Source organism: Neoarius graeffei, chromosome 8 (genome assembly GCF_027579695.1).
Source record: "Neoarius graeffei isolate fNeoGra1 chromosome 8, fNeoGra1.pri, whole genome shotgun sequence".
In the NCBI taxonomy this organism is placed as follows: Eukaryota; Metazoa; Chordata; class Actinopteri; order Siluriformes; family Ariidae; genus Neoarius; species Neoarius graeffei.
This window is the reverse complement of record NC_083576.1, coordinates 23,844,612-23,988,790: the sequence shown is the minus strand read 5'-3', so window position 1 is coordinate 23,988,790 and position 144,179 is coordinate 23,844,612. Positions and strand designations below refer to the sequence as shown.

Here is a 144,179-nt window from a genome sequence, read left to right as displayed (position 1 = left end):
AGTTCTTCCCGAACCACCTTATTTTTTGTGTTTGGGCAGCCTGTAAGGGTGGCTGCGCACTACCACCCCCGGGGGCGTCTCAATGTGGTGTTCTATGAGGCAGGTGTGGCCAGGCAGGGGCGAGAACACGTCAGAAAATTCTGCCTGCAACTGGGCAACCTCCGTGAGTTGGGTCAGGAGAGGTGGTCTCCACAGGGGACCGGAGTGGTAGTCAATGTTCCTTTTTGAACCTCCGGCCCCAGCTCCGCCTTCTCTGGAACCAATGACACCAACGCCATGGGGACCTCCTCGTTCCAAAGTTTTAGCAGATTGAGGTGGTAAATCTGTAATGCCCCACCCCTGTCCGTTCGCCTCACCTCATAGTTGACGTCCCCGACTCGCCGTGTGACCTCAAAGGGTCCTTGCCACTTGGCGATCAATTTGGAGCTCGATGTGGGCAACAGCATGAGTACTTTATCTCCTGGTGCTAACTCCTTAAGGCGCGTGCCCCTGTCGTACAGGCGGATTTGCCGTTCTTGGGCCTGTCGCAAATTCTCCTGGGTTAGGTGTGTGAGTGTGTGGAGTTTTGCGCTCAGGGCAAACGTATTGAATTTCGTTTTTGCTCGTTGAAGGTCCCTCCTCCCAATTTTCCCACAGTACATCTAGAATGCCACGCGGCTTACGCCCATATAATAATTCGAACGGGGAGAACCCCATGGAGGCTTGTGGGACCTCTCGCACTGCGAATAACAGGGGCTCGAACCATTTATCCCAGTTGTGTGCGTCCTTGCTGACAAATTTTTTAATTATGTTTTTGAGGGTGCGTTAAACCGTTCGACTAAGCCGTCCGTTTGCGGGTGATAAACGCTGGTGCGGATCGGCTTAATTCCCAGTAACCCATACAGTTCACGCAGTGTGCATGACGTAAACATCATGCCTTGATCAGTTAGAATCTCTTTGGGGATTCCAACTTGGGAGATGATGTGGAAGAGTGCTTCCGCAATACTACGTGCTGAGATATTGCGAAGAGGTACTGCTTTCGGATATCGTGTTGCATAGTCCACCAGAACTAAAATAAAGCGATATCCTCGTGTTGACTGATCTAATGGCCCGATGAGATCCATCCCAATTCTTTCAAACGGGGTCTTGATTAATGGCAGAGGGCGCTTTGGAATGGCCGCTGGATTTACTAACTGGCATTCGCGGCACGCCGTACACCACCTATGGACATCGCCGCGAATCCCTGGCCAATAGAACCGGGCCATTATTCGGGCTAGTGTCTTATCCTGCCCCAAGTGTCCAGCCATGGGATTAAAGTGAGCCGCCTGGAATATAAATTCCCAGCGGCTCTTTGGGATCAAAAGCTGTGTGATCGGCTCCTTAGTCTGAGCGTCCTGCGTCACTCGGTATAATCTATCCTTAATAATGGAAAAATAGGGGTGGCGTGGGGTTTGGCTGGAGTGTTTGACCATCGATTACTCTCACTTGGTCAAACGCATGCTGCAGAGTCTCGTCTCTCGACTGTTCTAACAGGAAATCCGCGAGGGATTCCCCGAGAGAGGGAGGAGGAGCCTGCTGCTCCTCACTCTGACACGGTGATGACGTAGACGGCTCTGTGACAGCTGCTCCCGCCAATGCCACACCGGGACCTCCCCCTGCTGAACTATGGCAGGCCCCACTCTTCACTAAATGAATCATTAATTCCCGAAATTCCGGCCAATCAGTCCCCAAAATTATCGAGTGGGTAAGGCGAGGATTAACCGCTGCCTTTACTCTAAATTTCTCCCCTCGAAATAGAATGTGGACCGACACTAAAGGGTAGTTGTGAACATCCCCGTGCACACACAACACCTTCACCAATTGTGCTCTCCCCAATGACTCATCTTGCACCAGGCTTTGGTGGATTGAGGTCTGATTACAGCCGGAGTCCACCAAAGCCTGATACGTATCCCCTTGGATATTCACTGGTATGCTATACGCTCCAGCCCAATCGAGGGCGGTCCCTGGCGCGTCGGGGATCCGGACCACCGCGCCCACCTCCATCGCCGAGCACTGATGCTGGAGGTGCCCTGGCTCCCTGCAGCACCAGCAAACCGGCCCAGGCTCTCTCTCTGCACCGGTGTTCCGGAGCTCACTCACCTGAGGGGGGGAGAGACAGACACGGAAGTGGGAAACGGTAGGGCACCGCAGGTCCGGCGGGCTGGCTGGGGTGGAGCTGGCCCCCGCTTCTGCGGTGGGGGAACGGGGCGAGGATGAGGAACAGAAGGGGAGGGGGAGAGAGGAGAGGGGAGAAGAGGAGATATGCTGTCCTGCCACTGAAACAGCCGCCAAATGGTCCTCCGCCAGCTCGATGGCCTGATCCAGCGACACCGGGCGATGGCACTGGACCCACTCCGCTGTTCCCTCGGGAAGTTGGGCGATGAACTGTTCCAGTGCAACCAGATCAACGATTCCCTCGGCGTCACGGTTGTCGGCCCTCAGCCACCGCCGGCAGGCATCCCGGAGTTGCTGGCCAAACGCGAACGGCCGGCTGATCTCCTCCAGGCGCAGAGCGCTGAAGCGCTGCCGTTGTTGCTCCGGGGTGCACCCCACATGCTAGAGGATGGCCCGGCAGAGGTCAGCGTAGACCAGCCGGCTGTCGGCGGGGAGCTGTAGCGTGGCCAGCTGCGCCTCGCCCGTTAGCAGGGGGAGGAGGCACCCCGCGTGCTGTTCCACTGGCCAGCCCCAGGCCTCTGCTACCTGCGCAAAGAGCATGAGGAAGGCCTCGGGGTCGTCGTGCAGGCCCATCTTCATTAGGGTGACGTGGGGAGGGCCCGCGGCAGTGGAGGTGGTGGACCCTGCCGACGCGAGTAGGTGCCGGAACGCCTGGCGATCTTCCTGCTGCGCCAGCACCAGGGCCTCGAACCTTTGCTCCTGCTCCTTCCGGAGGGTGACTAGCGCCTGCTGCTGGCTCTGTTGGGCCCTGGCGAGGGCATGGATCAGGTCCTTGAAGGGGAAGGACTCAATGGGGCTGTTCTCCTCTGTGCTCCGTCCCAGGTTTTCGCACCACTGTAGGAATCAGAGCGGGTGGGTGGAGCCCAGAAGCACGGCAGGCCAGAACTGAGTTCCAAAACTCTTTTTATTTATAGCTTTTCAGCTTTTACCACTCTCCCAGCCACACACGCACGCACACACAAGTTTTCTGGTTGGGGAGAGAGCTCCCTTCCTCTGCTCTCTCTCCTTTTATAGGGCGCGGTCACTGGGGAAGACACACAAACACAGGTTAACTAACATCAGGTGCAGTGATTCTGCCACTTACCTTTCCTGACTCTGCCCTCCATTCACAGACAGACGCTTGACCACGCCCCCGCTGCCACACCCCAAGAATCCAGAGATATATATTTTTTAATTCTTGCAAGAATCTGGATAATGTCTGGAGCATATCTGACAGTTATTATTCATTCTCATCTCATTATCTCTCGCCGCTTTATCCTGTTCTACAGGGTGGTAGGCAAGCTGGAGCCTATCTCAGCTGACTATGGGCGAAAGGTGGGGTACACCCTGGACAAGTCGCCAGGTCATCACAGGGCTGACACATAGACACAGACAACCATTCACACTCACATTCACACCTACGGTCAATTTAGAGTCACCAGTTAACCTAACCTGCATGTCTTTGGACTGTGGGGGAAACTGGAGCACCCGGAGGAAACCCACGTGGACACGGGGAGAACATGCAAACTCCGCAAAGAAAGGCCCTCGTCGGCCACGGGGCTCGAACCCGGACCTTCTTGCTGTGAGGCGACAGCGCTATCCACTACACCACCGTGCCGCCCACAATTATTATTTTATTTATTTATTCATTCATTCATTTTTGTTTAAATGCCATGATCAGAGAGTACCCAAAATTGATTTCATCATATATGGATCATAGTTTGAAATATCTGGGCAAAACCATCTCTTGATTCTGGGGTATTTTGCACAGTTTAATGACTGTAAAGACTATCACACATATTTCTTTTCGAAATATCTCATCTCATCTCATTATCTGTAGCCGTTTTATCCTGTTCTACAGGGTCGCAGGCAAGCTGGAGCCTATCCCAGCTGACTACGGGCGAAAGGCGGGGTACACCCTGGACAAGTCGCCAGGTCATCACAGGGCTGACACATACAGTGCGTTTACATGCACATCCAAATCGAGCTACTGTCGGTAATCGAGCTAAGGGTCCCAGCAGGGGTGCCAGAGAAATCCAATCCTACATGCACACAAGGAAATCGAGCTATTGTGTGAGGTACATTGTGCACCCGAGCCACAGGTGGCGCTACACGCCCCATCATGTTGGTACACTTCCGGTTGTCGTCATGAAGAAGAACTATTCAAGAGTATAAACAAAGTTATCAGCAGTGTTGCCAGATACTGCTGACGTTTTCCAGCCCAAAACATGTTCAAATCTGCCAAAATGCACTTAAAACTGCCCAGTCTGGCAACACTGGCAGTTCCGTGTTCACAAGTTCCATGCTTAAGCTGTTAGGCTTGCTCTAACAGACTGTATGGCTACAAACTGTCCTGCGCAGACCACTGTTTTGTAAGACAACTTATTTTGCACAATTGTATATTTTTCTAAAGTCCATTTTTTGCTTACAATTTTACTTGTGTCTTAATAAACACACAAAAAGTTCAATTGTTTTGTTTTTATTGACATTCTTCAGATGTTGGACATCTATATATATACACACACACACACAAATACACACACAAATACAGTGACTTGTTTATGTACACAATTCACAGCTATGCAACAGCTGTACAGATGTATTTGGTGATACAGTAAGTGAGATAAATTTTAACAGTGCAAACAATGCCACAAAAAGAAAAGATTCATGCCATTGTCATGATTCGTTGTCATGCCGACCGAGGCTGTTGTGTTTCCCGCTTGTGGTCTCGTCACTCGTCTCTTCCGGAAGGGGCAGTGCTGAAGTAAGTAGCTCGACAGGATATACATGCACTAAGTAGCTCGGCTACAATCGCATAATCTAGGTTGTGTAGCTCGATTATGAGAAATCAAGTTCGGTTCGATTTCAGCCTAGCTAAGGTGTTTCCATGGCATTTAGAACTTCGATTTCAGCCGAGCAACGGCAGAAATTCGATTTTCTCTATGTGCATGTAAACGCACTGAGTGACACAGACAGCCATTCACACTCACACCTACGGTCAATTTAGAGTCACCAGTTAACCTAACCTGCATGTCTTTGGACTGTGGGGGAAACCAGAGCACCCGGAGGAAACCCATGCGGACACGGGGAGAACATACAAACTCCACACAGAAAGGCCCTCGCCGCCCACGGGGCTTGAACCCGGACCTTCTTGCTGTGAGGCGACAGCGCTAACCACTGCACCACCGTGCCGCCGCTTTTCGAAATATTTGTTACTTAATTTTGAGACTAATTTTAAGTTGTTTTTAATTTTCACCCAATGTATCTGTCTGAAGTTTGTAGTCTTGTGTGTTCCATGTGGCCATTTTGAAGAACAATATCATCAGCCTGGGTGAAACCTGCAGACAATTCCTCCTGTTTGCCACCACATCAGAGGGCATACCTTTGTTTTATAGGTTAGGTTTACTGGTGTGCCGAGTTCTTTGAATATTCTGTTAATGGATGTTTTAGCAATATAACTAAAGCAATGTCTAGACATTATTTTACCACAGGTAAAATAAAAGACATGTGACCCAAAAAAGACACTGGTTCCATATGGAAAGTGTAAATACAGTAACTCATATAATTACTGAAAAATGCTAATTTTGCTAATACTTTGCAAAGCCTTTTTATGATTAAATGGTTTCCATTAACTTTGTTACTGGTCTGCACTTGTTAGCACTGGATTTTCTAAATAAAGAAAATCCCATCAGCACTATTAATATGCCACGTTGTAAGCTTGTCATATACTAACCCGTCTGACTCTTTTTACCATCAACAGACAGGTGTGGACCATCAACAACAGGATGATCATGATCAACACCTCCCATGTCTCCTGCTGACTTCCTTTCTGTGACCCATCCAGAGAATGTGAGAGGGAGAATGTGAAAGGGAGGCAGGCCCTGATGGGTCTATTTCTGGTTGAAGCTCATCAAGAACAACATTTACATAGCACCACGAGTTGGGCTTGATAAATAACCTCTCTGAAAATGTAGGCCATCTGTAATCATCTGAAACTGCTGAGAGTTAAACTTTGACCCTGCTTTTGCCTTGGAATCCTGGGTTTTTAGCTAAGTTTGACGAGACCTGGATCTTTGCTAACCTCTTGTATACGATTATGCTGGACCAACGCTTGCTTTTCACATCAGATAGATGAAAGAGTGTTGTGTGTGCACATGTAAACAAGGACATATGGCTTTGTTTAAAGTGATACCAGCTGGGGCAGCTTTGCTTCAGTCTGATAAACTGCTACAAATCACACATTGGCCCTCTTTACACTTTATCTAATGATGATGATACACAGAGCAATTGTATTTCAGATTCTAACTAATGAAAGCTTTAGGCTGGGATTTTTGTCTGAGAAAAGAAAATGTGTGAGATGTTTCTTATTCTAGAACGTCCATCTTTTGTGTTTGTATATTATTTTGACATGCCGAGTGAGGGACTTTCTGTCCATTCCTCAGCCTGACAAAAAGAAACTTTAGAGAGTAAGAGCAGTGTTGATGTATTTGAATGTGCACAGAGGGCAAGATGAACGTGAGGCCACAGAACTGCAGGAGGGTCTCTGCTCTGGTTTCACTTTTTTTTTCTCATATTTTCCACCATCAGGGGCCACACAAACAGTAGACTGAAAACAGATAGGAATATCATGTGGTGTTGGAAGGAAAGCAAACTGACTGGCAAGTTAGAGATTCAGTTCTGTTTTTTACTCCACCAGAAAGAGACTCAGTATATGTCTCAGGGAAATGTGGTTTAGCTCCATATTGAATACCAGACAGTACTTTTCCCTGATGTTTTGAGTCTTTATAAACATGAATTCACAGGTTTTAGGAAAGCAAAAGGGGGAAAAAAATCAGTGTGTTTGTGGGGGTAGGGGGTTAATAGTTAATAAGTGTAATTTGGACAGGGTAGTGGCTTTATTGAGAGTGTCTTTTTGTTAAACAAAGCATGGTCTCTTATTTACTCTGGCCCAGACAAAGCAACCTGGCAACAACATGTCCAGTTTTCACTTCACGCTGACCAGCGCTACCCTGCCAACACTGGTCACCCCTCCCTTTGTGCATTTTCCCTTTCTGGCTGTGCCAAGCACACTGGAGCTCTTTTTTGGTGGAGAGAGTGTGTCTACACACTTTCACAAAAGCAAAAGAACTTGACCCAAACCCCACACCCAGCACTGTCACTGATTTTATTGACTCAAACCACACAACACTGTTGTGAACCCATTTCCTCTTCTAATATCTCACTTTGGGCATGTGAAAGCTAAATTGTGTCAATGTGGATTGAAAATGTGATTGAGATTTATGCATGCACAAGGGCAGTTTTTAAAAATGTGGCGATCAGTTGTCACTTTTTCACCAGTTTAGTATAGAGTCCTGATCTACATTATGTACAGGTGTTAGTTTCCCATCATACACTGGCAGTTGGACTTCCAATCGGAAGGTCATGAGTTCAAATCAAAGCACCACCAAGCTGCCACTGCTGGGCCCTTGAGCAAGGTCCTCAACTTCTCAGATGTATAAATGAGATAAATGTAAGTCTTTCTGGATAAGAACGTCTGCCAAATGCCATAACTGTAAAGACTGGTACCCATGAAAGTGCAAGGATTTTTTTCCTTTTACTTCTTATAGCTTAAACAAGCTGGAAAATTTACTCACTTGCTGACTGTAGTCAAATGTGTGTTACCAGCAAATCAGCACCTCAAAACATTAGAATGTGTCAGTTAGTCAAGTGATGAAAGTTGCAAGCAGGAAACAAGAACGGAATCTTAAAAATAAATGATGTTGGACTGATATCTTCCAAATTAACAAAAAAAAAGTGCATGCTACATTGTTGTGATTATGCACATCATACTGCTGTATGTATATGTGCTATCAGGGTTGCCTGACACAAGTGAAGTGACTATTGCCTTTGACCGGTCAATGGACTGTATACGATTATAAAGTTGGAATTTTTGCACGAATTCCCACTTGGTGATCTTGGTACCAGGGTAGGAAGGTTCACCAAATTTAGTGTGGATACTTACCTTTGTATGGGTCACTTAATGAAAATAATAATTGGTAGAAAGTTGGATCAACTGTTTTTTGAAACTACAGTAATGTATAGGGAAGACCAGTGTCATGTCCGATGTGCCAGCACAAGCTGATGTAATATGATGTAGCACAGACACACAGTGGCTTATTTAACCAACATCTTGGTGGCTTGAGTCAAAGGCAAACTGTATTGTTATGCAATACTTTAGTCCTGGTGAATGGAGATTGGATAAGGTTAGTTGAATGAAAGGCCCTGGAAGCAAGAAAAAGCAAGAAAGATAGAGCTTAGACCACTAATGGTCATCCAAGACCTGCCTTACATTTCCTCATGTCTTCCTTTCAATCTTAAAGTTTGTGGAACTACCAAAAATGGGGGTTGGGGAATGGGGAGTGAATTGGTTTCTAATTTCTGTTTTCCCAAACTAGACCATCAACACTGATGACAATCACTGGTCCTCCACAGTCCCCTGCTGTGGTCCTCCTCCCGGATGCTTTCCCCCAAATATGCCCCCAATACAAAACATCTTGCCAATGGCACAGTGAAGGATGACATCACCACTTGGCATGCAGTGGCTGTTGGAAAAAAAGAGGAGTAATGAGGTCAAAATGGCCAAGGCAACAGAGTGTATGTGTGAATGAGTCTGTTAAATGAAGCGACAGATCAAACATGAATGAGAGGCTAGGCTTTATGTGTAAAAGAGCACATAGATCCCCCACCTCTAAAATTAGGGACCTGTTTGTGTTTTTGTTCATTTTTAAGTATTCATGTAGGATAAATAGAGAGAGTATTGGACCATGGTATTCTATATCATCAAAGGGTTGAAGAAACTTGCAATTCAGTTAAATGGAAGTACATGCACACAACTTATATGTGCACACATATGAAAATATTTGTAAAAGACATTTGATATTATTTAAATCATTCAAAGCCCTGAAAGTAGTTATATTACATTGTTATATATAAACTGCCAGATCCCATGCTGTAGTCCATCCATCCATCATCTATAGCATATGGAAAGTGCAGTCTGTTCTACAGGGTCGCAGGCAAGCTGACTATGGGCAAGAGGCAGAGTACACCCTGCACAAGTCATCACAGGGCTGACACAGAGACAAACAACCATTCGCACCTACGGTCAATTTAGAGCCACCAATTAACCTAACCTGCATGTCTTTGGACTGTGGAGGAAACCCACGCAGACATGGGGAGAACATGCAAACTCCACACAGAAAGGACCTCGCTGGTCGCTGGGCTCGAGCCCAGGACCTTCTTGCTGTGAGGTGCCAGTGCTAACCACTACACCACCATGCCACCCCCATGCTGTAGTCATGTTAGTGTAATCAGCTTAACCCCTTTATCAGGTGTGTTAAAGCACTAAACTGTGCCATGGGATATTTTTCAAAATAATGTTCTACACGCACAAATTTCAAACTTGGCATTAATTAATTAATCTTAAGCCAGTGCTTCAATAGTAAGCATGTACCAGTCCTGGGTCCACAGTATGTTAATGGTATGCTGATAGCCCACTTCCACCCTTTCTTCATCCTGTCATATACTTCATTTTTCAAACTTTTTTCTCCAGTTTTCATTTAACACCAACAATCTTGGTATAATCCCCCTATTATATCACAGGAGATTCTTTCTTTTCATACTTACTTGCTTCTGAATAGGGCAGCTAATGGAGGGGCCCAGCAATACACAATGTTGTGGATTTCCAATTAACACATAGGGTTCACCTCATCATGTAATTATTAAGTTGTGTGCAATGATCTAACTGGCAGCTTATGCATTTTCCATGGTGCTGTCAACCACATCTTTTTTACTTTTGCGTATTTTCCCTTTGTATTTGCAGTCATTTTCACCCATTTTCTTACAACTGGCCTATTTCCCATGTTCTCCACATTGGTGGAACCATCAAAACTATTAAGGAATCTCAGTGATTAGATTTTATTACTCATAGACACTAGTGTACCTCCTGAAACTTTCATTACTGTGACTGAAACCTAAAGTTTGCTCTGTTCTATTGTTCTTCCTGGTTTGAAAAGGGGGAAAGCTGGGAAAGGGGTGTGGCCAATGTAAACCGAACCCCCATAGACTGTATACATGACGACAGTGCTAAAGCCCTCTTTTTCTTTGCTATATATACAGCCTATTTAGTGATGCCCCATTGTGTGCTGGACACGCTTTGTCAGGTTCTTTTAGAGGACTTCCTTTACAAGGCACTAGCCTTTGAATATTAACTGTGTGATCACTCTTGCCACACAAGGAGCCTCCTTCGAGCCTTCAGTCAAAAAAGGCAAACTCTGGCTAAGCGCTCAGCTGTGCGCATTGTGTTGTCACTGAAGCTTGGATTGGTAGTTATAAAGAAGCTCTTGAGTAAACTCAGTGGTCTGCACTTTCAGTTTTGTTGCCTCTACCCCTGCAAAAAAAACCAAAACATCTTTATCTCAGTAGATCATAGAAACTATACTACTGCAATAAATAGGTATACACTTCCATACACTAAGTTTTGTATGTATGTATAGTGTAATCACTATTTCTCTGGACCAAACTAAATATTATATTTAGCAGCCGTTCGTATCCAGAGCGACATACAACATACCAAGAGCAGCCTGGGGAGCAGTTGGGGGTTACAGTAAGTGCCTTGCTCAAGGCCGCTTCAGACAGTCCTGCTGGTCCAGGGAATTGAACCAGTGACCTTTTGGTCCCAAAGCTGCTCTTCTAACCATTAGATCATGGCTTCCCCAAAGAACACTAAATGATATGGAAGAGCGATGTAATAAGGAAACATAAGTCTTCATAGAATGTACTAACTGGTCACTTTCAGATCCTAACACGACTTTAATTAAATGTTTTATTAAACGCAACCACGCTTGGAGAGAAAACCCGTTAAGCCTAAAGATAAAAAGACTCATAGACAGAGCTAGTATTATCTATAAAATATAAATATTGTAAGTGGTGTGCTAAAAGTGCCTAATTACACTGATAAAGCTCTTTACCAGTTAGATTAGGTCTAATTTGTTCAGTCGTTTCTGACTTTCGGGGGAAAAGCATTTCTCAATTCCTTGATTAGATCTTAAAAAGTTTGGTTGTTTCTGAAGTCGTTTCAACATAAAATGCTAAAATATAGGTTGTTTGAAAGCTTTTGACAGGCACTGTCTGTTATCTTCCGTATCTCCTTTCCCTGATTATGAACAAAAAAGCATAGTTGAAATTTACTGTTATCATGATGCTTTCATGTGAGCTTTCAAAATCAGTGAAAATGCCAAGACGGCAGAAGCAGGAAGGAGACTTTGGGTGGAGAAGTTTTCACTTGTGTGTATATGTGGGTTGTTATTTTTTTCAGTCCAATAAACCCTTTTACCGGATTTCAGGAAATTGCAATTGGAATTGCAAGTGCCTTTGCACAAAAAAAAAAAATTCAAAAGCAAATCTGAGCCAAACTGACATTCACTGTATATCGAGAATATGAAAACTGTTATGTCACTTGCTTTCCATATTGTGACAAACCCGTTTGTGTCACTATCTGGAACAAACATGTAAATACTTGCCTTAGACATCTAATGAGCAGCAGGCTCTCTCTGAGGGCTCCTGGTTACACAATACTCCTTCATTAAATAAATAAGTATAGGATACAAAGCCTCATGTCTTGGCTGTGGGCCAAGAAAAGCTTAAAGGCCATAGGCAATGGTTGGAGGTGAAACGTAGAATATCAACTTTATTGCCTAGAAGAACGACCCAAAAAGCGAATTCAATCTTCCTAGTGTCTAATTTGCACCCTAAAATTGAATAAAATGGTTAAAATATACTGTTTTGCTCAATTTCCGAAGGTTTGTTTACATCTCACTTATGCGCACTTTCACCACCAGGGGACTGTCCTCTTGACATCATTCAAGCCAAACAGACTGGGAGCAGTTCTGTGTTTATTGCGAACCAAGCACACGTGTACGGACTTTGGTCGTGAGAGGTTGTGTAAAATGTCTGAAAGCGATAGCGATTTTGAAGTAGGAACTCTCCAAATTGAATATTGAGAGGTGAAATCATGTATGTATGAACCTATGGCCATTGCGAAGCAATCGGTGAATGTGGCTCACTGGTTTAACCGTGCAGCCTCGGAATCGGACAGCGACTCGGCCGACTCTGATCGCAGTGACCCTGGACCTCAACAAGATTCGCGCCCAAACGATTTATCCTGGTAGTTATGATAAATTCCTACTTTTGTCGTAATACTAAATAAGAGCCCTTTTGAAGAATAATTAAACTGCCCTCCCTAGTGGATATAGGTAATGATTACTTGACAGTGCGTGCGCCGGTAGGCCACATTAGCCTGCCATCCGTGGCATTATACTATTTATAGCCGACTCTAAGTGAGGAAATATCCCTTTGTCTCATTTCCACAATGATTGTACAGGATCCCTCAGGATTCTTGACTTGTCAATTGAAAGCAAAGGTAAAAATGTTAACCTCCCATCTTCTCCTTTTTGCGTTGCTGGTCCATTTCTTCTTTGACTGCTTGATTTTGTTTCACGCGCACAATCCACTCTCTCCGCCTCTTCGCCTCTTTCGGAAAAAAACAATCCTCTGGCTTCACACGCACAATCCACTCTCTCCGCCTCATCTCCTCTTTCGGAAAAAGCCAACCCACTCGCTCCGCCTCTTCTCCTTTTTTGGAAAAAGCCAACCCTCTTGTTCCACCTCTTCTCCTTTTTCGGAAAAAGCCAACCCACTCGCTCCATCTTTTCTGCTTTTTCGGAAAAAGCCAACCCACTCACTCCATCTCTTCTCCTTTTTCAGAAAAAGCCAACCCGCTCGCTCCGCCTCTTCTCCTTTTTTGGAAAAAGCCAACCCTCTTGCTCTGCCTCTTCTCCTTTTTCGGAAAAAGCCAACCCACTCGCTCCATCTTTTCTCCTTTTTCGGAAAAAGCCAACCCACTCACTCCATCTCTTCTCCTTTTTCAGAAAAAGCCAACCCGCTCGCTCTGCCTCTTCTCCTTTTTTGGAAAAAGCCAACCCTCTTGCTCCGCTTCTTCTCCTTTTTCGGAAAAAGCCAACCCACTCACTCTGCCTCTTCTCCTTTTTCGGAAAAAGCCAACCTGCTTGCTCCGCCTCTCCTCCTTTTTCAGAAAAAGCCAACCCGCTCGCTCCACCTCTTCTCCTTTTTCGGAAAAAGCCAACCCACTCGCTCCATCTCTTCTCCTTTTTCGGAAAAACCAACCCACTCGTTCCGTCTCTTCTCCTTTTTCGGAAAAAGCCAACCCTCTCACTCCATCTCTTCTCCTTTTTTGGAAAAAGCCAACCCGCTTGCTCTGCCTCTTCTCCTTTTTTGGAAAAAGCCAACCTGCTCGCTCCGCCTCTTTTCCTTTTTCGGAAAAAGCCAACCCGCTCGGTCTGCCTCTTCTCCTTTTTCGGAAAAAGCCAACCCACTCGCTCCATCTCTTCTCCTTTTTCGGAAAAACCAACCCACTCGCTCCGTCTCTTCTCCTTTTTTGGAAAAAGCCAACCCTCTCGCTCCGTCTCTTCTCCTTTTTCAGAAAAAGCCAACCCACTCGCTCCGCCTCTTCTCCTTTTTCGGAAAAAGCCAACCCTCTCGCTCCACCTCTTCTCCTCTTCTGGAAAAAGCCAGTGCACTCTCTCTGCCTCTTCTCCTCTCTCAGAAAAAGGTAAAAACTTTTTCCTGAACCAGTCCCATTGTTACAGTTCACTGCACAACAAAAAGGCATGGTTTTTCTTTGGAAATTCCCGAACGCACGTCTGCACTCAAGCCAAACGGCAATGCAAGTGAACGGAAGTAGACTCAACTCAAGCAGTTTGTTTGTCTTGAATGACGTCACGCGCCGAGTGGTCACGAAAATCACCGAACAGAAATTTGCAACGATCCGCATTAACTTATTTTAATTATTACTTATTAACAATACTTCTTGGGACCAGAAGAAAATTACAGAGGGATTTTTAACATATGAAGTTTCAAATGTGCATAAATTGAAAACCGTTGCCTATGATCTTTAAAGGTCTACTAAGGTGACAATGTCGATTTTTTCACTATACATCTGAAATAGTGTATTAATGAGATGCAACCCTGACTCACAGACAAACCCAAACTCCTTCCCTGTAAAACGAGGCTGAAACTATGCGTTATATCACACTTGTACGGAAAAAGGCGGAAATATTGCCAGAAACACCTGAGCTGCTTTCCAAATGGTTTCTGTAAGGTATGACATCACTTACAGTACATGGCCATATTCAACAATAGCACCAGCGACATTTCTTCACTGATTTCCTCGAATATTTTGGACAATGACACGAATAGCGATGATGATCATGATACACAAGCATTACTATATCAATTCAAGCTGCATGCAATTCCTACAGAAGAAGGCCTTGGTGCACTGTGAGTGATGCCTGTGCTCCTCAATATGGACTGCAGTGAGCTCATTGTTCTTTTAAGATCGGGGTTGTCCAGTGCTCTGTGCGGCAGTGCCTTTGCGCTTAGCGCGGTGTTCTGAGTGATGCTGCTCGGTGACATCGCGGTGGCTGTGCAGGTGGTTTGGGACATACCAGCACTCTGTGTGGCTTTGCTTCTGTGCTCGGTTTGTGGATCCATGGCGTGGTGTTCCGAGCGATGTTGCCCAGTGGCGGTGTGGTGGCTGTGCAGGTGGTGTGGGACTTATTTTTATGCATGTTTTGGTGGGACTGTGGTTGCTACACCACTGGAATTACATCCTGACTTTCTTTCTCTCTTTTTTCTCCTTCTCTAATTGTAAAGCAACCTTGAGTATGAGAAAGGCGCTCTGGAAATGATGGGTCGGAATCGCAATACCAGCGACTGGGTTGAAATGACTGGTAAGAGTTTTTCTTAATATATTCTCAATAAAATTGCTCATTAATGGTACAAGCTGCCGTTTGTATATTCCCAATAATTATTAGAAAACATTTATGATGTATTTAAAGCGACAAATGAATGGAAACATTAGATATAGTATATCATACTGAAATAAGCATAATCATTTACTTGTAACTGGAAGACCATATACCAGTATTCTTTCACCTAGGTCTAGACTTTATATAAATCACAGTCTTCAACAGAGAGAATGTGCGGCAAATGGCATTTATCCATTGCCTTCTTACGTTTTTGTCCATTGGGAATTGATGCAAGCTATTTTTTTCACTTCTGCCATTGTTGCATCCTCCCACACAAGACCTGGATCCAACCATTACCTCAAATAGTCTTAAAAAATATGAACTCGAACAATCCTCACTGTTCTCATTTCTCTCAATTATGGCGGTGTGTACTGTGAGTGACATCACCTGTCGGGAGCTTACAAACATTTCTGATCATCAACCGAGTAGCAACAGCATGTAAAATATGCGAAAGTAATTGGCTAACTAAAGTTGTTTACTATCATAAACAGTCAGAAAATGGGCTCTTATGTGGTTGCAAACCATTATTTGTTTAAAATAAGAAAAACGGATAGGGTAATTTTCATCTTAGTTGGCCTTTAATGGAGTAACAGCAGAGTGTGCAAAAAACAAACAAAAAGAGGTCATTTCTGAAGACCTCTGATGACCCAAGCAGCAAGATTTTTTAAAATTATTTTCTGCCCTGGTTTTATGTATATTTAAAATGTATCTAATAGCCTTTCTATTCACTATACGCTCCTCCTCTTCTTCTTCTGTGTGTATGTTTCAAAGGTCACTCTTACAATCCCTTTGTCTCAAACTTTTGCCTTAAAAGCAAATCCTTTCTTCAAAACAGTACACATGGGTTCTCTTAAAAGCACTGTTGAGCTTGCCTGTGATGTGGTACAGGTGTTCTGAAGCCCCCTTCTACTTGATTCTCAACAGCCTCCAAAAGCCCCCTAGCAGTGAGGAAATGTAGCCAACATTGGACTCCAAACAACAGCGAAAAGATCAGCTGTTGTGCATTTCTCCCAGCTGTGAAGCTGTTCATGATTATCAACATTCAGTCTTTTAGATCTTTTCACAGATTGTGCCATGCATTCTCTAGAATCGGTTTCGATAAGTTTGTCAAAGACATGCATGAGCATCAGATCAGTATTTGTAACACACCGCCAATGTTTTCACTGATCTAATTACAGGAGTGGCTGACAACTCTTCTCACAGTGAGTGCTTTTGTTGTTTCGCCTTGTTGGTTCTTGACAAAACCTCCTAACAATGTGTGCAAAAATGAAAAAGACTCTTAACAGGAATAACCTGTTGTACAGTGGATGCTCTCCGTCTCAGTCTCCATCTCCCTTTCCAAATTTTCACTCTGGTTTTTTTTTTCTGTATGAATGTTGGACTGCTTCTGGGTCTAAAGGATGTTGTTGGGTTCACCTGAATATCCCTCTCCCATGATTTCAAAGTGAGATTAAGATTTCACAAGGATTGCTCTGACTAATCCATTGCACCAGCCTCTGCCAAGCAGTAGGCCATTAGTGATCTACTGAGCCCCTATATGCAAACTTAGTGTTGGGAAAGAGGAATTCCTCTGTAAAAACACAGAAGTAGTTTCACTGGTAGTGACTCACTCACATGGCTCCATGAACATGAATTATTAACTCAGAAATTTATACAAAACAATAATCAAGTATTCATTTGTCTTTTAACTGAGATCAACTGAAAGAAAAAAATTCACTTTGGTCGATCTGTTATGAGTGCATACATGTGCCTACACCCTAACTACATGCTAAGGTGGGGTTTACATTAGACCGTATCAACGGATCATCAGATTAACGTTTTTAAAACGATTAGTGTGCACACAGCAACGCCAATACACAATTCGCGTGCACATAGCAACGCCAATACACGGGTACGCTCGGCTCCGCAGGCATCCTGCGCTCCAAATCACTCCGCCCTGAACAGCGAGTGCCCTCTGGAGGGTGCGCACTCCGGCCCTGCGCAGCTCACAGAGCGCGCAAGTATAGCGCACGAGCAGTGATTTGGGACTGAGCCGCTGTGTGTGTGATCTCAGTGCATGTCGGGCATGCGTGTCACTTACCACTTGCAAGTGGAAGGATGGCAAGCCTAAAGACAATCATAACTACACAATGGGCAGTATTTGCATCAGTATTTGCAGTATTTTCATACTTTTATACTCTTTAATGAAAGGTGATACAAGACGGAAGTCCGCGCCGTTTTTCAGCAGTCGCGTCACATGACCAACGCCAGCGAATCAGGAAGGTGGATGTCACAGTGACGTTGTCCAATGACGACACCAGCTAGAGCTCAGCACAGCGTATCCGCGTATTCTCAATGTTTACACAGCACCGGACCAGACACGATCTGGATTGAATACGTGGACCCTGGCGGATTCCCGTTTCCTGGCGTTTCCAGGCGTTTTAATGTAAACGGATAGTGCATCCGCGAAGAAAATGAGACAGATACGGTCTAATGTAAACTTGGCCTAAGTGCAAGACAATGCAAGACAACCAGCAGTGCAACAGGATCAACCTCATTTGCTTTCATCACATTCCCTGTGGCTGTACAGTGGTGCTTGAAAGTTTGAACCCTTTATAATTTTCTATATTTCTGCATAAATATGACCTAAAACATCATCAGATTTTCACACAAGTCCTAAAAGTAGATAAAGAGAACCCAGTTAAACAAATGAGACAAAAATATTATACTTGGTCATTTATTTATTGAGGAAAATGAGCCAATATTACATATCTGTAAATGCCAAAAGTATGTGAACCTTTGCTTTCAGTATCTGGTGTGACCCCCTTGTGCAGCAGAAACTGCAACTAAACATTTCCAGTAACTGTTGATCGGTCCTGCACACTGGCTTAGATGAATTTTAGCCCATTCCTCCGTACAGAACAGCTTCAACTCTGGGATGTTGGTGGGTTTCCTCACATGAACTGCTCGTTTCAGGTCCTTCCACAACATTTCGATTGGATTAATCCAAAACATTAACTTTATTCTTCTTTGACCATTTTTTGATAGAACGATTTGTGTGCTTAGGGTTGTTGTCTTGCTGCATGACCCACCTTCTCTTGAGATTCAGTTCATGAACAGATGTCCTGACATTTTCCTTTAGAATTGACTGGTATAATTCAGAATTCATTGTTCTATCAATGATGGCAAACTGTCCTGGCCCAGATGCAGCAAAACAGGCTCAAACCATAATACTACCACCACCATGTTTCACAGATGGGATAAGGTTCTTATGCTGCAATGCAGTGTTTTCCTTTCTCCAAACATAACGCTTTTCATTTAAACCAAAAAGTTCTATTTTGGATTCATCCGTCCACAAAACATTTTTCCAATAGCCTTCTGGCTTATCCACATGATCTGTAGCAAACTGCAGATGAGCAGCAATGTTCTTTTTGGAGAGCAGTGGCTTTCTCCTTGCAACCCTGCCATGCACACCATTGTTGTTCAGTGTTCTCCTGATGGTGGACTCATGAACATTAACATTAGTCAATGTGAGATAGGCCTTCAGTTGCTTAGAAGTTACCCTGGGGTCCTTTGTGGCCTCGCTGACTATTATACGTCTTGCTCTTGGAGTGATCTTTGTTGGTTGACCACTCCTGGGGAGAGTAACAATGGTCTTGAATTTCCTCCATTTGTACACAATCTGTCTGACTGTGGATTGGTGGTGTCCGAACTCTTTAGAGATGGTTTTGTAACCTTTTCCAGCCTGATGAGCATCAACAACGCTTTTTCTGAGCTCGTCAGAAATCTCCTTTGTTCATGCCATAATACACTTCCACAAACATGTGTTGTGAAGATCAGACATTGATAGATCCCTGTTCTTTAAATAAAACAGGGTGCCCACTCACACCTGATTGTCATCCCATTGATTGAAAACACCTGACTCTAATTTCACCTTCAAATTAACTGCTAATCCTAGAGGTTCACATACTTTTGCCACTTACAGATGTGTAATATTGGCTCATTTTCCTCAATAAATAAATGAATGACCAAGTCTAATATTTTTGTCTCATTTGTTTCACTGGGTTCTCTTTATTTACTTTTAGGACTTGTCTGAAAATCCGATGATGTTTTAGGTCATATTTATGGAGAAATATAGAAAATTCTAAAGAGTTCACAGACTTTCAAGCACCACTGTAGGTCAAGAAGTACTGCAAACTTTCTCCTGATTATGACATTTAATTGCATTCAGAGACTACAAGTGTAGTAAGCAGAGAACCACACCACACAGAAAGCAAAATTTCCTGGTACAAGTTTGTTCTGGCTCACCATGTCCTCAATATCAAGGTCCTCGAGGTAACATAATCACAGCAATACAAGCTATAGGGGTATAATCTTCATCACTTGACACACTTTTCAGCAATGTGTGTGAGTAGAGCTACCTGAAAGCAAGGCTAGCATGGCATAGCGGCACCTCCAGCATATCCTGTGAATGGACTGTGTCGTGACTCAACGCTCACACTGTAATCTGATAGCCTCACTTGTCCACACGTTTCTTGACTTCAGGTATCTTGGCTTTCCTGGCTTTCTTCTTTCACATGGAAACACCAGTGTTTGAATGGTCCTCTCCCTGTTTCTCATGATCATGTGTGTTTGATACTTACCCGACTCTCAGCACTGTGTAGATCAAGGCTTTCTCCTCAGGTCAGGTTTATACTGATAAAGATTAAAAGAAGAACAAACTCCTCGAATACTGAGTGACTCTAAATGATCTCTTCATTGGTTTCTCAAGTGGACAAAGTCTGGATTATGTCATACATTAGCTATTCAAAGACTTTAAACAGACTCTGGCTGATAATGACAGTGATTATCAGACAGATTATATAGAGATTCATTTGTTAAATATCTGCAGCATCAACATTACAAAGTGACATATTTTAAGGCTGGATCGGAGTCAAGAAGGCTGATTTCAATGGTTTACACACTATACTGAAGAATTTTGCCATGGCAGCTGAGCTTCCTAGGGCTTCTGAAAACTCATTTCAGAATGATGTAGATGATTATCCATATATTTGTTATCTGTAGGCCTCAACAGGGTTATCTGAATAGATTTTGTTCCATTAAAAAAACTATTGAAATTACTCATTCTGCATCATGCAAAGATGAAAGGACCAACATGAAATTATACATACAGACCTTCTGAAATTTATAAAGAAATGGCCACTGTAGGATTTTTATTAAATTTGTTATGGGCGCACCTGAGGTGTAAAGATTTGCTGTTTTAGCAGCATTGTGCATTATGTAGAAAAAGAAATGCACATGAAATCACCAGTAATCTTAAATATCACTTGACACAAGCCACAACTGCAAAATTTAAAATGTTGCAGTAAATAGTTTATATTTTTGCTTTTTACATTACTTACTTACTTACACCAATGGATTCAATAAACTGAAAAAGAAGGCTGGCTCCATAATTGTCTGCAAACAGGACACTTCTGAGGCTGTGGTGGAGAGAAGGACTCTGAACAAATTGTTATCCATTATGGATAATCTTGACTGCCCTCTCCACCATACATTGGACAGACAGTGGAGCACCTTCTCCAACAGACTATTACAGCTTTGCTGTCGTAGGGAACGATACAGGAAATTTTTCCTGCCCCAAACCATCATACTCACCTCTGTCTGACAGAGAGAACTCTGACTTCTCTGTTGTATATTCCTGTTTACGATCCTGGTCCTCTTGGAACTTTTGCACCATCAGAGCTTACAGTGGTGCTTGAAAGTTTGTGAACCCTTTAGAATTTTCTATGTTTCTGCATAAATATGACCGAAAACAACATCATATTTTCACACAAGTCCTAAAAGTAGATAAAGAGAACCCAGTTAGGCGGCACGGTGGTGTAGTGGTTAACGCTGTCGCCTCACAGCAAGAAGGTCCTGGGTTCGAGCCCCGGGGCCGGCGAGGGCCTTTCTGTGTGGAGTTTGCATGTTCTCCCCGTGTCCGCGTGGGTTTCCTCCGGGTGCTCCGGTTTCCCCCACAGTCCAAAGACATGCAGGTTAGGTTAACTGGTGACTCTAAATTGACCGTAGGTGTGAATGTGAGTGTGAATGGTTGTCTGTGTCTATGTGTCAGCCCTGTGATGACCTGGCGACTTGTCCAGGGTGTACCCCGCCTTTCGCCCGTAGTCAGCTGGGATAGGCTCCAGCTTGCCTGCGACCCTGTAGAAGGATAAAGCGGCTAGAGATAATGAGATGAGATGAGATGAGAACCCAGTTAAACAAATGAGACAAAAATATTATACTTGTTCATTTATTTATTGAGGAAAATGATCCAATATTACATATCTGTGAGTGGCAAAAGTATGTGAACCTTTGTTTCAGTACCTGGTGAGACCCCCTTATGCAGCAATAACTGCAACTAAATGTTTCCGGTAACTGTTGATCAGTCCTGCACACCTGCTTGGAGGAATTTTAGCCCATTACTCTGTACAGAACAGCTTCAACTCTGGGATGTTGGTGGGTTTCCTCACATGAACTGCTCGCTTCAGGTCCTTCCACAACATTTCGATTGGACTAAGGCCAGGACTTTGACTTGGACATTCCAAAACATTAACTTTATTCTTTTTTAACCATTCTTTGGTAGAACAAGTTGTGTGCTTAAGGTCATTGTCTTGCTGCATGACCCACCTTCTCTTGAGATTCAGTTCATGAACAGATGTCCTGACATTTTCCTTTAGAATTGACTGGTATAATTCAGAATTCATTGTTCTATCAATGATGGCAAACTGTCCTGGCCCAGATGCAGCAAAACAGGCTCAAACCATAATACTACCACCACCATGTTTCACAGATGGGATAAGGTTCTTATGCTGCAATGCAGTGTTTTCCTTTCTCCAAACATAACGCTTTTCATTTAAACCAAAAAGTTCTATTTTGGATTCATCCGTCCACAAAACATTTTTCCAATAGCCTTCTGGCTTATCCACATGATCTGTAGCAAACTGCAGATGAGCAGCAATGTTCTTTTTGGAGAGCAGTGGCTTTCTCCTTGCAACCCTGCCATGCACACCATTGTTGTTCAGTGTTCTCCTGATGGTGGACTCATGAACATTAACATTAGTCAATGTGAGATAGGCCTTCAGTTGCTTAGAAGTTACCCTGGGGTCCTTTGTGGCCTCGCTGACTATTATACGTCTTGCTCTTGGAGTGATCTTTGTTGGTTGACCACTCCTGGGGAGAGTAACAATGGTCTTGAATTTCCTCCATTTGTACACAATCTGTCTGACTGTGGATTGGTGGTGTCCGAACTCTTTAGAGATGGTTTTGTAACCTTTTCCAGCCTGATGAGCATCAACAACACTTTTTCTGAGGTCCTCAGAAATCTCCTTTGTTTGTGCCATGATACACTTCCACAAACATGTGTTGTGAAGATCAGACTTTGATAGATCCCTTTTCTTTAAATAAAACAGGGTGCCCACTTACAACTGATTGTCATCCCATTGATTGAAAACACCTGACTCTAATTTCTCCTTTAAATTAACTGCTAATCCAAGAGGTTCACATACTTTTGCCACTCACAGATATGTAATATTGGCTCATTTTCCTCAATAAATAAATGACCAAGTATAATATTTTTGTCTCATTTGTTTAGCTGGGTTCTCTTTATTTACTTTTAGGACTTGTGTGAAAACCTGATGATGTTTTAGGTCATATTTATGCAGAAATATAGAAAATTCTAAAGGGTTCACAGACTTTCAAGCACCACTGTATTTGTTTACTGTCATTAGTCACATTACACCATTAGAGTTTATTTGTTTTTGTTTATTTATTTATCTTCTGTTCAATACAGCCACTTTTGCACAGTTTTTATCTTCATTTCATCATCTCATTATCTCTAGCTGCTTTATCCTTCTACAGGGTCGCAGGCAAGCTGGAGCCTATCCCAGCTGACTATGGGCGAAAGGCAGGGTACACCCTGGACAAGTCGCCAGGTCATCACAGGGCTGACACATAGACACAGACAACCATTCACACTCACATTCACACCTACGGTCAATTAAGGCTACGTTTACACTAGACCGTATCTGTCTCGTTTTCTTCGCGGATGCACTGTCCGTTTACATTAACCCCCCTGAAAAAGCGGGGAAACGGGAATCCGCCAGCGTCCACGTATTCAATCTAGATCGTATCAGCTCCGGTGCTGTGTAAACATTGAGAATACGCGAATACGCTGTACTGAGCTCTAGCTGGCGTCTCATTGGACAACGTCACTGTGACATCCACCTTCCTGATTCGCTGGCGTTGGTCATGTGACGCGACTGCTGAAAAACGGCGCAGACTTCCGCCTTGTATCACCTTTCATTAAAGAGTATAAAAGTATGAAAATACTGCAAATACTGATGCAAATACTGCCCATTGTGTAGTTATGATTGTCTTTAGGCTTGCCATCCTTCCACTTGCAAGTAATAAGTGATATGCGCTGGGATCTCTCACACAGCGGCTCAGTCCCGAATCGTGGCTTGTTCACTTCACTCGCGCGCTCTGTGAGCTGCGCAGGGCCGGAGTGCACACCCTCCAGAGGGCACTCGCTGTTCAGGGCGGAGTGATTTGGAGCGCAGGATGCCTGCGGAGCCGAGCGTATCCGCGTATTGGTGTTGCTGTGTGCACGGCTAACGGTTTTAGTGTAAACGCGAATCGTTTTAAGAACGTTAATCTGATGATCCGCTGATTCGACGTAATGTAAACGTAGCCTTAGAGTCACCAGTTAACCTAACCTGCATGTCTTTGGACTGTGGGGGAAACCAGAGCACCCGGAGGAAACCCATGCGAACACGGGGAGAACATGCAAACTCCACACAGAAAGGCCCTCGCCGGCCACGGGGCTCGAACCCGGACCTTCTTGCTGTGAGGCGACAGCGCTAACCACTACACCACTGTGCCGCCCTTTATCTTCATTTATCACAATTATTGTTTTGAGCACTATTAATGCACATTCACATGTACAAAGCATATGCATAGATATATTTTTTTTTAGCGTTACATTTTTATCTGTATATTGTATAGTCAGCTAGTTATTGGGATCTCCCCCCCCCATTCAATTTTATGTTGTACAGTATGGCTTTTTCTTTTCGCATACATGATAACTTGCTGCTGTAACGTAACAGCATGGGATAAATAAAGTAAATCTAACTAACTAACTAACTAACTAACTAACTAACTAACTAACTAACTAACTAACTAACCCATGACAAGCATGGTCTGGGTTCGAACTTGTTGGTCGACTGGGGCCTTTCTGTGTGGAGTTTGCATATTGTCCTCGTGTCTGCATGGGCTTCCTCTGGGTGCTCAGATTTCTTCCCACAGTCCAAAGACATGTGGATTCTGTCAATTTACTACTCTAAATTGCTCATCGGTGTGAATAGCTGTCTGACTGTCTGTGTTAGCCCCGTGATAGATTGGTTGGGTCTCAGGCTACGTTTACACTAGACCGTATCTGTCTCATTTTCTTCGCGGATGCACTGTCCGTTTACATTAACCCCCCTGAAAAAGCGGGGAAACGGGAATCCGCCAGCGTCCACGTATTCAATCTAGATCGTATCAGCTCCGGTGCTGTGTAAACATTGAGAATACGCAGATACGCTGTGCTGAGCTCTAGCTGGCGTCTCATTGGACAACGTCTGTGACATCCACCTTCCTGATTCGCTGGCGTTGGTCATGTGACGCGACTGCTGAAAAACGGCGCAGACTTCCGCCTTGTATCACCTTTCATTAAAGAGTATAAAAGTATGAAAATACTGCAAATACTGATGCAAATACTGCCCATTGTGTAGTTATGATGGTCTTTAGGCTTGCCATCCTTCCACTTGCAAGTAATAAGTGATCTGCGCTGGGATCTCACACACAGCGGCTCAGTCCCGAATCGTGGCTTGTTCACTTCACTCGCGCGCTCTGTGAGCTGCGCAGGGCCGGAGTGCACACCCTCCAGAGGGCACTCGCTGTTCAGGGCGGAGTGATTTGGAGCGCAGGATGCCTGCGGAGCCGAGCGTATCCGCGTATTGGTGTTGCTGTGTGCACGGCTAACGGTTTTAGTGTAAACGCGAATCGTTTTAAGAACGTTAATCTGATGATCCGCTGATTCGACGTAATGTAAACGTAGCCTTAGAGTCACCAGTTAACCTAACCTGCATGTCTTTGGACTGTGGGGGAAACCAGAGCACCCGGAGGAAACCCATGCGAACACGGGGAGAACATGCAAACTCCACACAGAAAGGCCCTCGCCGGCCACGGGGCTCGAACCCGGACCTTCTTGCTGTGAGGCGACAGCGCTAACCACTACACCACTGTGCCGCCCTTTATCTTCATTTATCACAATTATTGTTTTGAGCACTATTAATGCACATTCACATGTACAAAGCATATGCATAGATATATTTTTTTTTAGCGTTACATTTTTATCTGTATATTGTATAGTCAGCTAGTTATTGGGATCTCCCCCCCCCATTCAATTTTATGTTGTACAGTATGGCTTTTTCTTTTCGCATACATGATAACTTGCTGCTGTAACGTAACAGCATGGGATAAATAAAGTAAATCTAACTAACTAACTAACTAACTAACTAACTAACTAACTAACTAACCCATGACAAGCATGGTCTGGGTTCGAACTTGTTGGTCGACTGGGGCCTTTCTGTGTGGAGTTTGCATATTGTCCTCGTGTCTGCATGGGCTTCCTCTGGGTGCTCAGATTTCTTCCCACAGTCCAAAGACATGTGGATTCTGTCAATTTACTACTCTAAATTGCTCATCGGTGTGAATAGCTGTCTGACTGTCTGTGTTAGCCCCGTGATAGATTGGTTGGGTCTCATCCGAAGGCTCTCCTGGAGCATGAACCAGAGACACACCCTGAATTGGACTCCAGTCCATGGCAAAACACCATACATGTGCACATTCATACTCATTCTCATGAAGGGACAATTTATTGTAATGATGGGTAATGGTTTTTTTTAATTACTTTATTTATTTTTTAACCCTTTGATGCAAAACATGGGTCAAAAGTGACCCGGCTGAGTTTTTACCTTCTATATCTTTGCAATAAATTAATTCCATCTTTCAGTATTCAAGGTATTCCTCAATTAACTTGTTTTTGATCATCATACATCCTTATTTTATTTTTTCCTTTCTTACTTTTTGAATAAAACCCCTTTTTGTATCACTACCCTTCTAATGCATAACATGGGTCAAAAACGACCTGCATTCATTTTCCAGGTTATTTCATGTATGGCTGAGTGTTTCTATGATATACTTTTGAAATAAATTAATTTTGTCATTTACTTTTCCAAATATGCAGTAAATATCTTGTTTTTGTTTAGCACAAATCGTCATTTTTATTTTTCCTTTCTTAAGTTATGAACAAGCACAGCTTTTGTAATTCTACATCAAGTTTACACACATGGGTCAGAACCAACCCGCATGCATTTACTACAGTGTTTGGTGGGAACTGTAAATTGTGCTTGTGTCAGACATTTCACAGCTCAGCACAGCGCCCTTTGCCCATCTAATACATGTAAGTAATGTTTTTCCTTAGAAAAAAATTGATTATGTTACCTTGAGAGTGAGTAGATTACTTGTCAGAAAGTTACAAGTAATTACTATTAGCTACCTAGCTGTTGACATATTCTACTTTAGTTAGCTAATTTTATTGTAGTTGGCTTAGCTAACTACATAGTTAATAAATAAATAACTGGCCCCATTCACTGCTAAAGTAATTACTTGAAACAAATTATTATTATAGTATTAAGACATTTAATTTTAAATCACACTTGGATGACCCATGTGTAGTAATATAAAAAGTATTTTTGTTCATAAAGTAGGAAAGAAAAAAGTAAATTAATGATTTGTGGTAATTAAAAACAAGATATTTAAAGAATACTTGGAATATTCAATCATAAAATAAATTGATTTCAAAAGATAGAGCAAAGAAAAACTCAGTCAGCATGAAATAACCTGGAAAATGAATGCGGGTCATTTTTGACCCATGTTATGTGCATTAGAAGGGGTGTGCATATGTTTTGCATCAAAGGGTTAATGTAGGAGGAAACTGAAGAACCCAGAGGAAACACATGGATATAGTGAGAACATGCACAAAAACTGACAGAAATAAAAAAAAGTTAACGAGAAGTTAGTACAGCAAGAAAAACACACAAGTTTATGCATATTTTTTAATTATTTAAAAATTAATTCAACATTTTTAAAATCGCATCAGACACCATGATTAATAATAATAATAATAATAATAATAATAATGCATCGTTATACTTGTCAGAATTAGCATTTTACAAATAATAAACAAGCAATCTGACTAACTCAGTAAGTCAGTCACTCCGCCTGCAACACTGTCCCAATGAACATTACAGTACCTGCGCGAGAGCCGGCGTGCATGAAGCTATAATGCGCATGCGCGCAAAGAGGTTTCTTTACCGTTGGTTTATTTAGTGGAAGATGTCGTCGCGCGCTTCGCAGAGTCGGTTTGTGTGTTGTGCTGCGGTGATTACACTGGGTGTTTAAATAGTGTGTTTGTTTGGGAGGTTGAAAAAAAATGTTTGGTTTTTTTTAATTCAACTAAAACGTGAGTATTCTACATTTGGAAGTTTTTGGCTACAGTTTAGAGCTGGTGTGTTTGTGTGCCTTTCTGGTTGCAGCTTGCTAAAACGCTTGGACTCTCTTTAGAAATGCTGAAATTTCTGTCCCTTTTTTAAAATAATATGATTCGTTTCTCTCATGAAATGACTCCTAATTTTCTTTAGAAATTAAGTGAAACACAGGAACTTCTTTCTCAGCATCAGAAACTTGTGATAAGTGATGTTATTTTGCACGTATGTAATGACTTTATAACATTTCATACTGACGTTATGCTTTTTCTCCAAACTGTTTTCAAACGCAAGTGAAACAATATTCGTGAGTGACGTTTAACTTAAGTTTTAGGAGTTTTTGGAAGTCATCAGCAGTGATTAGTCAGAATGAGTTTCCAGTCAGACATGAGTCTATGGTATAAACTACTGACCAGCTCATTAAATTTTATATAGCTCATTATATTCCGTTTGTGTGTGTTAGTAAAATACATTGCTTCCTATTATTTTGAATTTTAATTAAACAAAAGTAATACCTTCTCGGAAAAGCGCCCTCTCGTGTTTTCTTGTGGAATAGATTATCCGGACTTCCTGAGTGACTTAAAGCTAGGGTAGGCAATTTTATTTTAGAAGCATTTTTGTGAAATTTCTTGACATTCTCTTTACAGCCTTAAAGCAATGAATAAATCAAATGCTTTGACAATAAAAATAAATAAACTGTCATCTGTGGCAGTCGCAAGCCTGTTTTGATCATTTCGCTTAGTATCCGAATGAATTGATCAGGCGATCGACTTGCCTGTCTACCTGTGAGCACTCTGCTCCTGACCAGAGTCTTCCACAAGGATAGGCAGACATATTTTTAAAGCTGACGAGCTAGTTGACAGCTGTGAGTACTGACCATAGCGGTGTACTTTGTTCATTATGATAATGTTACCGCCTCTTGCCCAAAATCAGCTGGGATCGGCTCCCCTGATGGAAAATGGTTAGATGATAATGGAAGGTATTTTCTTACATATGAGTGAGACATGAGGTAGTTGGATATGACAACGTTGTGCTGTCTCCAACGTAGTGCATGTTTGTGTTTTGGAGGCAGGGCAGAAAGGAGTGTGGCCTAATGGTTAGCGTGTCCGCCTCTCGATCGGGAGATCGCAAGTTCTACTCATGGTCTGGTCATACCAAAGACCATCTCAAAAATGGTGCCTACTGCCATCTGGCAAGGCATGCTGCAATCCAGATGCGAGTGGGGAATCAAACTCTTGCAGTTACCAGAGGACTAGCCCCCCACTGTAACCCTAGCTATGTAATATATTGAGGTATTTCACTCACGTGACCAAGTCATGTGATGCTGCCATTTTGGACGGCACGGCTCGAATCAGTTTGAATGCGAGGAAGGCGACAAACGAAAAACATAAAAGAAAAAGGAGCGAGATGCAGAAAACACCTTCACTATCCAGCGACGTAGGGCATTTACAGGGCGAGCAGAGGGAGAGGTATTTGCAAAAATTGAGGTTAGCAGGCTTAGAGAATGACATTTACCTGCTTCCACCAGGATTGTTCACTGACAGCTAAGATTTGTTCACATTTTCATTTACTTTCGGTCCTCAGGATAAACAAAATGTTATTAAATGTCATTGAAATAACTTCTTAGTCTGTTGAGACATGGCCTGTTATAAGTTTTTTCTTTACTGTATTTACTAGTTTACTGAGCGCGCTCCGGGGCTGGCTGGCCGGCTAGCTAGCGCTCCGGGGCTGGCTGGCCGGCTAGCTAGCGCTCCGGGGCTGGCCGGCCGGCTAGCTAGCGCTCCGGGGCGGGCTGGCCGGCCGGCTAGCTAGCGCTCCGGGGCGGGCTGGCCGGCCGGCTAGCTAGCGCTCCGGGGCGGGCTGGCCGGCCGGCTAGCTAGCGCTCCGGGGCGGGCTGGCCGGCCGGCTAGCTAGCGCTCCGGGGCGGGCTGGCCGGCCGGCTAGCTAGCGCTCCGGGGCGGGCTGGCCGGCCGGCTAGCTAGCGCTCCGGGGCGGGCTGGCCGGCCGGCTAGCTAGCGCTCCGGGGCGGGCTGGCCGGCCGGCTAGCTAGCGCTCCGGGGCGGGCTGGCCGGCCGGCTAGCTAGCGCTCCGGGGCGGGCTGGCCGGCCGGCTAGCTAGCGCTCCGGGGCGGGCTGGCCGGCCGGCTAGCTAGCGCTCCGGGGCTGGCTGGCCGGCCGGCTAGCTAGCGCTCCGGGGCTGGCTGGCCGGCCGGCTAGCTAGCGCTCCGGGGCTGGCTGGCCGGCCGGCTAGCTAGCGCTCCGGGGCTGGCTGGCCGGCCGGCTAGCTAGCGCTCCGGGGCTGGCTGGCCGGCCGGCTAGCTAGCGCTCCGGGGCTGGCTGGCTCAGTAAACTAGTAAATCCAGTAAAGGAAAAACTTGAGACTGAAAGGTTTTAACAGTCATCCAAATGACTGAACGTAAACATTGCTACAGTAACATACCAGCTACTGTTGTTGACATTAGCTAGCTTGCCATCCAAAATGGCGGACACCGGGGCGTCACGTGACCCTGTGACGTCAGGTGAAATACTTCAATAGGCGAGAGGCCGAGGGCTACGAAACGGAGATCGGCGTCGCTATGCATGGTGCAGAAAGGAGGGTGTGGGATTTTTCAGATGGATACTTTCAAAATCTTGCATACTCTTGCCAGTTTCTCCAATGTTGCCTACCCTAGCTTTAAGTTATTGTAGCCAATAGGATGTTCTCTCCGATAGCTTTCTTGTTCTCTTCTCTTGTTATTTTTCTGAATGATTTTGATCTCTGTGTGAATCTGCCACAACCTCTTTCTTTCTTCGTTAATGCCACTGCTTGCATTCATATTGGTTAAGGAGTCAAAACTTGTCATACTTTCCAGCCACTGTCAATACATTATACAGTGAATACTGTAGACATACTTTTTAGTCTGTTAGTTTTGTTTTTCAGTTATGTTGGGGCCATGTAAACCTGCCATCCTAATTCAGAAAATTTCAGATTAGGATTAATATTCTACCTCCTTTTAATATTCATACTGCCTTCATTTCATAAGTTAATTAATTACTTTAGCCTTCTCACACATGTTAGAGTTGTGCCCCATCCAGGACCAGATTTTGACACACTGGTCTTAATTAGAGTCGAAGAGTTGCCAGGTGTTTGAACACTCCAGCGGTAAACAAGCTGAATGGTATGCTGACCTTTTCCCAGTGAGCATGATGTCATCCCTCAGATTTTTTTTTTTTGGCTTTGTTACACTGGTAGTGGTAATTCATTATAAACTGGCTGGAAACAAATTAATTGGTTTTAGGGTCTGTGAGTACAGCTGCTAGGATAAGAGGAACAGGTTAGTTATGGCCAATGCACATGTGCCAATAGTAAATGAAATGTTTTATGATGAACCTTTTGATCATGATCCAAAATATGATCGTGATTCATTTTAAATGTTTTCTGGATGTTTACCTCTACCTTCTCATTAGTCAGCATTTTAACCCATAAGGAACCTCAACATGAAGGTTGCATGATGTATTGTTTGTTGTTCCCTACCATACACGAGCGTTTAAAGTCTTGGGCATGTGAATTTTGCTTGCATACAGTCAACCCTAGTTTCTGAGATCAGATCAACTGAAAAGTTAGATTTTGCTGAGAATATGACAGTGATGCATCATCTACCAGTTATTGGTTCTTGCGTAATTGCTCTGTCAATGCTGTTTTACTCCACCAGGTAAGCACAAACTAGGATAGACGTTACTGCGAAGCCACGATTTGTTGCACAAGAACAACCTCTATGCGCCTTCACCTTCTGTGTGGATCCCAAGGAGTCTCAGGCCTTTCATGGAACGCTGCCTGGAAGTGCCAACAGTTAGGAAGTAACGGCCATGGACATTGCTCCCATTCCTCCTCCACCCCCTCCTCCTCCTCCTCCACCTCCACCACCTCCTGCTCAGGTCACCTCCATCAGTCGGCGTGGTTCTGTGCAAAAGCAGCGGCTTCGCAACCTGAACTGGGAGCGTATTCCTAAGGAGCGGGTGGAAGGTCGTAAGAGCATATGGAGCGGCGCGCTGACTGCCGGTGAAGATGATGACTTCTCCATTGACCTGCGCTCTCTGGATGAGCTGTTTAGTCAGAAGGAGGCACGTAAAACAGGGAGAAACGACAGTTTCAGCCACAACCTGAGCCGCTGCAGGTCTCCACAGAAACCAGGCAGTGAGAAGGTGAGCCATTTTTCAAATTCACGTCTGTCATCCAGTATTGGACCGTCTGGTTTCGTCATCGCACTTTTTGGATGGTGCAGGTGACAACTCAAGTCTGTGAAATCTGAGAAAAGCTTGTGCTTTATCATCAGCCTACTGTCTCAATACACAGTTTATTTAAATTACCTTTCTGGTACAGAGACAAGCTGCCTAATAATGTTGCTTTTCAAATGTAGATGATCAATAACCATACTTGATTCTCTAAATGCAGCACAGCGAACAAATTAATATAACTAAAGCTACAAAAGTGCCTGAAATGGGTTGATTTTTTTTAACTTGTAAACATCCTTTCATACTGTCTTTCTTGTACATTTGCAGGTTTCTCTGCTCGATCCTAAGCGCAGCATGAATGTTGGGATCTTCCTACGCCAGTTCAAAACGTAAAGAGACAGTTAATTTTTTCATCTTTCCTGCACATGGGAGTATAAACTCACAATGTGATGCTTTTTTTCTGGAGATAGAGGAACTGGAGGTGTCCTGTATTGCACTGTGAAAGGAAGCACTTAACACTTGTGATGGGCAACAGGTTGATGTGTTTGTTTTGAGTGGCAGATTGCCCTCTTGAGGAGTGGTGGGAGTGTGAAAAGGAAGGGCGAAGTGGTGGAGTGTATTTTATTTTATTTTTTTCTCACCCAGGAAGTGAAGAACAGCTGGGTTTGATGCTCACTGAGGAGGTTGAAGGTTATATCTGCTTTAAACCACAAACTCATTTAACCTAGAAGGGGAGTAACAGGAAGTTTGTTAACCTATTCACTTGGAGTTTGTTTCACTATTATGGTCACTTGGCTTGTAGTACTTCCAGAAATTTCCTTCCACTGCAATGAATCAAGCTTATACTTTGTAAGAATTAATTTATCCCATATGCTACAAGTGTCTGGTTTATACTTCTTTCATTGTAAGTCAGGGTAAGAGTAGTGGGCCTTTCTGAAACGGTGTGATAGGAAACTCAAAATACAGGTGCCAGGGTTGAACAGTAGAACATTTCAAATGGCAACATGCATGCAGTATATAGAAATGGGTATTCATTAAGAATTTGAGGCATTGCTTTTCGTTTATTTTGGCAATCTCGATGGTAAAATGGTAAAGCCTTAGAAGAACAAGCCCTCCTTCATGCATTCTTACATTTGTGCTGGACAAGAAAACTCCTTGTTCTGAAAAGGCAGGTAATACACCATGTAATTTAGTCTTTATCCAGCTACTGAGCACAATAATGGGTTATAGTGCTGAGGTTACATTGCAATCAAGGAACTTGTTTAACACACAGTTGTTAAACTGCTGACTGACTGGTGAGTAAGAAAGTAAACAGCAGTGATTACTGAAAGTCCAGATGAAACTTTACTCTTCCATTTTCAGTTGCGGTAAGCAGTGACAATATCATAAGTCAATAAGACCACTTCAAGGTCTCAGAACTGCCAATCCCCCCCCGGCTTTCATGCCCACGCTTGTACACTCTGAATGCGTCTATGGTCCCAGGTGATCAAGTCACAATAGTAGAGTGGCTCTACTAACACTAATATTTGCCAGAACTTGCTCTGAGAAGCATTATGAAGTTGTGCAGGCCAAAGCATTGTTTCTACTCTCTGCCTATTTATCTGCTCTGACCGCACAAGCTTTTGGGTAGAGAATCACTTTTTGAGGATTTGGTGCATTACAGTATGAATTATGTCCGTCCCCCCCGGCCAGTGAGGGGGCCTTTGTGTTCTACTCTTGTACCTTTTCATTATGTCATATTACCGGCACCTGGGGCTCACTAGTATTCTCTTACATAAACAATTATAGGCTGGATGGTACAAAAAGATGAGCTAATGCTATTTGCAAAGCTCTTGGGAGCAAAGAGAAAGAGCCACCTGTGTATACTGTCTCACGCAAGAGGGCAAATTGTCTTAACTTGGAAAATCAAAAATTGGTCAGCATGTAGTGGTAATGCCATTAGTGTATAAAATGCTATGATTAAACAGTACTCATTTTCGATTGATCAGGTAAAAAGGTTTGAACTGAAAATAACCGTTTTTACCATCCAAATTCAAATCCAACGGTTACATGTGACAGACATGTCTTTTTTACTTTTACATGTGTATATTGACTGTGTAGATACATGAAACAAATTTTGTTCACAAAGCTTTTGTTTTTATTGTGATTGTGATGCCACCCAGTGGTCCTCACATCTCTAGTTCATGGTTTCTGCAACATTTTGGGATTAAGCATGAACTGGTTCTGGATTAGGTGTGGATTCTCATGAGAGCCTGCAAATGCGTGGCTTCAAACTCTTCTCGGCCAAAAAGTCACATGCTCTCATATATTTCGTTGGACCGCCTTTAGCTTTGATTATGGCGTGTGTTTGCCATGGCATTGTTTCAACAACTTTTAATTTTGGCACATCCCAAAGACTTTCAGTGAGGTTATGGTTAAGAGCCTGTGGTGGCCAATTCATGCGTGAAAATGATTTCTCATGCTCCCTGAACCGCTCTTTGAGCCCTAATTTTATGCCCATGTCCTCAGGGAGGAAAAAAAAAATCCACTGGTGGGATAACCTGATCATTCAGTACATTTCAGGTAGTCAGCTGACTTCATTTTATTGCCATATAACATTTCTGAACCTAGACCTGACTGACTGAAGCAGCCCCAGATCATAACACTGCCTCCAGAGTCCACTATACATGATCGGTATGTCAGTTCATGCACTTTTCTTCTTAAGCCTAGGTCACAACCGGACATACGATTTTTTGGCCGTGTGATTTTTGGCATTTCCCAAATCGCTGCCCTTTTTTTTTTTTTTTTTGGTTCGTGGAGAAAGACGAACGTTGGCCGTAAGTTTGTCTTGCAACCTGAAAAAAACGTAAGCGCCCGTAGAGTTTGTTTGACATGACAAAGAACCTCTGCGGCCAGTCTACGGCTCGAAAATCAGCACGTCACACGCGCGCCCTCCGTGCGTTTCTTGCGTTTTTTGCACGTAGACCGGCCGTAGGAGCACGTACGGCTGGTTGTGACCGAGGCATTACCCTGATGTGGCCATCTGTCTGGAATAGGGTAAATCTGGACTCCTCAGACTGCATGACTTTTTTTCCATTGCTCTTGAGCAAATTGAAGCCTTTTTTTCCGATTATCCTCACTAGCAAGTGGTTTTCTTATGGCCACACAGCTGTTTAGTACCAATTCTGTGAGTTTTCATCACGAGTGTGGAAATGCTCTTACTTTTACTATTAATCATAGTTGTGAGTTCTACTGACAATGTTTGATGATTAGACTATGCCAAGCATTTAATTAATCTCTATCACAGTCAGTAAAGATTTTTAATGATCACATTTCTTCCATGAAGTTGACGGTTCACCATTATCCTTCCAAGTTTTAATAATGCGTTGGACAGTTCTTACCCAAATTCCAGTAATTTCAGCAATCTCCTTAGTTGTTTTCTTTGCTTGATGCAGGCTAATAATTTGACCCTTCAGAAACATCGTAGCATCTTTTCCATGACTATGGGATATGGTTGTTAAGAAATGAGAAGCTACTCACTGCATCAGTTAGGGTTAAAAGAGCTGTTGCCACCTGAAACATTAAGTACTGCAGTATAGGGTTGGGCGGTATTACGGTAAGAAGGTATCCCGAGGTATCCAAAAGTACCAACGGTATCGGTCTCATTACCGTCATTTTAAAAAAATATATAATATCTAAATAAATATGGAGTACATGAGGTCATAATATAAAATAATAAATTGAAGATCATCCCGAATAACTGTGTGATCGTATTTTCACTAATTCTATCAATTTCCTAAAGAAGTTCTCATCGCGTGCAGGGTTGTTTATGTCGTTACCATGGCAACCCTGCGTGACATTTTGGAGTCTGACAGAAAGCTTCGCAAGAGACTGAGACCAGGGGTGTCATGGCTCAGATGGCTAAGGCACCGTACCATAAATCCGGGGACCCGGGTTCGATTCCGACCCGAGGTTATTTCCCGATCCCGTCTCTCTCTCCCCCGCTCATTTCCTGTCTCTCTATACTGTCCTATCTAAAAAAAAAAAAAGAGACTGAGACCGCGGTTGAAAGATGGCAAGTCAAGATAACGAGTTAGTGGCAAAAAAAAAAAATACAACATCGGCAGTGTGGCAGTATTTTGGTTTCAAACCAAACGAAAAGGAAGAGCCAGCAGTAATGTAAATGACCGCGCAAAATCGAAAAAAATCTAATGTGTCCCCTAAGGCACACCATAGCCTGGGGTACTCCACTTCCACGAGATCTCTCCAATGAGTTGTGTTTTGAGTAGGTTACATGAGTAACAACAAGGTAAAATAATATAACGTATGACATTTGGGATGTGGGTAATAAACGTTTGAAATGTCATCTACTGAAGAAACGGAAGAAAACATCGTAGCGTAAACTGTTAGGTTTCTGGTGGGAATTAGCAATGCGCTTGCTGTCTTTGTTGGGTGTGTTAAACCGTATGGATTTAAGTGGAATAATTGTAAGGAGTTATGTGATCAAGACAACGTTTTAAGCAAGGTAAGGCCATTTGATTATTAATTTCCCCGCCATGGCATGACGTGGGCCCATATGATTTTGCCTTGTGCAGCTATCACGCATTTGAATTAGGTTCGCCTCATTTGCGCTGAAGAATATGGTTTATCGCGCAGTCTAAACGGACTTGGGTGTTGGTTGATTCTTGTTGTTTTTTTTATTTCCCATGCTTGAAAGGGTATGATCCTGCTCATCGTGTACTTTTTTTTGATGGAGCAGGTGAAATAGTGCTGCAAATGGCGTTGAAACGCCGACATGTGTAAACGACAGTTGAATGCTATTTTCAAGATGAAGGAAGAGTTGCGTGATGCTTTGAAATATCTCTTAATCCATTCATCAATGCACAAAATTCGCTTTGCTGCTTAATCCATACCACAATGCACACAATTCGCTATGCTGCTTTTAAATAGTACATTTGAGGCATAGGCGCACGTTACACAGTAGGCCGAAACAAAATATTATTTTTTTCTCGGTAATACCGTATACCCCGGGAAAACACAGAGACGGTTTAAAGGTATCAAAATTTGGATACCGCCCAACCCTACTGCAGTACTTATCCAATCAAAAGCTCAAGTATTTGCTTATTTAAATCCAAATTGTGACTTTTTTTTTTTGCTAGGTATACTGTACTACTTCCACTATGACAGAGCAAATGTTTTGCTGTAAATTGACAGTCTGCAGCATGAGAATAACCACAATCAACGTTGATGAGATGTGGCAAAAACACTGCCGCTGTTCTGGATTTTTCAGTGGTTACATTACCTCATGATGGAGGCTGCAGTTAACTGCATCCCAGTGCATCGGGGAGCATGGTGGTGTAGTAGTTAGCATGGTCGCCTCACAGCAAGAAGGTTCTGGGTTCAAACCCAGTGGCCGGCAAGGGCCTTTCTGTGTGGAGTTTGCATGTTCTCCCCGTGTCTGCGTGGGTATCCTCTGGGTGCTCCGGTTTCCCCCACAGTCCAAAGACATGCGGTTAGGTTAATATGGGACGGCCTTGGGGTGAGGTGCCTAACTCCCAACTGCTCCCTGGGTGCTGTTAGCATGGCTGCCCACTGCTCTGGGTATGTGTGTGTGCTCATTGCTCATGTGTGTGCATGTGTGTGTGTTCACTGCTTCAGATGGGTTAAATGCAGAGAGGAAATTTCACAAGTGTGTGATGAATAAAGTTGTGCTTTCTTTTTTCTTTCTTTTTAAAGATGCAAATTTTATACATACTGATGCTACCATAGCCACTTAGTTTATCGTGTTGGGTAGTATGCTAGTATGTTTGGTACACAGCATATACACTATATGGCAAAAAGTTTGTAGGCATCTTGCCATCACACTGATGTGCGGCCCTTCCCCAAACTATCTCTATGAAGTTATAGGCACACAGTTGTATAGGGTGTGCCTTGTATTCTGTAGCATTAAAAATTCCCTTCACTGGAACAAAGGGATCGAGTCCAAACATGTTCCAGCAGGAGGATGCTCCTGTGCACAAAGCAAGGTCCATGAGGATATAGTGTGCTGAGGATATAGTGTGCCAAGGATGGAGTGGACAAACTTGAGTGGCCTGCACAGAGCCCTGAAATCAACCCCACTGAACATGTGTGGGATGAACTAGAATGCTGACTGTGCCCCAGGCCCTCTTGTGGATGAATGGGCAAATCCCCCACAAACTAGTAGTCATAGTGTATATATTCACCTTTAATTGAAAAGGTGTAACTTCTAGCCACTCTTTTATTTAAATGTTTAAATGAGCTTAAATATTGAGTTGTTTAAATCTGAAATATTTGGGATGCGCAAGCTCCAGTGTACCCACATAGCTGATGCTTGGCAGTGGACACATTCTTGGTGTTTGCCCTTTTCTTTGAAAACATACAACTAAGGACATTGGGTTACATTGATTTGAGCCTTGTATGTTTGTATTGTCCCTTTATCTATTTTTCTGCCGCCATTGTGACGACCAAGAGGTTTATTCTCTATCTGCCACCCTGATAAGTTTGATAAGCCTGCCCAAGTTCAAAAGAGACTAAAACAGGTGAAATGTAAATGGAGTTCACGTCTTTGTTTTTTCCTCCTTGCCATACTTTCTGGCTTTTGTTGCTTAAAGAAAGCTGAGGTAGTGTTGTATCCCCAGGACAGAGTGCTTGTCTCTTGCTCTAATACTTTAGCTACACAAAGATAATGTGTATTGAAGATGTTGTGAAAAATGTCATTTTCACATGAGCTGTTTTCTTTCTCTGCAGCGGAGCAAAGGAGATTGTGGAGGATGTGAGGCAGGGGACTGGGGAGCGTTACGGAGCAGAGAAACTGGCCGAGCTCTGCAAACTGCTGCCTGATGCTGAAGAGGTATTGCAATGCTTTTTGCCCTAGAACAGTATGGCTATATGTCCTCAGCTCAGTCTGGTTTTGCTGTGCGATCAGTAGAATCGTGTGTGTGTGAGAAATAAAAAAAAAAAAAATAGTCTTGCTCTCTTCCACATGTCCCATCATGGTCCCACTAAGCCAGCCTGATTATGGCTGATGAAAGCAGAAACAGGGTTGATCTGTTCGTACATTTGAGGAAGAATGTTTTGCAGATTCATAGCAAAGTAACAATACTTCACTGTATCATGTTATTTTGCTATGTCACAAGAGGTACTTACAAACTTAACGTTAAACAATATTAACAGTGTTGCAAGTTTGTTTTTTTTTCCCCCCCATTTAAGTTTTGTTGAGACAAAAATGCAGCATATTTCAAGCATTGTGCTGCACCTGACGATGTTTTTAATATGTACTGTTTCAGATTTTAGTACAAAGTACGTTATACAGTCATATCCCCAGTCCCATTAACATTTAATATAGTTAAAATACAAAATTTATACATTAAACTTTTTGTCCCTTTCAAAGTGGCAATAATATTCTTTCAGTAAAGTTATTGCGCTTTGAATTATTGAAATGTAACTTAACCTTATGGGCACAGTATTGCTAGTTGCATATTGTTTTTCATATCCGTTTACGTTCCTTTTCTTTTCCAGGAAGCACAGTTGAAAAGGTTTAACGGAGACCATGGTTTGCTAAGAGAGCCAGACCTTTTCATGCTCTTACTGATGGAAGTCCAAAAGTAAGTAGTTAAACCCATCCAGCCATTTCACTACCTCCCCTTTCCCCATACTGGAAAGTGTTAACATGCACTTACCAATTTCCTTAGTAGCTGTATTCCTCTCCCAGCAAATACAGTGCACCATATCAGCTGCGAGTGTCTTATCACCCACCCCCACTTAAATAAAGACAAAGCAAAAGCAGTGTGCAATTACTGCTGATTGATCAATCATTCTTTCCTCTCATCATTGCTGGTCTCTGTTAGTGTTCGCCTGCGTCTGGATGCCATGATCCTGCAGCAGGAGTTCGACCCTGCAGTGACCTCTCTGTGTGTGGCAGCCAGATGTCTGGGGGAGGCAGCTCGAGGTAAGGCATCAGCAGGGGGGCTTTGGCTCGTTCCTTTCAGCACACTTCATTCACATTTCATTTCAGGTCCCTTTACTCAGCCTTGTAAATCACCTTCATGTGTTGCTCCCCAGTATAAAACCTTCTCCACTGCAGTTCTTTGGCTTTTAAGATGGACTGGTTAATAGACTATGTAAAATCTTATCCAGGAACAATGAACAAAATAATCACTGATTTATATCGAGATGAACAAAGCACACACAAATACAAAAGAACAGTGCTGATTATCATGTTATGTAAGGAGTACATGATCAGTAACTATTACTCAACACCTACCACCACATGCTCAAACTCGAATATTATTTAGAAAGAAATGAGAGCTGTATAATGCTAAATCAACACTGCTGTTCTTTTTGCAGAGCTGCTGAATTGCCACAAGCTTCACTCCATCTTGCGTTTGGTGCTGAGGGCAGGGAACTACATGAATGCTGTAAGTGTTTGCTTCAAAGGTGCATAAAAGCCTCGTGTGTGTGTGTGTGTCTGTCTTTGGTTGGGGTATCCATTCCGTGAGCCCACTGGCTCTGATATGCTCTGTTTAAGAAGTCATGCACCATGGAACACAATCAGACTGACCTTGTTTGTGCCCATAGGGAGGTTACGCAGGGAACGCGGCTGGTTTTAGGATCGCCTCACTGCTCAAACTGGCTGACACCAAAGCCAACAAACCAGGCGTGGACCTCCTACATTTTGTCGCCATGGTGTGTATAAAGTCAATTTCTATTGTCATCTTATCCATAGAAATGTATTCATTGGGATAAAAGATAAATAGCCCTTCACCAAGAACCATTTTCCACCTCAAGAGTGTGTTCTTGGCCAGAAAAATTGCCTCTGGTATCTAGAACCGGTGATGTCAGGAGCTTGGAGATGACAAATTGAGTTGTCAAAGATATTTTCATGAGTGGCATTAAAAAAAAAAATCACAACCATTTAATCAATAATCTGAGGAAGATTCAGCCATTTTATTGCCAATTATAATAAACTGTAATTGGCAGGTACATGCAATAATACTAATGCTACCTTTGGTATCACTAATGAAGCCATGGCCTAAAGGTTAGAGAAGCAGCTTTGGAACCAAAAGGTTGCTAGTTTGATTCCCTGGACCAGCAGGAATGGCTGAAGTGCCCTTGAGCAAGGCACCTAACCCCCACCTGCTTCCCTGGGCTGCCCACTACTGTGGGTGTCAGGGTCCTGTTGTACTTTGCTCTGGATTAGTGTCTGCTAAAATTTGGTTTTAAAATAATTAAAATGGATATCTTTTAACGTGTGTGTGTATGAGAATAAATGTGATCAGTGGCAGTGTCTTTGTACAATTTTCAAATGCTGAGGGATTTGACTGCTGCTATTTTTACACTGTATTTGTACACCACGTATTTGTAAACTCCCACATTGGAGTAAGTAATGGTTTTGGCTCTCATACTGGTGAAACTTGACTTGTTTGTAGATTAAATGTTTGCTCTTACTCAGAGTGGTGCATCAGAATCGGAATCCCAGAGGACCCAACAAAAACGTTGCTGGTGTAGGAATCTTAGCTCGTGTGTAGGCAGGTTGGTGCAGGTTGTCAGGTATGAAGCTTGCAAGAATTGAGAGGCCACATTGATCACCTTGAAAGAGCAACGGATGGTTTACAGTGCTTGTTTGACACTGCATACATCTATTGTGTTAGGATAAAGCACAATTTGCACCAATAATTTATTCATTCATCTTCAATAACTTCTTGTGGTTATATATGGCTGGAGATCAGAAATGGGATTTTAATATTTGTCCTGTGTGCACCTGTACTCTGATGTAGCCCTGACTCCAGCAGCAGCACCTTGTTAATGAAAGAGATTACATCACTAGGAATCGTCTGCACTCAGCTCTCGGACGTGACTGAGATTTTGCGATTGAGACTGTAAAGGATGATTTCATTGTGTTTCTCTGTAAAACGCTTTGTTTCTGAATGAGGTTGAGAGGTTTGTGTTACAGTGGTGACGTAGGAACAGAGATAGTCGTGTGAATAGCGTGCCATTGTCTAGCACATGTTTGGAAGTGTTTGGGATATTCTCTTTACGAGGCAACACAAAAGAAAGTTAAAAACACTTCCTGTCCTGCTTCTCAGTTCATGCTGCATCCTTAAAACATTTCTTAAGTAGAGATGCACTGATGTGATCCTGAGTATCAGAACTGGAGCAGATGTAGCCTTTGAAACAGGAGATGGGTATCTGATCAGGTTTGTCATACTTTCCATGCTGTAAATGAGTGTGCAATGTCAATGAACATTACAAACTCTTAAAACACTCCTGTTGCTCCTTTAATATTTTGCAGAACTTTGCAACAGAATGTTGCAGATGTTTCAACTCTGATGCCAGAACTGGGTCAATGCTGTATTTTAAATAAGCCACTTTCTTTATGCATTTTATTTTGTTTATATATGAAAGATCTTGTCTGCAAAATGGCTGTTAATCTGTTGCAGCATTTAAAAGGTGCCCCCCCCCCCCCCCTTTTTTTTAAACCTTAATCTGCCAAATACCCAATATGGAAGGTTAATCTTGCTGAGAGATGATGGATATGAAAATTCTAAACCTGATATCTTGTATGAAAATTCATCAGCTGTCCATCGTTGGCGATGATGACTGCTTCGCTAGGATGTGCAGAAATGCAGATGAGCCGTGAGGCCTGCATTAGAGCGACAGAGTCGTCTGCAGTGGTTGCATGAATGGCCTGGTTGAGCTGCTATGGAATGTCTGGTTTTGTGAGCTCTCATATACTCCCTTTGACGCTTGTCTTCAATTGTGGGCACTGAGCTTATAACCATGCTTCACCATGTTGCTCTGTCCCAGACATCCCTTTCCCACGTCTGTCTGATAATTCCAGCATTCTTCATGTTCCTCTTCAAAATGTCTTTGTACTTCAGTTTCTGTCCTCCTTGTCTCCTCTTTCCTGGGCTCAGATCTCTATAGAAAATGGCTTTGGGTAATTGCGTGTCAGGCACGCGCCAGATGTGTCCAGCCCAACGAAGTTGGGAGGCTGCGATAAGGGCTTCCACACTTGCTGTATTGGCTTGCCTGAGGATTTCTACATCGGGGACCTTGTCCTGCCATTTTATATTGAGGATTTGACGCAGATATTGGAGTTGTAGTCTGGTCAGTTTCTTGAAGTGTTTACGGTGGAGTGTCATGCATTCGGTGGTGTAAAGCAGAGATGGTAAGATTGCGACATTGTATACTTTCAACTTGGTAGTTCTCTTGATGTCATGATGGGACCATAGTTGCTTCTGTAATGCACCGAAGGCTTTGATGGCAGCTTGAATCAGGTGGTCTGCATCCAAGTCTGATGAGTTTTTGTAACTGCACTTCCTAAGTAAATAACTCTCAGAACTCCTAAGAAGTGTTCCACTGACCAAAACAACACTGTTTGACATTGCCTGTGGCTCAGGTGTGGGTTGGTACAGGAGTTTTGTTTTCATGGTATTGATTTTTCAATCCAAAGAGGGATGCAGCTGTGGCAAAGCGATGGAGTTCCTGCATGTCATCCACATCTGTTGCGACAAATGCAGTCGTCTGTGTGCAGCAGTTCTCGCATGCAAATTTGCTGTTTTGGTTGAGGGCTTGAGTCTGGCAAGATTGAAGAGTTTGCCTTCCGATCGAGTCCTGATGTAGATTCCTTTACAGGGGCTTCAAAGTTTGGGAGAATAGCAGGGTACAAATAATTTACAGCAGGGTGCAAAATGGTAAAATGTCTGCCAGCGGCAGACATAATGCACGCAAAGCGTGCGGGGGGGGGGTTCAAAAGGGGGGTGCGCCCCCCTTTGGGCATGGAAAATTTTATGAAAAGCACTGAGAAATGGTGGCCTCTGGTAACTTAACAGTGAAAATAAAGGGTAATCAATACTATTTGGAAACTTGAAATATGAAACCATACCTCAGTCATTTTATCAAATTTCAGAAATATTTGCAAACAAACACATAAGTAGTCCGACTGAAATCCACATATGGATGATATAATAATTTTAAGTCTGATGTGCACTTTGACTAAGCTAAGGTGACAAGTTTCTCCAGATTCTCTAATATTATTGAAGAATATGGTGAAATCTTGAATACAGATGAAGAACAAAACAACTTCAATTATAATCAAAATGTTTATTTTTTGGCAGTCAATAAACTGTTACATAAAATGCAGCTACATGTACTTCATCAGCTAACTTCATCGTTATTAAAAAACAGCAGCTAGCAGCACTCATTGACAGTCTCAGCATTTCTATTGAAAATAACTTTTATCCAAATCTCATCAACCTAATCATGTAGGGGCCTACTGAATAGAAATTATATAAATCTAGTTATTTAGTGCGGGTTAGGCACAACAAATATTGTGTGTGTGTGTGTGTATACATACACACACACACACACACACACACACACACACACACACAGAGAGAGAGATATGCAAGTACGAATTTTTCATGGGGTGGGATGGTTTGGAACAGGTCATCTAAAATTGGGATAACATTTACCCGGGACGGGTATTTGAGGTGGGTCGTCTAGCTTAAGCTTGATTAGCGTTGTTATGCACGCAGTTTGTTTTTTCGAGCAGCTGTCAAACGCAGAGTCAACTTTACAATCTGCGATTATAATGTCTTAAGCAAGGCTGAGAAACGGTGGACTAAGACGTATTTATTTTTCTATATCAACACAATGACAGAATAAATTTGCGTTCAAAACGTACTTACCTTTCCCTCTAGACCTTTTTAGCCACGCATCCAGCATGGAGCCGCTTGCAACTCTCTTCGTCGCCATTTGTGAGTCACATGATGGTATGAACCATTCACAGTCCATGGAACACTCTAAGCCAATCAGAGTACGGCTTACATATGGCACAAGGGGCAGTAATGGCTGCACTCATGTCGAGGATGTAAACAAAGTTGACGCGGCAACGGACATGCCATGACATAGTGGATGTAATTTACGTTCACAACTTTTTTTGCCGTCAGAAATGTTTAATATTAAATTTTGTGACTCGACTGACAATAGCCAGCGGCATAACAAGCCACAGACTGCGATTTGCCGCCGGTGACCGGCTACTTTTAAGACCGCAGCCTTTATCTAGGTTAGTGCCCATAGTAGGGTTGGGCGGTATTACGGTAAGAAGGTATCCCGAGGTATCCAAAAGTACCAACGGTATCGGTCTCATTACCGTCATTTTAAAAAAATATATAATATCTAAATAAATATGGAGTACATGAGGTCATAATATAAAATAATAAATTGAAGATCATCCCGAATAACTGTGTGATCGTATTTTCACTAATTCTATCAATTTCCTAAAGAAGTTTTCATCGCGTGCAGGGTTGTTTATGTCGTTACCATGGCAACCCTGCGTGACATTTTGGAGTCTGACAGAAAGCTTCGCAAGAGACTGAGACCGGGGGTGTCATGGCTCAGATGGCTAAGGCACCGTACCATAAATCCGGGGACCCGGGTTCGATTCCGACCCGAGGTTATTTCCCGATCCCGTCACTCTCTCCCCCGCTCATTTCCTGTCTCTCTATACTGTCCTATCTAAAAAAAAAAAAAAAAAAAAAAGAGACTGAGACCGCGGTTGAAAGATGGCAAGTCAAGATAACGAGTTAGTGGCAAAAAAAAAAATACAACATCGGCAGTGTGGTAGTATTTTGGTTTCAAACCAAACGAAAAATCTAATATGTCCCCTAAGGCACACCATAGCCTGGGGTACTCCACTTCCACGAGATCTCTCCAATGAGTTGTGTTTTGAGTAGGTTACATGAGTAACAACAAGGTAAAATAATATAACGTATGACATTTGGGATGTGGGTAATAAACGTTTGAAATGTCCTCTACTGAAGAAACGGAAGAAAACATCGTAGCGTAAACTGTTCGGTTTCTGGTGGGAATTAGCAATGCGCTTGCTATCTTTGTTGGGTGTGTTAAACCATATGGATTTAAGTGGAATAATTGTAAGGAGTTATGTGATCAAGACAACGTTTTAAGCAAGGTAAGGCCATTTGATTATTAATTTCCCCGCCATGGCATGACGTGGGCCCATATGATTTTGCCTTGTGCAGCTATCACGCATTTGAATTAGGTTCGCCTCATTTGCGCTGAAGAATATGGTTTATCGCGCAGTCTAAACGGACTTGGGTGTTGGTTGATTCTTTTTCTTTTTTTTATTTCCCATGCTTGAAAGGGTATGATCCTGCTCATCGTGTACTTTTTTTTTTTGATGGAGTAGGTGAAATAGTGCTGCAAATGGCGTTTCAACGCAGACGTGTAAACGACAGTTGAATGCTATTTTCAAGATGAAGGAAGAGTTGTGTGATGCTTTGAAATATCTCAATCCATTCATCAATGCACAAAATTCGCTTTGCTGCTTAATCCATACCACAATGCACACAATTCGCTATGCTGCTTTTAAATAGTACATTTGAGGCATAGGCGCACGTTACATAGTAGGCCGAAACAAAATATTATTTTTTTTCTCGGTAATACCGTATACCCCGGGAAAACACAGACGGTTTAAAGGTATCAAAATTTGGATACCGCCCAACCCTAGCCCATAGTCTCTAGAACTGCTGTAAGGTAGAGTATAAATGTTGGAGCAAGAACACATCCCTGTTTGACAACATGATTGACAGGAAAAGCTTCACTAATGTCTCCTCTGATCAAAACCTTCCCAGACATGTTCTCATGAAAGAGCTTAATAAGCTGTATCAGTCTTTCCAGGTATCTATACACTTCTAGTATCTTCCAAAGCGTCTCTGTCAATGGTGTCAAAGGCCTTTTGAGAAGTCAACAAAAACCACGTACAGAGGTTGACATTGCTCGATGCCTTTCTCTTGGAATTGTCTCAGGGTAAAGCTCTACCTCAGATATGATCTGCTAGCCCTGAAACTGTACTGACTTTCTAGAAGTACATCATCTGAGATTTTTTAATTTGGTTTAGAACTATCTTGGCCAGAATCTTGCCTGCAGTGGAAAGCAGAGATATGGAAACCACCATGGCATATTTGCTCCTTTCTTTTTGTACATGGTCACAATTAGTGTATCTTTTGAAGTCTTGGGGAAGACACCTGTTCTCCCAACATGCATTGTAAAGTTTTAAGCATGCAGCTGTTAGGCTTGGGCCGCCTCGCTTCAACATGTCAGCTGGGATGCTGTCTTGGCCAGGTGCTTTGCTACATCTAGTATCCTTGAGTACTTTCTCAAGCTCATCTGATGTGATGGGTGTACACACATCTTTTGTTGGTCTCCTCTCAAGCCAGCGACATGCCTCAGGATTGACTGACCCTTGCTGTTTTGGAGATTGGAGAAATGCTCCTTCTACCTTCTTATGATGTCTTCCAGATTTGTGTGGAGTATACTTCCTTCAGCACTTTTCACTGATGCCACTACGTTGCTTCTTGGTCCATAGAGAGTCTTCAGTCTGGCAAATAATCCATGGTAGTCCTTCCTGTCTGCCAGTTCCTGTAGTTCCTCAGCTTTCTTGCACCACCATCTGTCTTTCATGGCTTTTGATTTCTCATTGCACTTTCGCTTAAATATCTTTGAAAGCTTTCATGCTTCTATTTGGAGTTCTCGCTTAGATGTAGGTTGTAAACTTTGTTTTTCTTCTAACAAAGATTGGATAGAATCAGCCTGTTCTTGAAACCAGTCTGGTGTACTTTTCTTCTACTGTCCATCACTTGCAGTTGTGTACACTATCTTTCAGCTGTTGCCACATGTCTCAACATTTTCTGTGGCTTCTTGATCAGGGGTGTTTTACCTGTAGAGCAGTTATAATAGCTTGTAATAGTAGTAATGTAGTTTGTGCTGTGTCTCATCATTCTTCAACTTGTCTGTCTAGTTTCTTATTTGTTGTGGAGGCTGCTCTCTTGCATCTAGCAAATAAGTCTGAGTCTCAGCTTTGATTGGACCATATAGTGGTCTGTTGAGCATTCAGCTCTTCGCATTACCTTTGCTGACAGAATCTCTTTCATGTTGGATCTGCGAGTCACGACATAATCAAGGAGATGGAAGTGTATGTGTACCCACAGATCTTGGGTGGCACCAGGTGAAATAATTTTTCTGGTTGGTGAAATTGATGCAATTAGTGATTCATAGTTCACGTTGAGTACAAAAGTTGAGCACGAGTTCATAATTTGCGTCCCTATTTCCCAATTGTACCTTCGTATGTTACATGATCATTCCCTACTCTTGCACTGAAATCTCCCAGGAGCAAAAGCTTCTCTACTTAAGGTACCCTGTTTACCACATCATCTAATTCATGATTGAAGGCTTCTTTTTCTTCATCAGGATAAGTCATGGTAGGTGCATACACATTGATCAGATTTAGGTAACGATCATTCCCTGTGGGTACACACAAACTTATGATTTGCTTAGATATTCCCACTGGTATTGATGGCAGTTTACCAGTTATTCAAAATGGCAAAAGCAATGCCTGCGGGGGGGGGGGGGGTCCTTCTGTCCATATTCCCACTCCAGAAGGTGTATTCACTCTCTTGCACTTGTCTTTGGCCTTCAAGTCTTGTCTCTTGGAGTGCAGCAATGTTGATTTTTGTAGTGATCTAGTTCCTTCACGATCAGAGCTGTTCTATGCTCGGGTCTCTTATCATTGTCCAACATGGTGTGGACATTCCAAGTCCTAACTACCAATTTCATATTCTTCATCTTTCTTCCGCTATTATGGAGACCTGCAGTGAGCCAGCCAGGTAAGGGACTGGGTAAGCTTTCTTTATCCCACCTCTTCTTGGGGCTTCCCTTTCCAGGACAGGCAGTGCTCTCCCTAAATAGGGTTGCCTGGATGCCTGCAATGCTGCCTCAGCCTGCTGTTGCCCAGAGCTTCAGCTAGGCTGCAACCATCAAATGCGAGCTGCCTGTGTGTAAAGTTCCTGCTAGCAACTTCCAGCTTCTCAGACCTGCTGCCATCACATTTACTCCATCGCCACGGACTTCCTTTCCTAATGAAGCACCTTGCACAGTGAGGTAAGAAAAACAATGTCGTACCCTCATTGTGCGGTCTCTCTGGACCTCCAGACCTGATGTCAAGTGGTGCACAAAAAAATGCCACAAATGGGTATGGAAGCTGCCCCGCAGTGACACCTGACTTGCTGAGTGATGCCATCTGTTGGCCATTTGAGTGGCTCTTCCTCATGCCATCTGGTGGTGTGCCGTTGACCCTGTTGAGTTCATCTGCAACATTGCACCAAAAGGCGCCCTGCTGCCAGCGCCTCATTGGTGATGCACTATTTAACCCATGGCTGGAACCCAGGCAGGTGCTACCACTCTGGGTCAGAGTGGGCCTGGGAGCATTGATTTAAGGGGTAACCCCACTTTCCCCAATATCTGTATGTCCTATGGGTCCATAAACTGTATGAAAATTGGAGTATGATTGTCCCAGAATGATTGGATCTGTTGTGTTCATTTAGATTTACAGCATATGATGAAGTGCTGGAGCCACAGTGGCATACTAATATACGGAGTCGAGTGCCACAGTTTACATGTCCATAGGATAAACTGAAGAAGACAAACGCATCTTAATTTATAGCAAAAAGACCTGGAGAGTGTGGGATTTCAGATGTTTTGTCGTTGTAACAAGGGTAGTCGGTATTAAGTTAATGTGTGGGGGGCCCAAAATATGATTCTAAAGGTTTGTATTTTCTTTTTTGAATGTGGAAATATTTTTGAACAAATGTATGCATATTTTATAACCACTTCCATATGCTTTGAAAAGCTTTTTAGCTCATCTAGGCCTTCACATTCTCACGTGTTGTTGCTAAAACCAGGCCTGGAGACATGTAATTTATGCCTTGTTTTGGATTGTTGGCTAATGGGATACTCCCACAATTATGCTCGAGATGCAACTGAATACATTATTTGGAATGAACCGATAATGTGTTCTAGAAGTATACAGATGCATACAGGAGACATGCTATTTTGTGAGCAAGAAAGCTGTCACATATAAAGGTTATGGAACAAATAGACATGTTCATGACCATGAACATGTGGCATTCCTTAGTAACTGCCTGGTCAGGATCACCGTGGTTTAAAATAAGCTAGTTTATTTATATTTTGGGAAATTGAGCCAACTAAATTGATTAGAAAGTATTACAGACAGACTTGAGAGATTGAAAACAGTCCTGTGCACATCTTCACTTGGAATGCATTAACTCAAGTGATGAGGTTAAAGAACTATTTAGAGCCAGAATTCACAGACCATGCTAGACAGTACTGGTATTTCTATCTCCTAGAGTGCTTGTGCGCTCTCTCTCTCTCTCTCTCTCTCTCTCTCTCTCTCTCTCTCTCTCTCTGGGTTTAAATCCAAATACAGTTATGAATATTAGGAGCAAACACAGTATCATTGCATTACAACCCCAATTTACACTTTTTTAAATTAGCCGCCCCCCCCCCCCCCCCCCCCCCCACACACACACACACACGTTTCAGATTTTTCACTTGACTCCCAGTTATGTTATCAGTGTTTGTATGTGGTATCATTGTGATTTGTTTACTGCTTCAGGAGGCTGTGAAGAAAGATGAGGATCTACTGACATTTCCCAGCCAACTGAGTCATGTCAGTACAGCATCAAGGTAAGTTATTTAAGCAACCTACAAACCACTTACAAATTCTTGCGGGTGTATTATTCACATTTATGGTAGTGCCAAGGTAATGTGACAAAAATGTTACAATAAAATTAAAATGTGACTCATTTTGTGCTAGGCTGTCAGAAGAGACTGTGCTAGAGGATCTGTCCCGCTTACGCAGTAAAATAGACACACTGCAAATCAGTGTGCAGACAGATTCGGAGATTGAACAGCAAATGAGACCCTTCCTTGAGGTAACATTTTTGGAACAGTTTTGTTTTTATTGCTGTGATTTCAATATGATATTACAGAGACTCAGATTGTTTTGCAGGTCAAGGGGCCCACAGGGCCCCTCCTGGGAAAAAACAGGGGCCCATTTCTACAATGGGGGGCCCAGTGATTATCCTTCAGTTGAAGCGAACCTAGTGAGTGAAGCGAGCCCAATGAACAGCTGGGGCAGCCCAGGGGCTGGTTTTTTTTTTTGTTTGTTTGTTTGTTTGTTTTTCCCTCAATTCTGTTTTTTTGTTTTGTTTTTTTTTTGGTATTAGAAGCCATATGAAGCAATGCAGATGACAAAAATCAGTGCTTCAACCAAATATATTGAGATATTGTTTAATCAGTGGCAATATTTTGGAATTCAATCACAGGCCACTATATATCACATCTATATTATCTCCTCCTTGTAAATTAATTTTATTAACTTTTTTTCAGTTTGGTGTAGGTCTATAGTAGTAGTAGTAGTAGTCACCAGTGGTAGTGGTAGTAGTGGTGGTTGCTGTTGTAGTAGTTGATGTTGCAGTAGTTGTTGAAAATCTAGTATGACTAATTACCTTGGGTATCAGTTTTTTCAGGTGAATGTACTCTTTCTGCCGAAGAATGACAAAATAGATGCATTTTTCTTTTTTTTCTTATCCATGTTTTCTTGTCTTTTTCGAATATTCGTACATAGACCGTAAGACGCCACCTAGCGAAAGACTTGGATCAGGTTTTACTTGCTTGGGACACTACAAATGGGGCGGCGTAAATACATGAACGGGTCTGACGTATATTCAGTATGGCGGCGGTCAAAACAAATTCATCCGATGCTGAAATCTGTTGAATATCCAGATAATTATGTTGGAAGTTGCATGTTTGTGCAAGATTTTCGATATTGAGACCATGAAGTCAAGTAATACCAGTCCCCCCAGGATTCCGCGGGCCTTTTTTGTGATTGTTGCGGGCTAAAATGTCTTGTTTGCGGGGTTTTTTTCCAAAAAGTTGCGATGAAAGTTGTGGTGTTTTTTAGGTTTTTGTTGCGATTACATTGTGGGAGGAAGTGAAAGTTGCGAGAAATTGTTGCGATTTTCTCTTTCTGTGATTAAAATTGAGTGATATGTTAAATATTAAGTTATTACTGAAAAACTATTGATTAAAAAAACCAGACTCTGAGAAATGGTCCTATAAACAACTTTACCAATATAAAAGATTACCAGGACTACAAAAATGCAGAAAAATAGGCTTTACTTATCCAAATGCACCTGTTGGTTCAAAAGTTAAAGTGCAGAGAACCTCACAGCACAACATGAAGTTACCTTAAAATATAATATAAATGCCTCAGCTTTCATGTAAGAAAAAAAAACTATTAATACTAGTACTGTGTGCAGGCAGTCTCTCCTGAAGACTAAATTAAACAGTAATTATAAACTAATAAAATAAATGGCTCAGGCTTCATAGAAGAAAAAAACAATTTGAACAGAATCTCACAGTATGATGTTGAAGCTGCCTAAACAATGGAAAATAAAATACCATTTTGGCAAAAATGTTGGCATCCATTAATTTCTTGTATTAAGTAAAAAAAAAAAGTAAAGTGCACACAGTCCTTCACTGTAAACATAACACACTTTCAGTAACAGAATTTAAGCCTACATAAACACTGACTCGCACATGCTGCTTCTCTTGAACGTATACACGGAAGTAAGCAGTGTTGCCAGATACTGCTGACGTTTTCCAGCCCAAAATATGTTCAAAACCCGCCAAAATGCACTTGAAACCCCCCAACTCGGCGGGAAACCGCCCAATCTGGCAACACTGGAAGTGAGGCGGAAGGTAGTTTGTCGACATCACCTTAAGACGACGCCAACGATTGGTCAAATTTGCGGGAAAGTTGCGGTGATTGGATATAATTGCAACACCGCCCTGAATTCGCGGGGATTGGTTGAATTTGCGTTGAAGTTGCAAATCGCAACATCGCGAAATCCTGGAGGGTCTGTAATATGCCACGAAACGTTCCGAATAGGGTATAAAATGCTTGCGTCCATATTAGCCCCTGCCCCTCTCGACAATGCGTTCATTATTCGAAATAGGGCGTCTTAGACGCGGGCGCGCCAACAATCTGAGTCTCTGGTATTAATGTTATGCTTCATGTATATTTGTGTAGTTGTATCCAGGTTGTCACTTGCGTCTATTTTCTTTTCTCCAGGCTGCGAAAGTGAGGCTAATGGAAGCTGAGGAGGAGGTGGACAGCTTGCGTAAGACCAGCCAGGCCTTGGTGGAATTCTTTTGTGAAGATGAAAGCTCCTTCAAGCTGGAGGAGGCCTGTCGTATTTTTCACTGCTTCTGTCATCGTTTCCAAAGAGCTGTGCGGGTAAGTGCACCAGCTGAGCCAGAGGTTCTTAACACATACTTAATGTCTTAATTAAATATTTTTCAAATGAATCTCTATCCACTGCTTTTGTGGCATTTAAGGGATTACCACAAACATTTTTCTTTGAATAGGCAGATCAGGTGAAAATTCAATCCAAATTATTTGGAACTACTCTGTGAATTCAGATTTGAATGCAGAACAACATACTTTTTACAGAGTTAAAATGTTTATCCGTTCTTGAGATATTAAAAATCAAAGATTGGAAAAAAAAAGCCTTCATTTTTAGAAAACTGTCCATGTTTTAGGATAACATGTTCCAAAATGGGCCTCATTTAACAAATGAGATCAAATGTGTTTTTTGGGTTTGTTCTCCCCCCGCCCCCCCCCCAATAACTTTTTTCCAAGATATTTACATGGAAATTGGCAGGCACATAGATGGTTGTATACTGAACAGAAAGTTTGAAAAATGAGTAAAAACTAATTGGTATATAATTAGCATTAATAATGCTAATTAGGTTAAAAAAACCATTAAATCGTACACGCAATTAAAAAAAAAAGTAATAAAGGATTATTTCTAATATCCTCTTTGCGCTCTGTAGGCCTTTTGTATTTCTCAAAAGTAGGGCCTACTAATATTTATATTAAAGAATATAAATGATATTCACAGCTTAAGGCTAACCTTAAAAAAAAAAAAACTCTGCGATCCACATCCAATAAACAATTCCAATTAATTGAATTGAAATTGATACTTGTGTTTCTGACTTCCAGTTTTTTTTAAATATCATTCCAACCATTAAAATTTCAATATTTTTTCATCTAAACTAGTGTTATATTCTGAAGTAGTTATTTATTTACAGGAATCAGTTTTATTTGAAAAAAATAAGGAGGTAAAGCTATGAAAACTCACTTCAAAGTCTCCTGTGAATCATAACATCAAAACTAGCTGATGGAAAATTTTTGCTGAATGCTTAATCAGAAACTGTGAGAACTCGAACATCCCTATAAAAATTGATATATTCACGAGTAATCCAGTTGGAAACCGATCAGGCGAGAGAGAGCCTGACTACTTTCCCGTGACTCAAAAAGCACCGGCAGTTTCCCGATGTCACGCAAGCAGAGTTTTTACTCCTGTTGTACTAACTTCAACCTGCGGTTACTCCCAAATAGAGCCCTGCACTCCCGCGGGAGTCCTGCGGGACCCGACGCAAAGTAGTGCGGCGTGGGACAAATTTTGAAAGCTCATTGCGGGTGGGAGGGGGAGTGCACAATGCGGGCGGGAGAGGTGATAAGCTGCAGTCCCGCTAACTAAAAACGTGTTTAAAATAAAATTTATAAATTATTAATTTATGTCTATCGTATATAATTTGTGCTGGATATTTTATTTGGCATTAATAAAAACATTTTAAGATGCCTAAATTTGCGGATGTGGTCTAATCTTGCGTACGTTTCCGATTCCTTTCCGTTCTTCCGTGTTTGAGATCTCTGATCATGGCAGAAGAGCAGAGCTCCTCTAGTGAAGCTCACAGTGCTTCAGAAGTAAGTGCTGCTTTAAAAAGAGGTACATTTACCGTTAAAAAGTCAAGAGTATTAGTCCTAAGTATTAAAAAGTATTAGCTATTATTAAAAAGGACTGTGTATCGCACAGATTGTTCAATTTAAAGCTAGAAATAGACAGTGTATAATCTGAGGAGCTGGTTGTGGTTGCGCAGCACTTCATATGAGAGGAGAATGAAATCGCAGTTGGAATCATAACGCCACAGACTCGGAAGTGGGAGTGCGAGTGCGCAAAGCGAGAGCTGTTAATCAAAGCGAGAGCTGTCAATCATGAGCGCATGCAACGCTCAACTTGGAATGTGTCAGCAGAATGTCAGAGTCTAAACAATAAACTTACAATAAATGAAGGATCGGTCAGTGGAGAGCTCAGCTAAGCTCAGCATGTTTAATTCCCCAAGCCAATGACAAGAACTTTCGTGAGAAATAACGCGAACGTCTGCATCATGCGGGATTTGCGGGTGGGAGCGGGACTGAAAATCATAATTCTTTGCGGGAGTGGGACTGCACAATGCGGGTGGGAGCGGGACTGAAAATTCTGTCCTGCGCAGACCTCTACTCCCAAAGTACTGAACAGATCTTAATGAGAAATTTCTTTGGAAAGTAGAAATTATAAGCTTTTTAATGATGGTATTAACAATAGAAAATATTCAAGAGTTAAGTCATGACAGACTTGGAAACTTAGATGAGCGTCTGCATGCACAGTTTTCACTGCACAGCCAGTGAGTGTCCGATATGCCTACTGTAGAAGCAGAAAATCAAGGAGTTGCTTGACTGTATGCAGCCACAATTAGTCAATTTTGTCAGTAAACGTTTAAAATATGCATTGGCGTAGAACAATTACATTCCATACTAATGCTTTGTTTATGCTTCGTTAGAGCTGCTTCTAAGGAGAAGCATCTATGGTGAACTTTGTAAAGCCTTGTGTTTTGTCATCTTTCAGAACAGGATGACAATATTAGTTGTCATCAGACACACATGTGAAAGGGCATTATTGCTTCCATTTGAGTAAAATTCCAGCACTTTGACAAAATGAGAATATTATGGTTTTTGCTGTGGCATGATTTGAATAGGATTATGCATAATTGCATTGTCTAATGGTTAACACTTACTTGCAAGCATGAATTGAGGCTTTTGAATTTTCTCAGAGCTTCTTTTATGTAATTGACAATACATTTGAATGATTTTATTTTAATAATTGTTTTGTTTGCTATTTTCATGCATCAGTTCAAAACCATGTCAGATATGTAGAAATTAGCATTTGTCTTCACTCCTTGGTTGTTAAAATAGTGTTTTCAAAAAATTTTATATTTGAGATGTAAAGATCTCAAACTACATAATCTAGGCAAATGAAACTGAACGGTGTAATGTTGAGCAATATAAGATTTATTCCTCAATTTGAATGAGAAATTCAAAGGTATGTGGATTCCATGAACGATTTCACAAATTATCAATATGTGCGCCGCCTAAGACACAGACACGCACAAACAGCCTTCCTCTTTTTGTGCCATGTCCAAATCTGCATTGCAGTTGGTGCATTTTTAGAGAATTCTCTCAAATGCACGTTGGAGAGTCTTGTTAGACTGTATTCGAGCGTACTCTAATGGCCCTTTTCCACTACCCTTTTTCAGCTCACTTCAGCTCGACACGGCTCGCGTTTCGACTACCAAAAAACAGCACGACTCAGCTCGCTTCAGCCCTGCTTAGCCCCTAAAACTCGCACCGTTTTGGAGTAGGGCTGAAGCGAGCCAAACCGAGCCGAGTGAGGCTGGGGGCGTGAGCAGACACTCCCCTGTGCACTGATTGGTGAGGAGGAGTGTCCTCACATGCCCACACACGCCCCGCAAGCACGCTGGGATCTGTAAACCCGGAAGAAGAATAATTACGAATTACGAGAATTTCTGAAGCCTTATGCGCCTCGCCTCATCTATACGCTCTTGCCAGTATCTGTTGGCGTTGTCGGTGACAACAAGCCACAGAACCAAGACCAGCAACACTAACAACTCCATGTCCATGTTTATTGTTTACTATTCGGGTCGTGAGACTACCGCTTAAAAGCTCACTGATGTCACTGTTTGCGCTGCTTAACGACATCACGTGACGTCCACCCACTTTCGCTAACTCCACCCAAAGTGTCCACCCACTTCCAGCCAGCACGGTTCAGCGCGGTTGTAGTCGAAATGCAACTCCAACAGCCCCGCTCAGCTCGACTCAGCACGGCATGGCTCAGCCCGACTCAGCCGCGTTTGTAGTGGAAAAGCGGCATAACACACACACACACACACACACACACACACACCCCACCCCAGTGAATGGCATTTCTATACCTGAAAAGATAAAAACAAACATAAAATTTTGACCTGTTTCCACACAAGCTGTTAAAATTTGAGGTCAATTGAACAAGAATTGGCAAAGTTATTAGATAGAATTTCACAATCAAATTTTTTGAAACACCCTGTAGTTTTGGTATTTACAATCCACTTTATCAGTTTTGTGCTTCTGTTTCAGAGACGGACTTTTACAAAAAGTTCTGTCACACTCCATATTCAAAACCTGTTTGGAGGGAAGCATAAATTATGCTTTAAGGTCTTAGGATGATTTCGACCTGAAATGTGTACTCTAGCATTGGCTTTATTCAGCATTGAATGTGGTACTTTAGCTATCCATGCATTTGCCATCAGACCAACTCAATTATATTATGACAAAAGGGATTTAGTATTTCACTTATAAACCCTGCTGACTGAAGAGTTCATGAAATTGTATAGATATGGTTAACACGGGTTGATGGAATTCAACAACTGTTTCTACGCTTCTGTTGTAGGGGAGTTTTGTTTGCACTGGTTTTTCCTCTACAGAAAAACGTGAATTCTTGTTTGTGAAAATTGCATATGCTTTACAGATGCAGTGGATAATGACTCGTCTTTAGATCTTGAGTCTTAACACCTCTAAGTGCTGGAATCAATAATGGGTCATTCCATGTCAACTCAACCGGAGCCTCCCACCTCAAATTTTTTGATTTTGCTTAAACTTTGCACGCTGCAAGTAGTATGCCTTGGTAGTACTAAGACCAAGTATTTAAGCTTAATTATTGCTAACTGTTGAGATTCAGCCTTGTTTTTGAAGTAGGGGTCACTTTTTTCCTTCTTGAATGCTTCAATTCTGGAGCAACTTTGTGCATCTAGAAAAAGTACTTGCAGAAGTGTTAGGTCTATGACATGGATTTTATTATCAGAAAAGTTGGTCCTATCCTGATTTTAACCATCAGTGTCTACGTATTTTGTCCAGTTTAGCCCTCAGGTGGTATAGAAAAAGCAAAAATCGCCTAAACGAAAATTTGCTAGTGTATTTTTACAATTTTGATTTCATTACTCTTAGCTTGGTGATGATAGAGACCTAAAATTTTTAATGTACACTGCCCATAAACAACTTAAGCATATTAAATAAGTTTGAGGCCCCAGTGGCTATATTCACTGACTTATTAACCCCTGAAGTTGGACACAGAATGAAAAGTGCTATTTTTGTCATAATTGGATACATGCATACTTTTCTCAAAAGGGACACGTTATAGCAATTTCAGGGGTTTCTTTGTGCTTGAAAATACTGTATGTGCCTTGGTGGTAATGTGAAAAAATGGAAGATGCAATACTCACTCTCTCTTTTTTGAAGTTACAACAAGACAATTGGGCCTGGGGTCTGACATTAACCAACTGCTAGAAATCCTCTGAAAAAGGAAACACTATTGTTTTGTTAACACAATGTTTGTTTATTAACTAACAGTTTAGCCATACTTCAAGTCGGACATATCTAGCTATCAAAGATGAATTCAGTACAAGCCAGATCATTGATCAACATGTATTAATTATCACTGCAAAATATGATACTTTCCAAAAAACTCTAGGTAATGTTCAAAACAAGTCGCATTTTATATATTATTAATGCCAATCTATACACTGGTAGTGTTTCTAAGAGTTCATCCATGCACACTTGTGAACAACTTAAAACTGTCTCTGATTTTGTCAATGTCCATCTGTTGGAACTTGTACTGTCTGCCTGTAGTTGTACTGGGAAATGGCAGCGAGCATAGCACATGGCCCACAGGAATCCAGCACTCGTCCTTCTGCCTGGGCCATTTGTACATGCAAGGATTGTGTTTGCCTCATGAAAGTGATGAGGAGATCATCCTTGTCTCTGTCTACCTCTAGCACACTTCCTATATACCAGATCTGGTCATAGATGGCTGCCACATACGCACCAGGCTTGTATTCTTGGATATCATGATGTGCAGTAGAATGTGCTAGAGTCCCACTTGTCATGGAAATATCTGCAGAGATCCTGTACATTCTCAGGTTAGGCCCATCAGGTATGATGGCTTCTAATGCCAGGCACCTTCTGTGCTTCTTTGTACCGTTCTTCTTGGGCCTGTGATGCTTCTGCCACGTCTTCCTAAAGGCCCGGTCCCACTGGCCAATGGACACAAAACGTATGCAAAAAGGACAGCGGACGAGCAAAATTTCGGGGGTGGCTCTATCCGTTTTCATCCGCTCCAGAAATGGACAAAATTGGCGAAAATTTGCGAAAACAGAACGGAAAAGAACGGATGTGGGTAGTATATAGCGGGGATGTTAAACGCATGTTCATAGGAAGCCTAGCGGATGGAAGTGGATGACAGCTCCGAAGGGGTTACCGGTGATAACTGAGAAGCGGACGCATAGCAGAAAGAGCGGATGCATAGCGGATTAAGGGGATGCATCACGTACGCCTAACGGAAACAAAGGGCATGTTGCGCGGATGTATATCGGATGCAGACCGATTTGTCCGCTAGTTGTCCTTCTACATACTCTAGACATACTCCAGACATCCTCAATATACGAGATACATCCCAGATATAAACGCTTTGTCCGTTTTGAATACTTTATATACGAGATGCATACGCTTATATCCTTTCTATTTCCGTGCTACTAACGATGAATAGACGTTTCATGTACCTTATCTTTCCTCCCTCTTTCCGTTTTCAGCTGCAGCGGATGTGAGTTGCGAGGATGCCCAGAGGATGCAGAGAGGATACAGCAGATGTTTAACGGATGATAACGGACATAGAACGTTTGTTGCTCGTATATGTCGCGGATTTACATCGTACACGGCGGAAAGTTCATCCGTTCTAAAAGTTTTGTGCAGCTCAAAACTTTTTGCGCGGATGAAATCACAGTGGACGGATGCTCGATGGATAGAGCGTATGAAGCACGTATGCAATGAGTACACAACGGATGCATAGCGTTTTCCAACGGATGGCAAAGATTTTTTTTACGTTTTACATCCTCTTTGCATCCGTAAGTGCAGTGGGACCGGGCCTTTAGAGATGTACAAGAACTTGATACCTTGGATTTCCCTGACAGCCCATTCATAGAGCACAGTAGGCGACAGAATGTGGTTACTTGTTGTAGCTTGGAGGCTTGCCCGAGCAGCAAGCCTTTTTAACGGTACCCCCAATGCCATCGCATGGTGACTTGCTGTGACTACATGCTTTATTTCAACCTCGAAGCCACTATAAAGACTTTATTGTTTGAAGATTTAAAACCCTCCTGTGACCTTGAAAATAAGGTCAAGGTTAAGTAGGTCATATGGGTCAAAAGGTCTTGTCAAAGTTTATTAAATCATATCACAAAGTAAATGCAACTTGAAAAGGCCACTGAAATACAGGCCCAAATCCTCCCCATTGGAAATACATGTAAATTGCCCCAAAAACAACAAACTTTGGCCTATAAAGTCAGTAAAATAGGTCACAGTGACCTAGTATTTGGTGAGCTAGGTTGTGGTCACCCGAGGTATATTCAGGCTATACAGTATATGAGCCTCCTAGCTCTTACTGTGTTAAAACATGCCCTGCTAACGGATGGACGGACAGACAGATGGATGCCGGACTAAGCTATTTGATCAGCTTTGCTGCTGAAGTCAGCAAAGCTAAAAAATAAATTGCCACAAATTTAGATCCCAGATCATCATCATCAATTTATACAAGGTCATAGTTGGCTTAGAAGAGAAAATGAGCATTTTTTGTGCATAAATGATGCCAATATCTTTCTAAGAAGGAAAGATATTACATACCTAAAATTTTATTTATTATTAACCTACTTTTTAAATATATAAAATACCAGCTATGTACAATGTGTCCCTCCCTGGATTTTGACCCCCTAAAATAAGGGATAATTTGGCGTTTGCATGTTCCTTCCTTTAAGATATATAACATGCAAATACATGAAGGGCATAAGAAGTTGGTCCACAATAGTACAGTGTTAAAGATATGGACAGCTATGGTGTAGTTTTTTCATAATAAGCACTCTAACTTGCTAGAAAATGCAATCGTGACTGGGTAAATTATTTTTTTCTGTTTTTAAAATGTTGCCTTTCATACACATGTTCAAAGCTGAAGATAAAGATGCCCAAATCCTAAAATATACCTCCCAAACTTGCAGTACAAGCAAAATAATGAAGATATGGCCCATGGATTAAAGCAAAAAAAAAAATCATCTGACTGGGGAAGAAAAAAAAAGCTCCATGTTGTCGGCCCCTACCACGTCAGCGATGCGTCAAATTTTAAACGCCGTGTTGTCCTATCCCCTAGGCCCCTACTTATAGTATATTTACATAATTTTAACAATGACTAAAGCTAAGGCAAGACTTTACCATTGTTATTACTGGCTATAAATGATGAAACATCAAGTTTTCAGCGCAAAGTGCAAATTTATTTCAACAATACTTTAGTAATGCACAACGGTGGTTAAGAGAAAAGTGCAAGTGCAGTCGAACTTGAACCATGCTGTGCCTTCATTTAAAAGAAGTGCGTCCATGCTGGCAAAACCGAAAGTAATTTGACGCGCTGTAGTGATTGAAATCGAAGGGCCTGTCTGGTGAAATATGGCCTTATACGCAGTACTCGAGTTGAGGGAGGATGTGGGGGAGGCATCCCCCTTCTGAAATAAAAATCTCAAATCATCCCCCTTATAAAACGGCCACCCCCCCCCCATCACATCCCTTGTGCCATTTTACCAATTAATGTGGAAATTAGCCTACTATTACTTTAACAAATATTACTACCATTTCAACATTAGAGGCTTTGCGCAGTGATAGCCTACACGTAGCCGGATAAAAAAGACGCATATTTATTTATTTGGTTGCACCTCTCATTCACATCTATACGGAGGTTTCAGTCACTGAAAACAGCTACTTTCGCAAACTCTGGGCAGAGTGGAGATTTCTGAAAATTCCATCTTCAGACACTCATGTAAATAGGGAAAACGAAGCAACAGTGGGCGAGAGGGCACGAGTGAATATAATGAGTGTGAATCTTTCACCGAATGCCAATTGTCCCGGTTCTTCATGAAATCGCACGTGCATGTACAAATTCATTAGGTTAACTTTCAAATAACTGTTTTTGTGCACTTGCGACACCAGAGCCACTTTCCTGAATTTTGAGCTTCGAAGTATTGGCTTCTTTATCTACTTAATCAATGAATTTTATGTGTCACATAAATACATTAAATTACTAATGTAAAACATTAGTAGCCTATTTAAGCAATAGCTGTTTTCTCCACTGTTTTCTGACCTTTTGTACCTAGTGAATGAGACACTTCATTACACTCTGACTTCCAATTCCGGACTTTTTTTGAAAATGTAAAATATAGGCCTACGAGGTGTTTGTTTTTGGGACTTAATTCGCGTTGGTCCTTCACTATTAATTTTTGAGACTGATGAGGCACTAAACACTGTGGAATTATTTTCTCCTTACTATGAAGTTTGGCATCTTAAGTGTCAGGAAATCTTGCAGCCCGACTCTGCAGCCTCCAATGTTTTTAAGCGAACTGCTGAAACCATAATGTTTAAAGATTAAATCGTAGGCTAATCAAACCAAAGAAAAATACAGCCTTTCCAGAACGTTGTCTGCCGAAGCCTGTTTAACAAACAAAAGGCTTAATAGCAAAGGTCTTGCTGCGGCTTCAACAGGGCTGTTTTAGATTTTTCACCTGATCACCTTTTCAATAGGCTATTATTATTATTACTACTACTACTACTACTACAATAGGCCTAGTATTAGTAGTAGGCAAGTAGTTGCCTAGTAGTAGGACAGCCAAATTGTTTCATCAGTGGCCTACACCTAGCCTCCCCGGAACTAGACAGTAGCGTAGGCTGTATTTATTTAGGCCTATCTAGCGCAACAACTTTATTTCTTTACATATACTCAAACATAGCACAAGAAAGGGTTCAACAACAATCACAGCAGCTTGGTGAAGTTCTAAATCACATCAGTGTCAGACCTATGGGCCTATCCTCCCCCCGCGGATCTGCATCAATCTCATTATTGACCTTTAGCACTCCCAGTTGACGGAAATCCGTCGTAGCGACGGAAGACTTTTTAATCCATGTATGGCCATCATAAATGTGTGGGGCTTTTACATTTTTTTCCTAATAGCCCTAATTTTGCTCTAGATTATAGGTGAAAATTGTAATTTTGAGACACCAAACACGCGCGCGCGCACACAATGCAAACTGGGCTGAAATGACCTCATGGATCATCAGAGACCTAATATTTGGGCTTTGGTCATCATGTGTGTATCTATCACTGGAAGAAAAATTATCAAAATAAAAAATTTGAGGTGGGAAAACCTTTGAATTTTGGTTTATTTGACATGGAATGACCCTAATATGGACTGGTTGGACATCTGTTTGGACCATCTAGTGGAACAACTTCCTTATTTAATAAATTACTTTTATTTACTTGGTCTGAAACAATATGCAGAGGTCTGAGGGTGCTGTTTACATTACCTACATGTCCTAGTGGATGTTTAGTAGAAGGTATGCATTTAGAAAATGCATTCCTTGTTTTGTTTTTGTTCTTTTATGCGTTCTCTTATTTACGCTTTCACACTGTGTTTCAGGAGAATGCTGAGCGTGACCTGCAGGAGCAGAGGCGTGCAGAGCGGCAGCAGGAGAACCTAGAGAAGCGGCGCTCGCTGGCAGTCTGTAGTGGTTCTGAGCTTGACGACCTGGAGCGCTCGCTTGAGAGAAACCTGAGCTACACCTGGAGCCGCCGCAGTCTCCGCCGACAGCCAGAACGCTTTCTCAGTTTTCAGAGCAAGAGCTCAGACCCTGGTTTCCTTCATAGCAAAGACCCCCAACAGCCCCTCAATTCAGAGGGTAACGGTAAACATTCTCAGCTTGAAAGACTTTTGCTGAAGGATTGTGTTAATACCACGAGTGGTTTGAATGGAATCAAAATGGACTCTAGGTTGGAGGAATGTGTGTTGCAAACGAATATTGATGGAAATACGGCAGGTATGCCACACGCTATTGTTGCAGTACAGCAAGAGAGGGAGATGAACACGTCCCCAGTCATGGGAATGGTAATGAAAGTTGAAACGCAGGTTAATAAAGCTTCTGAAAGTGTAACACCTGTAAAGGCTGACAAGGTAGCAGAAACAAACTGTATTAAAGCTAGCACCCAGGAACTGCTATCTGACAGAGTGGCCATTCAGGCTAATGCCAAGATCTCACAGATATCTTGCCACCTAGAAATCTCACATCAACTGGCACAGGAAGCTGGGACAGTCAGCCCAGAGAGAGAGCGGCTGTACCCACGGGTGGGTGAGACCTTAGAATGTCACACACTAGTGAAGGGTTTGCGCTCATATGAAGCTCTTTCGCCCACTGGACAACGGGCAGCACCAAGCCACTGCTCAAAATGGAAAAAAGAGCTGGAGGCTGAAGAGAAAGATGGTGCAAGCTTGTCGCAATCTAAGGAAGACCCATGTACTTCCAAAATGCCCAAAAAAGGTCCGTCCAAAAGGGGACTGGCCTCACAATTTGGATTTTGTAACAGCTCCGGTATTCCAAAAGCACGTCCCAAGCCAGAGCCAAGTTCAGCTGAGGGACCAACACCTCGTGGATCGCGTTTAACCCCTTCACGCTCTGTCTCCATGCGCTCGTCACCAGTCATGCGGCCTAGAAATATCCAGGTTGATTTGAAGCGCAGCAACAGTACGAGTGATAAAGCAAGCACCCAATCTGACACATTGGTGAAGCAGAACTGCCAACCTGCTGAAAAACCCAGCCCAGAGAATAAGAAGACGCTTCCTATTAGTCACCAGCAGTTAGTTAGGGGTTCACCTTTGCGCCTTTCAAAGCGGTTTGCGCCCCGGTCAGAATCCCCAAGCTTATGTCAGACTCGCACCATCCCCAGCCCAACTGCAGCTACAAACACAAAGGCCATCCGGACTGCAGTCATCAATGCTGCCAAAGCCAAATCAGCCAAGAATGCAGACACGGGATCCTCGAAGACAACACCAAGTTCAAGGACTGCTGGCCCTAAAATCCCACGACCTGCCAGTCAGCCCATGTGGAGATGATATTTGACTGCCTAATCTTGTCAGTTAATACTGACTGACTGGACCTCTGGACATGTCTGTTTCTGTTTGTAATTTTAAGGTCATTGTGTATGCAGGTATTTATACTAAAAGCAAGAGGGATTGAATGAACCTGTGTTCTTGGTTGGACTGAAGTGACTCCAATGTCCTCCCCCCCCCCGTGTTGTCGTCGTCCCCCCCCCCCCCCCCCAAAAAAAAAAATCAATTCAATCCTGTCCTCTAGCTCTGTCTGTCCAAAATGGCATTCAATAAAGGGACCATTCATTCTATTTGCTCAGTAGGGCCTGAGACTAGGGCATGGAAAAGGATCCTTTGGAAGACAGTCACTCTTCTCTGAGTCTTCTGCTGAATCAGGTGTCCCTATGTGATTTTTGTCCTCAGTTTTCAGCAGGGTGACTGTTAATGATGGAGAAACAATCCACAGAGCTGGATGCAGGACTGTCTTTAGCTATGGCCACTACCTCTGAACACTAGCATGCTCTGTGCAGGCTCCAGAGCGCCTCTGGAGAGAAATCAAAAAGGAGTTCCTGCCAGAACGTTGTTGTAAGGGCTATTACTTTGGACCAGAACATATTTGTTCTTAGTTTTGAATGTCTTAACATTATTTGCTTTAGTTTTCAGCACATCACGTGGCATTAAGTGGAAATGCTGAACAGGTAGAATGAGACGCGGCACTGTGGTGTAAGGACCTAAATCTGATAACTTTTTTTTTTTATTAAGTACTAGTCTACCTGGATAGGTAGATTCCACATTCTGTCCAACAGTCCTTGCACCAGGTCAGAACAACATTAGTTCTAATTAGGTACAACGTCTAAATCTAAATTCACTGAAATTAAAATCTAAATTAATTGGAAGATGAGCAGCTTTCCATAGCCTGAAGGTATATGTGTAGGTCTTAAATAAGTCCCAAAGCTACATGAGGGAGAATGCCTTGTAAGACTTCCTGCCTTTGGGGTTTAAACCCCCCACCCCACCCCAAACTCCCACCAGATGCACTTTAAGAGACCTGAGACAGTAATAATGAAGTTTGCATTTTTGTGTTGAAGAAACATGTTGAAACGTTTGATACTATCTATTGTAATATTTGTAAGTTTAAAAAAAAAATGAAATAAAGCTGAAAATGAATTGACTATGTATAAAAGGAAGCCATAACATGATTTTGCTGGTCACTAGGAATGAATCAATCCAGTACTCATCATTTTCAGTAACTGCTTTATTCTGGTTGTGGGTCATGGTGGATGAAGAGCCTGTCTTGGGAATGCTGGATGTGATGCCAATTTATCTCAGGGCTACATGTATACATGTTCACACGCTCATTCACATCGAGGGGCAATTTGGACTGTCTGCTCCGCCTACTGGCATTTTTTTGGTAGGTGGAAGGAAACCCACATGGTCATGGGAAGAATATGTAAAACCCTACATACAGCAGGGACCCTGGAGTTGAATCAATACTAAATGTTGATTTTGAGTTGATGCTGTCTTAAAAATTAGATCTGCTGTATTTAATTACTTGTAATCCTGAAACACTGACTGAAAACAGCACTGATTATCTATGTGAACACAGACCACATCATTGTAAAACATACAGTTTTGCCTGATGTTTGATAGTCAGCTGATGTTCAGAGCTTATATCAGCACTATATTGAAAATAGGAACTGTTGATTCCTTATTCGTTACAAATTCATATTCCACAAAGATTCCAATAAGGTCTATGGAGGTACTATTTCCTCATGATCTAGTACATGTTCATGAAGTCATCCTTATCAGATCTTGGCATTTAGTCAAAGAGGAGACAAATGAAGCAGACAGACTGATTTTCAAGGTCTAAATGCTTCCCCTTCCATGGTTCTGCTTTTTATCTGCCTTTGTGGCCTGCCCTTCAGTTCTGCTCAGTGTCTCTTTTTGCTCTCCTTCTCAATCTCTTGACACACTCACCCCCAAGCTTTTAAACGTTGCCATGGAGATGCTGGGGCTGTTCTGGAGAATTCAACCCCACCAAAAAAGGGGACAAGCGTCCATCCGGGGGTCTCGGTGGGAAAGTTCCTGTGATGAGACACAATGACGCCAGCTCTCTGGGGAAAAGTAATAAAACTTGTCTCTTCGTGTGTAAAAGCCTGATCATCAGTCAGGATGTTTCAACAGGGTTGAGTGGCCTGTATGTATGACATCAGAGAGTGAAAGGATGAGATGAATTATAGGCTAGGAAACATTGTATTGCTTTAAATATATAGAAAGTTAAAGACTGGGTCTTGTCACTTAGAGAACAGTGATGAATTTGATGTGCAAATTACACTAAAATTTTAGGCTAGGTTTAGAATAAAGCTCTGGAATTGCTAGAATGTTATACATTGCTAAAATGATCACTCTATGCCTTTTTAGAAATTTATCAAGTCTCAAGAGTAATACAAGTTTCTTTGACTTTCACATGGTCATGTAGTGGTTAGCACTGTCGCCTCTCGGCAAGAAGGATCTGGGTTTGAGCCCAGTGGCCAACGGGGGCCTTTCTGTGTGGAGTTTGCATGTTTTTCCCTCTGTCTGCGTGGGTTTCCCCCACAGTCCAAAGATATGCAGGTTAGGCAAATTGGTGGCTCTAAATTGACCGTAGGTGTGAATGAGAGTGTGAAGGGTTGTTTGTCTCCTATGCATCAATCCTGCGATGAGCTGCTGACTTGTCCAGGGTGTACCCTGCCTCTTGCCCATAGTCAGCTAGGATAGGCTCTAGCTTGCCCACGACCCTGCACAGGATAAGGAGTTACGGATAATGGATGGATGGATGACTTTCATGTCATGTTTAAGTTTATTTGAACTTTTTGTAGCATTTCCAAAGACCTGCTACACGAAGGAATTATGACATTACTGGTAATAACACATTTCATTATCACTGTATTCCATTACCAGGTTTATTGAACTATTTCTGTTCAATAAACATCGTGAACAGATTTTGTGTGTGTGTAAGATACGATGTTGAAAATTTCCTGATTAATTCCTTTCCAGATGTTTTCTCCACAAGTCAGGAGGTATGGTATTGTTAAGGAGAAAGCTCTAGAAAAATATTAAGAGACCCCTGAAAAATTCAGCTTCTCTGGTTTTTCTATTTTTAGGTGTGTTTGAGGAACATGAACATTGTCTTATTCCATAAACTACTACCCCCCCCCCCCCCAATATCACTTGGAGCATTTAATTGCAGACAATGGCAGCTGGTCAAAATAACAAAGATTATGTTTTCAGACCTTGAATACTGCATAGAAATCAAGATCATATTCAATTTTACGAAAAACACAGTACTAATGATTGAACTGAGGATGAGTTCAGTAATCAGCATTTGGTGGAATAACCTTAACATGTAATCACAGCTTTCATGTGTCTTGGCATGCTCTCCACCAGTCTTTCACATTGCTCTTGGGTGACTTTATGCCACTCTTGGCACAAAAATTCAATCAGCTCAGCTTTGTTTGATGGCTTGTGATCATTTATCTTCCTCTTGATCATATTCCAGAGGTTTTCAAAGACACTCAGGTCTGGAGATTGGGCTGGCCATAACAGGGTCTTCATCTGGTAGTCCTCCATCCATACCTTAATTGACCTGGCTGTGTGGTGGAACGTTGTCCTGCTGGAAAACGCAATCCTCAGAGTTGGGGGACATTGTCAGAGCAGAAGGAAGCAAGTTTTCTTCCAGGATAACCTTGTACCCTGCTTGATTCATGTGTCCTTCACAAACAAAAATCTGCCTCCTTCCAGACTTGCTGAAGCACAATCAGATCATCATGGATCCTCCACCAAATTTCACAATGGGTGCGAGACACCGTGGCTTATAGGCCTCTCTATGTCTCCGTCTAATCATTAGACAACCAGGTGATATGGGGGGCTGAAAATTGGACTCATTGGAGAAGATGACCTTATTCCAGTCCTCTACGGTCTTTAGCAAACCTCAGCCTGGTTCTTCTTTGCTTCTCATTGATGAAGGGCATTTTTCTAGCTTTGCATGACTTCAACCCCACCCGGAGGAACCTGTTTTGAACCGTCCTTGCCATGCACTTAACCACAGCTTCCATTTGCCATTCTTTTTATAGGTCACTTGATGTCATCCTATGGTTGTTGAGTGACATTTGAAAGTGTTGATGATCATCTCCATCATAAGAGTGTCATTTTTGCCACCTGCCAGTCCGTAACTTTATCCCCAATGTCTGCTGCTTGACGTTATTCTTATGAACTGCCGCCTTTGAAATTTTGAGGATGGAAGCAACCTGATGCTCACTGTATCCCTCTGTCAGTAAAGCCAGAGCTGAACCCTTCATTTTCTCATTCAAAACTTTTTTCTTTTAACTCTCTTGGTATGATTTTAGATATTTTTGTATTCCAATTAAATTTAAGGTACTACTAGCACTGTTTCTGCCATCCAAACTGGTTGGATTGCAAGAGGATAGTGATGACTAGCCTCATGACTTTGATTCATTTAAATTCTTCTATCTTAACTTCAGTGGATGTTCAACTTCCTTTCAGATAAGCTACAGGTGGTAAGGGTGGGGAAATTATTTTTTTCATATTATTTATTTAGTACATTTTCTATTAGAATTGTACATTTTGTATGTAATTTCATTCATTACAGAGCACTACATGTATCAATTGCACGTTCATTTTCATTGTCATGCAATATACATTTATACACAATCTGTATATTGTGTATATTCAGCAGAGCATTCTACCACTTTTATTCTATTATATTCTGCTTTACTCCCTTTCTTTTTGCTACTTTTTTAAAAAACTCTCTTTACTACTTAGGGAGCATTGCACCACTGCATGTCGTACTATGTATGATTTGTGTACGTAAACAAATAAAATTTGAATTTGATAAGCTTTGGTGACATTCCAGCATTGACACTGGAATGAAACAACTGACCTCCACAGAGATGCTGATTTAAGAAAAAATTCATCTCTCATCTCATTATCTCTAGCCGCTTCATCCTTCTACAGGGTCGCAGGCAAGCTGGAGCCTATCCCAGCTGACTACGGGCGAAAGGCGGGGTACACCCTGGACAAGTCGCCAGGTCACCACAGGGCTGACACATAGACACAGACAACCATTCACACCTACGGTCAATTTAGAGTCACCAGTTAACCTAACCTGCATGTCTTTGGACTGTGGGGGAAACCGGAGCACCCGCAGGAAACCCACGCGGACACGGGGAGAACATGCAAACTCCACACAGAAAGGCCCTCGCCGGCCCCGGGGCTCGAACCCAGGACCTTCTTGCTGTGAGGCGACAGCGCTAACCACTACACCACCATGCCGCCCAGCAAAAGTATTGGAACAGACATTATTAAATTAACTTAAAGTGAATAACATTTAATATTTGGTGGCATAACCCTTACTTGCAATAACCACCGTGCCGCCTAAGAAAAAATTAAAGTGTTTAATTTTTTTCCATGTACCTTTATTTTTTAAATAAAAAGAAAGAAATCATATTTAATAAATGCCAGATCTTGGGCATATTTTTCCAGCTGCTAAAGCATAGGCCAAGCTGCTAAAACTAGGAGACTGTCTTGACCAACCATTATTATCCAGCCTCCTTAATGCTTGGTTTAAACAACAGATTTCACTGTTGTGATATCAAGAAATTTGCTCTGTGTGTGTTGGGGGGGAGAGAAGTGTCATTTTAAAACAAAAATGTTCTCCCAGTTTCACCAGAATTTTTCAGGAGTTTTTTTATTAAAATTTTTATTTATGATTTTATGACCAATGTGATTTTATTAAATAACTGCAGGAAAATTTGTATGATCGTGCATTCTTTTATGCTGTTATAAATAATGTAACTTTGAAGCAAAACTGTCTGTTCAATATAATCTGAGCTTTTCGGTTCATTCACACCAGCTAGCCATGTTTATAATGCCATCTGGTGTACAATTGCAGAATCAGTCTGAACATGAGCTTATTTTATTCCCTTGTATTTTTACCCTGCACTGTGCCAAGGAATAAGAATAAAAGTCTTAGAAAGAAGGTGAAAAGTCCAATTAGGCACACAGAACCCATTAATATTTATTATGAAGTAAAGGCTGAGCTTTTCTTTCTTTCTATAAATTTATAAAAATTTCAAAATAACCACTGAGATAAATTAATTCAGTGCTGCTGAAAGTTTGAAAATGTCTTAACTTATCGAGGCCTCTTAACTTCCAATTAGTGATCATGATTGACTATAAGCGGTAGCATCTCTGGGTCAACATAAAATAGGGTTTGTTTGACAGCACTTGTTGGGTTGGCTAACACATGGTACAACGGGAAAGTTCAAGGAGCTCAGTGTAAACTTGAAGGTTTACAGTTTTACACCACTCAGGAATGTCTCTTGGAGACATTGCTATATAACTGCAGGTTCCAATCTAATCAATTTACACAGTTGAATGTACAAGTTATTGGTAGGTGGAAGAAGACCTACACTGCCGTTCTCGGATGACAGGAAATTGGCTCAGCTGGTCAGCAACAACCCAGGAACCCACAAGGCACAGACATGCCATGACTTGGAAGCTGCTCGAACACCAGTGTCACTGTCTACGGTTAAGTGAGTTTTATATTGCAATGGATTCAGAGGCTGCTGTCCAAAAAACAAATCCCTGCTCCAAAATCGATTTCGAGCTCGACTAAAGCTTACAGCTGATCACATGAACAAAGAAAAAGCCTTACGGAAGAACGTTTTATGGTCAGATGAGACAAAGATCAAAATATTTGACCACAAACACCAGAGATACAGAGGAACACTGTACTAACTTTTAAGCATGGTGGTGGTAGCATCATATAATTTTGACTCTGTGTTGATTTCAGATAATCCAAAATTAATGAAAACCTGTGCATCAGGTTCTTTTTTTATTTATTAAAATATATGTTGTACAATCGTTCTGCCATAGAAACAGAAGTTCAAAGAAATTGGTGAAAGCCCAATATTGCCATGACGTTCATGGGTGAACGTAAACTTCTGACTTCCACAACTGTCTGTTTTTTTCCTTCCTGTATTTTTAAATGTGCTTCCGTTAAAAATCTATTTAAAACTTTGCAGTTTCTAAAGAAAAATATATGAGTGGCTGGTTTTAGGCTCAGCATTGGAAAAAGGGGGGGGGGGGGGGTATTGTGCCATTTCTAACCCATGTGACGACTAACTTTCTTTCACATCACAAAAGAACTTTGACCTGCAATTACACATGAAATGGTTTTAAACATTTATTTGCTGGATGGTTCAAAACACAGGCTTAGAGATTGCCCAAGATCTGTAGGTCTTTGGCCTCATTCCAATCAGATGGTCCGTAAACAAAAGAAACAATTCAATAGAGTTAAAAATAAAATATGGTGGAAGAATAACAAAACGATTAAATATTGCAGATAGAATACAATTATTTTAAATTGCAGGAAAAATACTAGAATCTGTGAAATTTAAGTTCAGTAACAATTGTTAAAAGCGTAGAATAAACATCGATAACTTATACCGGAAGTTAGCCGCTGTTTAGCGGAAGCGAAGTTTCTATCCCAGCATGCCGCGTGCTTCTTCGGTGGTGTATAAAACCGGTGCGCCATTTTTCCGCCTCTTTCTTTTACCTCATGGTGGTGGTGGTGGTGTGTTACAGTTCTCTGCTTTAGCAGTCCAGGTTTGGGCCTCTTTAAGAGTGTTATGGTGAGATTAAGTTATTATTCTTTACTAAACTAGTCTATTTTGTCTTTACTGTTGCTACGATAGTGAAGCAAAGTGTCTTAAAATCTTTGTAGTGGGGAAGATATTTGTGTGACTATATCATCTCATGTTTGTGGTTGAAAGCTTTGTGTATTTCACTGCCTTTGCGTGTGTTTAAAGCTCGTTAAATTAGTCTTTAATGAATTTTAAACCAGGATTCCGTTAACACCGCGTGTTACTGATAATCAGGTCGCAGTTTTCCTTCATATGGTAGCTTACTCAGGACTTAATTCTCTACAAGAGAGCTGAATTATAAAATCTGCTTTTTTTTAAAAAAAATGCATTTTAATGATTCTTCAGAAATGGTCAAACGTGATTTCTTGTCTTCACAGATGGCGCTCTTGTCGTCCACTTCTCCTCCAGGTTGAGTTCTGTGTATCTGGATCACTGTGCTAGTGCACTGCTGGTAAGCAGAGGAACTTTGCTGTAGTGTAGTCTCAGCCTTTTGTCCAGCGGCAGTCAGCTGTGCAGGCCTGTACCGTGCCTGAGCTAGTGTTACTCTGCTGGAAAAGAAAGGCGCTGCTGTTTAGGTTGTGTTCAGGGCTTGCTGTTTTAGCAGTCTTGTAACATGGCTGTGGTGGTGTCTTGTCCATCTGAGAGTGGGCTGGTCACTAAACCCATGTGAGTAGCCCTAGTCTGTGGGCAAACAGTATGTTTACATGCACGCTAATAACACTGAGCAACACAATTTTTTTTGAGTTAGGTCTGACAGCTGTTTTTAACTAACTTTTGGGTGCGGAATCCAAAACTGTTCTCAGTTTTTCTCTATCACGTCAAGTTTTTGAACTATAGGATCCCTGTTTTCTTAAATATGAAATACTGTACTTAACAGATATGTGCTTGTTTTATAAAAACTTAGATATTTTCATACAATGAAATATGAAAGAAACAGGCATGACTGCAATATTTATTTAACACTTATGTTTTTACAAAGGATGTGGCTACTGTAATTATAATTGTGTGCAAGAAGAAACCTTTATTCGTCACATGCACACTTCAAGCACAGTGAAATTCATCCTCTGCGTTTAACCCATCTGAAGCAGTGAACACACACCCAGAGCAGTGGGCAGCCACACCAGAGCGCTCGGGGAGCAGTCAGGGGTTGGGTACTTTGCTCAAGGGCACCTCAGCCCGAGGCCGCCCCATGTTAACCTAACTGCATGTCTTTGGATTGTGGGGGAAACTGGAGCACCCGGAGGAAACCCACGCGGACATGGGGAGAACATGCAAACTCCACACAGAAAAGCCCTTGCCGGCTGCTGGGTTCGAACCCGGAACCTTCTTGCTGTGAGGCAACCGTGCTAACTACTACGCCACTGCGCCGCCTGTGTAAGTAGTTAAGGTGTAAATTTACGTTTATAGCTATTTCTGGAGTGTTTAACTCGAGGACTATCGCGTTTGATGCTCCAACAATAGTCAGCTGTCATATATGTACATCCCATCTACCCTGATAACATTCTTCCATAACCTTCAAGTAGTCTTACTACAGTGGAATTTTGCTTATCTGGAGGGTCAGCTGTGGAGAGAACTTGACGTGCTAGAAAAAAAACTGACTGCAATTTTGGAATCAGCATGCCAATTTTAGTTTTAATCGGCATAAAAATCTAAAAAATTTTTTTTCAAATTGTTCCCCAGTGTAATCCACTATTCCAAGTATGGCTGCTGTTTGACCATAACAATGGTCATATTCGGAATCTGATGCAGGATAAACTCTGGCATTATTTTTGAATTTAACACCTCCTGATTTAGATGTGTGCGATGCTGATATTCAACTTTTAGGAGTATTCTCTGGACATGTATCTAATGTGTTCAGAATATGGGTGGTTTAACCCCATGTTTAAATGTGAAAGTTGATCAAAATGTCTCTCTCATTCTAGGTTTAAATAGAACAAGGTTTGGCTTTTTTTTTGGAAAGGGAAGTTTGAACTTTGACTTTTGACTGTTTTTCATTTGCCTTGGTTCAACTAAAAGTAGTTGAAGAAACTAGCTAGTTGAGTCAAATTGAGGGTTTGCATGCTTAAATACATGCTCAACAGAGCAGTTTCAAAAGATTTGTCATTCAAGTGTATATTATGGTTCGTGGCGAATAATTTGATGCCATGTTGAATTCTCTTTGGTACTGTTGTGAATAATTGCTGGTGATAATTTGGAGCCATTTTGAATTCCCCTTGTCTTTATGTTCAGTCGTGTCACATCAGATCTTGTACAAGCAATAATTCTTCCTCCAAAGAAATAACTGGTGTCTTAGAAGGTAAAATTATGATCAAATTTGGTTCAATTCAATGATTGGGCGAAACCACCTTAAACCAGAATGTGTCCCAATTAGGATTTTGTGGCACTGCCTCTTGCCTGTCAGTTCTGTGCATTGTAAACAAACCAACTAGACAAGTTTGCTGAGCTGGGGTGGTGGTGTGGCAATGTAGCACCATTTGTGTATACAGCTAATGAGATCTAGGGTTAATTATTGCTTGTGAGGTCACAATGGAAGTCTCTCAAAATATCAAATGTATTTTAGTGCAGGGTTTCCCATACATGGACCATTGTGTGGCGCAGCGCCACACAATGGATTCCTATCGCCACACAGACCTGCGATTTTTAAAAATAAATAAATATTCCGTTGCGTATCGTTCTGTTCATTCATAGCGCTCTTCTCGTTCACGCGTGCGCGCACCCAGACACACGGAGAGGCGTGTAGACAGGCCTGCTGGTGCGCATATACCCGGACTGCAAGTAGGCCTGTTAGGCTAATTAAAAATAACGCAGCCTTCCCGATTCGCCTTCCGACCCCTTATTTTAAAAGGTAGCCTATATCGTGCTCGTGATGAGCTTTATCATAGCCTTCTTGGCTTACATGAAATGGACATCCCTGAGTCAGGCTATAAACCAATTTTGATGCATACAGTAGCAGCTTGACGCAAGGAACCGGCCTTATTGCATTATCCCGTTTATCCCGCTTCAGCAATGACTTCCCTTACGATAGGGCACTTGAGTGTTTTTTTTTTTTTTTTTTTCAGGAAGCCACACAGAATTAAATGTTCTGATGGGCCATGCAGGCTTTGCACCAATTAGGGTAATGCTTTTTCATTATTGTTGGTTGCCTTGGTGTTACCTTAAGTGGTTTCTTGCGTCTAATTTTATTTTGTTACATTATACTATTCATTTTAGTATTGGTTGAGGCAAGTGTTGAGTTCAATATTTAAAATAAAAACCTCCAGCTTGTTTTTTGCAATTTTATTCCTTGAATGTCAACTAAAGAATGATTGAAAGGTTGCCACCAAAAAGGCAAAAAACTAAGGTAAAAACCAGAGATGCACTGATTGACCGGCTGCTGATCGGAATTGGCCGATTTTCACGTGATTGGCCATGACCGCAACCGGCCGGTCAAAATTAAAATATGCCGATTTTCTGCTGATCAAAACTTGTGTATCACATAGAGATGAAAGTGGAAATACTCGTAATTTGCAACTAAAAAGACTGCAGCTACACTGGCACCTTGAACATGCTTTCTAGTGCGATTGTGTTGCGCTTGCGCAGAACAGTGTCAGTCCTGCGTGCCTAACGAGCTCTGGCGCGCACGCGCCGTTAACAAAAAAATTCACTATATTTGGATATCCAAATAGTGATTTTTTTTTTTTTTGTCCCAGATATTGGATGTGAAGAGAAGAAAATGTTTGTGGTTGTGTGAATTTCCCATTACAGGAATTAATACGTTAGCCTATTACCAAACATCTAGTTAGATTTGTACAAAGAGAGAAGTGTCTTTTTGTTTTACAACCTTGGTTGCACTTGATTCCATTGGAAATTACTCTACAAATACATTTGACAAAGATGATAGAATGGCTATGGTATAAGTATGACTGGAAATTATTTTTGTATTTTGATACTGAATGAAGAAATGGGTTCTATAAGGCATAAGTTTTCAGATCTAAATAGGCTTATGAAAGTGTTCCATAGCAGTAGGCAAATAATGAGGGGGAAGTTGTTTGTGCCAGATATGGAATGGGAAAAGAGAAAGTTTGTGAATTTCCTATTTCAGGAATTGTTAATACCAAACATGAGAGATTTTACGAAGAACAATGTCTGGGTTTTTTTTTCCCAACCTTTTGAGGTGTTGAAAATTTTACTGAATTTGGCAGAATGTTCTATTAAAGAAAAGATAAAAAGAAAATGGTCTGCGTGTGTGCTGTGAAGTGGCTTGAAAAAATGAAATCGGAATCGGCTGAAATCAGTATCGGCAGGTCACACTCCATGGAAAATCGGACATCAGCCCAAAAAATTGCAATCGGTGCAGTTCTAGTAAAAGCTAAACTTTAACTTCAATTTTGGTGAGTAATTTTCGTAAAGGACAGGTTTTCCACCAACATCAAGCCCAGCAAACTAATGGCCTGCCCTGTAATGTAAAGTTGGGTCGAGGAATGAAACCAGGCAGGGTTCTGGTAAAAATTGTTTTAGCTGTCTTTTAAAGAACTTAAAAAAATTTAGATTGAACTGAATAATCTCAAATGCTTCTTGTAGCTTTAAAATAGTCCCAGCAGGTGACTCTGAAGAAAAATACTGTTTGAAAACCGCCTTCTGTAAACACTTTGCATACACCCCAATGACTGACTCCACCGACCGCCACGACACCACTGTACACGATTCCCTCATCGGCACAGTGGAGCACCACAAATTGCTACCTGGTCTGTGGGAAACACTAGCGTGACTTATGGATCAGTATTGTATTTTGAGTCATTTTGTAGATGAAATTCGGCATGCACAACTAGACATTTCCAAATTGGATTTCCAAATTTGATACTGGAAGTGGAAATTGAGTTTTGTTAACTGGATTTGTAAATCTGATATACACACCTGGTGCAACAGCTGTGCAAATGGGTTAGGTTTTTTTTGAAGGGCAGAAGTGGAGTATTGTGCATGTAAATGTTTTGTTAATGTAATGCTGCAATGTGGTATTTTTGAGCATGAAACCTGAGTTATTGCTGATCTTTTGCAGATGCTTAAAGTTCCTTAGAGACACAGCTATGGCCTGCTGAATTGAACAGAAAGGTGACTTTTTTAATTTTCCAAATGAATCAACTGAAGCTTTTTTTCTTTAGATTTTAAATTTAATGACTGTTATTACAGGCTGATGGCATTCCTGGCCTTGCTTTCTTAAAAGCTGTTGCTTAGTATGGTAAGGGTTTTTACTTGTTCTGATTACTCCTAAATGATGCCATGATGAACCCAATTCAACACATCATTCTTACTGTGAAGTGAAGAAACCTGATCCCTGAGCATAATTCATACTTCTGAAACCTATTGGGACACTACTTGTTTTCTCAACTCTCTTCTTTTCCTCCAAAGGTGCTGTACAGTCAGTGCAAGAGGAACAAGGTCAGCCAGTTCTTCCTGTTCACATAAAGCATAAATCCCCAAGTTGATACCATCATGACAAACTTTGTGTTTTTGGTGATGTCACTTTTTCTTGGGACAGCATATGCAGGACTGGCACAGGTTTTAGTTGTGTGTAGTCTAAAAGAACCTGACAAGAAGGCCTGCTACATCTCTTTCCTTTTTACCATTTTAAACTGCTGTAGAAGTGACTTGTGTATATGCCTGTTTTGTAGGTGAAGGTTTGAGAAGGCTGATGCACCAAGTGGAAGATGGACTTGATGGTTGCCATGTTTGCATGAAATCTGCATTTGTAGCTTGTTCAGACCCTCAAGATAGTGTGGGGTGGAACTTGGGCTAAAGTCGTTGTTTTTTTTTTTTTTCTGCTGTCTTTGACTCTTGACCTGAACATTTTGAAGAATAAACTTGAATTTCAGTGTCCATGAAATTGTCTTCAATTTGTACTATGCATTCAGTTAATTTTTCCCGAATCCTGGTCCTATAGTATCTGTGCCCTGCATATTTTTTGGACCAGGGGAGAAAATGAAGTGTGTAGGCCATGATGTACATCATGATTCTCAAAGATGCTTCTACAATACATGTTTAAGTTTGCTTGCAAACTGTCAAGTGCTGCTCCTTTTTATTAAGACTAAATTGTCATGTAGGAACACTCGAGCACTGAAGTTTGTCCTCTGCATTTAACCCATCTGAAGCAGTGAACGTGCACAAGTGAGCAATGAGCTCATGTTCTTAAAGCAGTGGGCAGGTATGCTACAGTGGTTGGGGGCTAGGTGCCTTGCTCAAGGGTGCTTCAGCCCAAAGCTGCATAGGGGAAACTGGGGGGGGAACCTATGTGGACACAAACATGCAAACTCAATGTAGAAAGGCCTGTCAGCCACTGGGCTTGAACCCAGACCCTTGCTGTGAGGCAATAGTGCTAACATGACACCACTGTGCTGCCCAGAAAAAACTTGAAACAATTCTTGGAGTACAAAATTCATTTGGCTCCAGTCAGTTTGTACTTTAACCCTTTAAACTTATGGTATCTTGAGTGCATGGTCTAATCAGTTGTATTACACATGATGTGCAGGGTAGTAGGGCTGCAAAACACTCAAAAGGGGGTTGAAAGGGCCAGTATTTAGTGCCTTTTTTTAATGGTTAATAACCCTCCTTTAAACATCAAATGAAAAGATTTGGGGGCTGTGTATGTATGCACTAAATTACTGTTAACAGTATAAAGCCTGGGGTGATTGGACTAAACTTGGTATGTTTTGGGGACTTTATACTTTCATGTATGAAATGGTGTGTAACTTTTTTTTTTTTAATTTGTGACCAATTCTCAACCTAATGCAAATGTATTGGCCTATTTGGAGAACGTTTTACTTAATTTGTAGAATTGCACAAAGTTGCACTAAGTTTAGGTTTCTCCATTAAAATGACTCCTAGTCAGTGGTTTTCTAATGAGTATCATTGTGTTTCTGATTCAGTCAGTTTCTTCCTATTTTGTGCTTTTTGGATTTCACCTGACATTGTCTATATTTGGCCTTAATACAGACCCTGTTGGAAAGGCTGATTCTATTGTTTCAGTTATACACTGAAGACATGGGTTTTAGAACAAAAGATGAATGAGAAGGTAGATCAGAATTTCAGCCTTAGTTTCCTAATTTACATCTAGCCATGTTAAACAACCTAGAACATGGGTCTCACTAGTCATGTTTGCTTATCAATTTTAAAAATAAATGCACTTGCATTTACAATATCACTGGAAAAATGGGTGGATTCAAACAAAGTGCCATATTTCAAGTGCTTAACATGTCTAGATTTCATCTTAAATTGAAATTTTCATCTCAAATGCAATTGTCTTCAGTGTATAGCAAAAACAAATAATTGGCCCTGCTGTTCCAATACTTTTGGAGGGGACTGTGCTCTTATAAATGTGATGCTTTTGCACAGTATTAACCAAGATCTTGTATTCATATAGTTAACATTTCCCAGTGAGTAGATCAGTTACAAAGTGATACCTCTGCCAAAACTGTTTTTCAAAGAGATTTACCATTACTAGCTGTTGTATCAGGAATACTATAGTAATACTGGGTAGGAACAGACCCGTTTTTATGGTTTCCACAGGCTGTTAGAAACATTCTTTGTGATTCTGGTCTTTGTTGATATGACTGCATCACATAATTGCTAATATAATTTGTCAGCTGCACATTCATTCTTTGGATTTTTTTTTCTTTTTTGGATTTGCTGCCATTTTGAAAATTTTTTCATAGGGTTTTTTTCCTCGTCATCTGCAAACTTTGTTCAATTATCACCAAATCTGAATCACAGTATCATGAAACTATCCTCCAAAAATGATTTGAATGATTTAGTTTAATTTTTGTTAAATGGTTTGTCCATAGCGTGCAGGAAGTGAAGGCACATCTCAGTAATGGTCTGACATTATCTGATCAAACTTTCTACATAACTGAAGGACCTCATCCTACTGGTTTCCAAGACATTTTGTCTAATTTCACCTCTAGGTGGTGAGATCCTTTGTAAATTTATAAAAACTGCTTATAATTTGAAAGCAAGATGCTTGTTACTTGAGTGTTGGTGATCTAAGGATTGCTCAAACAGGAAGTTGGCCATTTTGAATTTGAGCAAAAACAGTTTTTCTTTTCTTTTTCTACCACAAAGTTTGTCAAATAACAATGAAGTTTGGAAGAGAACACTGGGAGACCACACCAAAGAAAAGTCCCCCCCCCCCCCCCCCCAAGATTTTTCATATGATGGACAGTTTGTCCACAGTGCTTAAATCTGACAGTCATCCAGCAGGAAATGAGGGCTTGTCTCAGCAACACCTTTATATACTGACGTTAAACTATATATTTAGTAACATGATCTGAAGTTGAGAAACAAAATTTGACATCAGTTTCAACTGGGGGAATGGATGTGTATGTCCTGAAGAAAGGAAGTATGGTGATATTACATTACATTAATGCCACTTAGCAGGCTTTTGGGGGTTAGGTGCCTTGCTAGTCCAGGGAATCAAACCAGCGATCTTTCGGACCCAAAGCTGCTTCTCTCACCATTAGGCCATGGCTTCAGCAAAAAAAGATAGCAGCAACATCTTGATGCTTTACACTGTCAGAAATAGGGGTACAGTAGGAGTCCATTTCTGTCCCCCAAGGTACAAACTACACTAAAAGCCATCTGGCCACCATATTACCACACCCATTGCATGTATTTGGTTTACATGTTAAACCGTCATATCAAATTTGCCCCAAGAAAAGTATTTCCTGACTTTTTTCCCTTTCATTACCTCCTCTCATTTTCTTAACTTTACCCACACTCCTTACATATCTTTATAGCGCTCCTCTTCATTGTTATTGTTTTTTTTCCTTTTCCAGTTCAGTCTCTGATCATTTTTTTGAAGTGTTCTTTTACTACTAGAGTGGCGGCTACAATTATCAACACCTTAACGATCTTTTGGCCATTCCAAAAGTAGACAAGACTTTCAATACGTAAATTGTGCATGAATAATTGCTCAAACTTCCACTGGAAAAAAAGGGTTGATTCCTGATTACTTAGCGTATCAGATCACATGACACCATTCCAGTGGCGGCTGGTAGTCTTTCAAACAGGGGAGGCTGGTCGGTTACGATATTTCCAGATTTTAAAAGAAAAAACAATTTTGCCCATACTCTTGCCTCTGATCTGGCTGATTGTTGGCAGGGTCACAAACTGTGAAATAACAGGTTCTTTTGGCCCATTAGCCTACTGTCCAATATACATGATGGTGGTGTTGGGGGGGGGGGGTATATTTTAACATTTTATATTTTAAAATTGTGGCATGTTGTTTAAAAATTGATCATTATTGAAAGCAGCTCTTTGTCAGGAACCTCAGCAGTAACAGCAGAGTGTTCTGGAATAGGCACAAGCACTGACCTTGGGGAGCCAAACATAGAGCTGGGTGCCACACATTTCATTCAATGACACTTTCCCTATATTTTACTTATTTTGACTGAGAAATGTTTTATTGACAATTTTGATAATCCTTCACTTTTAATCCAGGTCTGTAGTGTGAAATGTTCTCGGCTGTGTTTTTGTTTAAAAATGTTTTCCAAATTGTAGCTGTGTTTAATTCATATCCAGAAAAATATATATTCCAATATAATATACTCAGCATAAACATTTTAAATAGATTCTATATTTTTGGTCCATCCATGACATATTACTAAAGTAGCCTATTTACTGTTGTTGATGTGGGTCACTTGCTGTTAGCCAATTCACTTTCTCGTACCAGGAGAGCTGAAAGGAACGAGTATTATTCCCTACCTTTTTCACCAAGTCAATTTGAGGCGTTTGTCTACCCTGCTCTTTAATTTTAATTTTTTCCTCGAAAGGAAGACTGGCAAATGGCTTCGCCAAAATTAAATCAGCAATGCTTGGCATCCGTGCGCAGCTTTCTTGCTAGCTGACTAGCCCCCTCAAGTTCAGTCACTCAAATAAATGAAATTTCTGGAACTAAGATAGCAAACTTGACAACACTACAGTCCCCTCCAAAAGTATTGGAACGGCAAGGTCAATTCCTTTGGTGTTTTTTTTTTTGTACACTGAAGACATTTGGGTTTCAGATCAAAAGATGAATATGAGACAAAAGTTCAGAATTCCAGCTTTTATTTCATAGTATTTACATCTAGATGTGTTAAACAACTCAGGACAGAGCACCTTTTCTTTGAACCCACCCACTTTTCAAGTGAGCAAAAGTATTGGAACATGTGCCTGATGGGTGTTTCTAGTTGCTCAGGTGTTGCCTTTTAGATCGATTGCTGAAACTTTAAATAGTTCTTGTTTTTGGCTTTGGGTTTCACCTGTGAAAACTGTATTTGCTGCTAAGCAAACATGAAGACCAGAGAGCTGTCAATGGGAGAAAAGCAAACCATTTTGAAGCTGAGAGAACAGGGAAAATCGATCAGAGCTATTGCACAAACATTGGGCATAGCTAGTACAACAATTTGGAATGTACTGAAAAAGAAAGAAACTACTGGTGTACTGAGCAACAAACATCGAACAGGTTGGCCAAGGGTAACAACAGCAGTTGATGACAGAAACATTGTGAGAGCTGTGAAGAAACACCCAAAGACATCAGTCAGTGACATCACTGCCAAACTCCACAGGGCAGGGGTGAAGGTATCACAATCCACTGTTCGAAGAAGACTTCGAGAGAAGAAATATAGAGGCCATACCACAAGATGCAAACCACTCATCAGCAAAAAGAATCAGAAGGCTAGATTGGATTTTGCAAAGAAGTACAGAGATCAGCCACAAAAGTTTTGGGACAAAGTTTTATGGACTGATGAGACCAAGATTAATCTCTACCAAAGTGATGGAAAGGCCAAAGTATGGAGAAAGAAAGGATCTGCTTATGATCCAAAACATACAAGCTCATCTGTGAAGCATGGTGGAGGTAATATCATGGCTTGGGCTTGCATGGCTGCTTCTGGAACGGGCTCACTAGTCTTTATTGATGATGTAACTCATGATGGTAGCAGCAGAATGAATTCTGAAGTCTACAAAACCATTTTGTCTGGCAATTTACAGAAAAATGCATCCAAACTAATTGGGAGAAGCTTCATCATGCAACAAGACAATGACCCAAAACACACTGCCAACACAACAAAGGACTTCATCAGGGGGAAAAAGTGGAAGGTCTTGGACTGGCCAAGTCAATCACCGGACCTTAACCCAATAGAGCATGCATTTTACCTCCTGAAGAGGAGACTGAAGGGAGAAACCCCAGAAACAAACAACAACTGAAAGAGGCTGCAGTAAAGGCCTGGAACAGCATTTCAAATGAAGACTGCAACAGCCTGGTGAAGTCAATGGGTCGCAGGCTCAATGCAGTTATTGCAAGTAAGGGTTATGCCACCAAATATTAAATGTTATTCACTTTAAGTTAATTTAATAATGTCTGTTCCAATACTTTTGCTCACTTGAAAAGTGGGTGGGTTCAAAGAAAAGGTGCTCTGTCCTGAGTTGTTTAACACATCTAGATGTAAATACCATGAAATAAAAGCTGGAATTCTGAGCTTTTGTCTCATATTTATTTTTTGATCTGAAACCCAAATGTCTTCAGTGTACAAAAAAAACAAAGGAATTGACCTTGCCGTTCCAATACTTTTGGAGGGGACTGTGTTTACACTTTATTTACATTGAAAATATATACAAACTAAAAAAGCTGGTAGAAACCGTATGTAATGAATGAAATTGAAATGTAAGCCGATCTCTTACAATACACCACAGCACTTGCGAATCCGCATGGGACTGAACTGAAATTCACCGTTGCCTGTCTACAGTTGAAGCGAGCTGTCAATCAAAGAAAACATCCGGCCGCTTTCACCAATCACCAGTCTCCTCGTGGAAACTGCCATGTCCCTCCCATGTGAGGCTCGGAGTCTGTGGGCGGGCATTTTCGCAGTATTTGTCCAATAACCATCTTGCATTTTGAGATTGAAACGCGCATAGCTCCCAAATGCCATTGAAGTCCACTGAGGCTGGGAGTCCGTGAGACTCCGTGGGCGGGCGTTTTCGCAGTATTTGTCCAATAACCGTCTTGCATTTTGAGATTGAAAAGCGCAGAGCTCCCAAATGCCATTGAAGTCCACTGAGGCTGCGCTGCATCGCGCTGTCACGAGGGGGAAAAACTCACGCACACATTAAAGTTATAACGGAATGATTTCGCACTGTAGTTGGGTTGAGCACATATATTTCTATGATTCTGGATCTGAAATAGCAATGTTATAAGGTCGGCTATAACATAAGCCTAGTGCAATTCATCCTACACGATGTTCGTCATTTTTAGAGGAGGCTGAGCCTCCCTCATTGTCTTAGAGCAATTGCCCATGCACCATTCCACAGTTTTCGACACCTTTGTCCACAGTTTATCAATACCATTCCACAATTATTGACATCCAGATGATTATTTATAAAAAAAAATAATGGTATGTGGTATTAAGTTAACAAAAAGTTTTTATTTAACATTTATTTTACATAGACATATTTAGTACAAAATATATTTAATATAAATATATCGATGTTGGTGCATTATAGGGGAATCACACTTCTCAGCCTCCCCGGGAAGGTTTACTCCAGGGTACTGGGGAGGAGAATTCGGCCAATAGACGAACCTCAGATCCAGGAGGAATAATGCGGTTTTCGTCCTGGTCGTGGAACATTGGACCAGCTCTATACCCTTCATAGGGTGCTTGAGGGTTCATGGGAGTTTGCCCAACCAGTCCACATGTGCTTTGTGGATCTGGAGAAGACATTCGACCGTGTCCCTCATAATATCCTGTGGGGGGTGCTTCGGGAGTATGGGGTTCGGGGCTCTTTGCTAAGGGCTGTCCAGTCCCTATACGAATGGAGCAGGAGTCTGGTTCGCATTGCCGGCAGTAAGTCAGACCTGTTCCCAGTACATGTTGGACTCCGGCAGGGCTGCCCTTTGTTATCGGTTCTGTTCATAATTTTTATGGACAGAATTTCTAGGTGCAGCCAGGGGCTGGAGGGAATCCTGTTTGGGAACCACAGGATTTCATCTCTGCTTTTTGCGGATAATGTTGTCCTGTTGGCTTCTTCAAACCAGGACCTTCAGCATGCACTGGGGCGGTTTGCAGTCGAGTGTGAAGCGGCTGAGATGAGAATCAGCACCTCCAAGTCCGAGGCCATGGTTCTCGACCAGAAAAGGGTGGCTTGCCCTCTTCAGGTTGGTGGAGAAGTCCTGCCTCAAGTGGAGGAGTTTAAGTATCTCGGGATCTTGTTCACGAGTGAGGGAAGGATGGAGCGTGAGATCGACAGGCGGATCGGTGCAGCCTCTGCAGTGATGTGGTTGCTTTACCGGTCCAGCGTGGTAAAGAAGGAGCTGAGCCAAAAGGCAAAGCTCTTGATTTACCAGTCGATCTACGTTCCGACTCTCACCTATGGTCATGAGCTTTGGGTAATGACCGAAAGAACAAGATCGCGGATACAAGTGGCCACAATGAGTTTCCTTTGCAGGGTGGCTGGGCGCTCCCTTAGATAGGGTGAGAAGCACAGTCACTTGGGAGGAGCTCGGAGTAGAGCCACTGCTCCTCCACATCGAGAGGAATCAGCTGAGGTGGCTCGGGCATCTCTTTCGGATGCCTCCTGGACGCCTCCCTGGGGAGGTGTTCCAGGCATGTCCCCCCAGGAGGATGCCCCGGGGAAGACCCAGGACTATGTCTCTCGGCTGGCCTGGGAACACCTCGGTGTTCTTCCCGAGGAGCTGGCCGAGGTGTCTGGGGAGAGGGAAGTTTGGGTTTCCATGCTCAGACTGCTGCCTCTGCGACCCGGTGGAAGTGGAAGAAAATGAGATGAGATGAGATGTTGGTGCATACGTAAATGAGGAAGTAATTCTAATGTTTGGAAACAAATGAACTGATAATGTTTAAGCTTTGCCAGAAAATCTTTTTGTTCCACTTTCTAAGAATTTTCGTAGCTCACATTTTGTTAATCATTCATTGTTGTTTGTATTAATTTCTAGTTTTGTAGTTTACCAATAAATGTCAACAGGCAATTGACATTGTAACCACATGAAAATCCAGGTCAAAGGTCACATGTCATTCCTCGAACCAAAACTTTATATTTTTACCTAGCATATAAAAAAAATAAAATGCTTGAAATATTTTAATATTTCAAGCATTTTATTTTTTTTATATGCTAGGAATTTAATTCTGGTCTAATTCTATTTATTGCAATCAGATTCCAAATACTCTATAAGCATTACATTCTGTTATGAATCAGAAAAAAAATTATTATAAATCACAGCACTTTTATTTTTTTTAAAGTACTTCATCTACTTCAACAATGTTACACAAAGATCGATACATAACAGTTGTAAATGTCACTTAATTCCACAGGGTGTCGATAATGCTGGACACTGGTGAACGTGATCACTATAATCGACATCTCATGGGACTTCTCAAACGCGTGTTCAGATACAAAATGGCGACTGCCAAATGAAAGGGTAAGAAACAAAGTAGGTTTTGACAAGGATATCATGAAATATCAGTGAATTTGATCAGTAAAAACATGTACATGATCTTTCCACCATTCTTACCTGTGATGATAACGTCCGGGTTTTCCTTGAATTGCTGATTGTGCTGAAAAAAATTCCATCTCGGGTAACAAACTGTGTCATCAGACAACAAGGTCAAAGGGTGAGGGGGGATCTTCTGGTTGATTAATTAACCAATAATAACTGTTGTAACTGAAACTCACCTTGGTAAAATTGTTTTTTATTGGTAAATCTGAAAAGGTGTCGATGATTATGGACTGTTGATAATTGTAGGCGCCACTCTATAATTATTTTTACAGAGATTATTTAAAAGTAGATGGCCTTTTGATTTCATAAAATCAGTGAAATTTAGTTCCCTTCGAAATTTGGTCACTGTGATATAGGTTTATTTTTGTAATATCTAAAAAAAAAAGCCCCAGGCCATTATGTGACTGGGAAGTTATTTAATTTGAGGGGATTCCCTAGCAAATAATGTGCATGAAATTGCTCGCTTCGCGTAGTCAAGCAGACAGAGGAAGTCCGTGTGCGCATGCTTACCTTAGTCATCGTCTTCTTCATCTTTTGGGTTTTATGGCAGCTGGCATCCAGTGTTGCATTACTGCTATCTATAGGTTTACCTTGACCATGCACTGACAGTTACATCATTCTGTCGCTAAACGAACAGCTGATCACACCGAGGTGCTCGCTGACTGCCAATATTTATTAGTTTGGTCCTGTGTTTCCTTTCCTTCGCAACATAATGTCTTTTCTTCTCACTTTCCCTTACAGAAAAACCACATGAACTTCACATGTGATTTCTCACATGTGAAATATGTGGAAAATGTGTTTTGCACATGGGAAACGTGGTTTTGGCCCAATTTTATGTGAATAACATGTGGGAATGTTTTACACATGTACTCTACATCGTAACACGTTACAAAATCTGATACCATGTATTCCGCATGTTACTACATGTGGTAACGTGAAATACATGGGAAATTCATGTGTTTTTTCTGTAAGGGTTCTGTTACTGTAATCGGTCTTTCCAGTTTCATTCGCACACTCACGTCCTCCATTTTTCTCTCCTGTTTCAAATTTGTATCCCACAATGCCTTGCGCGAACAGGGAAAGCCCACCACGTCATGCATGACGTAATATCTTGAATTGGGTCATGGTGAAGCAAGAAAAAATAGCAGAGAATTTAGGGCCACGTGGCCCTAAATTCATTAAATGTTCTATTTGTAAAAATATATATATATATATATATATATATATATATATATATATATATATAAATAAAATTGGAAGTCTGTGGTTCGAATTCAGTAGCTTTCGGTCCATTAAACAAAAATAATTGGGTGTCAGGGAAAATTCTTTTTATGACCTAAACTTGAAAAATCTGAAAGGCAGTACAGCTTTAAGTTTTTTCTCTTATACAGTGTATCTTTCATATACCGTAGTTCTTCTTCTTTTCTATTTCGGACAGTTGTTGAAACAGGATTATTTTCTCGTTATTTACCATTTTCACGTCATTCTCACAGTCATGTCTCATCTCATCTCATTATCTCTAGCCGCTTTATCCTGTTCTACAGGGTCGCAGGCAAGCTGGAGCCTATCCCAGCTGACTACGGGCGAAAGGCGGGGTACACCCTGGACAAGTCGCCAGGTCATCGCAGGGCTGACACATAGACACAGACAACCATTCACACTCACATTCACACCTACGGTCAATTTAGAGTCACCAGTTAACCTAACCTGCATGTCTTTGGACTGTGGGGGAAACCGGAGCACCCGGAGGAAACCCATGCGGACACGGGGAGAACATGCAAACTCCGCACAGAAAGGCCCTCGCCGGCCACGGGGCTTGAACCCGGACCTTCTTGCTCTCACAGTCATCTCATCTCTCATCTCATTATCTCTAGCCGCTTTATCCTTCTACAGGGTCGCAGGCAAGCTGGAGCCTATCCCAGCTGACTACGGGCGAAAGGCGGGGTACACCCTGGACAAGTCGCCAGGTCATCGCAGGGCTGACACATAGACACAGACAACCATTCACACTCACATTCACACCTACGGTCAATTTAGAGTCACCAGTTAACCTAACCTGCATGTCTTTGGACTGTGGGGGAAACCGGAGCACCCGGAGGAAACCCACGCGGACACGGGGAGAACATGCAAACTCCGCACAGAAAGGCCCTCGCCGGCCACGGGGCTTGAACCCGGACCTTCTTGCTCTCACAGTCATGTCTTAATATTTATTGGTCCCATAATTCACATCACACATGAATTGATCCTGATAGAGTTCAATTACTTATAGATTATTCCTTAGTGCTCACACGAATATCTCACATCTCATTTTCTTTAATATGCATTGCCTTTTTTTTATAGTATTGAATTGTTACATTGATCTTATTTTTGTTTGTTATCATTATAAATAGATACTGCCAGATCTTATTTAGGTTTTCTTGAAATTTATGTGAAAAATTTTGAATGTTTTGGAAATATTAATTTGTATGGAAATATTTTCTAATAAATGGAGTAGAAGAATAATTTATTGTTTTGTTATAATTATGCAGTAAATTGTAATTAATTTAGTATTTGCTGATCTGGAACATTATATGAGGGTTCACAGCCTCTGGGCAACAGGAAATGACGTTACTGTTGTGGCCCCTGACCCACATACTGTCTCCATCTCTGTGGAAACCAGAATTGTTCTGTCATGTTGTAATGTACAGTTTGTTTTCTTATCTGCAGTAATCTTCCTGAATGTATCCATGATGATAAAATGTATTGAATGCTGTAAATTAGGATTAAAACAAAAACACCTCCACAAAAATAAACTATTTACACACTGACACAAACATATACACACGCATGTATAAATAATATGTCCAGTTTTGTGTAGCTTCCTAGGCAGCAATATGACCGCACCAATCCGATGTGCGTGGTAATATGGCAGCTAGCTAGACGGCTTCGCTAGCTGTGTCCGAAATCACTCACTCATTCACTACTCCCTACTCACTATTTAGGGAGTTCTATATAGAGGACTATATAGAGCTCATTGATAAAATGAAAAACAAGCAAAACAAACAAAAAACCCACTTCTGGACACTACTCTGCCACACCGTTATTTATGTCATTACTGTCGCGCAATTAAAACGTGCCAGATCAGTCTGCTGCTGGGTTTTCAAAATAATAAATACATATTATACTGAGCGTATTTCCCACAATCCAGCCAGTGGGGGTGCATAAGCATACTCTTGGTGCCGTCCCAAGCCCAGATAAATTGGAGAGGGTTGCGTCAGGAAGGGCATCCGGCGTAAAACTGTGCCAAATCTAACATGCGGAATGAAAAGAGAAATACCATACCGGATCGGTTGGGGCCTGGGTTAACAACGACCGTCTCTGGTACTGTTGGTCAACAGGGTGCCAGTGGAAAGTGTGCTACTGTTGCGCCAAAACGGAGAAGGAGAAAGAGAGGGGAGAGACGTGTTAGGATAGAGCGTGAAAGATGGAAGGGAAGGAGCTTAGAATTGAGGGTAGGAACACTGAATGTGGGAACATTGACTGGCAGAGCGAGAGAGTTAGCAGGTATGATGGAAAGAAGGAAGTTGGACATTTTGTGTGTGCAGAAGACAAGGTGGAAAGGAAGCAAGGCCAAGAACATTGGAGATGGATGCAAGTTGTTTTATTATGGAGTCGATGGAAAGAGAAATGGTGTTGATATTGTTTTGAGGGGAGAGTTGGTCAACAGTGTGATTGATGTGAAGAGGGTGTCAGATACAGTGATAGGCATGAAGTTGGAGATTCAAGGAGTGGTAATCAATGTTGTGTGTGCGTACGCCCCACAGGTTGGATGTGAGAATGAAGAGAAAGAGTCTTTCTGGGAAAAGATGGATGAAGTGGTAGGAAGTATACCGAGGGAGGAGCGCGTGCTGATAGGAGCAGGTTTCAACAGACATGTTGGCGAGGGAAACAGAGGAGATGAGGACGTGATGGGCAGATATGGTATAAGAGAGAGAAATGTGGAAGGGCAAACGGTGGTTGATTTTTCAAAGAGGGTGAATTTGACAATAGTCAATACATACTTTGAAAAGAAAGAGCAGCACAGGGTGACGTTTAAGAATGGAGGAAGATCTATACAGGTGGACTACATACTCTGCAGAAGGGGTAACCTGAAGGAGATTGGAGACTGTAAAGTGATGGCAGGGGAGAGTGTAGCTAGACAACATCAAGTGGTCGTGTGCAGGATGAGCTTGAAAGCGAAAAAGAGGAAGCGTGAAATAGTGGAGCTGAAGATTAAGTGGTGGAAACTATAAGAGGTTGAACATCAGAAGGAGTTTAGGGAAGAAATGAGACGAGCATTGAGTGGTCATGGAAGTCTGCCAGAAGATTGGAATACTACTGCTGTACTAGTAAGAGAGGCAGCAAGGAAGGTGCTAGGGTGGTCATTGGGAAGGAGGAAGGAAGACAAGGAGACATGGTGGTGGAACAAAGAAGTGCAGGAAATTATAAAAGAGAAGAGGCTAGCAAAGAAGAATTGGGATGATCAAAGAGACGAGGAAAGCAGGTGGTTATACAGAGAGACGAGACAGAAGGCAAAAAGAGTGGTAGTGAAGGCGAAAGCAAATGCATACCAGGAGTTGTACGAAAGACTGGAGACCAAAGAAGGAGAGAAAGACCTGTACAGACTAGCTAGGCAGAGATACAGGGAAGCGAGGGATGTACAGCAGGTAAGCGTGATGATAGATGTGTTGACAAACAAAGAGTGTATTAAGAAGGTGGAAAGAGTACTTTGAGGATTTATTAAATGAGGAGAATCCAAGAGAGAAAAGGTCAGATTCATTGGAGACAGCAAATCAGGAAGCAGAGTTGGTTAGTAAGGATGAGGTGAGGGCAGCCATGAAAAGAATGAAGACTGGGAAAGCAGTCAGACCAGATGGTATCCCGATTGAGGCTTGGAGATGTTTGGTTGAGATGACTGTGGAGTTCCTAACGAGATTGTTTAATAAGATCCTAGAGAATGAGAAAATGCCAAATGAATGGAGAAAGAGCGTGCTAGTCCCAATATACAAGAATAAGGGAGATGTACAGAGCTGCAGTAATTACAGAGGGATAAAATTGATAAGACACACCATGAAGCTATGGGAAAGGGTATTGGAGGCGAGATTGAGAAGAGAAGTAGCAATCTGTGAACAGCAGTGCGGGTTTATGCCAAGGAAGAGCACGTCGGATGCAATTTTTGTTTTAAGAATGTGAATGGAGAAGTACAGGGAAGGCCAGAGAAAGCTACACATTGTGTGTTTGTAGACCTGGAGAAGGCATACAATAGAGTGCCGAGAGATGAGTTATGGTATTGTATGAGAAAGAGTGGAGTGAATGAGAAGTATATTAGAGTGGTGCAAGACATGTATGAGAACAGTGAAACAGCAGTGAGGTGTGCAGTTGGAACGACTGAATGGTTCAAGGTGAAGGTGGGACTCCATCAAGGATCTGCTTTGAGTCCTTTCTTGTTTGCCATAGTGATGGATAGCTTGACGGATGAAGTGAGGCAAGAGTCACCATGGAACATGATGTTTGTGGATGATCTTGTGATATGTGGTGAAAGTAGAAAGGAGGTTGAGTTGGGTTAGGAGAGATGGAGGTATGCATTGGAATGAAGAGGAATGAAGGTGAGCAATAGCAAAACAGAATACATGTGCATCAATGAGAATGGGGATGAGAGTGTAGTGAAGATGCAAGGAGTAGATGTAAAGAAAGTTGGTGAATTCAAGTACCTAGTGTGCAGGAAAATGGGAGCTGCGATAGTGAGGTGAGAAAGAGTGCAGGCAGGGTGGAGCAGTTGAAGAAGGATTTTGGGAGTCATTTGTGATAGGAAAGTCCCAGCAAAAGTGAAAGGTAAGATGTATAAGACAGTAGTGAGACCAGCTGTGATGTATGGATTGGAGACCGTACCCTTAACGAAGAGACAGGAGGCAAAGTTGGAGGTGACAGAATTGAGGATGTTAAGGTTTGCGATGGGAGTGACAAGGTTGGACAGAATAAGGAATGAGCACATCAGAGGGACAGCACATGTGGAGAGCTTGGGAATTAAGGTAAGAGAGATGAGACTGAGATGGTATGGGCACATCCTGAGAAGAGATGCAGAGCATGTGGGAAGGAGAATGTTGAGGATGGAGCTGCCAGGCAAACGAAAACGAGGAAGGCCAAAGAGGAGATACATGGATGTGGTGAGAGAGGACATGAAAGTGGCAGGTGTGGTAGAGAAGGATGCGGAAGACAGGGAGCAATGGAGACGAAAGATCCACTGTGGCGACCCCTAATCGGGAGCAGCCAAAAGAAGAAGAAGAATACTGAGCGTATTTCCCACATTAATAAATACAACCCCGATTCCAAAAAAGTTGGGACAAATTGTAAATAAAAACGGAATGCAATGATGTGGAAGTTTCAAAATTCCATATTTTATTCAGAATAGAACATAGATGACATATCAAATGTTTAAACTGAGAAAATGTATCATTTAAAGAGAAAAATTAGGTGATTTTAAATTTCATGACAACAACACATCTCAAAAAAGTTGGGACAAGGCCATATTTACCACTGTGAGACATCCCCTTTTCTCTTTACAACAGTCTGTAAACATCTGGGGACTGAGGAGACAAGTTGCTCAAGTTTAGGGATAGGAATGTTAACCCATTCTTGTTTAATGTAGGATTCTGGTTACTCAACTGTCTTAGGTCTTTTTTGTCGGATCTTCCGTTTTATGATGCGCCAAATGTTTTCTATGGGTGAAATATGCAGGCTGGCCAGTTCAGTACCCGGACCCTTCTTCTATGCAGCCATGATGCTGTAATTGATGCAGTCTGTGGTTTGGCATTGTCATGTTGGAAAATGCAAGGTCTTCCCTGAAAGAGACGTCGTCTGGATGGGAGCATATGTTGCTCTAGAACCCGGATATACCTTTCAGCATTGATGGTGTCTTTTCAGATGTGTAAGCTGCCCATGCCACATGCACTAATGCAACCCCATACCATCAGAGATGCAGGCTTCTGAACTGAGCGCTGATAACAACTCGGGTCGTCCTTCTCCTCTTTAGTCCGAATGACACGGCGTCTCTGATTTCCATAAAGAACTTCAAATTTTGATTCGTCTGACCACAGAACAGTTTTCCACTTTGCCACAGTCCATTTTAAATGAGCCTTGGCCCAGAGAAGACGTCTGCGCTTCTGGATCATGTTTAGATACGGCTTCTTCTTTGAACTCTGGAGTTTTAGCTGGCAACGGCGGATGGCACGGTGAATTGTGTTCACAGATAATGTTCTCTGGAAATATTCCTGAGCCCATTTTGTGATTTCCAATACAGAAGCATGCCTGTATGTGATGCAGTGCCGTCTAAGGGCCCGAAGATCACGGGCACCCAGTATGGTTTTCCGGCCTTGACCCTTACACACAGAGATTCTTCCACATTCTCTGAATCTTTTGATGGTATTATGCAATGTAGATGATGATATGTTCAAACTCTTTGCAATTTTACACTGTCGAACTCCTTTCTGATATTGCTCCACTATTTGTCAGCGCAGAATTAGGTGGATTGGTGATCCTCTTCCCATCTTTACTTCTGAGAGCCGCTGTCACTCCAAGATGCTCTTTTTATATCCAGTCATGTTAATGACCTATTGCCAATTGATCTAATGAGTTGCAATTTGGTCCTCCAGCTGTTCCTTTTTTGTACCTTTAACTTTTCCAGCCTCTTATTGCCCCGTCCCAACTTTTTTGAGATGTGTTGCTGTCATGAAATTTCAAATGAGCCAATATTTGGCATGAAATTTCAAAATGTGTCACTTTCGACATTTGATATGTTGTCTATGTTCTATTGTGAATACAATATCAGTTTTTGAGATTTCTAAATTATTGCATTCCGTTTTTGTTTGCAATTTGTACTTTGTCCCAACTTTTTTGGAATCGGGGTTGTACTAAGTACTTTGTGTCTGCTGCATCGTTCACTTCTTTTAAATCAAGGCTGAATACTTTCTTCTTTGCTGCTGCCTTTCATTAAATCAAATTTGAGGCTTTTGATTAACTCCCCGCTCTGTACTGTAACTTTTATTCTTGTGTTTTATTTGTCTTATTCTATTTTAGCTTATTTTCTATTTGCTTCCTATTTTTAATTGTACATGAATGTTCGTTTATAACGTGTTTCCTCCTCCGTCCATTCACCCCAACACACTACAATATCATGAAATTTTTCTCTCGTTGCTGCTGCACCGGGTGCTCCTCTCTGTCATCTGTCATTTTGCATTGTGGAATACTATGAGTCCACTACATTAGGGTGTAATAATTCTCACTAAACATTCGTGCAAGCACTACAAAATGGCGAACTCACTATATTCTCCACTATATAGTGAGTAGTGAGTGATTTCGGACACAGCGTCTGACTGGCCAATGAGCTATTCAGATATTTTACGTAGAGCTCAGTGTGGGAAACCTAAAATCTGGAGAGCTAATGGACTATTCCACGCTGAAGAGAGAAGTGAAGCCATCTGGCCGCCATATTGTCACTCCCATAGCGTGTATTTGGCTTGTGTTATCCGTGTTAACCATGTTATCTGATCAAATTTGCCCCAAGAAAAGTATCTCCTGACTTTTTTCCCCTCTCATTACCCCCTCTTATTTTCTCAACTTTACCCATATTCTTTACATATCTTTATAGCGCCTCCCTTCACTGTTGATTTTTTTTCCTTTTCCAGTTCAGTCTCTGATCTTTTTTTTTGAATGGCTCTTTTTTACTACTATAATTTATTTTTATGGAGATTATTTGTTTTTTTCTTATACAGTGTACCTTTCTCTTTCGTATATTTCTTCTTTTACATGCACACAGGTGAAATGTCCGTCCACAACCGTTGACGTGACGATTTGTACAGTTCACTGCTGCACATGTAAGCATTTGTTCCCTAAATTTCTCCAGACGCGCAGCTTGTGAACAGGCAAGGCAGGCAACTGCTTGGGGCCCTCTGGCCCAGGGGCCCCCCCAGAGTCGGGTCCCGAGGGCTTATTTATTTTGTTTTTTTATTGTATTTTCACATTTGGAATGTAAAAAACTTTGGTTTCATACATTTTTCGTTGGTGTCAGATTATTGATAACATATTGGTAATGAACACTGGTCAGAAGGGCCCCCTGGAAATTTTTGCTTGGGGCCACAACAGACTCTAGAATCGCCTCTGTTTTTCTCACCAACTACATAAATAACTTGTCCAATTTTGTGTAGCTTCCAGTAGTCTAAATGACACGTCCGCTCCGCGATGGGAGTGGTAAGATGGCGGTCAGCTGGCTTCACTCCGATGAGCTCTCCAGATTTTATATAAAGCTCAGTGTGGGAAGCGCGCACTCTAACTTCACCCAGGATGCAGTTGGGTGTCAAGTGACCTCATTGTTTCTGGTTAACACGGAACGAGTAGCGCGCGCTTTGTCAAACTGTCTGCAGGTGCTTTTTTTTTTCTTCTTCTTTTTCCATTTCACAAACGCCATGTCTTATCGCCATAAACACAGCGGTGCTGGTGATTACAGGACTCAGGACAACAGGTAACCGGTGGTGAATCTCACACAGATTAATTTGTGTAAACTAACAGGCAGATTATTTGTATATTTTTCTTGAGAAACGCCCAGAGATGTGCGGTTCAGTCTGCTCGGGATTCCCGCGGGTTTTTTCCTCACAGAGCGGAAGGAAAGCTGTTTCTCTGACTAATGATCTACAAGTCTGTTTAATTCTCTCTCTCTCTCACCGCACACACACACTTTCCCCCTCTGATTTATTATATTACTGATATTTTCAGGTAGTACATGTATATTTCTTGAGTTAGTGAATTAGTTGGTTAAACCATTGACCTGTCCTGGATTAGACATTAACGTTTAATTTTTGTCATAGACATTTCTTTCTGTTTTTGTCCTGTATAATGTTTATTTTTAAGTGTGTAGTTTAAAAATCAGAAAACCCACGGTATCTTATTGTGCAGCTAGCTGTATCGGCTAAATTGTGACGATGGTTAGCTAACAGAGTTAAACCGGTAAACAAACTTCCTGTTAATGTCAGTAACATGCATTTACATTTCCACCAGATTATTCATCTCTAAAAGCTCTGCTGGATGTTCACTAAAAGCTAAAAACTGTGTAGTTCCGTCGAAATGCCGACACTTATGGCTTCAAAATGGCGCTCAGAATATAAAGTGCTGTTTATGAGCCTTACATTAGTTATAGAGAGAGAGTTCAGCTTAGAAGACTCGTGTGAAAATAACAGCTTCCTGGGGGAAAATATACCTATTCAGAAGACATTTTCAAAAAATTGAAAGCTACATAGGCTCAAGGCACCACAATTGTCATCAGATATCCTGTTATCAGCACAAAAACACACTTCATAATGCTGATATTTACTGTTTCTCAGCTTGTTGGAATTTTCTTTAGGTATTACATCTTGACCGGAAATAAATGTCATCAGCTGGAGCTCAAAAATACCTTTCTGTTGATAGTTGATGTGGTATAGGAAAAAAGTGATGGCAAAACGAGCATTGTTAAATCGCACAGATTTTGATATTGACATTTGCATAGAAATGAAGAAAAATATTTGACCGTCTTTGGTTCAAGGCGCAAAAATCACAACGTTCTTAAAAACTGAGGAAACGTCACAAAATTTTCAGATATCCAAAATTAAGTGCTTTCCAATGATGTGAACATCAGTTGCCTTTATTAAGTATGCTTAATTAGCATACTCTTTTTAATAAAAACTCCAAAATACACGTTTGTACAGCAACTATATTAAAACGTTTAAATGAATTTGCAAAGCCAGTTTTATTTTCAAGGTGATAATTTGCACCAAAAAAAAATTGAATAGTCTTAAAGAACTAATCGTTCCCCATTCGTCTAAAGCCCATTTTCGGCTGCTCAGAAACAACTTTCTGATTATCAAATCTTATTAAAATTTCACCAAATTACAGCTAAGGAATGGTATTAATCATCATGTCATTGGTCCACAAAGTGGTTTTATCAGTGATTAAATCCAAATGAAAATTTCACCAGCAAGAAACTACACTTTATTGCAACTGAATTGAAAAGGTAGTGAAAGATGACCTATTCTCCTTGCATAATGAGTGGAAAACCTTGAAAACCATTTGAAGCAGCTAATCAGAAGCTAATTTGCTAGGTCAACCCTTGGGTAGCAGCACACTCACTGGAGCATGGTTTGCCGGCCAATGCAGCCCACTGTCTGAAGATCGGCATACCTACTGTTTCACCTTTACATTAGATGAAAAAACTAATATATAGACTTGGGCACTGCCTAAAAGTGGAGCTCCCATCTGTTTCTGGGTTGTAGAATTTTCTTATCATAGCCAGCCTCTTTTATTTCTTTACCGGCTAACACTGGCCACTAGGCGGCGCGTAGGACTGGCAATTGCTAACACTGGCCACTAGGCGGCGCGTAGGACTGGCAATTGCTAACACTGGCCACTAGGCGGCGCGTAGGACAGGCTATTGAGGTTTGGATTAAGCCTACTTGATTCAGCTTGGCCAATAAAACCAACTAATAACTACAAGAATCAGTAATAACAGCTTTTTTTTTTGTAATGGTGTTATTTTCTCCAGTTTAACAAAGTTTTTAATTTGAATATTTTCTGAAAGGTAAAATCCTCTATGGTCCACTTCAGGGTTTGATAAACTCTAAACCCTTTAGAGTAGGGGGACCCCCCCCCCCATTTATTTATTTAAGAATGGAACAAACTACTGTTAAATACAACTTGTGTTGCTGTATGACTTTTGACAGAAACAAAGGACCAAGATGGTCTCATTGCAGAAAACGGGATTCTGATGGGAATGTTCGAAAGTCACACGAGTCTGTGACCGACATTTCAGATAGAGGATCAAACAGGCCAGAAAGGTAAAGTGTCTTTTTATTTTGTGTTTGGAGAGGTGGGATCAAATTCACATCACTGAATACATGTTTTAATGTATGACCTAAAGCTGTGATTGTTGCCAGGACTCATGTGGATATTATTATTATTATTTAATTGTGATTTTGTTTGGAGGGTTTAGATGCTCTGCTCTTCACATGTACATTATACACGCAAATATGATAAAGAGCAAATTCTGTGCATCATTACACCCTTAACATTTATCTATTAGGACTATTGCAGATGTGGCAATATTTGATTTTTAACCCCTTTCTATCGTGATATGGGAGGCAATTAAGAACTACACTGTTCTGCTCGGTCTGACTGCTGATTTAACAAATGTGAATAAAATTCACCTGGTGGAAAAACCAATTCAAGCAGAAAGGGCACTCAGTGGCCCTGTTTACACATTAACATGCATCTTGGGTGAGCCAATCACAAGTGAACATTGTTTATTCGTTGGTTGTCCATTGTTAGCAGTGATGACTGCTTCATTAGGATGCACAGAGACGCAGATGGGCCATGAGGCCCACACCAGAGCGACAGAGTCGTCTGCAGCGGTGGCATGAATGGCCTGGTTGAGCTGCTATGGAATGTCTGGCTTTGTGAGCTCTCGTATTGTCAAGTGTATGTGAGCATCAGGGTTTCCCACACTTGAAAGGGAAGGACTCGGACACAGGATTCCACTCGTCTTCTATTTTATTGGTTTTCCCTTTGATGCTTGTCTTCAATTGCGGACGCTGAGCTTATAACCATGCTTCATGTTGCTCTATCCAAGGCATCCCTTTCCCACGTCTGATCAATAATTCCAGCATTCTTCATGTTCCTCTTCAAAATGTCTTTGTACCTCAGGTTCTGTCCTCCTTGTCTCCTCTTTCCTGGGCTCAGTAATCTGTATAAAATGGTTTTGGGTAGTCGTGCGTCAGGCATGCGCCAGATGTGTTCAGCCCAGTGAAGTTGGGAGGCTGTGATAAGGGCTTCCACGCTTACTGTATTGGCTTGCCTGAGGACTTGGACACACATCGGGGACTGATCACTCCCTGCCTGGGTCACCTGGGCAAGGGTTCTGTTGACTAAAGACCTGAAACATCCTGTTGCCCCTTTTCCACCAAAGCAGTTCCAGGGCTGGTTTGGGGCCAGTGCTTAGTTTGGAACCGGGTTTTCTGTTTCCACTGACAAAGAACTGGCTCTGGGGCCAGAAAAACCGGTTCCAGGCTAGCACCAACTCTCTGCTGGGCCAGAGGAAAGAACCGCTTGTGTCAGCAGGGGGGCGGAGTTGTTAAGACCAGCAACAATAACAAGACCGCAAAAGATCGCCATTTTTAAGCACTGAGAAGCAGCAGCTGTACAAACGCGAAGTCATTTATTATTGTTGCTGCTGCTTCTTCCGCGTTGTTTTTGCTTCGATATTCGCGCCAAGGTTTAAGCAAACGTAGCGACGTAACTGACGTATACAGCAACGTAATGACGTGGCTTCTCTTAGCACCGCGAGCATGGAAAAGCAAACTGGTTCTCAGCTGGCTCGCAAGTTGAATGAGTTGTGCACCAGCACCAGCCCCGAACCAGCCCTGGAACTGATTTGGTGGAAAAGGGGTATATGACTCCAGGTTCATCACTGAAGATGAAGGCTGGAGTGCTTCTTGGAATGGCAACTTGCTATATCATACCCATGTGAGAAATCTTCTGCCCAAGCCCCGGGTTATTTCTCTGTGTTTGTGAGAGAGAGATCTCAATTCCATACAGAAGATTTTATATAAAGTACAGTTATATATAATATTGGCTGGCTTTTTCTGTGGTATGGCAGATATGTTGAACTCAAGTATCATTCTAGCTGAATGGAATATATCTGATATACCATGAGCAAAGCCATTATTATTATTATGCATCAGGGGTCACCAAACTTTTTTTCTCTGGGGGCCACATTGTCGTTCCTGACTGTGATGGGGGGCCGGGGTCGAGTCAGCTATATAACATAGAATTGTATGACCCAGACAAATATGACCACCAGCAGGCCTCATTGTGTAGTAGAGATTACTAGCCTGGCACAGCCATCCCCACTACTATATCCACACCACTATATCCCCACTACTGTATCAACACTTGATTCCTGGCACATATTTGTTTATCTTTACTAGTGGTTTGCAAAAGTAGTACTTGAGTCTTCACACTTTGTTTTAATTTGAAATACCACAGATATTCCATTTATTTATTTTCTAATAAAAATAACATCAAAGCTGTCAAGATAAGAAACATCTGCCTAGTTGAGGTGATTGACACTGGCAAAGGTGAGTGAAAAATTATAAATTGTAGGTAGGCCTGTTGATATTATTAATAATTGTGTGCAGCACTTAATAAAGGTCAAATAAATGGGCCTATAAAATAAATACACTTAAAAAAACAGTGAAATTATAATATGAGCAATAGATCACAGCAGTTGTGCTGCGTCCTGCACGTCATTGCTCTCATCCATGGCCAAAGCAAAAAACTTGAATTCTGACGCTTTCTCATTCAGCTGGTCATACACGTTGTCCCCCAAATCTTTGGTTCGCCTGGTCATAGTAGGTGCGGAGAGACTCACCGCGTTGAGTGCATCCTTCTTGTCGGGACACACCTCGGCCACAGCAAGCATGCGTACTTTAACAAAGTCCCCATCAGTAAACGGCTTTCCATGGGTAGCTAGTAGATGAGCTACCTTATAGCTAGCTCGGACAGCAGCCTGGTTGATCTGGGTTTGGCGAAGGAATACATTCTGTTGTGCAGCCAGTCTGCATTTCATCCTCCGAATTCTGTCTTCTCTTGTTTGCCCTCGCAAACTAGCATACTCTTTGTGGCGGGTTTCATAGTGACGACGCAGATTATATTCTTTGAAAACCGACACTTTCTTTACATACAAGATAAACTGCACGGTCCTTACACTGAGCGAAAAAATAATCAGTGGTCCACTGTTCTTTAAAAACTCTGCACTCTGTCAGCTTTTCGCTGACCGCTCGCCATTTTGCTGTCCTGAACACTGACAGTTCTCTGCGCGTGCGCTGCCTGTCACTGCTTGATCGTGAGCATATGACAAAAATTCAGAAAATATGAATAGCTCATTTTATAACTAAATATCAATTTGAATTGATAAAATCAACAAAATACAAGATGCAGACATGTTGTTTGCCAAAAAGCAATTTAAAAAAAAATAGGCCATGACCACTTTGGGGGATTGTCTCATAGGGCTGGTTCAAGTGGTGGGGGGCTGGGGGGCCGGAGTTGGCCCGCGGGCCGTAGTTTGGTGACCCCTGTTATACATATTCAATGGAGCAATTAGAGATTTTACAAAAAGTTAAGGACAGGGGTGTAACTTGTCAATATCGAATGCTGATTCTGATCAAATGTAATTCAGTGTTCTGTCAATTCATTGCACGAAGTCAAAGTTCTAACAAAAACGGTACAAGTCCAGAAAGCCTGAACTATAACCCAACCTGAATACAAGCTATATATGGTTCAAGTTCAGAGTTACTTTTGATAGTAGTCAATTGTTACATTGCAGTTGTTCAGAACAAAAGGGCTTTGCTTAGTGAAGTCTGCAAGTGATGTCCTCTTTTAAAAGTCTCCGTCACTTTTCCTTACCTCCAAGTAGAACTTTGACAATTTCCGATATTGCTCTTTTCCAGTTTTTTTCGATGTCCGTTGGTATGTTTTTCTCTTGTAAATATGCATGAACAGCCAGTGAAGTTTTGGTAGTCTTTTGGGTGTTCAGTGCATCTTTCTCTTTCAAAATGTATGTTGCTCTTTAAATCTTCTGCTTTTAATGACGCAAACCTCGCGGCTATGTTTGTGTACAAACTGTCAGTCGCTCGTTAGCATGGAAGTTTTACATCTCTGATTCCTCCCCCCAGTTTTTCGATGTCCATTGGTATGTTTTTCTCTTGTAAATATATATGAAGAATATATAATGAAGTTTTGGTAGCCTTTCGGGTGTTCGGCACATCTTCAGTTTTCAGTTTATTTATTTAAACTGAGCACTGGATTAGCCTCGTCTTCTCTTTCCAGGCTGACAAAGAAATGATTGTGCATGTACGCAGCAGAAAAAGTTTTGTCAGGCCAGCCTTAAATTCTTTGTTGGGGGTAACATGACCAAATAAAATTCAACAGGCAGGCAGCAATTTTTTTTTTTTTTTTAAACCTCTCAGAGCCACCAGGGATTTGCGGGAATTTTTTTTTTCCCATCTCAGGCCCTCAATATTTGCAAATCACTTGCGAATTACTCTATAAAGCAAAGATAAAAACATGCATTGCAACCAACAATAGTTTTATTAACTTCAGCATGGAAAAATGCACTGAATTGCATGTTGTGCAGTAGCATACAAGTGCATGGCCTAAGTGTGACTTGGGGTGCAATCGGCATTAAATTAATTACAAATAATAAATTAATTAAATTAATCGGCAATCGTAAGGGGGCGCACGCCGAGAGTAAGAGGGCGCAGCGCCCCTGTTCCCCGGTTTAGACGAAAGCCTGCAAATGATTTCTTGCTATTCACCCATACCACACGATTTTTCACGTTTTTTCATGTCATTGCTGTCAGTCACAATTGTGACTGAAATCAGTGCTGTTGGATTCACTGCTTCTGCCATTTTTGTTGTTTTGATGATGCTTAAAAATTCAGCCAATGAGAATCGCTGGTACAAAAATCCACCAATAGGAACACGTTTTGCATCTAATGTCGTTGGATAGTAAGGACTGGAAGCACCAAAACTACCCAATCAATGACTGTTTCACTCAAAATGGCCATTATTTAGAAGACGTGTTTCTTGACCGGCCTATATTGAAATTTTTTTTTTTTCTTCAGGAGAAAAAAAAACGTTTATGGTGCATCAAGGAGTGACAGTCACGGAAAACATGTCGTGATTCTGGGGGTTTGATTGCGAGTCAGTTTTGCTCCAGACACAATATAGTGGTTGTTGACGTGTGCTCAGGTCCAAAAAAATGCATGTTTTAAGGGTACCTGCATTCAAGCTCATGTAGCAAAAAATCCCACCTATCATGGTCTATCACAGGTAATATTTTTTTTCATTCGTACTATAATTTGGAAGAAATACAGCATAGTGGTCATTGCAAAATTTTGTTCTGGGTATAAGATATGTTTTACTGAATGTCGGACATTCATCATTGAGTTAAATGGCCAGATCAAAGGTACTATTGGTCCTTAGATAGTAATTACTAGTATGGAGTCCGAAAGCATCAATTTTGCAGCCACAGAATGGTGTCTGAGAGCGATTTTTTTTCTTTTTTTTTTGGTAGTAGATTTTCTTCCCACCCGGCCGCTATATTTTTATTCTTTATTTTTTACTACCAAATCACCCGGCCATTTTTTTAGGGAAGTTTCAGCCCACCTGGCTGCGTTACCACCAACAAGAATAATTTTAAGGCTGGCCTCATTGGATTTTCACATGAGCTCCGGGGTGTGTGTGTGACGTAGTGTTGTCTTGACCACGTGCAATATTGTAACAATATTGCAAGTTCATTCTCCGTTGGGGAGAGTGATGTAATACATAGAGGATAAGCAATATGATATTACATGCCATCAGTCAACCTGCTAGAAGGGAATCGAATACATGTTTTTATTCCATGGAAAAAGTGGTCCGTATATATAATCTATCATAATGCATTCCATTCTGTTCTATTGTCATTCCTTTATTTTTTTCTTGTATTCTATTATCATAACTGTCTATCCTACTCTATATAGAATGTATATTTTTGGTTCTGTACCACCATAATGTTTTCTATTCCATTCCCGTCCGTTCCTTCTTATTCTATACCAGTGGTTCCCAAAGTGGGGGCGTGCCCCCCAGGGGGGGCGCAGAGCCATTGCGGGGGGGGGTGCGGATGGAATGAATGAATCAATAAATTACACTGCTAGCATAACATGGAGAAATTTTTGGCGTGGGGCGTGGGGCTCCCACGTAAACGCAAATCAGAGGATGAAGCATTGCCAAATGTGCTTCCAAAGCAAGTTCATTCCAAGGCAAAGACAAGAAAATATGACAACACGTATCTTGTCTTTGGCTTCACCTGTACAACGGTGGGTAATGAGGAGAGACCGCAGTGTGTTGTCTGTCTTAAAGTGCTAGCTTGTGACAGCTTGAAGCCTAACAAGCTAAGATGCCACTTGGAGACAAAACATCCAGAGCACAAAGACAAGCCAGTTGAGTTTTTCAGACAAAAACTCGTAAACTGCCGTGCTCAACAGTCCCTATTTACTAAAGCTGCATCCGTGCCGGCAAATGCTCAACTCGCCTCGTATAAAGTTGCCTACCGAGTGGCACAGTGTAAAAAGCCGCACACAATAGCAGAGGAATTAGTGCTTCCCTGTGCTATGGACATGGTATCAACTATGCTTGACACTGCAGCCAGCAAACTAAGGGCTATTCCTCTGTCCAACACCACCATCGGCAGGCGCATTTATGACATGTCAAAGAACATAGAGGAGCAGCTTAATGACCGTGCGTGACAGCCGCTTTTCTCTTCAGATGGATGAAGCCACTGACAGTAACAAAGACTGTTTATTAATTACTTACGTCAGATTCATAGATGATGACATGAGGGAGGAATTGCTTTTCTGCAGAAAAGTTATTGGCAGAGCCACAGCAGAAGAACTGTTTAAAATCATTGACTCTTGAAAGAGGCCAACCTGAAATGGGAGGACTGTGTGGGGATCTGCACTGACGGGGCACAGGTTATGGCTGGGAAACGGGCAGGGCTGCAAGCGCTCAAGTGCGTCTCCCCCAATGTACAGTGGACACACTGCATGATACACCGCGAAGCACTGGCATCTAAACAGCTGAGTCCCGAGCTGAATGATGTAATGACCGACGTTATTGCCACCGTCAACTACATCAAAACACCGACCTGTCAAAGCCTGGATTTTTTTCGGCACTGTGCGAGGAAATGGGCTCCGACCACACAGCTGTTCTGTTTCACAGCGAGTCCCGATGGCTGTCACGTGGGAAGGTGCTGTCCAGGGTCTTTGAACTGCAAGATGAAATCCGTATCTTTTTGAAGGAAGAGGGCAATGATCTTGCCCACAATTTTTACTGTAACAAGTTCCTCATGAAACTTGCATACCTCAGGGACATGTTTCTGAAACTCAATGAAGTGAATTTGCAGTTGTAGGGGACAAATACACACCTCCCACATCTGGCAGATAAAATCACATCATTCACCAGAAAACTTGAGATGTGGCTGCAGCAAGTGAAGGTTGGAAATGTGGACTCATTTGAGAACCTGAAATCATTCATTGAAGACGACAAACTGCAGAACACAGTGATCCCATGCATGAAAGCACACATCTCTGCCCTTCAGAACCATTTCCAGAAATATTTCCTGATGCAGGATCCCAAAGAATATGACTGGATCCGTGACCCCTTCAGTGCAACACCACCTGCCGACTCCAGGACATCAGAGGAGGAACAGTTCATTGATGTCACCTCTGATTCAACAATGAGGCTGCAGTTTCAGTCAGACACTGACTGCATTTTGGATTGGAGTGGAGAAAGATTACCCACTGCTAGGTAAGAGCTGGCCATACTTCCTTTTGCCACATCCTACCTATGTGAGAGAGGTTTTTCTGCTGTGGCCTCAATCAAGACAAAATACAGATCAAAGCTGGATGTTGAACTCGGAGTGGCAATCTCAAAACTGCAACCCAGATTTGAGAAGATCTTCAGCATGAAGCAGGCCCACACCAGTCACTGAAAAGATGCGAGGATTAAAGGTGTCATTTTTGCACAACAAATCTTTAGGTTTTTTTTTTTTCTTCTCAGGGAGTTGGTCATGTTTTAAAACCCATTTTTGCAGAGAGGCAATGTTTGAAAACTGCATTGATAATGTTGAATATTAAAAAAAGAAACCTGTTACACAGTTAAGGTGCTTAAACAGTTATACTTAATTATATTGCAACCTGTAGTTTATGGCAGTTTACTTTTATTTGTTCAAAAAAGGTTGAGGTTTGTATTAATAAACTGCAATGGAGTCTGAAAACAAAATGTGTGTCCTGTGTTTTTTTTTTTTTTTTTTTTTTTTTTTCCTTCTCTTTTTGTCTGGGGGGTGCAAAAATTTTATCTACCAAAGGGGGGCCCAGCAGAGAAAGTTTGGGAACCACTGCTTTAGACAATGGGTGCTTTTAAAATGTTAAATTAATATTTTCTTGTCTCCCCTCCCTTGTTCAGTTTCACAACTCCAGAGAGTGGAGAACCTGTGTCGCGAATCAGAGACTGGGCAGAGGAGGTGGAGAATGATGAAATGCTCAATGATGTTCGACAGGACATGAAGCGGTCAGTTTCTTTTTATTTAATTATACTTGACAATTTGAAACAATCCTTAGCACACGTTTTATTTATTAATAGGCTTGTTTTTAAATTGGTTTAGTTACAGACGACGGATACTGACAGAGTTTGGTCAAAGAGAGAGGAAAACGTCATCTGGAAGGTTTGTTATTTACAGCTGTAACTTTTACTTTAGTGTCATTGTGCTTATACAGTAATATGTGGTGTGCGCTTGCAGTTCAGACTCTCAAGATTCCAGAGACTCCCCTGTTCCCGGAGACATTGAGACTGATGAGGCCGTCCTCATGAGGAGACAAAAGCAGATTAATTATGGGAAGAACACTCTTGCCTATGATCGATACATTAAAGAAGTGCCAAAGTGAGTAGTGTGTGTGTGCTGTTATTTTACTATACCTTTTAATGATTCTAGGAGTGAGTGTGTAAAAGGAAAAATACCAGTTTATTTTTTCACTTCTAATTCCAGGCATTTGAGAAAACCAGGGGTTCATCCACGAACTCCCAACAAATTTAAGAAATACAGCCGCCGCTCTTGGGACCAGCAGATAAAGCTGTGGAAAGTCAAACTTCATGCTTGGGATCCCCCTGCTGAAGAAGACAGCGATCTGCAAGCTGTGTATGTTGCTGTGTACATTTCTTCTGTTGCATAAATTGCAAATAGATAGCACAAGTTCCATAAAAGTAAAATATCAACAAATAAGTAATATGCATTTCATTCAGAAAAGTGGTTGGAACACTCCAAACGTGCTCATTTATTAGAGGAACTGGCTGTGTTTGTTTATTGTATTTATTCATGTTTGAACCACCTGCATACATTTACTGGCAACTTTAATAAGAACTTGTTCTTGGCTGGTAGGAGTGGAACCCAATGTGGTCTTCCACTGTGACCTGCTGAGATGCTTTTCTGCTCACCACAGTTGGTTGTTATGAATTGCTGTATGTAACACCAGGTGGATGGGTGTTCATAATAAAGTGGCCAGGGAGTGTGTATTTGTGGATTTCTGGAACCTTTCTCACACTGACTTGAGCAAATCAAGTCCCAAATTTGTGTGCGCGTGCACACATTATAGATGGAATATAATCTTAAATTAAATTGGCTAAATTCTTTAAAATATGTTAATCTATTTTTAGATTTCAGTGCTTAATATTTTTGCAGTTTTTTTCCTGTTATTTTATACTTTTGTGCAATGAAATGAAGTGTCTTGTGTTTCATGTGTTCAGAGATCTGGGTGAAGTCATGGACTTTGAGCTGGATGTGGAGTGCTCAGTGGATCCTGAAACGGACGCATCAAGTTCAAAATCTAGTTCATCGTTCCCTGAGGTGTGTTTGAACCCTAACTGACTGGAAAAATACCCCACTGATTGTGTGTAGTTGTAGAGCTGATATTGAAAAGATTTAGCACTAATTTTGCAGTTCATAAATCACTTGGTTTACAGTTTATATTGGAGGTAGTTATTCGTGTTCATGTTGATTTGTTGCAGGACTCTGGAACCCCCCACAAATTGATGAAGATGGATGAAGTTGAGATGGCTTAACTGAACTCATCACTGATGCTCCAATAATGCGAACTGTTAACGCACTGATCCTCGCATGATTTTATTGTTAATACTCTTTTCTGTTCCTCTCTTTCCTTTTTTTCAAATACATCTCCCTTTTTCCTTGGTCAATGCAAATCCATGTAATGTTAGTTAAATATAAAAATTACTGATTTATAAATTGTTCTCAATATGGACAGGTTTTCCACAGTGTTCATTTCCCATATGATTGTTGTAAAGTACTGCTTTTATTTTTGTAGTGTTGTAAATTTGACATTTGTGTTAAATATTTAACCAGGTGTTTTATAAGGACCATTTTGAAATAAAGAAATGAAACGTTCAAATTGTTTTGTGTTCAGAATCCATTTAGGTAGATGATACTTTGCTGATCTTTATAATCAGTTTACCTGTTCTAGTCTGATTTCTGTACTTGTATGATCCAGGTATGTTCATGATAGTATGGCTAAAAGTTTGGACACCTGACCATCACATTTATGCACGTGTTTGAACATCCAATTCCATGTTTAGTCTTCCTTTGCTGTTAAAATGAGCCCCATTCTTCTGGGAAGGCTTTCCACTAGATTTTGGAGTGTGGCTGTGGGGATTTGTTCATTCAGCTGCAAGCTTTAATGAGGTCAGGCACTGATGTCGGGTGTGATTTTTATATTGACATTCCAGTCCATCTCCAAAGGTGTTGTGGTCAGGGCTTTGTGCAGTACACTTGAGTTCTTCTACTCCAAACTTGGCAAACCATGTTTTCATGGAGTTCGCTTGGTCCACAAGAGCATGTCGTGGAACAGGTTTGGGACACTCTAGATCCAATGAAAGGGGGAAATGCTACAGAGCGTATTTCTATTTTTGTGGTAAGAGGTTGGAGAAGAACCACATATGGGTGTGATGGTCGGGTGTCCACATACCTGAGTGTATCAGAATGAAATAAATTACACATCATTGATAAAAACAGTAACGAAAGTGCTGTCGGATAATATGGAGTACATATGAGTGCTCTTGTAAATAAGACCCGCCCCCTACCAAACTGGCGATCCAATCATCTTCAAACTCCGCTTGTCATGAGCAAAAGCAGCTCCTTCATTGGTTCCCTGCGCCTCGTGCAGGCCCTGTCCGAAATGGAGCATAGAGCAGCTCTTCTACAACGGCTCCTTAGGGTGGATATGGAAGACCAAGGGCGCTATTTGGGACAGGGCCATAGAATCCTTTGAGTGTTTCCATGTTTTCCTGCATTTACGACACGCAGGTTTAACTCTGGACCCTTGAGTAAGTAAACTGGTTACTTGGCTCTTATTTTAAGCTAAACGTCTGACAGACACACAGCTGCTAAACTGGAAGCTGAAATTCGACAAGGAGATAAATACCTTTTTCTCTTTTAGTAGCTATGAAGGCTTTTATTCCATGCTCAAGCGAGCTGTGGCGTTGTGTTTCTTGTGCCATTGTAGATGAAATGGGAAAGCTGAGTGAGAGAGAGAGCTGAAGGAGAGAATGGCTCAGACATCCAGGAGTCCTCAAGAAGGACACAGTGAGGCTGAACCCAGCAACAACAAAACACAAACACATCCTCATGCTGCAGGTGACGGGATTTACTGCTGATAATTAACGCATCTGTTATAATCACGTTTTTTTCCCCACGTTTGTAAGTCTTCCAAGTTGCCATCATCTGTCTGCATGGACGATAGAGGTACTGGGCAGTCCTGAATTTTCATACTGAAACTGTTTTAGTTCAAATTCTATTTCATCTGTATAGCAGTTTTCACAGTGTAGGGGAGAGCGGGGAAACTTGGAACAAGTTCTTTGCAGTGATGTTCATATCTTACAGACTATTTTCTATACCCTCTTAATAATTAAGTTTAATTTATATAGGGGTTGTTTTACAATCAGGGTACGCAAGCTAAAAATCACATTTAACACTTATCTTCAATACCAAAAGGTTTGACTAAATAAACTTGGTTGTTTATTGTAGCCCTGTGATAGCTCTAGTTACCATGCAAAAAAAAATGTGGTGATAACGTTATTTTTGGTGAATGTATGGCAATATATGTCATATTTAGCAAGATTCATTCATTCATTCATTATCTCTAGCCGCTTTATCCTTCTACAGGGTCGCAGGCAAGCTGGAGCCTATCCCAGCTGACTACGGGCGAAAGGCGGGGTACACCCTGGACAAGTCGCCAGGTCATCACAGGGCTGACACATAGACACAGACAACCATTCACACTCACATTCACACCTACGGTCAATATAGGCTACGTTTACATTACGTCGAATCAGCGGATCATCAGATTAATGTTCTTAAAACGATTCGCGTTTACACTAAAACCATTAGCCGTGCACATAGCAACGCGGATACGCTCGGCTCCGCAGGCATCCTGCGCTCCAAATCACTCCGCCCTGAACAGCGAGTGCCCTCTGGAGGGTGCGCACTCCGGCCCTGCGCAGCTCACACAGCGCGCGAGTGAAGTGAACAAGCCACGATTCGGGACTGAGCCGCTGTGTGTGAGATCCCAGCGCAGATCACTTATTACTTGCAAGTGGAAGGATGGCAAGCCTAAAGACAATCATAACTACACAATGGGCAGTATTTGCATCAGTATTTGCAGTATTTTCATACTTTTATACTCTTTAATGAAAGGTGATACAAGGCGGAAGTCCGCACCGTTTTTCAGCAGTCGCGTCACATGACCAACGCCAGCGAATCAGGAAGGTGGATGTCACAGTGATGTTGTCCAATGAGACGCCAGCTAGAGCTCAGCACAGCGTATTCGCGTATTCTGAATGTTTACACAGCACCGGACCAGATACGATCTAGATTGAATACGTGGACGCTGGCGGATTCCCGTTTCCTGGCTTTTCCAGGGGGTTTAATGTAAACGGACAGTGCATCCGCGAAGAAAACGAGACAGATATGGTCTAATGTAAACGTAGCCTTAGAGTCACCAGTTAACCTAACCTGCATGTCTTTGGACTGTGGGGGAAACCGGAGCACCCGGAGGAAACCCACGCGGACACGGGGAGAACATGCAAACTCCACACAGAAAGGCCCTCGCCGGCCCCGGGGCTCGAACCCAGGACCTTCTTGCTGTGAGGCGACAGCGCTAACCACTACACCACCGTGCCGCCCTATTTGGTTCCATATCATTGAAAACATAGTTAAGTTTTAATGTTGAATGCCAGTAAGTTTTCACACTATTTTGATCAAATTAGTATGTAATTGTGTCAAAAAAATGTCCTGTCCGAGACAGCTAATTTTTCAATATAAAATAACATATCTAAAATGATTATTTTCATCCTAAAATGTGGTCAAGATATTGGGACATGAATATTAGAGACAACTAACACAAAGCTTACAGCCTTATATTTAAAAGCACTATGTGTGTTGCATAGCCTACCTGGTTATGAATTTCCAGACTGTGTTGCAAAAGATGTTCAAGGATGTGTTGCACAGCTGGGTGTTGTGTTAAAGACTCTGTGTTGCATATCAGGGTATGATGTTCAAGGCTCTTCGTTGAATAGCCAGTGATTTTTGGATGTTTGATATTTTTGATTAAGGATATGAGGCACTAGCCTGGCAAGCCAGACTATAACATGAAATGTACAAGCAAAAATACTTTCTGCCACTAGGTAGGGTTGTCTAGTTCACTATGCTAATTGGGCACACCTTTCTATGCTTTGATATCCGGCCTACAGGTTTTACGATGAATGCGTAAAATGGGCTTCCCCTGTTTTAAAAACCAGCAGCCGCCACTGCTGTGCAGTCTTTGAATCTGGAAACATTTTTTTTCGCTACCTGCAAAAAAATGGTCTGCCACAGTCGGGGGGGGATGTTGTGTTCCACAAGAAATTGGCAGAACATAACTTCTGCAGCCATCACAGAAGTCTGGGCAGTCCGAGCCGATGGACTTAAAATGACCGAGAAAACCATGTGCAACTATAAAACCACATAAATCGAAAATAGTTCCGTTTCATTGGGCATGCGTGTTTGAAAAAAATAAATTGTGGATGCTAAGAAAATTTTCTTGGAGTAACAGCAAAAGTCTCTGATACAAAATGTAATTTTCCCATATGAATCAGTATTAGCCAAAAAATTGCATTTTCCCGTACAAAATACGGGGAAACTGTATAACTTGACATGTATGCGTTACACCATAGAATGGAGGTGGAGGCGAAGTAGAAAATACAAGTTTGGGGAAGCCATGGTCTAAAGGCCAATTTATGCTGACAGCCCAGTCCTCGCAGACGGTGTCGCAGACAGTGTCTGCGTAGCCCCCCCACCTTCGCAGACGCTCTCCGCGCACCTCCCAAAAATTGTGATCACCGCAGAAGCCTCGCAGACAGCGCCGCAGACAAGAGGGCTCTGATTGGTCCACTCTACCCGCTGTACACGCACTTCCGCTTCCCTACTTTCCCGGTTTTTGTTTTCACGACCGCCATTTTTAAAAACACGAGCGAAGATGGAGCAGCATGAAGAGCGGTTGATTGAGGAAGTACGTACATCTATACGACTCCAGTTCTAGTCATTATAAAAAAAAAAAGTTCTAGTCATTATAAGTAACCGGAGGATAAACACTCCACTAACCACACCCACCAACTACTCCTAGCGACTTCGTGCCCCCTTGCGTTGTGCCGGTGAATAACATCGCGCACGCCTATTCCCCCGCTCAACAATAAATTACAACTGTCTGCGAAAAGCTATCTGCGAAAGCCTTGTCGCAAGAGCATGCAGAGGCCTTAATGATTGGAGAAGCAGCTTTGGGACCAAAAGGTCACTGGTTTAATTCCCTGGACCAGCAGGAATGGCTGAAGTGCCCTTGAGCAAGGCACCTAACCCCCGCTGTTGTGGAGGCCAGGGTCCTGTTGTACATCGCTCTGGATAAGAGCCCCAGCTAAATGCCTGTAATGTAATGCTTGACAGAAATACTGAACTGTACAAACCTTGCTGCAGTGTCCAGCTTCATGTCTCCAAAGGAAGTCTGGTTACTCTAAGGGGCAACATCTAACTTCTGATGTCATCTAAAACCTGATTGGTTGAAATTTAATTTATGGGAATACAAACTGTCCCAAGTCTCCCTGCTTTCCCCTATATTTAATGTATTCGAATGTAATTTAGATACCAGACGTGACAATGGTAAAGGTAAAAACCTTCTCTCACAAAGTGAACCCATCCTCCTAATCTGGCTGACAGTGCAGTTAGGCCCTGTCCACACGGCAACGGATTCAGGTGAATCCGATAAAATTGTTTATCGTTTCGGCCTGGCGTCCACACGGCACTGGCGTTTTGGGTGCCCCAAAACGAAATCTTTTGAGAACGGGTTCCAGAGTGGAAAGATCTGGCAACAGCGCCGTTGTGAAGTCGTCTGGATGAGTAGAACGGATTTGTTTACGATGATGTCACAACCACATGTGCTTCACGCCGGGTAGAAGTGTAACGAACTCGATGCGAGTTGTCAACAAATCCTATAACTTGGTACATGAAATGCGCTTACAAAATATTTTCACTGTGAATATTTATTGTGTAATGGTGCAAAGTGAGAGAGAGAGAGAGAATAGCTCTTAGGGCAGAGTCAATCCCGCCAGCAAAAATAGGGAAAAAAAGGAGCGATCTCACCTCTTCAGATGTTGGTTTAAGTCCTACAATACATTCCTCAAAAAGGGCGTAGAAGAACAAATTAATCCATCAACGTGTAGCATTCAATTTATTACGGACCATTAAAGACACCGCCTTCCGCGTAGAATCGTATGTCATCCTCGCTGCCATATTGGATGGGTCAAAGCGGAGCATAAAGATGCCTCATTCATGTGCTGCGTTTAACTGTACCAACAGGTTTGCCGTCCAAACGAGATCACATGGGATTACCTTTCACAGGTGAGACTGGAAAAATACTTTTCATTGTATTTGGTCATTATAATGTAATTTTACGAGCAGATTTTTCTGACTTTGTGGCTAATATGAAGTCTCGCGCATAATAGTTTATGCGCATGCGTCCTTACTACTTCTATTGTTCTGGTGTCTCCGAAGGGACCGTCTTACAGCGCCCCTAGAGGTGTGGCATGTGTATTGCATCGTTTTCAGCAAGTGTTGCATTGCCATATGTACCTGATATTTTACTGATCCGTTGCCCATGTGGACGCGATATTTTTTTTAATAACATCTCGTTGCCGTTGTTGTGTGGATGTAGCCTTGGAAGTGATTTTGCCTCGAGTGTTAAGTATGTTGAAAGGGTGTTTAATAAACACGTGAGTCCTTTTGATGAGCATGGGACCGTCTGGATTTTGGGAAGTGCAATCTTTAGGGTACACACAAAGGACCGTACATCAGAAAGAGCAGGAAGTCAGTCAGAATGAATGTCTCTGAACTACGATGTAGACAAATGCTTATCCAAACCAGCCCAGGTTTCTTCCATGTTCTGTAAGACTCCTGTTATTTTAACTATAAATGTGCCTTATATTGAACATCCTTTCTGTTTTTCCCCAAGCCCCTTTCACGTACGAAACCTGTTTGTATGTAATGTAATGTATTCCCACTGGAGCAATGGCAAAATATTATTGTTGATGTTACTAGGTTGCCAGTGGATAGATTAAACCGTTTTTCTCCCATTCCCACACAACACCATTGCAGGATAATGGTGATAAGTGTTTTTTGGTGTGCGCGCGCATGGGATACCAGACTACCACATATATAAGAGAATATAACAATGCAATTATTCTGTTTTTACCAGTTCAAGTCATCAGTTGAGTTTTTCCACTTGTTTTTTTGTTTAGTTTTAACTGCTATATTTTAGTACGCCTGTGAACACACATCATGTCTATAACACATTTTCCCTTTAGACAGAGCACTGCCGTCTGCTGCGACTGACACCTCTGAGCTTCATGTCTCTGATACTGGCCAGGTCACTTTAGTAAGTACAAAACTGATGGTCCAGCAGGGACTGAACCTGCTTCCTCAACATTGACTGACCTATAAGTTTGTTTTGTATTCACACTATAATAGAAATTTTGCAAATTTTGGTCTTTAAAACCATTGCTTTATTTTCACATGTTGTAGATGTAGACTTTTCTGTTTAAAGTGCTGTTCATAACAGCTAAATCATACATTTTAAGCTATAATGTCTCAGGTTAAATTTCAGTATATTGGATGTTTGTTTCCTTTTGCCTGTCAATTGCTAATTTCAGTTTAATATTTTATCCACAGAGAAAACCAAATGGTTGTCCAGAAATACTTCCTGAAAAAGATCTGTCAAAGGACAAATGTAATGGTAGGTTGTGAAATTCACTGTATTACTCTTGTGTCAAAATTTAGTGTATGTTATTCTGAGTTCCCTGTACAGCAAAGAAACTTGGTTACTCTGCTGATTACCAGAATGTTAATGTTATTGCAGTTATCTTCTCTCTTCTACTTGTACACCCACCCATCCATTATCTGTAGCCGCTTATCCTGTACAGGGTCGCAGGCAAGCTGGAGCCTATCCCAGCTGACTTTGGGCGAGAGGCGGGGTACACCCTGGACAAGTCGCCAGGTCATCGCAGGGCTGACGCATGGAAACAACCAACCATTCACACTCACATTCACACCTACGGTCAATTTAGAGTCACCAGTTAACCTAACCTGCATGTCTTTGGACTGTGGGGGAAACCGGAGTACCCTGAGGAAACCCACGCGGACATGGGGAGAACATGCAAACTCCACACAGAAAAGCCCTTGTCGGCTGCTGAACTCGAACCCAGGACCTTCTTGCTGTGAGGCGACAGTGCTAAGGCCATCCTTAAAAAAATCCGTTTCCTGTCCACCGGGTGAGCAAAAAAATTTTCAGTCGGGAGGGAGGGATTTTTTATATATATATATATATATATATATATATATATATATATATATATATATATGGATGGATAAGAAATCGCAATGCTGTGTTTGCGTTTTCTTTCAGTACTTTTTTATTACAAAAGCAGACACATTTAATAAAATATGACAGTTTAATCAACTGAAACTTGTACAAAAACTTTAAGTTGGCATTTTAAATGCTGACTGCAACATTTGCAAAACTTTTACAAAGGTACTTAAAATGTCCGACACATGGACTTTTTGTAGTTCTAAATCGACCGTTAGGCCTAGTTTGGATGAAATTACACTATTAAAATGATCACTGAATGATTTGTTTTTCTGAATCTTTACTATTTTATTGTTCGTTAGAATACCATTTTGCGATTTCACACTTAAGCAGATGTTTGAAAACTCCGGATCTCCTTCCTTCATGGTGGCTGCCATTTTTTTGTGCCGCACGGCGCATGCGCAGAGCTGATTCAATTCTATGGACCCTTTTCACATGACGTCACGACAAACGCGGCCGCCATTTTGGACGTGTACTACCAGTAGTTTACCACAGCCAACATTGAGGAACGCCAGCAAAGAAAGTTTTTACTTTCAGCAAGACTTCCATCATGCCACTATATTGTTGTGCACCTGGATGTAGTAACCATCAACAAACAAGGCAAGGTTTATCATTTTATCGGATCCCGACGGAGAAGATGGATAGCGGCCATTAACAGATTGGCAGCCCTCGGCATACCAACGCTTGTGTAGTGACCACTTTGTTGGAGGTAAGACGAATAAAATTAGCCAGAAAAGGCATTACATTGCTGTTAACATTCTGTGGCGGCGAGTGTGTAACCAAATAGGTTAAAATAACCCATTGTAACCTCTTTGTTCTTCTGTAGTAGCTATTGTTGACTGGCTAATGTCAACAAGTAGCTGGTATGTTACTGTAGCAATGTTTACGTTCAGTCATTTGGATGACTGTTAAAACCTTTCAGTCTCAAGTTTTTCCTTTACTGTATTTACTAGTTTACTGTAATTATGATCCGGCAGTTATTTACACCGGATCCAGTATAAATAGCTGCCGGAGCCAACGTCCGAGGTTCCGGAGCGCGCTCCGGCTTGCTCTCCCTCAAATTAAGCAGCGCGCGCCGGCTTGCTCCCGGAGTGCTCCGGCCGAGGTTCCCCTCAAATTAAGCAGCGCGCGCTGGCTTGCTCCGGAGCAAGCCGGAGCGCGCTCCGTAACCTCGGCCGGAGCACTCCTGGAGCAAGCCGGCGCGCGCTCCGGAACCGCGGCCGGAGCACTCCTGGAGCAAGCCGGAGCGCGCTCCGGAACCGCGGCCGGAGCACTCCTGGAGCAAGCCGGAGTGCGCTCCGGAACCGCGGCCGGAGCACTCCTGGAGCAAGCTGGAGCGCGCTCCGGAACCTCGGACGTTGGCGTGTATGTGTATGGCGATGGGTTTTTAACGACATAGGTATACAGATCATGTGGGCCGAAGTCAGGTAAAGACGAGGGCTTCGTACGTCAGTGAACAATCCTGGTGGAAGCAGGTAAACGTCGTTCTCTAAGCCTGCTAACCTCAATTTTTGCAAATACCTCTCCCTCTGCTCGCCCTGTAAATACCCTACGTCGCTGGATAGTGAAGGTGTTTTCTGCATCTCGCTCCTTTTTCTTTTATGTTTTTCGTTTGTCGCCTTCCTCGCATTCAAACTGATTCGAGCCGAAGTCCACTACATGTCCAAAATGGCGGTCGCGTTTACGAAGGTCACGTGACTGAAAAGGGTCCATATTCTGCGCGGAATGCAGGGCTTTCCACAAGCGCCGGCTGCCGGCCATACAGCCGACTATACAATTAAGTCCAGCCGGCTACTTTAATGACTATTATTTTTGTAGCCCACAGGCTCTAAATATTAATTTTCGATTTTAATAAAATTAAATGTTTATCTAACGGACTGACAATGTCAAACTGAACCGCACTCATTTAAGTTATGATTCGTGCTGTTTGTACCGATAATAACCACAAATTCCCCGCTGACTTCGTTGATCAAGGGAGAGTAACTCATCCGTGGCCCCGACATGCGGTGTGCGCGCGCGCACTCGGCGGAGGCAGTAGTATGTCGGAGGCGACATCGGAGGGAACAGAAGCAGAGATAACGCTTATTTTGTCTCTGGTAAACCAGTCTTCTCTCGTTCAATTACGTGCTGGCATCAAAAGACACCGTTGGTTGTAAATGAAACCAAACTGAGTTGTTGAAGTGTATTTTCATACAGAAATGGAGAAATGTTCGCTGAGTGTTTAATTGTGTAGCCACCACTGCAGACCGTTGTCATTGTTAATTCATAGCATGCTCAGTTGCGTGAATGTGTCATGCACCGAAAATAAGAGATTTACAAGCCAGGAACGCCTCATGATGCAATACGCAAGAAAAGAAAGAAGATGATTTACTGCCATTTTGTCTGTGGATTTGAGTAACGCTTATTTTGTCTGTGGAAAGGTCTGTGGAAAATACATTTAATCCTGGGAACTGCGTGCACAGGAGTTTATTTTGTGTTTACTCCGCCCCCCCCCCGGCTACTTATTTGTCATGGCTGGCTAGTATGAGCCTTAGTGGAAAGCCCTGGGAATGCGTAAATGTCAAGTTCGATTTTAGATTTACGAACCCGAAAAAAATGTCGAAAAACCGGCGTTAAAAAAAAATTTCAACCGCACAAACGGCACTCACCCAGCCGGTGGACCGGAAACAGAAAATTTTTTTAATAATGGCCTAAACACTACACCACCGTGCCGCCCCAGACTTGTACACACAATATCTAATTTGTTTTGGGCAGGTGCAAACTCTGAAACTCTCCATAAGCCCTGATTTGTTTATAACCCCAGTTCCAAAAAAAAAGTTGGGATGCTGTGTAAAACATAAATAAAAACAAAATGCGATGATTTGCAAAGCATGGAAACCTTATGTTTTGTTGAAAATGGTGTAAAGACAACATATCAAATGCTGAAACTGAGAAATGCTATTGTGGGGGTTTTTGTGTTCATTTTGAATTTAGTGTCAGCAAAATGTTTCAGAGAAGTTGAGACATGGGCAACAAAAGACTCAGTTGTGTAATGTTTAATAAAAAAAAAATAAACAGGTTAATTGGCAACAGGTCAGTAACATGATTGGGTATAAAAAGAGCATCCTTGGATCAATGGGTTTCCATGATTTGCAGATCACAGCATTGTTTTTATCTACATTTTATACAGCATCCCAAGGGTTTTGGAAACAGTTCTGACCAGACAAGTCCAAAAGATATCTCCACTGGCTGTTTTGCTAACTAAAACACTCCAAACCTAAATTCATTGTTCTTTCCTTGTTCATCAGCCCATTGAGTTGTCATGCACAGTGCAGCATAGCACAAAATAATGTTTTCTGATAAGGCTGGAAAGATGCATTTTTAGTCCAAGTGATGTAGAACAGTACAGCATGCGTCATAACACAGTCCATCTAATCTCTTGTGTTACCAGGTTCTCCGTACCAGGACCTGTTTACCAAGTCCCGTCCGAAGTCAAATCCTCTGTTTCCGAAGTGCTTTAGTCCTAAGCACCTCCTGAGACAGAAGAGTGACGGTTCCCACTGGAACTATGAAAACGAAGATAATTTTGTAGCATGCCAGGATCTTACTTCTCGTTCTTCCCAACGCCTCCAGCACCTAGAACGCACTTTATTAAGTCTCAGGTCTCAGTGTCATGTACTGCACGGATCAGGAGGCTGTCTGAGAGGGTGCATCACAGGACTCTCCACTTCAGGAGAAGCAGAATTTTATCACCATCCTCAGGCAGCAGCCTTTAGCCAGCACTATGCACAGCTCCAGCACCTTCTGGAACAACGGGCTCAGCTCCTCTTCCTGCATGAGTATGGGCGCAGATGTCGCGCAGCTAGGTGCTTTATAACACGATTGGGTGATGTGCTGGGGAAAGCCTGTCTCTTAGCCAGCAGGGGTCAGAGTTCAAAAGAACATGATGACTGTTCCTGGAACCTGGAGCTTAGGGCTATGTGTGAGGAATTGCAAGTCCATATCAGCCACTGGGACATGCTACATGCTCGAGTGCGCGCTGACCCTTTCTTGCGAACTGTTTTCAGTCACACAGAGATGCTGCATTCAATGCAGAGGGGGCTGTGGTTGCTGGGACAGCAAGCCTTGCTGCTGATGGAGAATTGCATGCACACACTGCTTAAAGCGTTAGCTGCTGCTCAGCTGGTGTGTGTACCCAGAGATGCCTTAGAGGACTTGCTGTCTACTGTAGAGCTATACAATCACATCATAACAAAACTAAGGTCCCAGAAAAGAGCTGCAGCTTGGAGTTTGCAGATTTTGTTCACCTCTGATTGTTCTCAGATCAACTCCGGCTTGCCCAGGAAACAAATCAGACCTGGAGCGTTGTTAGTGGTGGAGATCATGAGGATCGTGGCACAGCATCGAGCTCAGATTGCAGCCAGGCAACTTTACAGCTGGACATGCCAGCAGACTGATCTTCTTTCTCTTGCAGGACAAACCAGCACAAAATGGGGGGACTTAAGGAATTGTCTGGATCTTCTAGTCCCACCTACTTCAGATCAATCAAAGTCTATTCTGGATGAGACCCCTAAAAAGTCACTCCATGGTTTTTGGTCTTCCAGTCTGCCCTTGTTTGATTTTACTTACCAGGATAGAGAGGACATTCTGGTAATTCTCTTTCAAGTCTTAGTCTCCTCAACAGACCTCTTAGCGCCACACATTCCCAAAAGACCTCAACTGGAAAGAAGTGCCTCTGCAGAGAGTGGCTGTAGAACCAGTGGGCGAGAAGAAAATCCAAAAATATGTCCCTCTCGTATCCAAAACACTGCTCAGCGGATGGATCTGAGCAACATGGATGCATGTGTGGCACTTTTCTCTCAGTACAGGGGAATGCTATGGAGGGAATTTGGCAAAGCAGTTATCAAGCGTTTTTATTACCCGTCTCACAACAGTATTTTGGGTGGTATGAACCAGTGGAATGATCAGATGGTGTTCCTTCTGGTCAGATGGCTAAAGCAGGCTTGTAAAGAAGGTATGACTTTAAAAGGTGATGCATAAAATCAGTTTATTTGCTTATTGAATTGCTTGAATGCTGAGTTTCTTTTATTATAATTTACTCTTCCAGAATTGGTTCCAGCTGAATGCAAAGATGTCTTGAATAAATTCTGCTCCCATATTTTATCTACTGCTGCCTTCATATATTGGGATGCAAGTAAGTTGGTTAAATAAATTGGATAATCTTTACTGCATCATGTCTAAATGACACTGTAATAAATATGACGCATTTCTCTGATGCAAATACAGAGAAGGGACGTTAATATTTTTATCAGTATTGTTTTAGTTGAATTGCTTAATAGTTTTTCTCTTGCAGTATAAAAGAAAGTAGTTCTGGATTTAAGGTTTATATTAGTGCACTCATTCTCATATATTCTGGTTTCTGTCATAACGTTTTAAAAGATGTGTGATTGGTGATGTAGTGAAGGTTTCCGTAAGGAGATGTATTTTTGAAATATTTTCCAAATATTTTGAATATTTGTCTGTAACATAAGTTGCATTTAAAAAAAAATTAACTTAATGAGAGAGAGAAACCAAAATGCAAGTTAGAAAACTATTGTTTATAGTGACTAGAACACAAGTGATGACAGGAACTAAATTGTCATGGTCCTTCCACAACATTAACTGTAACTATATACAAACTAAAAGCAGGATGTGTGGTAGCAAAAACTGGCCTTGGCACAGACGTTAAGGTAAGAAAAACAGGATGTAGGTGTAGAGCTAAAAACATCACAAAGCACATATATTGTTGACTGAGCAAGGCATATAATTTTAAAGTGAGAAAAACAGGTAGAAAGGAATAATAGTAGGAAAACAATTGATAAATTGGAGCTTAGTATGTTAAGGAAGAGGTTCCAGGTGGTCAAACTTACTTAGAAGAATAAGTGGAGGATAGATGGAGGAAGTATGGACTTGAGGTAACCCTAAGGGCGAAGGACAGTAGACAAAAGTAGAGAGAAAATTAGACAGAAATGAGTGAAAAAAACATGGTAACTAATAAACTGTAAGGGAAAAAATGGGAACTCCAATTAGTGGGAGGTATTAAGATTGAATTACCAAAGCAGGAGGGGTCATTAGGGGTCATGCTGTATCACACCGATTATTCTATATCAACTTAAATATTCCTTTTGTTAAATAAAAATAAATATAATTATTTACCCACATGTATAAAGGTTGGGATAAAATATAATAGCCTATTAACTAAAATATTCCTTTTATTAGGCAGATCAGACGCTCGCTGGCCGTGCTGTGAAAATTCTGCACGCAGACGCTCATCTAAGTTTCCAGATCCATCATTGCTTAACTCTTGAATATTTTCTATTGCAAATATTATCATTAAAATGCATATAATTTCTGCTTTCCAAAGAAATTGATCTCGTTAAGATCTGTTCAGTACTTTGGGAGTAACGGCAGGTTGAAGTTGGTACAACAGAGTACAATCTCTGCTCATGTGACGTTGGGAAACTGCCGGTGCTTTCTGAGACACGGAAAAGCAGTCAGGCTCTCTCTTTTCTGATTGGTTTCTGACTGGATTACTCATGAATATCAATCAGATAACTTTTATAGGGATGTTCTCGAGCTCTCACTGTTCCTGATGAAGTATTCAGCAAAATTTTCTGTCAGCTAGTTTTGATGTTATGCTTCACGGGAGACTTTGAAGTGAGTTTTCGTAGCTTTACCTCCTTATTTTTTTCAAATAAAATTGATTCCTGTAAATAAATAACTACTTTAGAATATAACTGTAGTTGTTTTGATGAAAAATATTGAGATCTTATTGGTCAGAATGATATTTAAAAAAAAACCTGGAAGTCAGAAACGCAAGTGTCAATTTCAATTCAATTAATTGGAATTGTTTATTGGATGTGGCTCACAGTTTTTTCGAGGTCTGCCTTGAAAGCTGTGAATATTATCATTTATATTCTTTAATATAAACATTAGTAGGCCCTACTTTTGAGAAATGCAAAGGCCTACAGAGCACAAAGAGGGTATTAGAAATAATCTTTTATTACTTTTTTTTTTTTTAAATTCAGTGTACCAAGTTAACTTTTTTTTAACCTAATTATCAAAATAATACTAATTAAATACTAATTTGCATAATTTGTTTTTAGTAATTTTTCAGACTTTGAAATAGAAAAGCTGTTAAGAAAAAAACATTTGATCTCATTCGGTAATCAGGCCCATTTTGGACCATGTTATCCTAATACGTAATATTACGACGGTTTTCTAAAAATTAAGCCATTTTTTTCAATCTTTGATTTGTAATATCTCAAGAACAGAAACATTTTAATGCTGTAAAAAGTGTGTTCTGCATTCAATTCTGAATTCGATGAGAGCAGTTTCAAGCAATTTGGATTTGAAATAGACCTTTTCTTAACCTTTTGTGAATATTTCTGAAGGCTGTAGTTGGCTTAAATATGAAATATCTACCTCCTTTTCTTCTCTTTTCTTTAGCTTTCAGCAGTCTTTAAAAAGGGAGCTCTGATTTCTTGTTAACTCTCTTTGAACAGTCATTCGCATAACAGCTCTGCATTTTGGATCTGGGATTTTTTTTTCTTTTTTTGGTGTGTGTCTCTTTTCATGGCATTAGAGCTGTGTTACTTCCGCCTAAAGTGAAGTCATGTGCATTCCCACTATTGTACATTATTGTATCCTCTGCTGTCTGAACAATGCAGTTATAGCTGGGAAAAGCTGTAAACCTATGAAATTATGTAGCTTGATAATAATTGTGGTTCATTTTTCATCAATTTTAAACATCATAAACTTGTATTGTGATTTATTGTCACACAATATATAATTGCATACTTCATCGTAAATTCCTTTTTCAGATTTGAACACTATTGATTGTTGCAGAAATTATACAGAATGCCCATTTTATATGGTGTAGGATCTCATCTCATCTCTAGCCGCTTTATCCTGTTCTACAGGGTTGCAGGCAAGCTGGAGCCTATCCCAGCTGACTACGGGCGAAAGGCGGGGTACACCCTGGACAAGTTGCCAGGTCATCACAGGGCCGACAGATAGACACAGACAACCAACCATTCACATTCACACCTACGGTCAATTTAGTCACCAGTTAACCTAACCTGCATGTCTTTGGACTGTGGGGGAAACCGGAGCACCCAGAGGAAACCCACGCGGACACAGGGAGAACATGCAAACTCCGCACAGAAAGGCCCTCGCCGGCCACGGGGCTCGAACCCGGACCTTCTTGCTGTGAGGCGACAGCGCTAACCACTACACCACCGTGCCGCCCGTGGTGTAGAATATTTTATTAAATATTCACTGTCTCATATGCTCTTCTGTTAAAGGTGTCATTATAACTAATACTACACTGATGCATGTTGTAAAGTGTTAAGTATTGTCTGATACTGATTGGTAAATACTAAGATAAATAATAAGATCTATAGGCTTTTAATCAATAGGTAATGAGTAGAACTCCATGCTCAATAACCTTTGCAGTTTTTCCCCATTTATTTATTGGTTGAGAGTAAGCAGTGTTAACTGAATGTTTGTGTTGCAGTAATGTGTGAGTCACTGGGTTTAGGAATGAAGGATAAGTGCTTACCAAGAGCCATGATGGAACCTTGCACTGTGAGAACCGCCACCATGGAACTTGCACTCCAGCTCTTCCCTCCTCTCCTCTCAGTACTCCAGTTACTGCAAAACCCCCACACAAACTTGGGTACTCTTCAGTCTATTTCCTGTAACCGTTCTCATTTTGTTTTAACCTGTAGAGCAGCGTTTCTCAACCTTTTTTCAGTCACGGCACCCTTCAGAAGTACGCAAATTCTCAAGGCATCCCCATATAAAATATACGCAGTCACGCTGACCATACGCTGACCCCGGCGGTGATGTTGTGACATGGGAAAGGGGGCCGTGAGACAAATTTTGATGATGCATGAGGCGGCGATGATCCTGCATTAGTTTTTTTTTAATTTTAATTCATTTTATTTATTTCAATGTTAGAATATATAATTTTTTGATGGCACCCCTAATGAAGCCAGACGGCACCCCAGTTGAGAAAGGCTGCTCTAGAGGACATGCAGTCTCTTTTAAAGACCTTGCCTTGTGAAGACAAAATGGTTCATCCATCTTTTCTAAGGACTTTGTGTCATTCATGATGTTTGTTTTTCTGTGCCCAGGAGAGAAAGGAACCAGGAGCCTTGGGTTGCTGTGCAGGGCCCAAGCCACTGTTCAGTCCTCTATTTTCTGGGTTGTGAGTAAAGCCTACCAATTTCTGGCCTCGTGGTCTCTTACTAAGTTTGTGCTGATCACACAAGGAGACCTTAAGGTATAGAACATTCTTTTGTATTGAAGTTTATATGCCATTTGGAGAATATAAATGAAGAATATACATCGATATTTTTGGTTGTATGATTTTGGAAGGCTCTCAGGGAGACAGTGGAGAATCTAGTGCAGCAGCTGAACCCTGTGCTTGGGAGTACTGATCATCATGATCAGCAGCATCTCATCATGGAATATGGACTGCAACTATCTCATGCACTCTCACAACTACAAGTAAAATTTTCCAAAATTTCATTGCATTTGTCATTAACACTGGGAAGAAAATTTTGCAAGCAGTTATGATTGCTACTATTTTATAGGCTGGAGTTTCTGAGATTTTTAACACGCACTATTGTATATAGTGATGCCATATTAAAAGCTATTTGCTTCTCTAAATAATCAGAATAGTTTGTAACACTAATAACATTGTGGTGTGTCAAGAAAATCATGACTTGTAGGTAGATTATGTTGATGAGGCAATTTTATAATGCATCAATACAGCTCTAAGCATGTGCAGGCCATCTCCATTGATGTTAATGCTTTATTTTAAAGAGGAGGACTCGGTGTGCATACAACATTACATTACTAAATTTTAGAATAACCTTTAAAGATTCTCCTACCTTGAGTTTAAAAAGTTGAACTACAAAAGAAGATAATCACAGGCTACAAATGCAAACACGCACCAGAGATTGTGTTTAAAACACCTGAGCAAGCAAATGCACAAGTATAATTTGCAATGCATGTGCACACACTTTTTATGGCTGGTAATCTCAAGAGCACAAAAGTGGTGAGGGTGTGGTCTGAAGCATGTACTCTGTGTGAAACACAAATGACCATAAATAATTATTTGGCTGTTTGGCAGTTAGACTAGACCTGAAAGTAACTGGTGTTGTACAGTAGCACCTCCACGTCTTGTGACCCTGATTAAATCTTATCCAGTTTTAGTGAATAAGAGTTGAGACTATATTCATGTAATCTTTTAAAAAATCATAGGCCTTCTCTGAACTTTTCCTGAGAATCTTTTCGATGGACTGCAAGAAAATGTCAATGGAGATTTTTGAACAAACAATGCCATCAGCAAAACACTGGAGAGTCAACTATAAAACAGGTCAGAAGGCAGATAATTGCATTTTTGGGCTTTAAAAAACATGTATATGTTTTCAGTTCAACCACTGTTACTATCCAATATCATTAATCATCAGTATTATTGCTTCCAGCATAGAATAGCTGCTTTGTGTGCGTTTTCTTAGAATTGCCCAGCACCCCGAGTGATTATGCAGCCTTTGCAGTTCAGAGTGTGCTTGGCCAGGTGTTGGAGGGAGTGCAGCCCCTACCGGATGAAACTCGTATTCCAGCACTGACAGAAGCTATGACTGCTTTCATGGAGGCCTGGATGGAGCACATACTCAAACAGAAAATCAAGTTTAGGTCAGTGGGTAATGTTTCTGTATGGATCAAATTGTATTAGTCGTAAACAACCAAACAGTATTGTATAGATGCATTGTATACATAATCTTAGTATTGGAAATGGGCAATATATTTGTAAGAACACTTTTCCTTTACATTAACTCCTTCATTATAGTGTTCACGGAGCACTGCAGCTGAAGCAGGATTTTGACCTGATTCGAGAGTTTATTCGTTCAGAGAAGTACAGCCTGTCGGAGGAGTTACACCACCGGCTCCTGTCATTACGTGTCTTTCATCAAGTGGACCGTGCCATAGTGTGCCTGCTACAGCAACCTGTGACCAAACCATACATGTCCTCTCAAAGATGGGAGCCTTTCCGACACTGCTGTGAGTTACTGCTAAGGACTTTAAAGAAAAACAAATGTAACAGTTATTTCATGAAATCGAGTCATACCGGTACGTGAGCTGATGGGGCACAGAGTGCTGAGTTGGGTATAAGCCATCTCATCTCATTATCTCTAGCCGCTTTATCCTGTTCTACAGGGTCGCAGGCAAGCTGGAGCCTATCCCAGCTGACTACGGGCGAAAGGCGGGGTACGCCCTGGACAAGTCGCCAGGTCATCACAGGGCTGACACATAGACACAGACAACCATTCACACTCACATTCACACCTACGGTCAATTTAGAGTCACCAGTTAACCTAACCTGCATGTCTTTGGACTGTGGGGGAAACCGGAGCACCCGGAGGAAACTCACGCGGACACGGGGAGAACATGCAAACTCCGCGCAGAAAGGCCAGCCACGGGGCTCGAACCCGGACCTTCTTGCTGTGAGGCGACAGTGCTAACCACTACACCGCCGTGCCGCCCCGGGTATAAGCCATATATGTTTAAATTGAGTGGAATAACTATTTTATTCTATCCACATTCACTGGATTTTGAGAAACAGAACACTTTTTTTTTTTTTTTTGCAAATTTGATAAATAAAAACTTTTATACAAACATCCAACAATCATTTCTGCATAGAATGTAAACAAATCAGCAAAATGACAGTAGCAATTTGTGAAAAATGCTATAATAGTCATTTTTGAAAAATAAAGATATGTTCATACCATCAAATACTTTTATTCCATATTTTGTTGCTTTTTTTTTTTGTATGTTTTGGGGTTTTGTTTTCGAGTAGAGTTTTTATTTCGTTCTCAGTTGGTTCAGTAATACAGTCTGCCATTTTCTTTTTTTCTTCTTTCGGGTTTTTGGCAGTTTGGTGCCACCGACTGGGCTGGAGTGTGGAACAGGCAATATTGGCAGGGGGGATGACCAGGGGCGTACCCATCATTTTAGAAGTGAGGGGGACAAATTGTTCAGAGGTCTATTTAGTGATTTATCATCCTCTCGCATTCAACTGCACCTCTCCTTAGCAGCTAAAGAACCACATAACCACAAACAACACAGCACCAGGGAACCGACTTTAGTTCTTTAAAATGGTATACTATCAAAATCTAAAGTCAAAATCTATAAATCTGTAAAGTAAAATTTATAAATAGAATTAAGAATAGTAGTAGTGACATAGCTAGTTATATTCTCTTCTCACCTGTGACCCTGCATAATCATCCCTGTTGGCCTCTGGTCCACTGTCTCCTCTCTCACCCTGCTCTTTCTATTGTGGCAGTAAAGATTAAAAAAATGTGGAAAGCAACATTTTGAAATAGAATTAGGAATACAGTAATAATAATCAGCAAATTCATGTACTTTAAACTTTAACTACCACAAAAATAAATTAAATCTTTACAAAAATAAGAGTCAAAGGAACACGCATACATTTATATTCTTATTTTCTACCCAGAAGTGAGTAGAGTAGCCAAAATGGTAACGTTACTCAAGTAAGAGTATTGTTACTTTAGAATTATATTACTCAAGTAAAAGTAAAACGTATTTTGCAACAAAACAACTCTTAAGAGTACAATTTATCCAAAAAGTTACTCAAGTAAATGTAACGGAGTAAATGTAACTAGTTACTACCGCCTCTAAGTTAGCTAGCTTAACTAACTAAATTGACATCTATTTGTCATCTTTTAGCTAAACATTATCTACATTCAACAGCATTACTCAACTTGCACAGTTTGTTTGGAAAAAAACTGTCTAAAGTCTTTAGCCTCTTGGCTGGTTTGCTGAACATACAGAAGCACTGCCCAAATCTGAATCACACCAAAGATACTCATGCAATATTTTCTAAAGCGTCTCTGATCACACACGACAGCGGTGTTTGTTCGCCGCCTTAGCTCCGCCTGCTCATGATGTGTTTAGAGGCGGCTCGGAAAAATGCGTTTCCACATGTTAAAAATGAATTGAGTGGTTGTAAAAAGTGCGGGGGACAGAGGGCACAAATACGGGAAGTGCGGGGGACATGTCCCCTGTGTACCCCGTGTCCGCTACACCCATGGGGACGACTATATTCTTTTAGCTGTTTCTGTTTCTTTTAAATACTTGATGATAAAGTGATGCATCTGACTTGATCAGAATCAGATATGCGCTCCATCATTTTGTTTTTCTCTACTCATGGCATATGAGCTGATATCCTAGTCAATCAGCGTGTGCAATTGCTCATATATAGGCACAACCTAAAAGCGGAGTTTCCGAGTTTAGGATGCTATTTCTCCCTCAGTTTTCAACCAATCATCACCAAATTTCACATTACCTCTGGGCTGAATTACATTGCCATGATGATCTGGATCATTGATCTGGAATGATCCATGAAAAGCTATATTTTTTTCAATCACTTATAACTGTCAATTTTCATGATTTTTTTTTTTCAATAATTTTCTAAATTTTGTTCAGGGTGGCAGGGCACAACTTTTCCTCACTAATGGCCCTTTTCCACTACCCTTTTTCAGTTCACTTCAGCTCGCTTCAGCTCACTTCAGCCCGACACGGCTCGCGTTTCGACTACCAAAAACCAGCACGACTCAGCTCGTTTCAGCCCTGCTTAGCCCCTAAAACTCGCACCGTTTTGGAGTGGGGCTGAAGCGAGCCAAAGCGAGCCGACTGAGGCTGGAGGCGTGAGCAGACACTCCCCTGTGCACTGATTGGTGAGGAGGCGTGTCCTCACATGCCCACACACGCCCCGCGAGCGCGCTGGGATCTGTAAACACCGCAAACCCGGAAGAAGAATAATTACGAATTACGAGAATTTCTGAAGCCTTATGCGCCTCGCCTCATCTATACGCTCTTGCCAGTATCTGTTGGCGTTGTCGGTGACAACAAGCCACAGCACCAAGACCAGCAACACTAACGACTCCATGTCCTCCATGTTTATTGTTTACTATTCGGGTCGTGAGACTACCGCTTAAAAGCTCACTGAATCAGTCAGAGCATCGTGGACGAGTTCACGGAGCGCAAGGCTCGCCGTATGCCCTTCAAATAATGCGCGCAGTAGGCTATTGATGTTTTATTATGAGCCATGTACAGTATGTCGCCTAATGTTTTTTTGTTTCTGAGTTACATGTTCGTTTGAAGGACTTAATGTACAAAATAACATAGTTGCACCCCGTAGTGTTGAAATTGGTAAACACAGTGCATTCAGTGAGGTTTGCACCGCCCTCCTTTTATTTCTGACTCTTCCTGTCACCACTCTGAGCGCTCATTCGTATGCCCTTCAAATAATGTGCGCAGTATAGGCTATTGATGTTTTATTATGCGCCATGTACAGTATCCTAATGTTTTTTGTTTCTGAGTTACATGTTCGTTTGAAGGACTTGATGTACTAAATAACATAGTTGCACCCGGTAGTGTTGAAATTGGTAAACACCGCAGTTGCGGACATTTTGTAGCCTAAAACGATGTTATGATAAGCTTTAATAAAGGGCCCGGTCATTTGCCCCGCCCCCGGCCCGGCTCTGACTTGTTCCGCCACTGTCACTGATGTCACTGTTTGCGCTGCTTAACGACATCACATGACGTCCACCCACTTTCGCTAACTCCACCCAATGTGTCCACCCACTTCCAGCCAGCACGGTTCAGCGCGGTTGTAGTCGAAATGCAACTTCAATAGCCCCGCTCAGCTCGACTCGGCACGGCACGGCTCAGCCGCGTTTGTAGTGGAAAAGCGGCATAAGCGTCATTCTCTCCCTCACCAGTCTGGATCTGTAGGGTACGGTGACCAGATGTCCCGGTTTATAACAGCTAGCGCCAATTACTGTGACCTTAGTCACAATCTCTGTCTAGTTTGCATTGCTTATCTGGTTTTGACCCTGTTTGTGTTTTTGGACTTTGAGTATTGTATTACCTCTGATATCCTGTCCTGTACCTCATTGGACCACTGTATGTTTTTCGAGTCTGCCTTTGTCTACATTTTGGATCTGTTTGCTAGTGTGCTTTCAATAAAACTCTGCCTGCACTTACATTCGTCTGTCGCGCTAACATTTGCTGTTTCGTTTTATCTTTTAAATAATGTAGCGAGGAAACCAGTGCTCATTGCTGGCATTCATGGAGCCAGCAGTGACATTCATAGAGGACATCTCTTTGTAAGCCAAATAATATTTTTATGTTTTGGCTAACTTATAAAAACCCAATTCTTGTACATTTTTGTTGTGTTTTCAGGCCCAAACAGGGCCCAGGTGGTGGACGAGGCAGTTGGAAGCCTCAATAATCTGGAGACTATAGATGTCCAGGCTGCCTGTCACCAGGTCTTAACCCAGGCAGAAGGCTCTGTGAGCCCTGAGCTGATCTCCACAGCACCACCTGAATCCTACTTAGCTATGGCACAGCAGGAGTGGCTGGACCTGCGCATCCACACTAGTTCCCGCTGGAGGATCCCTGGTCTGCGTTGTTTCACTAAATCAGAGTCCTGAAAAACTGATGCAAAGTGGTATGTTTACAGTAGTATCATTTGTACAGCAATGCACATGAATCCTGTAGTAATATGGCATATGCACATGTGTAAAAACAAACTCTTAACTGTGAGAATGGTTAAAGTGTAAAGATCACGACTCTGAATTATCACTATGAAGTATTTTGAGTACAGTCAACTTTTTGTTCAAGAAATACTTTCTTTTGTATTATTTCCAACATATGCAGATTGTCATGAGTAGACAGCCATTTTATGTGATTATTCAGTTTAGTAGATTCAATACTAGTCTTTTATAATACTAGAGTATGTATTAAATTATAGCTATTCATAATCTAAGTTTATAAATGTACAAAATGCACAGTATTAGTTTATTTTAAATGCCTTTTTGCATTTTTATATTCAGGTTATATCATAACTAATGGTATAGAATATTTAATGTAAAAGTGGTACTAACACTATGTGCTGAGAAACTGCGATTTTGTGAATTTTGTTTCTGACTTCATTGTGTCGTTAAAACCAAAGCAGGTCACATATCTGGTGTATTTGGATAAGCTGTTATTTGACTTTTTTTTTTTTTTTTATATATAATAGGGGGCTTTTTTTATGTTTTTGATGTATTATGATGCTTATATTTATGAATAAGAGAAATTACCAAGCATTACTTAATATAAGCCATTCACTGATTTTTCCATCATGGATTGGAATAAAAATGTTTTTTCATTTTTTTATATTTGTCATCGTGTTTGATCTATAACCGCAGCTCTGACAATAGTGCTAGCTACAATTCAAGTTACCATTTCTACAGGAACAGCTTCACAGTAATTCACAGGGACTTTTATGCTGGACACTTAACAAGTAAGCCTAATCATAAAATGACCGTTGAAAAATAATTTTACAAAAAGAATAATAATATAATAAAATAATAATAAATAAAAATTATAAGGTCAGGGCTCTGTGCAAGTCGCTCAAGTTCTTATGAGTGTGATAAGCAGGTGTCCACAAACCTTTAGCCATATAGTGTATATGGAAAGAGTCTCTGGTGTCAGTGCTTTGCTGCCAACAGTCAGCAAGTTTTCTTCCATGGGATAGTCTTCAGGAAGGAATGAGGACTGTGCATTTTCCAGTTTTTCTGTAACGTAAGAAAACGATCAGTTGTTATCCTTACCAAATTACTGTGGTACATGAGGACTGAAACACGGTGGGACATGCTGTTGTTGGAAATTAATCAGCTTCAGGATACCATCAGTAGCTCCACTTTGCATCAGGTCACATCACACTACCCTGTCATTGATTGTTTTCCTACAGCAGTATGACTCGTTGTACAATGTGGTGTTTTTTTCTTAATTACTATGGAAACGAATAATAACAGAAAAAAAAATAATGAAACTGATTATCAGGATTAGCAATAGCTATTACAAAGCACTAGGCAATTATTCCACTGCTCACATTTGATGCACATATGGAGCCTGTATGGGTTTATCATAAACACACTCAGGGTCAGGGTGTTATATCCTTGACAAACACACACATTACGTTCACCGATCAGCCATAACATCTAAAACCACTGACAGGTGAAGTGAATAACATTGATTATCTCATTACAGTGGCACCTGTCAAGGTGTGGGATATTGTACACTGCCTGGCCAAAAAAAAAAAAGTCACTAATATTTCATTGGACTGCCTTTAGCTTTGATTCCAGGATAGTGTGTGTTTGCTGAGGCATTGTTTCAACAACCTAATGCAACTTGACATTTATTTCCATCTAGAGTTGCGTTAATTTTTCACCAAGATCTTATACTGATGATGAGAAAGTCAAACCCCTCTGTGCATCTTTTTCAGTACATCCCAAAGGTTTTCAGTGGGGTTAAGGTCAGGGCTGTGGTGTGAAAATGATTCCTCATGTTCCCTGAACCACTGTTTCATGATTTAAGCCTGACGTTGTCATCCTAGAATATGCCTGTGCCATCAGAGAAGAAAAAATCCATTGATGGGATAACCTGGTCATTCATTAAGGTAGTCAGCTGAAGGTTGCTGACCAATTGAAGCAACCCCTGATCATAACACTGTACTATGCATGATGGATGCATCATTTCATGCACTTCTATTCTTACCCTGACGCCCCAATCACTCTGTAATAGAATAAATCTGGACTCATCGGACCACATGACTTTTTTTCATTGCTCCAGCATCTAATCTTTATGCTCCCTAGCAAATTGAAACCATTTCTTCCGGCCACTCAATGGTTTCGTTCCAACCCTGTGAGTTCTCGTCGCATTGTGCATGTGGAAGTGCTCTTACTTTCACTATTAAGCATAGCTGTTATGTTCTACTGTCTTTTTTAACGATTCAACTTCAAGCGTTTAATAGACCTCCAATTATGGTCAACCAAGATTTTGCTCTGTCCACATTTCTTCTGTGAAGTTGACGGTTCACCACTATCCTTCCAGGTTTTAATAATGCGTTGGACAGTTCTTACCCCAAGTCCAGTCATTTCAGGAATCTCCTTAGTTGTTTTACTTTGTTTGATGCAGGCCAATAATTTGACCCTTCTGAAACACAGTAACATCTTTTTCACCACCCTGGGATGCATCTTCTGACATGGTTGTTTAAGAAATAAGCTACTCACTGCATCAGTTCGGGTTAAAAGAATGGTTGTCAGATGAAACACAATCACTGCATTAATTATCCAATCAAATAATCGTATTTGCTTATTTAAATCCAAGTAGCAACTTTTTTTTTGGTGAGGCAGTCTATTAGGCAGCAAGTGAGCAGTCAGTTCTCGAAGCTGATGTTTTAGAAGTAGGAAAAACTGTCATCTGATAGTGTGTGAGACTTTGACAAGGGCCAGATTGTGATGGCTTGACAACTGTGGCAGAGCATCTCCAAAATCGTAGGTCTTGTGGGGTGTTCCCAGTATGCACTGGTTTGTACCTACCAAAAGTTGTCCAAGGAAGGACAACCGGTGAACCAGCAATGGAGTCCTGGGTGCCCAAGGCTCTTATTGATACTCATGGGAGGCTCTTGGCTAGCCCGTCTGGTCTGATCCCACAGAATAGCTACTGTAGCACAAATTGTTGAAAAAGTTAATGCTGGCTATGATAGAAAGGTGTCGGAACACACAACGGATCACAGTTTGCTGTGTATGGTGTTGCAAAGCCGCAGACCAGTCAGAGTGTCCATGCTGATCCCTGTTCACTGCTGAAAGCATCTACAAAGGGCACATGAGTATCAGAACTGAACTATGGAACAATGCAAGAAGGTGGCCTGGTCTGATGAATCACATTTTCTTTTACATCATGTGGATGGATGGCTATTTTGGTGACCTATGGAAGAGATGTCACCAGGATGCACTACAGGAAGAAGGCAAGCTGGCAGAGGCAGTGTGACACTTTGAGCAACATTCTGTGGGGAAACCTCGGGTCCTGGCATTCATGTTGATGTGACATATGTACCAGCTACCTAAACATTGTTGCAGACCAAGTACGATATTGCCTATTGGCAGTGGCCTTTTTCAGCAGGCCTGCCACACTGCAAAAATTGTTCAGGATAGGTTTGAGGAACAATGCAAGGAGTTCAAGGTGTTGACTTGGCCTCCAAATTCCCCAGATCTCAATCTGATCAAGCATCTGTAGGATGTGCTGGACAAACAAGTCTCATCCATAGAGGCCCCACCTTGCAACTTGCAGGACTTAAAGGATCTGCTACTAACATCTTGGTGCCAGATACCCCAGCACACCTTCAGAGATCTTGTGGAGTCCATGGAGTCCAACAGGTCAGAGCTGTTGTGGTGGCACAAAGGGGACCTATACAGTATTAGGCAGGTAGTTTTAATGTTGATTGGTGTATAACTGACCTGTTCACATTTCCGTTTCATGTTTAGTTGATATGTCTTGTTGACATATACTCTTATGCACCAAATGTTCATCACACATCACATCACATTATCTCTAGCCGCTTTATCCTTCTACAGGGTCGCAGGCAAGCTGGAGCCTATCCCAGCTGACTACGGGCGAAAGGCGGGGTACACCCTGGACAAGTCGCCAGGTCATCACAGGGCTGACACATAGACACAGACAACCATTCACACTCACATTCACACCTACGGTCAATTTAGAGTCACCAGTTAACCTAACCTGCATGTCTTTGGACTGTGGGGGAAACCGGAGCACCCGGAGGAAACCCACGCGGACACGGGGAGAACATGCAAACTCCGCACAGAAAGGCCCTCGCCGGCCCCGGGGCTCGAACCCAGGACCTTCTTGCTGTGAGGCGACAGCGCTAACCACTACACCACCGTGCCGCCCACCCAAATGTTCATGTTATCTGTAATACATTTTATTTACTTCCTCTTGTAGAGCTCAATTGAATGATTGTTCATATAACCTAAAATTTGATGTATATCTCATCTTGGAGAAAAAAACTGTTATAAGTTTTATAAGCCTTACAGAATAAAAACGAAGGTTTTGGTCTGAATTATGACCGGCGGCATTAAATGGATTTATGGAGCCTTTGGTGTGGAAGTATATGAAGTTTTGGACGTAGCTTACTTTTGTAATATGGCGCGCGATCACAAGATGGCGCCAAAACGCTACTATGATTTACCTCAAATATAAATAAACTTGCAGTGCTTTTCGAGTAAACCTGCATTTTGAGTAGGTTTTTTTTTCAGTATTATAAAATGTATAGTAGTGTATTTCCACAGTTTTTCAACGTTTTCACTGTTTTTCAAGAACTTATGAAAGTTATCAAATTTTTACTGACAAATTTAGCAATTTAAAAAAAAAAAAAATCAGTCAATTGAAATTCTCCATTTTAACACGGGGGACCCCCAGTGATGTTAATATTTATCAGTGTAGAGACACAACTTAATACATTTAAATTAGTTTGCCATAAGGGGGCTAAATTGTTAAAAAGATTAGCTGGCTAATGTAACGTAGCACTGCTATCTGGTTAGCAAAATACTAGCTAGGTTATCTAATAATTACATGATAAAAACACAGCTAGAGAGCTTTTCTTATCTTTAATCAAACAGCAAAATACATAAATTTTTGCTTTATATCTGTGTTTTGCTAAAACTTTTTTTTTAAAGGCTCAAGCTGTGGAGAGCCCTTTTATGGTAAACTAATTAAAATAACTAATTAAACTAAAACTAGCTAGCTGTATTAGCTAATACTTACGTGATAAAACACAGCTAGCTAGTATATATATATATATATATATATATATATATATATGCGGCACGGTGGTGTAGTGGTTAGCGCTGTCGCCTCACAGCAAGAAGGTCCGGGTTCGAGCCCCGTGGCCGGCGAGGGCCTTTCTGTGTGGAGTTTGCATGTTCTCCCCGTGGGTTTCCTCCGGGTGCTCCGGTTTCCTCCACAGTCCAAAGACATGCAGGTTAGGTTAACTGGTGACTCTAAATTGACCGTAGGTGTGAATGTGAGTGTGAATGGTTGTCTGTGTCTATGTGTCAGCCCTGTGATGACTTGTCCAGGGTGTACCCCGCCTTTCGCCCGTAGTCAGCTGGGATAGGCTCCAGCTTGCCTGCGACCCTGTAGAACAGGATAAAGTGGCTAGAGATAATGAGATGAGATGAAATATATATATATATAAATATATATATATACACACACACAATACCAGTCAAAAGTTTGGACCCACCCACCTACTCATTCATAGGTTTTTCTGTATTTTGACTATTTTCTACATTGTAGAACAATACTGAAGGTATCAAAACCATGGAATAACATATGAAACATATTTAGAGGACATTACATGGTTGTGCAAAGATATGATGTTTATCTTCGATTGATGAACATATTCACGAGTGAGTGAAGCGAACGAGTGAAAATATTTTCAACACGAAAAGATAAATTTCCTATCTTTGCACAACAGTGTAATGTTCTTTATTTTATATGGACATGTCCACAAAACATACACAAATTAAAAGAATTTTAAGTTTGAACTGGTTTGCCATTTAGACAATGCACGTCCAGTCAGCGGGAAAACACTGGGAGTGATGTCATTGGAGTGAAATATCGGAAATTATTATACATGCGGGCCACTTTTTCCATGGAATAGAAACATGTATTCTATTCCCTTCTAGCAGGTTTCTTGATGCCATGCAATATTATCATATCGCTTATCCTCCATGTATTACGCCACTCTCCCCAATGGAGAATGAGCGTGCAATATTGTTATAATATTACACGTTGTCAAGACAACACGATGTCACACGCGAAGATCCAATGACAAAACTTTTCTGTTGCGCATATGCACAATCATTTCTTTGTCGGCTGGGAGAGAGAGAATATGGGGTTAATTCAGTGCTCGGTTTAAGTACTAAATAAATAAACTGAAACTAAAGACATGCGGAACACCCCAAAGGCTACCAAAACTTCATTATATATATTCTTCACACATATAAGAGAAAAACATACCAACGGATATCAAAAAACTGGAAAAGACACGTCGTAGATGTAAAACTTCCGTGCTTGTGAGTGACTGTGACAGTTTGTTCACAAACATGACCGTGCGGTTTGCTTCATTAAAAGATGAATATTTAAAGAGAAAGACAGGCTGAACACCTGAAAGGCTACCAAAACTTCCCTGGATATTCTTCATGCATTTAATCTTCTGCATTAAATATATGGAAAAACTAGAAAAGAGACATGTCGGAGACATAAAACTTCTGCACTAGGGAGTGACTGTGACAGTTTGTACACAAACATGGCTGCGAGGTTTGCTTCATTAAAAGCAGAAGATTTAAAGAGTAAGATTAAAAGCGGGAGATATACAGTATTTTGAAACAGGAAGACACTCTGAACACCCGAAAGGCTACCAAAACTTCACTGGATATTCTTCACGCATATTTACATACCAACAAACATAAAAAAAACTGGAAAAGAGAGTAATAGCGGAAATATTGTCAAAGTTCTACTTGGAGGTGAGGAAAAGCGATGGAGACTTTTACAAGAGGACTTCACTCGTGGACTTCACTCAGCAAAGCCCTTTTGTTTTGAACAACTGCAATGTAACAGTTAACTAGTACCAAAAGTAACTGTGAACTTGAGCTGTCAACCTGTATATAGCGTGTATATAAGTTGGGTTGTTGTTCAGGCTTTTTGGACTTGTACCATTTTTATTGTTAGAACTTGATTATCTCATTACAAGTTTTATTATGTATAATAATAATAATAATAATAATAATAATAATATTGGCTGTTTTTTTTCATGGTATATCAGGTATATTCCATTCAGCTAGCATCAGCTAGCGCTCGTCTTTGACTCATTCATTATCATGCTAACTGAATGGAATATATTTGATATACCACTCAAAGCCAGCCAATATTATTTAAATAAGTCACTCACATCCGTGATGTATTTTGTATGAAAAATGCGAGTTTTTCAACACGAGAAGATAAACTTCATATCTTCAAGCCAACGTGTGTTTTTTTTAATTATATAGACATGTTCACAAATAAAAAGCACCCAAATTTATCAAAACAATTAATTGATTTCCTTATGAGTGACATATAGAGATTTGTCATGGTTTTGAATCTCTATGTCTCAGCTGTAGTTCATATTAAAAATAAAAGTGGCATATTTCCCAGTAAAACACTCGTGTCCATATAATATATGGATTTATGTAGTAAACAACAAAGTGTTAAAAACAAAATGTTTCATATTTTAGATTCTTCAAAGTAGCCACTGTTGACCTTGATGATGCTTTGCACACTACTGGCATTATCTTAACCAGCTTCATGAGGTAGTCACCTGGAATCCTTTTCAATTAACAGGTGTGCCTCGTCAAAAGTTAATTTGTGCAATTTCTTGCCTTCTTAATGAGTTTGAGATCAAACAGTAAAAATTAAATAATAAACATACAATAAATAGCCCTATTCCACAACTGTAGTAATCCATATGTCATGAACCACTCAACTAAATAAAGAGAAATGACAGTCCATCATTACTTTAATACATGAAGTGACTTTTAATTAATAAAAATAAAGAAAAACCAATGAATTAGGAGTGTACAAACTTTTGACTGGTACTGTATATCTTGTAATTGTTTTGCTAATAATATTTTTGTAAATGCTCAAGCTGTGGAGAGCCTTTTTATGGTAAACTAATTAATTAAACTAAATTGAAGCCTTGCATATTGAGGTGAGGTGTCTGTACTACTGGTGACATGGTGGTGTAGTGGTTAGCACTGTCGCCTCACATCAAGAAGGTCCTGAGTTCTAGCCCAGCAGCCAGCAAGGGCCTTTCTGTGTGGAGTTTGCATGTTCTCCCCGTGTCTGCGTGGGTTTCCTCCGGGTGCTCCGGTTTCCCCCACAGTCCAAAGACATGCAGATTAGGTTAACTGGTGACTCTAAATTGACCGTAGGTGTGAATGTGAGTGTGAATGGTTGTTCGTCTCTGTGTCGGCCCTGTGATGACCTGGCGGCTTGTCTAGAGTGTACCCTGCTTCTCGCTCATAGTCAGCTGGGATAGGCTCCAGCTTGCCTGCGACCCTGTAGAACAGGATAAGCGGCTACAGATAATGGATGGATGTCTATACTACTAAAATATCAATGTTGTATATCGTTTTGTTTAAATGTAGAAAATGGAAGAAAAATTTGTATTAAATTTAAAAATGATGTAAATTTTCCACCTTTGGGTAGGCTCATATAAAATATAAAAAGTGAGAGAAGGCATTCTCAGCCTTCCATGCCTCTTGCATCTCACCCATAACCCCTACCAGTTTGCCTCCTACACTTTGGTAATTAATTAATTTAAAATGACCATTAAGGCAGTATAGGGAACTTATGATTAATTTTTCCAATATCAGTTGCTCCACAGAAGGCCTGTCGCACACCTGGGAAATGTATGATAATGTCCGATTGGATGGGAGGGGTTCCTCATTTCTCCTCCCTGCATGCACTGCGCCTGAGTTATAGCCACGGAGGCCACCTCACTGTTTGGTGGTTTGTAATTTGAATACAGATTAGTTGGCCCCAGTGTTCCAGTGCTTTGGCATTACCATTACCGGGGACAGTAATTTGACTGATGAACACACAGGTTATCACAAGGTCATCACCTTCACCAATGCAGGAGAGGAAAAGTGCGTGGGCCGACCCACTTTTGGCGCCACCCGCTAAGTCTTTCGATAGCGTAATTAGTACCTTTAATTAAAGGGTGAGCTAGCTGATTGAATAAATCCACTCTTAATGAAGTATCTGATTGTCCATGCTCATACCTGTGTAGCACTCTCGCCTTTTAACTTTCCTTTTCAGTGTCCCTCCCACTGTTTATTACAGCATAGGAATGTGATCGTTTTATGCAAAATTAATATGACCATGTAACCTAAAATAAACCTCTCTCGTACTTCTGGTTCTTCACAGGCTAAAATCAGACTACATCCATGCTGCACTGATTTTAAGGTGGGTGACAGAACGTAAGATCTGTGCAAGTGACACCTACATTTTCAAAAAAAAAAAAAGCCAGTTAATTATGTGTATTTGTTATTCAGCATCCTTTCAGGATCTCTACTGATTTCCACTGTGTAGTTCGATGTCACAGTAAGCGTGCATCTCAATTACTTGTCAACTATTGCACCATGTGTATCTTCCCTAATCATTTCATAGCGTTTAACACACCTCTTGACTCAGGTGATCTTTTAATCCCCCTGGGCCATTATGTGTGCTGTGCAGACTCTCCCTTCTTTTCTTTTGATTATTTCATCAAGGGCTTTATCAATTTAAAGGCTAATGTTCTCAGTTTTGTTCAAATGCAGATTTTCTGCCTTCTTTAGTTTTGTTCATTAACATTTAAACTGCAAAAAAATCAAATTCCTTAAATGGCAGAATATTATTTAAAAAATGTAACCGTTACCAATTTAAGCATCTAGAATGCGACTTTATCTTTTTGATATCCTTCCTATCCTTCTTACTTGGAGATAACAGCTTGTTATCTACTCCAAAATCCACCCCACATAATTAAACAGAAATGATCAACTGATAGAAATAAAAAAAAAAATAGCGGCCTCCTTGAGAAGTCTGCCCTTCATTGCCACTGAAGCAAGTCATCTCAGCATTTTTTTCCCCTGTGTGTCCAAGCGAGCAAAGCCTCCAAGCCCAAGTGACCTTTTTGCTTCAATTATGTGATTAGAGCTCAAAGTTGAAGTTGGTATGTTCACCCATCTCTCTTCGATCAAGTGCTATTTAGCTTTAAATTGACTAGCAGGTCACATGGTTAAATTGATTATATCTATTCAGTACATTTCAGTATTTTTCCATAGATTGACATACTGCTAAAAGAAATTGCGTCTTAATTGTAATTGTACAATAGAACACATTTGAATGGGTTTTTAAGGTTATTCAAATGAGCAGCAAGTAACTAGTTCCATGAAAATGCATTCAGGTAAGTGCTGCAGTTGAAGATGGAAAGACCTTGCTTCTTGAGAGTTATGTCCTGCTTATTGTTCTCGGTAAAATGTACTTGTGATTTATTTAACAGACCTTTCATTGCACTGAAAATCTCATTTCAATCATAAATGGCAGATCATGATTTAAGAATGCATTCTTTAATGGGCTTGCAGTGGTCAAATTTAAACTAACTCAATTAATCAGCAAAACACTCAATACATCCTGTCTGAAACTCACTTAAGCAAACAAAGGTCTTTTAATATAAATTTTCCACAAGATTTCTTTATTGATTTGGTGCAAAATGATTTGTGCGATACATTCTGTGCAATCAATAAAGGCCAAGTCAATAGTGTATATAAAAAATCATGACTCCATGGATGAAGTGTCAACCAACTTCAGCTTAGCATTGACCTGGAGTGTATACTACATAAGAAAATAATCATAAAAATCCAGCTGGAAAATAATACCCTGAATGATCTGTTTGATGGGGTCTGGCCAATACAGTGCATTTATTGGTTAACTAATAATGCAGACCTTTTATAACCTTAATAGTCATTATAAAACTAAAGCTACAGTGGGGCAAAAAGCCAAACACCCACCTAGTACTCGGAGGGTTAGAATATCTTTCTGTCAAATAGCAGCCTTCACTTCAAGCAAGGGATGCCCAACTGAAGTCTTACACATTTTAGTATTTTCATTTAGCTGTCTGATTATCAAGCCTTTAACAAATCAAACAAATCATGAGATGTTGAAGGAAAGTGTGTGTCTTGCATTCTGAGCTGGTGTTCTGCTTTTGGTTTCGGGACTAAAAACTGGAGTACAGTCAACACTGTTGTGGTGTGTTGTGCACAGGCCTGTGTCTAATATTGTAGCAGTACAGTGCGTCATATTCTCACTTTCAGCTGCAGTCACCAGATTGGCCCTTGGGCTGAAAAGGGAGTCGAGTGTGTCAGTCTCTCCTGTTGGTACATAACCCCTCCATAGATGACTTGCAACCACGTGATCAAAATGTGCTATGTCATGAGCGTCCACTATGATGGTGGATATACAAAGCAACTAGGATGGCAGCCACTGAAAGTGTGTCTGTAAACAATGCTGAATTTTCTCAGTATTATCACAATTTGAACGGTCGGATGAAGATTCGATACAAAGAGAAGATAGGTATGTGTGGTTTTGACTCATCTCATCTCTCATCTCATTATCTCTAGCCGCTTTATCCTGTTCTACAGGGTCGCAGGCAAGCTGGAGCCTATCCCAGCTGACTACGGGCGAAAGGCGGGGTACACCCTGGACAAGTTGCCAGGTCATCACAGTGGTTTTAACTCATTAAAAAAA

The 144,179-nt window shown here is 41.6% G+C and overlaps 3 protein-coding genes, 1 long non-coding RNA gene and 2 other non-coding genes across 12 annotated transcripts; all 6 read left to right on the top strand.

Moving 5' to 3' along the window:
• The first annotated feature begins 27,540 nt into the window (after positions 1-27,540).
• fhdc2 (FH2 domain containing 2) lies at positions 27,541-66,206 on the top strand. The gene is made up of 12 exons (XM_060927468.1): positions 27,541-27,678; positions 31,392-31,881; positions 32,239-32,300; positions 38,659-38,761; positions 39,430-39,515; positions 39,759-39,859; positions 40,258-40,328; positions 40,489-40,596; positions 50,408-50,478; positions 50,609-50,726; positions 52,931-53,095; positions 63,577-66,206. Exons 2-12 carry the CDS (start codon positions 31,546-31,548, stop codon positions 65,041-65,043), a joined length of 2,688 nt encoding a protein of 895 aa, XP_060783451.1. The 5' UTR covers positions 27,541-27,678; positions 31,392-31,545; the 3' UTR covers positions 65,044-66,206.
• A 6,430-nt stretch (positions 66,207-72,636) lies between these two features.
• On the top strand, positions 72,637-78,585 carry LOC132890532 (uncharacterized). Of its 2 annotated transcripts, XR_009655207.1 has the most exons (6): positions 72,637-72,713; positions 73,103-73,176; positions 77,761-77,813; positions 77,892-77,940; positions 78,111-78,140; positions 78,374-78,585. It is a non-coding gene; the product is annotated as an uncharacterized LOC132890532 (long non-coding RNA). The 2 variants fall into 2 exon arrangements; XR_009655206.1 differs by having other exon boundaries at positions 78,111-78,585.
• Positions 73,219-73,421, top strand: LOC132891091 (small nucleolar RNA SNORA74). Its single transcript, XR_009655268.1, has one exon. It is a non-coding gene; the product is annotated as a small nucleolar RNA SNORA74 (small nucleolar RNA).
• LOC132891092 (small nucleolar RNA SNORD63) lies at positions 77,977-78,045 on the top strand. The gene has a single exon (XR_009655269.1). It is a non-coding gene; the product is annotated as a small nucleolar RNA SNORD63 (small nucleolar RNA).
• Positions 78,586-96,607: 18,022 nt separating the features above from the next.
• On the top strand, positions 96,608-109,334 carry slbp (stem-loop histone mRNA binding protein). 2 transcript variants are annotated; one of them, XM_060927467.1, is made up of 8 exons: positions 96,608-96,772; positions 99,003-99,116; positions 107,341-107,445; positions 107,546-107,599; positions 107,675-107,815; positions 107,921-108,070; positions 108,676-108,775; positions 108,937-109,334. In XM_060927467.1, the coding sequence occupies exons 1-8, from the start codon at positions 96,717-96,719 to the stop codon at positions 108,988-108,990; spliced, it is 774 nt and encodes a 257-aa protein (XP_060783450.1). In that variant the 5' UTR covers positions 96,608-96,716; the 3' UTR covers positions 108,991-109,334. The 2 variants fall into 2 exon arrangements, with proteins under 2 accessions (XP_060783450.1, XP_060783448.1); XM_060927465.1 differs by having other exon boundaries at positions 107,540-107,599.
• Positions 109,335-110,165: 831 nt separating this feature from the next.
• ccdc142 (coiled-coil domain containing 142) lies at positions 110,166-133,160 on the top strand. Of its 5 annotated transcripts, XM_060927463.1 has the most exons (14): positions 110,166-110,265; positions 110,445-110,575; positions 114,824-114,865; positions 115,828-115,898; positions 116,192-116,255; positions 120,316-121,878; positions 121,972-122,058; positions 125,422-125,583; positions 126,044-126,192; positions 126,288-126,419; positions 127,179-127,293; positions 127,436-127,613; positions 127,768-127,979; positions 132,189-133,160. In XM_060927463.1, the coding sequence occupies exons 2-14, from the start codon at positions 110,488-110,490 to the stop codon at positions 132,437-132,439; spliced, it is 3,114 nt and encodes a 1,037-aa protein (XP_060783446.1). In that variant the 5' UTR covers positions 110,166-110,265; positions 110,445-110,487; the 3' UTR covers positions 132,440-133,160. The 5 variants fall into 5 exon arrangements, with proteins under 5 accessions (XP_060783446.1, XP_060783447.1, XP_060783445.1 ...); XM_060927464.1 differs by lacking the exon at positions 114,824-114,865 and having other exon boundaries at positions 110,167-110,265; XM_060927462.1 differs by lacking the exons at positions 110,166-110,265; positions 110,445-110,575; positions 114,824-114,865 and adding an exon at positions 132,045-132,112 and having other exon boundaries at positions 115,865-115,898; positions 116,192-116,790; positions 132,189-132,346.
• The last annotated feature ends 11,019 nt before the right edge of the window (positions 133,161-144,179 follow it).

What these genes read in the sequence shown, in the direction of transcription:
- ccdc142 (XM_060927460.1), top strand. Translation starts at nt 116,202, where the DNA reads ATGGTTGTCCAGAAATACTTCCTGAAAAAGATCTGTCAAAGGACAAAT. An exon ending in CTTCATATATTGGGATGCAA is followed by an intron (nt 122,059 to 125,421) that starts GTAAGTTGGTTA and finishes TTTGTGTTGCAG; the next exon opens with TAATGTGTGAGTCACTGGGT. An exon ending in ATGCACTCTCACAACTACAA is followed by an intron (nt 126,420 to 127,178) that starts GTAAAATTTTCC and finishes AAAAAATCATAG; the next exon opens with GCCTTCTCTGAACTTTTCCT.
- fhdc2 (XM_060927468.1), top strand. Translation starts at nt 31,546, where the DNA reads ATGGACATTGCTCCCATTCCTCCTCCACCCCCTCCTCCTCCTCCTCCA. An exon ending in CAGGGAACTACATGAATGCT is followed by an intron (nt 40,329 to 40,488) that starts GTAAGTGTTTGC and finishes TTGTGCCCATAG; the next exon opens with GGAGGTTACGCAGGGAACGC. An exon ending in GTTTCCAAAGAGCTGTGCGG is followed by an intron (nt 53,096 to 63,576) that starts GTAAGTGCACCA and finishes ACTGTGTTTCAG; the next exon opens with GAGAATGCTGAGCGTGACCT.
- slbp (XM_060927465.1), top strand. Translation starts at nt 96,717, where the DNA reads ATGTCTTATCGCCATAAACACAGCGGTGCTGGTGATTACAGGACTCAG. An exon ending in GGATCAAACAGGCCAGAAAG is followed by an intron (nt 99,117 to 107,340) that starts GTAAAGTGTCTT and finishes TCCCTTGTTCAG; the next exon opens with TTTCACAACTCCAGAGAGTG. An exon ending in AGGAAAACGTCATCTGGAAG is followed by an intron (nt 107,600 to 107,674) that starts GTTTGTTATTTA and finishes GTGCGCTTGCAG; the next exon opens with TTCAGACTCTCAAGATTCCA.